Source organism: Cupressus sempervirens, chromosome 3, assembly GCF_028749045.1.
Source record: "Cupressus sempervirens isolate cs-2001-9-10 chromosome 3, ASM2874904v1, whole genome shotgun sequence".
Taxonomy (NCBI): Eukaryota; Viridiplantae; Streptophyta; class Pinopsida; order Cupressales; family Cupressaceae; genus Cupressus; species Cupressus sempervirens.
This window is the reverse complement of record NC_143120.1, coordinates 833,942,175-834,086,353: the sequence shown is the minus strand read 5'-3', so window position 1 is coordinate 834,086,353 and position 144,179 is coordinate 833,942,175. Positions and strand designations below refer to the sequence as shown.

Below are 144,179 nucleotides of genomic sequence, written 5' to 3'. Positions count from 1 at the left end.
TCTTAACAATCAATTTTAATCCTATGGCATTTACAATATCTGTTAAAGGTCACATGTCCTTAATCTATGTCATGTGTTCTTGGCATGTTATCAATCTTAATAATTCAATCAATTTGACCATGGATTTGATTTATCCACCATCATCCTAGTGGATCTGCATAATTTTCGCACTTCATTGACAGATAATCTCACATTTATTTCATCAAGTTGGCCAATCATTTACTAACTTATCCTATAGGGTTAGATAACCCATAATCTATTCCTATTTCATTATAATAATTTTCATCTTGCATTACTAATTACTCTTGCTAACCAAATTTCTCAATTAATTGATATTTATTAATTAGTTGATTCATCCTTTCACAAACTATGGGAATTCTCAATTTCCTAAGTCCTATTTTCCACTCCTAATGTCCATATTACTAATTTCCATTTGTGTGGAATTATGAATTTTTAATTCAAATATTCCACTTAGCCTTAACCATTGGACATGAGGCATCATAGATATTCTCCCTACACTTAGCTAAAATATGTCATATTTGATATATTTTATTTCTTATGCATGTCTATTATAAGCCTCCATCGTCATAGATTCTTGGCTACAAGTGGCTTTAAGGTGTCATATGCACTTCATATATTATCCTCTACTTTTAGCCATGTTGACTTTCATGCATCATAGAATCCTAAATTTGGCACCTTGTATCATATTTGTCATAGATATTCTAAGGAATATCATGCCAAGTTGCACATTCGAAGTGACAAGTGTCCATCCTCTCGTTCAATTCTTTCCTCTTGGACTTTGGCTATAAATTTAGCCATCTTGTTCCCATTTTTGATCTCTTAGAACTCATTAGGATTGAAATAATTCTTCTAGTATTCTCAATAGAATCCATCCCATCATAGTCATTTGCTTTCAATTGTATAAGCACTATAGGAAATTGGAGCCACATCAAAATGGAGAAGAAAGGGCATGGGAGCTACAATTACATAGAGGGTTTTGCTTATGTTTGCTTCCTTGTTTTAATTGGTTTTCATAGTAGTTTAGAAGGGTTTAGTGTATTTTGATTGATTTTTGTGGTTTCTCATAGTATGCTAGGTTCTAACCTATTTTCTAGTCCTACAATTTGTGAACCCAATGTGAAGATCATGCTTACTAACTTGGGTTTCTTTGTTTTGTGCTTGTAGGTGCAAGGAAGGAGCTCATTTGAAGGAGTATAATATTTTTCTTCTCTTTCTTATCATACCTAGTCTAATTAGGAGGCCCAGTATTATGTTTTTGGCTTTTATTTATGCATTTTTCTAGCTCGTTGCCTCAAGTGTACACTCTGCTTTGTCATGGTGTACTTGGGGACCATAGGAAGTTGTTTTAGGGACTTAAGAATCATCATAACCTCTGTCTATTGTCCCCACCTAACCAACTATGCTCCAAAACCACCAATTTCACCCTTCTAGGCCCCAAGTGCACCAAGGGTGCACTCTATACTGTCATAGTGCAATTGGTAGTATAGGTTTCAATTTTGCATATTTTGGGTATCATTTTGACCTCATTTCACCCTAGTCTACACCTAGTCTCTCAATTGTGCCATGGAACTACCAAGTGTGCTCTAACTAGCCTCAACTGCACCATGAGTGTAGTTCACACTATTTGAGTGCACTTGGGGACCTCTTGAGTATTTATGGCTTTCTAGGGCACAATCTGCACTATCAAGGAACAATTGATTCATAGAAAGGTCACATTTTAGTCATAATCTACATTTAGGGTTTCACCTTCATTCTAGGACTTAGAATAGATGTTTTTGTGTTACTAATAATCTATTTATAGCATGTAGTGTTCATTGGGAGAAGACATATCTATTGAAAACTACTAATTCTTTGTTGCAGGACATTGACAAAGACCTATGTGCTTATTCAAATATTGTGTGTGGCTTTCTTAGACTAGATACACTTTATTTGGTGCTTTAAAATGATTTTTTTTTTTTTCAGTGTTTAGGCATTGTTTAGAACCCTAGGAGTTGTATGGACGTATCCTCTCCCCTCATCATTCATGGATCTTGAGTGCAAGAGAAATTTGTGCAATTTCTTTAGAGAGGCCTCCCTTGGAACCAAGATTCACCACTTAGTGAGTCCCAAGGGTCGACCTCAAAGCAGTAACTAGCCAAATCTAGGTCTATACTCACATCACTATAACAAACTCAATACAGTTAATTTCATTCAGTGGTATTGATGCATGATAGCTCTCCTCCAGTACCCATGTGGTGTGTCAAACCTTGGTTCTTAGGTTTGGGAGACCTTTTGTGGAAGTTTATCATTCACTTGTTGAACAGAGTGCCCAAACTAAACACCTTATCTTAGTGGCCAAAATCCTTTCTATCCACTAGATCAAGGGATCACGCATGCTCATGAAGACATCCCACATTCTTATTGTCCTTAGTAGAGGCAACAGTCCCTTGGGAAGTGATGACCCTTAGGAAGTGGATCTTGGTAGCCTTGAGAAGTGAGTACGCTATAAGAGGGAGCCTCTGGTGCCAAGATCCTAGGTTTTTTGCTCTAGATAAGCATAGTTGAACTTTGGTTCAAGTGGGAGTTCAGTGGATATAGTCTTAAAGACTAGGTTATGATGTGTCTTTTAAGTTTAACAACAACTATTCTTGTTTATTGTGTCTTTTGTGTGTGAATAAAACTAATCAAGATAATACCAAATCTACAAACTCACACCAAAACACATGTGAACCTTGGATACTATCAAACATTATTAAAACATTACAACTATTTTCAACACATTGCAAACTTTTGTCAAACACTTGAGACTTTGAAAACATGGAGACTTGTAACCTTAGGAGTCCTTGGCATGATTTAGGCTTCATCATTGCATAACACACCATTGCATTTGTCATTATTTTAGCCTCATAATTGTATCTTATAGGCTTCATTTTTCATCATTTAGTCATCATTTTGTATTCCTTAGCAGTCATATTGCATCCCTTAGCCTTCATTTTGCATCTCCTAGTCTCTACATTTTAGCCCTCAATCTTCATCTTGCATCTGCCAACATGCATTCTTGCATGCCCTAACTCATTTTTCACATCTTAGTCCTCATTCTTCATGCCCTAACCTTCATTTTTCATCCTCATTCTGATCATAACATTATCCCCTATCAAATATCTCTTTGGGACAACAATCTACTAGTCACCAAGTCCAAAATCACTCTCATTTCAAACCACTTTACCAACTGTACTTTGAAACTACCAATTTCTCTCTAACTGGCCACAATAGCACCATGACTATAGTTGGCTCTATCTAAGCACACTTTTTTGCTAGAACAACCAATTTGGACTTCCAAATATTATTTTGGGACTCTAGGATTGTTAATAGGTGCTTGGATAGGTCCCCCATATTGATCATATTCTAAACTTCATTCTACACATCCTAACCATAGTTTTCACATCATAGGCTCTATTCCTCAAGTCGTAACCCTCTTTTTTCATCTCCAGCCTAATCATAACATCATCCCCAACCAACTAGCTCTCTAGTATAACAATTTGATAATCACCAAGTCCAGGATCAACAAACTTTTAACCTAGCTTCCCAATTGCACTATGAAACTAACAATTGTGCTCAAATTGGACCAAATTGTACCATAGGCATAGTTGGTACTATTAGAGTGCACTTGGTTCTATCATATCACACTTGGTTTCTAGAATAGCTAATTTGGACCTCTAGACTGCATTTTGGGACCCTAGAATCACTTCCAAATGCCTATATAGGTCCTCATTCCGAACATAACCCAAAACATCATTTTGAACCATAAATGTCATTTTGCATCCTAGGATCCTTGCATCCTACATATCCAATCTGCATAACCCTCATTTTCATCCACCCTAAACCTCATTTTGAACCCAAAACCCCTTTTGAACTTACTCAAAAATCAGAACAAAGTATGAGTGATGGATAATGGATCTTGACCATAGTCCTTTTGTAATCTTTTTTGTCATTTTCTTGGGTCAAAATCTATCTATGTCTTGATGTATTTGACCTTGTCATTTTTATCAACTTGATCTTTTCAATTTTTATCTCTTTTGGTCAAGATTCAAAGTCCATCTTCACAAGGTTAAACTCTTAGATTAATACTTTCTAAAGATTTCTCCTAAGTTCAAAACCTTTCATACACCCTTGTCATAACATTATCGTATCTTTAGTGTCCCTAAATGTCATTTTGATTAACCCTAGGTGCATAATCACTTTACCTTGGATAGTCCAAAACCCTAGCATCTCTTCCAATATCAAAATCCCATCAACTTGTCCAATGATCAAATTGTCCAAATCACTTGTCAAACCCAACACTTTTCTTGATCTCACATCCCTATCTTACATATCCTAAGAGTCATTATCAACCTTAACATACCACACTTTACATAACCCACATTGTATAAATCAACCCTTGACATCAGTTCCAAGTCTAAAGTCCAACACAATCTACATTTTGCATACCTTAGGATCATCTTCATATCACTTAGTCAAAATCTAAAATGTCACTTGCATTTGCATTTTTGCATCATTTTCTTAGGTCATTTACATCTTTCATATCATAACTCTAGGTCATTTTGCAATTTCTTAGGTTGCATAACACACCTTAACCCTTAAAAATACAAAACAAAAAAAATTCATTTATTGCATACCCACTTCCAAATTATCAAGTTTTGCCCTATTTTACCAACTGCACACCTTAGGTGCACAATTGGTAGTTTTAGTGCATAGTTGGTAGTTTTAGAGCACATTTGGTAACTAGAAAATTCATCTTAAGTTCTAGAACCCTAAACTACATTCTCATAGCTTGCACTACATCCCTAAAGCCTATAAAACACCTAAAACATTCAGATCATCCATACTTTGCATATTTGTCACCCAAACACTTTTTTTACCAATTGCACCCTTTTGGATACCAAGTGCACACTCCTAGGGTTCACTTGGTACTGTTAGAGCACAATTGGTAGTTTAGGTGTACACTTGGGAGGTAGATAATTTGTTCAACATTTCTCCATTGCATCTTAATCTTTAGGTATTATTCCAACACTTACAAGGACACAAGTAGTTCATGAACAAGAACAATTGTATCAACCCTTATTTTTCAAAGTATAAACATAACCTAAAGTGCATCCAAGACTTTGAAAAGAAGACCAAGAAACCTCAAGAAAACATTTGACATGGACCAGACTGAAACTTCACAACCCTTGCTCATGGACCCACTAAACATGTATCCACCAAACAACAACTCAAGACAACCAACCAACAACACATCTACAATAAAGTTTCCTCTTAACACTTCCCCTACACATAGAATGGTTCAATGGAGCCCTAATTTTCAACCCATATTTGTACCTGTACCACCCAAATGTGGAAGTGTACCTACAACACTAGAGGATGAAGAAACCCACTTGTTCAAATTTAGAAAACCTAGCACAAGTACCTTCAAGCCTTTGAACATACAACAAGGTACTTTACACTTAAGTGACAATTCTAACATAGACTATGGCATCACTAACAAAGAAATGGCTAGGGCTTGTCAAGACAAGACTTTTTGAAATAACTTTAAACTCCTGGTAGCCCAAGAAATCGTCAAATTTAATCCAAATTTGGAAGGACCTAAGTCTAAATATCAAGAGAACCCAATATTTGAAAACATGCAACATATGATTAATTTAGACTTGGACAAGGGGAAAAAACCTTTCAAATTTTCAAACACAAAGATAACACCTATGAGATCTCATGAAGGATCAACCATTGAGATTCTCCAAAGTACTTTTGAACATATTAGTATCAACCTCTTGTTTGGCAAACCTACATCAATCAATGGAAAAAAGACTCTTCCAAAGTACCCCAAAAGGATTTTAAGAAATAACCTCAATCAAACAATGCAACAACAAGAAATTCTTAAGGGGACTTGCACTGTAGGGATGCCAAATGTACCTCCTTTGGAGGAAAATAAAAAAAGTGCACCCTTGCTTCTAACTCTACCAACTATTATGACATCAAATGCTATGGAGATCCCTATGTGTATGCATCTAATTGAAATATCTACACTTATTACAAAAACCCTATTGAAGCACAGCAAAAGAGTCTTATTGATATTTCACCAATTCCCCAAAGGAATGTGACCCATTTCCAAATCAATATGATGTCTCAAGGTGAAACATCAAACACCCAAAGGTGTCAAAATGAAGACCCTAACATATTGTTCCCCCCTAACAGACATAACCAACTTCCAAGACAACAACAACATCAAGTGGGGCAAGGACCCAACATTGCTAATGCACAACCAAGTCAAAATCAACTTAACATGCATACAAAATATGCACATCCACAAAAACAACAACAACCTCAAGTAGTGCAAGGATCTGACATTCCTAACACACAATTGTGTCTAAATCTACTTGATTTACATGCAATGTACCAACAAAAATAAGCCATATTTTCTAAACAACAAGAGTAACTAAAAGAACAATTGGAATATCAAAGGTGCCTAGAGAAAAAAATTGTCTATCAACAAAAATTGTTGCAATAAAAACATGTGCCATAATGAACTCAACAGATACCTTGGTAACAATAGTTGCATACATGGCCTCACATTCAACCAACAAAGGTATCTCAACAACAACCCATGGTACAAAAATTGCAAGCAATACCATAATAAGTACCACAACAAGGGCATTTCTATCTCAACACATCACCCAAGTCTTCAGATATAGAAATGTCAGAACCATGTAGACATAGTTCTCACCATAGCAAATGATCTACTCATAGACATAAAAGACTTAACAATCAACACCCTAATGAGGATTTACTACAACAGTTCAAATAATTAGCCAAACAAGTTGAGGCATTGGGAGTGTAGAAGAAACAAGTCCTATATTCATAAATGGATTTACATCCTAATCCTTTTGACAAAAGGTTTTATATGCCTCCATTTCCAAAACATTTTGAGGCACCAAGATTTGAAAAATATCGAGGAAAAGGAAACCCAATTGATCACATCAAACAATTTTGTGCCTCTTGTACCAAACTCAATGATGATCCCACATATCTTATGAGACTATTCCCTCATTCTCTCAATGGGCTTGCACTTGAATGGTACTCCAAACTACTTGGTAATGTCAAATCTTGGTCAGAATTAGCAGAAAAAATCATATCCTACTTTTGCTTTAACATAACAAATGAGGTGACACTATCTGATCTATGCTCGACAAATAAAAAGATGGGAGAACCATTCATAACATTCCTATTACATTGGAGAAACCTTGTTAATCAATGCTCACTAAATATCCCCAAAGAACAATAAGTTAATCTATGCATTGAAAGTCTAGTCCCTAATTTAATGTATGAACTCAAGATTAAAAGTTTGAGCACCATTGCTAAGTTAGTGAAAAAGGGATCTAGCATTGAAGATATCCTCATCCATAAAGGAATCCTCAAGACAAATAAGGAAAAAACCAATACAAACTTGTCTAATGACAAATTGGAGTTTTTATCCAAGAACAAGAATGTAACCAATGATGGTATTGTGGATGCACAAACAATTAACGCGACACAACCTCAAATGACTCTTAAAAGTAGAAACCCTAGAAACACACAAACTCATAACCAAGCACCCTCAACAACATAAAATTGAGGCCTTGACACAAGACAAACCATGAAGACACCATAGAAATAAAGATAGAACATTTACACCCCTAGAGATTCCACTCAAGACTGTACTTCAACAATTACTAAGAAATAACTTCTTGTAGTTGCCTCCAGTCAAAGATGAACCATCAACTAAACCCCCTTGGCATGATGACAAAAAATTCTGTGATTACCATTGTAGACACCTAAATTTGATTACACTATTTTAGTAATCCTATTTAGTTATCTAAAAAGGGCATTATTAATTAAATTTCTATTTAATTAATCCTTTGCCATCCCCTAGTTGATTAATTTAATTAATCATCTATAGTCCTAATTGATAAATCAAATAATCTATTATTTATCAATTAAATCCTATTCTTCTATCTAATTCCAAAAATCCCCATTTATTAAATAAATCTATTTGATAAATAAAATCCTCAAATTCAAAAACCCCTAACCTATCTCTAATCCTCCATTTAGCCTAATCCACCCCATCCACCCATACTAACCAAGCTTAGCCACTAACTCACCCACCCTCATTAATGCCATCCACTTGCACATCTCTAACATCCCTAATCTAATCCTAAACCCAAGCCTAATCCACCTCCTAATGTTGTCACATTCCTTAAACAAGTTTAAGACTTTCCTAATCCAAACCAAAGTCTCCCCTCAAAAAAACCCAACCACTAAGTCATGAGTGCTCTTACAAAACATAAAGACTCTTACAAGCCCACTCATGACTCTTACACCCATCTTCCACACTCATTCCTCTTACATCCCTCTTACATACTCAACCCCACTCATCATGACTTTAACCAACCCTTTACCCTACCCTCTCACACTCATCCTCCTTATGACAAGTGTCACCTTCCCATTGGTGCTAAACAAGCACAATCCATGTGCTCCCCTTTGAGTGCATCTTAGCCCTCCTTAAGCCTTCATCCATCCTTGCATCTAAGCCCTCCATCCCTCTACCCCTTAGCTTATAAATTGAATCCCCTCCCAAGCCATTTCATCAACAATCTTTGAGCTAAAATTACCATGCTATTTTGAGAACCAAAGCCATCAATATTACCCTTATAATGCCAAATTGAGAGCTCACAAAGCTACCAATTTGCCATTACCCATCTCCATTGAAGCAGCTTTTGAGCATCTTGAGCATACATCCACAACAAAAGGACACATCTACAGAATCAAGAAAGCATGGAGTGCTTTTTCTTGTGAGGTTTGCACTTCTTGTTTTCTTCCTTTGTCTAAGCATATATGTGAATTTAGTTTTTGGTTTGTGAATGTTTACTTTATTTGTTAATGTTCTTTGCACACTGATTCTGGTTCTACATTTTGGCACGCCCGGTGGGACAACACTATGGGTCATTTAATCATCTATTTTCATCTATATATCATTTTTCTAACCATCTAATGTTTGTTGTTGTTTGAGTGTGTTGTGAGGGTGTTTTGCTTGTTTTTGCAGGTTAAAGAACGCACTTAGGAAGAAGAAATACCATCTTTAAAAAAAAAAATCGCATTTTTCAACTTTTTTGGCGCAGTTTTGGCGTCTGCAACCTATTCTGTCTGCGAAAATTGACATCTGCGAAAATCCGCGTCTGCGCAAATCGACATTTGCAAAAATCCGCGTCTGCATAAATCGACATCTGCGAAAATCCACGTCTGCGAAAATCGACATTTGCGAAAATCCGCATCTGCGAAAATTGACATCTGCGAAAATCCGCGTCTGCGAAAATCGTCGTCTGCGAAAATTCGCATCTGCGCAAAATCGGCGTCTCTGCTTGTCACCTGTGTTCTGTGCTGCAAATCTGTTTTGTCCTCTTCGTATTTTGACAGACTGTCTTCTCTGCTTGCTTATGTTCCATTTCTGCTTTATTATTTCTGCTTTGACTTTTAGTGGTTCCGTAGGATTTAGACCATTTTAAGCATTTTTACGCGTAAAAAAAACAACAAAAAAAGTTTTAAAAAAATTTCCCATAGTTAAGTTCTCATTTTTGAAGATTTTGGCTAACTAACTAAATTGCTTTTTTTTTGTCTCATTGCAGGTTGGAGCACATATGGAACCACTAACCATGTTTCTTGCAGGTTTTCATGTTGCTAAAAAATGAACTTGAATGGTTAAACACATTTTTCATTGAATGAATGTTGCTCAAAAACACACTCTTGAATGTCATGGATTAAAATCAACTTTCTTTGGAATGCATGCTTAAAACAAAAAAATCCAATCTTGAATGCCAAGGATCAATTAACCATTACAAATCTCTTTTTCACATGCAATCTAGGTAAAGTTTGATTTTTGGACATTTAAGAAACTTTGTTAAGTTAAAATACAAATTTACAAAAATCAATTTGAGTAGTTCCTTGGACTCACCTCTTTTCTAATCACCCATCAAATATTAACCATTGGTTGCAATCTCAACGCCATTTATGGGGATGGGTCTACTTGAAAAAGGTGTTAAATGTTCCACAATCTAACTCACTCACTTGGTCTTTGAACGTTTGCTTTAACTTTATCAAAATTCTTAAATGGCCAAAACTCTAGATTAAATCGATCACACTTCAAGTTTGGGCACTAAAATTGAACAACAACTGACGTGGAGAGCCTCTGGGCGCGCGCTTGAAATCGAATCTCACACACTTTTGTTTTGGACTTAAAACAAACTCACACTCAATCTTGAATGCCTTAAAGAAAATTAATCGATACTTGACGTGGAGGGCCTCCGGGCGCGCGAGTTTGCTTTTGTTGACCCTAACTCTTCTTATTGTTTGCATTTTTCGATCGATTTACTTTTGTTGGCGCTTCAAGTTGGAATTGAACATTGTCTCTTAAACATGAGTGCTTGCAAAGTCTAGATTAGCACACATAAGAGTCAGTTGGTAAAAGAACAAGCGTGTTTTTTAGCCCAAGGTCATCCGAGTCTTCTCTCCCCTTGTCGTCTTTCGAGGCCATCTTGGGTGCATAAGATTAGTATCCAAAACCTTGTTTCTTTTTAGGAGGCCTGCTTGGGGATTTCATCACCCCTTGGACGACCTCAACTCCAGTGCTCCGGTGGAGTATAAGAATCGGGAGGTGAATCGAAAGACACTTCTCTTGGGATCAAGATTTTGTCATTCGCGCTAAGCCTCAAGGAACTTTATACCCTTGAGAAGTGAAAGAGGAGAAGTGGGTTACCGCTCCTCTCGGCTGTGTGACATCCTTTTGGTCTCATCTACGGATTTGGGCCTCACGTACCTTGCGTATATCGAGGACTCCCTAGCTAAACCAATTGTCAGCCTTGCAGAAAACCATCTAGGATGTTAATGTGTTTGGAGTGACTGATCGAAACATTTGTAGAACATACACACTCCTTGGCGCAAGTATCACATTCTGAGAACCACAAACTTCTATCTGGGTGTTCCTATCTATTGCTTGTTTTTATTTTACTTGTTGAATGAATGTTTGCCAAACTTGGTCAATCCTAGCTTAGGGCACACTTAGCTTAGTCACTGCCTATTTTGGAAGTTGAACAAGTTGAAGCAAAACAACTGAGTTTTTTTCCAAAGCCAAGCAAATTCAGGAATTTATGTCGGAACAACCCAAACCCAAACAGAAGTTTCACAAGGTCAAACTCAAGCCATCTCTAGCATACCAAGAACTTTCAGCCAAGAGAAAAGAAATAACACCAAGCCCACGAATTTACAAACTCCACAAAGCAGAGGACAAAGCTATCGACGAAGCACTTCAAGAGGCCTAGTTAGAGCGCACCATCAAATTTAGCCAACATCCAGGAGTTAATCCTGCTTATGCCTTACCAACTAGGCATGATTTCTATGATTAGACACCCTTGTTTCTCCACATCTTCTTGGATAAGCTTCACTCTAGAGTCATCTTTGTAGAAAAGCCAGCCATCTTAGCTTATCCCCTTAAGCATTATTAGCTCATCCATCTCATTTAGAATCATACCATCTAGCTAGTAATCGAAAATCTGCACATCTAAGCTTTCAAAATTGTTGTCACCTTGCTAAAAGTTTGCCATTCCTAAAATCTTCCAAATCCACCAATCTCACCAAGGTTATCCCTTTGACAGAGCTTTGTCTAAGGTAATCTAGCTTTGTCACTTGTTATCCCTCATCACCTTGAGCTAAGGTTGGGATTCGCAAGTGGTCAATCTCGTGTTCTTCCTAAAGGATCATCAGTCTATCCTTAAGTTGACACAATCACCACCAAGCTTGCACATAGGAAAGCAGACCTTTTGTGCTTTGACAACATATCTTTGAAGTTAGAATCCCCAACCTGATCCTCCTTAGGTTTTGTCATATAGCTTTGCCTCAACCTAGGAAATCATTTGCATAGAAAAGCCTTCCCCCTTTTGCATCCATCAGCATTATTGCATCTCATCCCTAGGAGCATTTTTCATGCCACCCATCACTCGCTTAGCCAAGAAGAAAGAAACAATGGAGCCCTATCATTTGGATCGAACAGCCTCACCCCCCTTGAGCACTCAGCCATCCTTCAGCCCAGAGCAAGCTATGCCATCACCTACTAACATTGAAGCTTTCATGAACCAACCAGGAAATGCAGTATTGGTAAACGCCATTATAGACAAAAACAAAGAGACAATCATGGCTAATTTTCGAAGGGACAATGTAGGAACCTTTGACTTTGGAAGACCCCCTCCATTATCAGATCCATCTCACCCATTGTTTGGGCAGCTACCACCACCCATAGGCTCTTATGATCCAAATTATCCTCAATATATTCCAAAAGAAGAGCCTCCAGCCAATCCATATGACCCAACAGACCCAAACATACCATCATCCACCCAAGTTGAAATCTCCATGCCGCAAGCCAACCCAGCCACCACCACTCCATCCTTGGTTCATACCTCTCCACTCCAAACCCCCTTTAACCAAAACATCTCACCATTCACCCCCTTCACTATTGCTACTGCTCCCACACCTAGCCTTCCAAATCCACCCATCTCCCAAATTAGTGCTAGCATCTTTGGCCAACCTCAGCAATATACAACAGGGATGCCACCCATGGGGCCAAGTAATCAACCTTTCATCACCCCCAGCTTGTTCACCACAGCCCAAAGCACAATCCCATCATTTCCATTAGGTCTCGGGAGCTCAATACCACCAGCCACAAATCCACAAGCTACTGCCAATCTTCTACCAAGCTCCCAAGTGACCCCAGCTCCCACCACCACTCTACCAAGCTTCCAAATCCAGCCACAAAGCTATCAAACCCCATCAGTTCCATTCCCAAGCTTTCAATTCCCACCACCTCCACCACCAACTAATCCATTACCTCCAATTACCAACTACTTTTCAATGCCACTTCTAGGAGGTAATCCACCACCCCAGCCAACCACCAATTATTTGCAGATGCCATCCCAAATGGGGGCACAACCCACATATATTGGTCAAACCCCACAAGCCCTCCGATCCTTTCCCCAAGCCTCACAACCATCTTATACCTTACCTCTACAAAGCAATCCATTTACCCCACAGCCAGCTTATGTTCCTCAATCCCAACCTCAAATCCCATATCAACAGCAAGCATCGCAGCACATGCAGCAATATGTGCCACCTCCCCCTCAACAACCCATCATCCACCATGCAGCTGCCCAAACAATGTACAATCCCTATCAGAAAATCCCTCATAACCATCCATATTCAATGGCCCCATCCAGCACATACCTACCTCAAGACACTCCTACATTGGGGGCACCCCAACGATCACCTATCAATTCAGAGTGGGAGCAAATGAAGACAGCTCTGAAAGCCATCCAAGAAGGGAATGATCCAAAGACATTCAAGTTTGAGAATGTGTGTCCTTACCCATTTGACAAAGCCATTACCATGACACCATTTCCCAAACACTTTGAGGTACCTAAATTTGACAAATTCAAAGGAAAAGGAGACCCTGTCACACATATCAAAGAATTTTACATGCATTGCCAGGACGTGGCATACAATGATGTCTTCCTCTTGCGCCTTTTTCCCAAAAGCTTGGCTGGACCAGCTCTTGAATGGTTTTATAGAATCCCCTATGGCACAATTAAAAACTTTGCTGAATTATCTGAGGCATTTGTAGCCCAATATGCCCATCTTGTTGAAACAGAGCTATCAATAGTTGATCTTGTCCACACCAAGCAAAAAGGTGGAGAAAGCCTTGCCGAATACCTGCAAAGATGGCAAACCCTTACCACCCGCATATCCTGCACCTTGCCAGAACGCCATGTGGTGAAAATGTTTATCGATAATGCACATCCCAGCTTGGCTCACCACATGACCATGAACTGTTTGCAGACCTATAAGGATATCAAAGAGAAAGGAATGATCCTTGAGCAAGGACTCATCAAAGATGGTGTGGTAAAGATTTACAAAGAGGCCAACCAAAATCAATCACATTCCAATGACAAGTCTAGGTATTGGAACAAAAACAAGCATGTTGCAACAGATGGGGTTACTGACACCAGACATGTGAATATCGTTGGTCCTTCTCAAAACCAGTCTAACCCACCATATCAAACAAACAACCAACAAGCTACCAATTACCAACAACAAAATAACCAAAGCTATCAAGACCACAATACAAGACCCAACTTTAAGGGTCTAACAATCAAGCTAATGCCATCAATGTAGCTGCAGGGCAAAAGCCCAGATTCCAACCTGCACCTAGAAACTATACACCCCTTGGTGAGCCATTGGATGTTATTTTTGAGAAATTGGCTAAGGAAAACCTCATCAAATTTCCTCCTACCCAGTAAATTGATCCAAGCCAATCCAAAGCTGCATGGTACAAGGACAATGAGTATTGCAAGTTCCATAGGGTAAACGGTCACACCACCCTCAGATGCATGAAACTGAAAGACTATGTGCAAGACCTCATTGATCAGAAGGAAATCACTGTTGGTGCCCAAACCTCTCCCGATGCAGGCTTACAGATTTATCAAAATTCTTTTCCTCCACACAACAACCAAAATCCTGGAAAAGCACCTATCCAAAACAACACCAACAACCGCCAGCCAAACCAACAGCATGGGAAGAACAATGACCACACTTCATCCTATATAGACTATGGTAGCCTTATAGGTTGTATATCTGAGAAAGAGCCTTCTGTCAATGTTATCAATATCCGAGGACCAGACAATGAGTGTGCAGTCACCACTTGAAGAGCGCGATTTAACATCGCAGGCCCACCAGTTTCATCAACACCATCAGCTCCATCAAAAAGCCGGTACAATATCTTGGAACACCTTGGGAACATGCCAGCCCAAATATCCATTTTAGACCTTCTCTGCACTAGTCCTGTGTACAAAGACATCCTTGACAGTGCTCTCATAGAATCCCGTGTCCCTTCTGATATCAATGCTACTGATTTTCGTAATCTTGTTGGACACCTTTCATCCTCATGTGCCCTATCATTCAAACCCACCGACATACCCGCGGTTGAGCTAGATCACACCCTTCTGCTTCACATAGCCATGATGGTATCCAATTTTGTCATGAAAAGAGTAATGATAGATAATGGATCAGCCTTAAACATTTGCACCCTAAAATTCATAAAACAAGCTGGGTATACTGAGGCAGATATGATCAATGAGGTTATCACCATCAAAGCTTATGACAACTTGGAAAGGACCACAGAAGGGACTATTTTGCTACCAATCAAGGTTGGGCCAGTCATTCAAGAGATAGTTTTCCATGTTGTTGATCTAAACCTACCATTTAACATCCTCCTCGGTCGCCCATGGATTCATGCTATGAAGGCCGTTCCATCCACCTACCATCAGTGCATCAAATTTTCGCATCAAGGCACTGAGGTAACTATCCATGCCGATCCAGAACCCTTTGCTTACTGTAATGCGGTTGAAGCTTCATATACAAACCATTGCTCTGGAATAGACATCGGCACAGCCATCGCCAGCTCATCCCACACTTGTAATGATGCAGAAACCATCCTTGCCTCCACCCTATCTACTGTAAAGATCAACAACAAAGGATGTGGAGAATATAGTCTATCAGATGCATTTGCTATCGGAGCAATCCCACTTGATCCACATACCCATGGACGGCCAACATATCACAAAGCTAAGGAGATTCCACCTCCTCGATACAAACAGTTTGGCCCAACCACCTTTGTGTCCTCAAAAACCCCTCTTCATGAGGAGCTCACTCCAAATATCAACGATTGGCTACATAAGGATGCATCTCCAAGAAATCAAGCACGCCTTGATCACTTCAGCTAGAAGTATCCCCAACAACATAAGCTCGTCACTGAAAAATGGAACTATCAAGGAGGTGGACTAGGACCAGAAGAAAGGGGCATGCAATGTCCCATCGAAGCACATGATTGGGAAATAAAGTCAGGTCTTGGCTTTGGCATACCCATAACTGGGGGCACTAACGAGAATGGTCACACTTTTTCGAACATCCACCGCGACCTTGTCGAAATCGAAGACATTCCTGAGGAAGTTGAAAAGAGAGCCTACGATGATATCCCAGACCAAATCTTCCTAGGAGACTCTATTCTCCGAGAACTATCCATCCATCTCATTGACCTACCACTTGCTCATCCACAACTCATAGATTGGGACAAACCAAGTGTCATACATATTGATGAGTTCGCATTAGAGGAAGCACTTCTAAGATTCATGGGAGTTGAAACTCCTCATAAGAAGACAAAGCCAGATTCTACCTACATCTACAAGCTAGATCCCAAGGGGTATTTTGGAGAAAATCCCCAACCTAGTTTCGATACACCCAAAACTGGAACTAAGGTAAAACCGGGACTAGCTAAGGCAGCAAAGAGAACCCCTCAGCAAGAAAATCCAGAGCCACAAGCAGAACATGAGGATTTAGTATTGCCTCCTCAAGATAATCGACCAAAGGTGTCTTCTATTCTAATAGAGGATACTAGAGAAGTCAACATTGGTTCTTCAGAGATCCCTAGAATTGTTCACATTGCTGCATCCCTATCACAAGACCAAGCTGACCTCCTCTTTGAGGTTTTACGAGAGAACATTGGCCGATTTGCATGGTCATATCAGGACATGCCAGGACTTGATCCAAAGCTTGTAGTTCATCATCTTACAGTCGATCCAAAGATCAAGCCTGTCAGACAAAAGCTTAGAAAAATGCACCCCAAGGTGGCATTACTAGTCAAAGCTGAACTAGAAAGAATGTTAGCTGCTAAGGTTATCCAACCTATCAACTACTCAGAATGGATCTCCAACATGGTCCCTGTCACTAAGCCTTCCGGTGACATCAGAATCTGCACTGATTTTAGAGATCTTAACAAAGCTTGTCCAAAGGATGATTTTCCCTTGCCCAACATAGACATGATTGTAGATCTCATAGCTAGACATGAAATTCTGTCCCTTATGGATGGATTTTTCGGGTATAATCAGATCAAGATTGCAGAAGAGGACCAGCATAAGACAGCATTCACTACCCCTTGGGGAACCTTTTGCTACACCATGATGCCTTTTGGCCTAAAGAATGCTGGGGCTACCTATCAAAGAGCTATGATAGCCATTTTCCATGATCTTATCCATAGCATTTTGGAATATTATGTGGACGATATCCTAGTCAAATCTCACACCTTCATGGATCATCTTGCTGACCTGGAAAAAGTCTTTGATAGGTTGGCCCAATATCATCTCATGCTAAATCCCAAGAAGTGTGTCTTTGGGGTCACATCTGGCAAGCTTCTAGGCTTCATAGTTTCTAAACGAGGTATAGAGATTGACCCCAAAAAGGTCAAGGCTATCTTAGACATGCCTCCTCCCTAGACACTGCGACAGCTTCGCTCTCTTCAGGGAAAACTTCAATCTGTCCAGCGCTTCATCTCCCAACTTGCAGATAAGTGTACACCATTTTCACACTTGCTAAAGAAGAATGAGAACTTCAAGTGGGATCTTTTATGTCAGCGCAGCTTCGATCAGCTCAAGCAGTATCTCACCAATCCCCCTATCTTGGTTCCACCAGTTCCTGGTCGTCCCTTGATCTTGTATATATCAGCAACACCTACTACTCTAGGGGTACTTCTAGCACAACATGATGATTATAGTAGAGAGAGAGCCATCTACTATATCAGTAGAACCCTAGTTGGTTATGAACTCAATTACACTCCTATGGAAAAAGCTTGTTTGGCAGTTGTTTTCTCAACTCAAAAGCTTCGCCACTACATGCTAAGTCATACCATCCAACTAGTCTCTAAGATTGATCCTCTCAAGTATATGCTCTCTAGAACAACACTCACAGGCCGGCTAGCGAAATGGGTTATGCTACTAAGTGAGTTTGACATCCAGTATGTGGATAGAAAGGCAATCAAAGGGCAAGCTATAGCAGATCACCTAGCTGATGCACCTCTAGTAGATGCATATCCTTTGCTCACAGAATTCCCAGACGAGCATATATGCCTAATTGAAGAACAACCCCCGTGGAAGCTTTATTTTGATGGCTCATACACCTCTCATGGATCAGGGGTAGGAATATTATTAGTTACACCTCAAGGAGATTACATTCCAAAAGCCTTCAAGCTACAATTCCCTAGCACCAACAATATAGCAGAATATGAAGCTCTTGTAGTAGGATTAAAGATAGCTGCAGAATGGAATATCACTGAGTTACAAGTCTTTGGTGATTCCCAGCTCATCATCAAACAAGTCTTGAATGAATATCAAACCAAAGATGAAAAGCTATTACCCTACAAAGAGCTAGTTGATCAGCTGACCCAGCATTTTACAAAGCTTCAATTTACACAAGTGCCTCGAATGCAAAACAAGGCAGCAGATGCCATGGCCACTATCGGCTCGCTCTTGGAAATTCCCCAAGATGCTACGCAGTATGAATTTTTAGTTGAGCAGCTCCTCACACCCGCTTATGCGAATGAGGATTCAAACCGTGTTTGTATCTTGGTTGGTCCCCAATCCCCTTGGTACCATGAAATTCACGCTTACCTTAACGATGGTATCATATCCCCTCACCTCACACGTACTCAACGCCAGAACCTCATCCGAAAATCATCCCGCTATGTTATCATAGCCAATACCCTATATCGTCGGGGTTATCACGATACTCTCTCTTGATGTTTAGATGAAAATGAGGCTGCGATGGCATTAAAAGAAGTACATTCCAGACTTTGCGGTGCCCACACGAGTGGTATTGTCCTAGCACGACAAATCCTTAGAGCAGGCTACTATTGGCCTACCATTGAAGAAGACTCTTGTGACTTTGTCAGAAAGTGTCTCCCATGTCAGCAGCATGCAAATCTTGTACACGCGCCAGCACAAGATCTACAGCCTATTGCACCACCTTGGCCTTTCGCTTGTTGGGGCCTTGATCTAGTTGGAACTATCACCCCTCTCTCATCTGATGGACATAAATGGATAATAACAGCTATAGACTATTTCACTAAGTGGGTGGAAGCAGTCCCCCTAATCTCAGCTACAGGAGTTCAAGTCTCCAAGTTCATCTTGTACCACATTGTTTGCTGCTTCGGCATCCCGTCCACCATCTTCACTGACCACGGAGGTAACTTTGAAAATCTCAACATGGAAGAATTATGCACTTCCCTCCGCATCCATCACCGCTTTTCTAGCCCATATTTCCCACAAGGTAATGGCCAGGCAGAGGCAACTAATAAAACCCTCCTCAAAATCCTAAAGAAAGTTGTCAATGATTCCGGCCGTGATTGGCACCTTCAAATAAATCCGGCTCTATGGGCCTATCAAACTTCCTTTCGTACATCCACAGGCACAACTCCATACTCCCTAGTCTATGGTGCCAAAGCAGTATTACCTATAGAAGTTGAACTTCCCTCACTATGCATATCTTTGCGAGGGCAAATCTCAGATGAAGAATACAGAGTAGCTCGACTCACCCAGCTAGATCTCTTAGACGAGAAGAGACAAAAAGCCTATGACCATCTCACGGTCTACCAAACTCGTCTCAAAAGGAATTTCAACAAGAAGGTGCTCCCACGACACTTTCAGCCAGGTGACATGGTCCTCAAAGAAAATATGAAAGTCCAAGCAGATCGAGAAAAGAAAGGCAAGTTTGAACCTACATGGCTTGGTCCCTATGTGGTTACTGCCTCCTTTGGCTCCGGAGCCTATCAATTATCTACACCAGAAGGAGAACTCTTGAATGATCCGACTAACATCATTCATCTCAAGAAGTTCTATGCTTGAAGATCCTTGGTATACCCAGCTTTTGAAAAATACAAAAAAATAGTAAAGAGAAATAAGCGTCCAATGGTGAAAACTTGGCAATTCAAGCGCCTTGGATAGGTACCTTGGTGAAAACCTGGTAATTCAGGCGCCTTGTGTGCTAAAGACTAATCCATTATCTATCACTATCCTATCCCTCATCCATCCACCCACCATCCCATAAAACACCTGCTTGTTCCCTTGGTGTTCCAATCAAATATCCAAAATCTGATGGAGCTTGTCAATACCTCCTATATAGTTTGTAAATCTTGTACCAAAGCTTGTATTATACCTTGTAAATCTTGTACCATACCTTGTATATATTCAAATCTTGTCCAAAGCTTGTACCATATTCCAGCTTGTAAATAATCTTGTATACTAGCCTGTATCCTATCACATGCACACACAGAATCCCATTTTCCTTAAGCTTTTCACAAACCATCTACCTATCCACCTATCAACTATTATAGACATCCCATCCTTCACAAACATTTCCATCTCACAAAAAAACCAAAACATGAACAAACTTGTACATTTGTAACATATCTTGGTCTGTCAGCTTGTACATCCTCTTTAGCTTAGTATCATTGTATCTATCCGGCTTTCGTGTTAGTTCATCCTTGGTCAACATCTTGCACACATCGCACACCTTGGTTAGATATTCCAATGCATCCTTTAGCTAGATCTCCTGTCACCAAAGTGTTATCCTTCTTAGTTCAGCTTGCCAAACGCATCACTCATCCTGATCCATCAGCTTAGGTGCTCTCCGATAGGTCCTTGCAGGATATAGCTTTCCTCATGTCTAATCTTGGTCTGTTAGTACCTCGTCCTACCCATCTCGTTGGAAAACAGTTCTCTTTTGGATTTTCACTTTCTTTTGATTTGGGATCTTCCCTTTTGGGTCTTGAAATATCTTTTCCAAGCAATCTCCTTGTTCCCTCCTCAAGGTTGCCATGATCTTCCATATCATGGTATGCTGCGAATGGGGCAATTAGAGCGTAAGGTCTTGATCAGGTCTTTTGCTTGTTTTCTTTTTCTGCTTGTGGGTTACCTAGTGTCGTTTCCACACTGCTTCCTCTGAGATTCATGTGTGATACTGGGGCAATCCTTGTGTGTTTGTTTTGAGTCAGTTCGTCAGTCCTTTGGACGGTTGGTGAAAAGGCCTTGATGTTCTTGGTAACCTTGGCAATTAACCAACAGTCCTATAGCAAATCTAGTGCTCAACTACATGGTGGTACTTCTCTTTGAAGTATCCCCTCGCTCAAAAAGCTTCAATGGATTCCCTTCATCTCCATTATCCCCCATCCATATCCAACACCTATCCCAGCTTATGCATCAGTATCTCTTTGAATCACTCCTCATGCTTAGCTTTAGGGATCCACAATCCTAGTCTTAGGGATCCACCAATCAAATCAATCCACCAAGCCTCATCTTTCGAAATCCACAATCCTAGTCCTAGGGATCTCCGAAACCCATCTTCCGCCAATCTGACTCTTTGAAATCCTGTTGCATCAGCTTTATCATTCTATCATCCATCTCCCTATCATGGATTCCTTTTATAGCACTCCGCTCCTCCATCTCCCCCCCCCAATCCTGGAAAGTCTTAAGCTTGCTTTACTTTTGTGCCTCTGATTTCCCTTTATCATTCTCCCGTAGTGAGAGTTTGAGCTAATTCAGCCCCTTTGCCAACCTGCGTCTCAGCTTGTCTCAATTTCTTGTACTTTTCAAGAAGTCGTCGACCCTCATTTCTCTCCCCGCCGCCTTCTTGAGGGGGCATCATCTAAGTCTAGTCTCTCCTCTTCTTATCCGAGACTGGGGCAACCTTGTTGCTAAAACATCTTCCTCGTGTCGTCTTCATTCAAACTTCTTTGAAATAGTGTTGTCTCGACACTATGTCAAAAAGGGGCAAAATGTAGACACCTAAATTTGATTACACTATTTTAGTAATCCTATTTAGTTATCTAAAAAGGCCATTATTAATTAAATTTCTATTTAATTAATCCTTTGTCATCCCCTAGTTGATTAATTTAATTAATCATCTATAGTCCTAATTGATAAATCAAATAATCTATTATTTATCAATTAAATCCTATTCTTCTATCTAATTCCAAAAATCCCCATTTATTAAATAAATCTATTTGATAAATGAAATCCTCAAATTCAAAAACCCCTAGCCTATCTCTAATCCTCCATTTAGCCTAATCCACCCCATCCACCCATACTAACCAAGCTTAGCCACTAACTCACCCACCCTCATTAATGCAATCCACTTGCACATCTCTAACATCCCTAATCTAATCCTAAACCCAAGCCTAATCCACCTCCTAATGTTGTCACATTCCTTAAACAAGTTTAAGACTTTCCTAATCCAAACCAAAGTCTCCCCTCAAAAAAACCCAACCACTAAGTCATGAGTGCTCTTACAAAACATAAAGACTCTTACAAGCCCACTCATGACTCTTACACCCATCTTCCACACTCTTCCCTCTTCCACACTCATTCCTCTTACATCCCTCTTACATACTCAACCCCACTCATCATGACTTTAACCAACCCTTTACCCTACCCTCTCACACTCATCCTCCTTGTGACAAGTGTCACCTTCCCATTGGTGCTAAACAAGCACAATCCATGTGCTCCCCTTTGAGTGCATCTTAGCCCTCCTTAAGCCTTCATCCATCCTTGCATCTAAGCCCTCCATCCCTCTACCCCTTAGCCTATAAATTGAATCCCCTCCCAAGCCATTTCATCAACAATCTTTGAGCTAAAGTTACCATGCTATTTTGAGAACCAAAGCCATCAATATTACCCTTATAATGCCAAATTGAGAGCTCACAAAGCTACCAATTTGCCATTACCCATCTCCATTGAAGCAGCTTTTGAGCATCTTGAGCATACATCCACAACAAAAGGACACATCTACAGAATCAAGAAAGCATGGAGTGCTTTTTCTTGTGAGGTTTGCACTTCTTGTTTTCTTCCTTTGTCTAAGCATATATGTGAATTTAGTTTTTGGTTTGTGAATGTTTACTTTATTTGTTAATGTTCTTTGCACACTGATTCTGGTTCTACAACCATCACACTAAAGAACACAAGACCACTTCATGTTTCCAACTTAAACATGAAACCCAAGACCTTATTTATGATGGTGTGATTACAGTCGATCCATCACTACTAGCATCCAATTTTGATCATACTATTTTCAAAGATCCTTTGGGTAATCATGACAAAGGGAAAGCCTCTAGTTCAAACTCAAGCTTGTGGGCTTATGCAAATTACACATGTACTGGAAATGACTACACTATCAATTGTTTCAATGAGTCTAACTCCTACATATCCACATTCACCTTAAAATTTGAAGACCCTTATTATGTTGTCACCACACACTGCACTTAGATTACCTTATTAGGAGCCCTAGCTAGACCTACAACCTCTGTTAGACCCATGACTCTTGGTAGACCTATTGATCCTACTTCTTCAAATATAGCCTTATAGACCAACTTGGAAAAACCCCAATGAAAATATCCATCCTAGATTTGTTGCATGCATCACCTAGCATCAAAGATCCTTGACCAAGCCCTAAAAGAGTTAGTAGTACTAGATAACATTGATATTTCCCAGTTTGAGGCCCTGGTTGGGAACCTATCTGCATCACAAAATATCACCTTTTCACCTCAAGATGTTCCTAAAGATAGACCTAACCACAATGACCCCCTTAATCTCAAAGTCTTTATCCATGGAGGAGCAAGACTGAACATCTGTACCCTTAAATTTGTCAAGGCTCTAGGTTACTTTGAAGAATATATGGATCCCTCCTGCAGGATCACAATTAAGGTCTATGATGATGGTGAACACTTCTCCAAAGGAATTTTCATATTACCTATAAGAGTTGGTCCAACTATTGAGAATACATTATTCCAGGTCCTAGATATCAAAATGAATCACAACATGATATTAGGATGTCCTTGGATTCATGCCATGAAAGAAGTGCCTTCTACATATCATTAGTGTCTGAAGTTTTCCTACAACAATGTGGAGGTTACCATACCTAGTGATCCATATCCTTTCTAGTATTTTGATAATCCAAGTGATGCTACTACATACCAAGTCCTAGCAAATAGTGAAGCACAAGCCACAGATTCCTCTAAATATGTGGATCTTGATATACTCCTTAGCAAGACCATGGAAAATCTTGAGATTGAAGATAAAGGTTGTGGAAAATACTTTATGTCTCAAATATTCCACATTAGGGAGTCACCACTTTCTCCCTAGTCTTGTGGTAAATCACAACCATTGCAAGTACAACAGCCTAAGATCAGTACACAAAATACCACTTCTATCAATTTCATTAGTGGAGGTGTCCTACATGAAAAACATGTCTATGAGAATACATCTATCTATATCAAGGAAAAAAAATAAAAACAAAAACCCACTTTGATATCTCCTAGCAAGTATGGACCTGGGTTTACTATCATAACAAAAAGGGCTATGATGGATATAGTAGTCTTGGATCTCAGAAACAAGGAATAATTGAACCTATCACTAAAAAAGGATGACCTCCTAGTATGGTCTTAAATTTAGGCCATTGCAAATAGGTCCTCCTAGTACTAAGGTACCCTCATGTGAGACTATGAATGTTTTGACTAATGAAGAGGCATTTGAGGATACCCAACTTGAAAGCGATAATATTGATTGTCCTTATGCACTTGACCATATATTTCTTAACCCTAATAGCCTACCCATGGAGGATAAATATCTTACCATAACTACACATATCGTTTAAACCAATTATACACCTTAGATCAACACATTATGGGATCCAAATCCTCCAACTTCTGAGCATGACCCCAATAATACCACTTAATATAATACCCAGATGTATACCTATGACTAGAGCCCCTTCAACACTGATGATAAAATCCCCTCAAGTTATCTTGAACTATTGAAATGGGACCAGCGTGGACCACTGATCATCAATCAATTTGACAAAGATGATGCTTTTATAAATGTCTTGGAACTCTATGAAGGCATTACAATTGATGGTCATAAAGAAAATCCCTCCTAAATTGAACACATTGGCATATTTTGGGGAGTCAACTCCATCTTCTAGTTACAAAAATAGAAACAAAGGAAAAAATAACAAGCATAGGTCTCTTGGTGAAAACCAAAAGGAGCTATTAGACAATGAAAAATAAAAAGATAAGCATCTCCCAAGGATACAAAATGAACAAGTTGATGCGATGAATATAAGTGTTCTAGTTTTCAATATGTCACAAAATCTTTTTGAGATCTCTCGATCTTCCTTCATGTGGGAAGTCATTGGTCTCAATCCTCCTAGTTCTTCCTTGTATCCAGCTACTTATGCCTAAATCCTACTACCTAATCTACCCAACACCCGAAGTCAAACCTCTATCCAACAAACCTTTCAATATGTCATCATTAGTGACATCTAAAACAAAGAATCTATTGACCCAATTATCCCTAGATGCCTTGATTCACAAGGGGAAGACATTGTCTTGCATACAGTACATGATAGTATGTCTTGAGGCTATTCTAATGGCTTGAGTTTATCTACAAGCTTGGAACAAATCCGACATAGTTATAGTTACTCATGAATCTAGAGGTTATTAGCTATCATCATCGACAATAGATTCATGTTTAGCATTTGTCAGCAACATTTATGATTCCATCTAAAAATCCTAAAAAAATAGCAAAAAAAATCAAAGTCTTGAAAAAAGAAACAAAAAAATAGAAAAAAGTCATGAAAAAATGGATGCCTTGATGAAAACTGGAAAACAAGCATCTTGGCACACAAAAATTGAGTAAAGAGAAAAAAAATTTCCAAAAGTGAAAACTTGGCAAACAGGCACTTTGGACAAGTACCATGGGGAAAATCTAGAAACTACACATCATGTGTAATTAGTTGTTTCTCCTCCATATATTGGAATTCCATATGGGTTTTTCCCCCTTTTGTCATTCCCTTCACATCCTTCATATTGCAAGACATCCCTAGTCCTTGATCATGGCCCACAAATTGGTTAATATCCATTGTTATCTTACCTAAGCATCACCAATATGTACATACTCTATTTTTGGCTTTTCTACATATTTTATGTCTTATCTAGGAGCATATTACCTTTATAGTGTGTGAATTTGAATTTGACCTAGGGGCATGTCTTTAAGCACACGTTATTCATTGGACTTATCACATATTGAATCGGAGCTAACACTTGTGAATCCTTTATGATCCTGAAAAAATCCTAAAAATTCAAATATGATCCTATAAAAATCCTAAAAATTCAGATATGATCCTAAAAAAGGCCTTAAAAATATATAATATCCTGAAAAAATCCATAAAAATCATAAAATGTCTTGAACAAATCCATAAAAATCATAAAACTTCTAAACAAATCCACAAATAAATCATAAAACATCCTAAACAAATTCAAAAATCACATTGTTGGTGTAAATAAGTATTTACTATTTACACTTACTTAAGTTTACTTAGGTTAATGCATTATTTTATTATATTGCATTATTTTATTATTTATTTAGGTGAGACACTTAGGAGTTTGTGTACTCTCATGAGTTGTCATGTTGACAAGATAGAAGTATGCAACCCTAATTTAGCACATGGTGTCTACAACACTAAAGTTTGCTTCATTCATTGAGTTGTCATGTAGACAACCCAGTTATTCGCACTCCCTTTTTAGCAAATGTTGTCTACAACATTGATTTGTGTGTTACACCATTGTAGGCTTATCCTCTCATCATCACACTTACTTCTGTGCTTAATGGAGGATAACCCATATCTGGTGGACATGTGTCTGGTTGTATGACTTATCATGTTGCTAACTTCTATGCATTATAGAAGCTCTCCAGAGGCCTTTATATACAAGCACTCCTAGTGTACTTTCATATGGCATAATGAATATATCATCATTCTTATCATACTCTCTCTTTGGTCTATTGTTGTGCTTGTGTTTGAGTTCCTTGGTCTTGGGTGAATTCTTCCCTAATAAAAATTCTTACATGGTATCGGAGCTCAGGGAGATTCTCTTCACATAGTTGTTCAAGACCGTTCATGCTTCAGCACCTCGACCCAAATCTGGAGTATCTGTAGAAATTGGGAGCATGTAGATCTAGATTTGACCTCACCATTGTTTCTAAAATATCAATTCAGTGAAGATCAGCTATAAATTTGCCTATGCTGGGCTAAAGTTGATTGTGAGGGAAAAAAATTTACAAACCGACACCCGAAGGTACCGATTTGCAAACCAAGTATGATCTAATCGATCTGTTAAATCTATGTTTAGATTTGATTTTTAATTTAATTCTCTGAATTATTATTTTGAATTTCTATTTTCAGAGTTTTACCAGCCAATTGGCCATTCAGAGAATTTTTTTTTGTAGAACCGAGCAGTCACACCCTAGCCCTGCAATTCGGGAGAATATTCCAATTCAGCAGGCATCTTCATTACAGATCTGGGTGCTCTGCATAATCTAGCGGCAAAATTTGAATGTGGCTAAGGCCACACGCTATCACTTTCTAGCTAAGGTCAACTCTAATTTTGGCAAGTAAAAACTTGCCACAATTGATCTAGCGACTCTTTTTCCAACAAACAGTCCACGACATTTTGTTTGGCTTGGGCAGTGTTTTCTTTTTATATACCCCAAAGGGCCTCCACCCCACGAATGTGGGACATTTGAATATAAACTAGCAACACAAATTTTAACTCTCGACCATTGCATAAATTTTTTCAGCCCCACATTTCTCTTTTCTAGGTACTATACATTCTTTGGCCCACTATTCAACTGCTCCGGCAATTGTTTACCGTTTTTCGGTTAGATACACCTCTGACAACGACGTATTTTCTTGGCATCAGCATTCACATCTGCTTAAATCTCAGCAATGAAAATTGTTTTAGGAACCATCCACATGGCACTTCCTATCACCACCTCATGCTAACTGTAAATATAGTCATCTGCCCATCCTCACGCTAGCTATCCAGCAAGTTTGACATCACATCATCGAATCTGAATGAGCAGTCACTTGTACAGTCAGCTATCCAACTCCCCTGCCACATCACAAGGTGACTGTATTGACATGCAAGCAGATTAGACATACATGTTAACACCCACACAGTACATGCAAGCCTGCCACATCAACAAATTTTGTATAGTCTGTACGATGTGATGTCATCGTGACATCATACTAATGTCATCACAAGCTTGAAGCTCACTGATGTCATCATTTTGTGACCCTAAATTTGACTACCATCTAACCGTCATTCCAGGGCAAATTTGAACTACTACAATGGTTGTATGACCGTCAAATTCAACCCCATCTTTTGCTGATGCAACCCCTCTCCAGATTGATTTTTCATTTTGTAGTCCGACTTTGGGAGGCCATATCACAGTCATCCAAACTCCAAATCGGGTGTAATTTTTTTTGAAATTGGGTAGAATTTCCTAAAAAATTTAGTGGTGTAGCTCTTTTCTAGTTTTGGTGCATGGATTTGTCAAAAATTGCATCTTTTGGTGACTGTACTTATTTAATCCTGCATTTTGTAACCTCAAACACTCTTTACAGGCTTATCTGGACATGAAAACAGGTTCCATTTTTTTTGAAAGTGTATTATTTTTTGTCTACTTTCTAGATCTGCAATTAGATTATAGGGTTGTGTACAAAAAAGTGTCACTTTCAAAAATAGGCCTTTCTTTACTTTGTATTGCTTCAAAATTGTAGCAAATTGTAAAGTTTCAGATCTATAATCTATTAAGAGGTTGTAACAAGCAAAATCAGAAGTCCACGAAGGCCAAAATTGGCAAGTGGGCATTGTAATCACACTACTTATAAAGTGCCAAAAGCATCTATTTTGGGGGGGTTTTCTTGATTTAGTGAAAAGTGGGGGTGTTCTTGGTGTTGTATTTCTTCTTTTCTGCAATTTTCTTTCATTTTCTACATAATGGGAAATTTTAAGTTTCCAAAATTAACTCCACATAACTATGCTACATGGTCCATCAAAATGTGGTATCATTTAATGCACAATGGAGTTTCTCAATATGTACATGGTACCCTTCCTAAACCAGCAGGTGATAATGTATCAACAAGTGATATTTCAGCTTGGGTGACAATGGATAGGAAAGCCCTATGTGATATATGTTTGGGGGTTGATGACAAGATCATGTATCAAATTAAGAAGTCTTCTACATCCAAGGAAGCTTGGGATACCCTCGAAAACCTATATGGTAAAGTGTCTGAAGAGGATGTTTTCAAAATTGAAGATGAGCTCATTTTCGTAGATCCTAAGTCATTTGATTCTATATAGGATTTCACCATTAATGAATGAACTAAGGACAAAGCTTACTGATTGCAGGAATCCTATCAAAGATGATAGATTGATCTATCTCATACATAATAAGTTGCCATCAGAGTACTTCACATTTGTTTCTTCTTATAACACCTCAAAGACTACATTAGGGTCTGCCTATAAGAAAGTCTCTTTTGATGAATATGTTGATCTGTTGGATACAGAAGAAAAGAAGTTTATATCAATGAGGATTCTCAATTCACCTAAGTCTAAAACATTGGTGGCCAATAATGAGGGTTCTCAAAATTCAGCAGGACAATCTTCAAATAAAGGAAAGGGTAAGAATAAGAAGTGGAAGAAGAACAAATCTAAGGATGCAGAAAAGACAACACCACAATCCAATCAACAAGGAAAGTCTTCCTTGAATTCCAACAAGAAGGGGGACAACAATAAGGAGAAGAAAAAGTATGCATATTATAAGAAATTAGGTCATGAAGAACATGAGTGTTATTGTAAGAAAATTGATGAGTTGACCTCTATCATGAAGAAACATAATGTTCCATTGCCTGATGCTTATAAGGATAAAGGGTCTTCTTCAAATTCAAAGGGCAAAGGGCAAGCACTCATGGAAAATACAAATTCTTCAATGGAATGGATAATTGACTCAGGTGCCTCTTATCACATGGGTTCTTCAAAGGACGATTTTTCTTAAATGAAGTAGTCAAAGGTACCGCACATCTTTGTGGGAGATGATACCAAAATGGAAGTTAAAGGGAAAGGAAACATGGAGATAGAAAATGGAGAGTTTCAAGATTTTCTCTATGTTCCAAAACTAAGTTCAAATCTCCTATCAATCTACCAAATCACTCACCTTGGAGATGGTCATAGAGTTGAGTTCTTTCCTGACTCAATATAGGTGCACAGTCTAAAAGATGATTCCTTGGTTGTAGTGGGGAAAGTGAATCTTGACAAATGGTTGTACTCTTTTTCCCATTTTGTGCCCAAGTCTCCTTCAAAGGCCTTGTTAACACAATCTAATTCAACAATCAAATTATGGCATGAGCGGTATGGACATCTTTCCTTCCACTATCTTCAACAACTTTACACAAATAGAATGGTCAAAGGTCTACCCCAAATCAACTTTTCCACAAGTGAATGTTCAATAGGTTTAGTGGATATGCATCTAGAGGAGAAGTTATAGAAATGGAAGTCTTCAAGAGTACCATTTGTTCTACAGATGGTTCACATGGTATTAGCAGGACCTTTTGCAGTCACATCAGTTAGCCAGGGTCACTACATACATGCCTTCATTGACAACTTTTCAAGATACACTTGGGTCTACTTTCTTCATCATAAGAATGAAGTGTTGAACAAGTTTCTAGCCTTTAAGACTCATGTTGAATAAAAATTGAGGAAAGCCATCAAGGTTCTAAGGATGGACAATGAAAGTAGATATGTGAACAAAAGACTTATAGACTTTTGTAGACTTGAGGGAATTGATCTTTAGAATCTACCAACACTCAATCTGCATAAGATAGATGTTGCAGCATTGAGGATCCACACTCTTAAGTCCATGGCAAGTTGCATGATACAAGCCAAGTCTCTAGATCCATCACTTGAAGTCAAAGCAATCTCTAGTGCCACTCACATTCTTAACAAGCCTCCTCATCTAACCTTAGATGGCAAAACTCCTTTTGAGGCATGGTGCAATAGAAAACCTATTATGACACACTTCAGAGTCTTCAGTTGTCCTACATGGGTAAAGATATCTTCCAAGGGATGTAAAGCACAGTCACCTTGGCCTTGTACTTTCATTGATTATGAAGATGGTGCGAAGGCATACAGACTATTAGATCCAGAGACACATCAAATTTTTGTGGAGAAGGACATACACTTTGAGGAAAGTTCACCAAGCTTTTCCTCTAATCCTCTTTGCACATCATACCATGTGGAAACTAATAGTGACACTAGCGATAGTGCTTCAACAGCTTCAGACGCATGGGGTTCTATCGACAATTGTAGTGAGAGGTCACAACATCAGTCCAGTCCACATGCATATATCACCATAGCTATAGGTCTAGCACAGCAGGGTACATCCATTCTTCTAGGTCCAACATCAATGATAGATTTGGGGGACAGTACTGATGATCTACCTCTTCTTCTTGATGTATCAGCACCTTCTTCAGTTGTCAACAGGGCTGCATCTAACTCTCTTGTTCATTCTCTACATGATCGATCATTACAAGTTGAAGTGATTATGGATACTTATGATTAGCAATTGTAGAGGGCTTCTTCATTAGCTAAGGAGACAAACAGTTCTTTGAGATAGGTTCTTCAACCATTTGACTAGGTTTCAGAGACATCACTTATCCATGTGATTTCTTTCCACACATAGTGGAAGCATCTCATTTGTACCTTTGGCATTGTTTCTTCCTAAGGGGAGGAACACCATTCTGCAGTCTTGGATTGTCATATTCATCAGAGTAGTCATTGGTAGGCATTCTTCTTTGGGGGGTGGGGAGCCTATCCTGTCTCTCTTCCTCTTCTCATTTTTCTCTTATGTATATACTGGATGTATGTTGTAATGGGGGGGGTCTTGATTACTCCATCCATCCATACATCATGTGTTTTTCATCTCTCTTTTTGGGGGAGGGTTTTTCCCATGAGGTTTTCCCTCTTTCTCTGCTTTATGAGAGATTTCATTTCACTATGTACATGGGTACCTAACATGGCCTATTAGCTAGGACCCATCATGCACTTCATCCTAATTTTTGTAAGCTTAAGAGCATTCCCCTAAGTTGCACTTAAGGGGGGGTGTTGGTGTAAATCAGTATTTACTATTTACACTTACTTAAGTTTACCTAGGTTAATGCATTATTTTATTATATTACATTGTTTTATTATTTATTTAGGTGAGACATTTAGGAGTTTGTGTACTTTAATGAGTTGTCATGTTGACAACACAAAAGTACGCAACTCTAATTCAACACATGGTGTCTACAATACTGAAGTTTGCATCATTCACTAAGTTGTCATGTAGACAACATGGTTATTTGCACTCCCTTTTTAGCACATGTTGTCTACAACATTGATTTGTGTGTTACACTATTGTAGGCTTATCCTCTCATCATCACACTTACTTCTATGCTTAATGGAGGATAACCCATATCTGGTGGACATGGGCTTGGTTGTATGACTTATCATGTTGCTAACTCCTATGCATTCTAGAAGCTCTTTAGAGGCCTTTATATACAAGCACTCCTAGTGTACTTTCATATGGCATATTGAATGAATATATCATCATTCTGATCATACTCTCTCTTTGGTCTACTGTTGTGTTTGTGTTTGAGTTCCTTGGTCTTGGGTGAATTCTACCCTAAGGCAAATTCTTACACACATAATAGCCAAGAAAAGTTCCTAAAAACCATAAAATGTCCTGAAGAAATTAGCAACACAAAAAACATCAAATATCCTCAAAAACCCTAAAAATCACACAAGTCCCACTAAAGATTGGCAAAAAACCCTATAAATAGTCACTATGGATAAAATCACCACTTTTTCTTAAAATATTTGTGCTTTTGCAGCCTAAAACTCAAACCACTGCACTTCAATGACAATCACACTATCTGAGCAACATGAACTAACAATCAATCCAACTTGTCACAATCAACTGAACCAATAATCAAACCTATCACATCGCAAATATGACACAAACCAAAAATACACTAAAAAGGAAGTCATAATGGACGATAATAGTTGTTGGCTCACATTGTTTAGTGAGTGATTATTTTTTCTTTCTTTTTCTTCAATCACATTCTTATGCCACTTGATGATATAAATTGATCTATAAGAGTGGTTGGGATGGTTCATGGTCATCTTTCATTTTCTGCATGTTAAATGTACCTTTGAGAGACAGGGGCATGTATATATACCTTAGGAAGGACAAGGTCATTTTCTATCTAGATAATGCTTGTTTACGCACAAGGTTTGCATTTTCCCTCTAGCCCTCTATGGCCATGATGCATTGCATTCCATTTTCCATATAAAAACTAAAGCACCTTTGACATATAGTGCACTTTATGAAAGAAAAAAACCCTCACCTCATACTAACTAAGCTTCATCTCATCTCCTCTATCTTCTAACATCCATCTCACTCACTACCACCCTAGTCATGTACTCAAATACACCAAAAGCATCTCATCTTGCATTCCTGCATAACTATACAGTATCGATTAACCTTCTATGGCTTTCTACCAACTCTGGTCTAAGTTTGACCTAGGTTTGACCAATTTTGAAAACATTTTATCATGTTTGACTAGGTTGACCTATGTTTTGACTACTTTCTATGGTTTTGAACATGCACACCAAATTTTGGGTCATTCTGAGTTCATTTGCATTGTTTTGATCCTCAATCTAACTACTTGTCAACTTTCTACCATGTTTGACCTAGGGTTGACCATATTTGGAAAATTTTGACCATGTTTTACTTATTTAATCTATTTTTTGACCTCTTTCTATGGTATTTGGCATGCACACAAAGTTTTGAGCCATTCTGAGTCTAGTCAAACTAATTTAGGCCCTCGCCCCATCTTCCCAACTACATATAGGGTGTATGTCATCATCGTAGAGCAGATTTGATCATTCCAAGTATGCCCTATGAATACTTGGGTGCATTATGGGTTCACTTGGGGTAGCTGGATGCCTGCAACTTCTCTCGGGGCCTCGATTGACCCTTGTTTTGGCATTTGGACTCTATAACTTTTGCATTTGAGCTCTAATTTTTGATATGTCAGTTGCTACATATTCATCTCTTCATTTTCAAAAATTGACCTATCATTTTCATTATTTGGTCAATTTATTGAGGGGGCACACATACATATCACCCCTACTAGGGCATTCTTTTATGACTTTTTCATCACTGTTCTTTGACACAACACTCTAAATCACACTGTATCAAAGAGGGGCAAAGTGTAGACGCTAAAAATTGGTTAGCATCTACTATTTAATCACTTTTTCATAATAACTTCTCCCATTTTCTCATTTGACTAATTCCAATATTTTGGCCAACTTGATTGTCATTCAAGCATATTGCGACAATATTCTTCATCACTCATATCCCCTTTCACATCAATTGTAGATCATTTTAGAATTGGTTCATATTTTATCCAAAATTTACGAAATCAACTCCAACCCATTTCAATATCATTGAAAACCTACCCAATCAACCTAAAACCATTTTAACACTATAAAAATCCTTTCTAATCACCCAAATAAACCCTAATCAACCTAAAACATGTCAAATATCTCAAATTGATCATCATTTGTCAAACCCTAGGCATTGTCGTGTCCCTCAGTACCTTGCCAACCTATCAAATCTTATCGATCCTATCAAATCTAACCTTAGAACTATCATGTCCCTCAGCACTAGGTCAAATCTATCATTTTCATCATCTAATCTTTGACATTGTTGAGTCCCTCAGTTTCAAATCATGGCATTATCTAATCAGTTTAATAACATTGACAATGTTCGTCGATGTTATTGTGATCAATGTTATCAATCAATTTCAATCACGTGGCATTTATAATGTCTATTAAATGTCACATGTCCTTAATCCATGTCATGTGTCCTTGGCATGTTATCAATCTTAATCATTCAATCAATTTGATCATGGCTTTGATCTATCTGCCATTGTCCTATTCGATCTGCATAATCGTCACATTTCATCAACATTCAATCTCACATTTATTTCATCAAGTTGGCCAATCATTTACTAATTTATCCCACAGGGTTAAATAACCCATAATCTATTCCCATGCCATTCTAATCATTTTCATCCTACATTACTAATTACTCTTGCTAACCAACTTTCTCAATTAATTGATATTTATTAATTAATTGATTCATCCTTTCGCAAACTATGGGAATTCTCAATTTCCTAAGTCCTATTTTCCACTCCAAATTTCCATATTACTAATTTCCATTTGTGTGGAGTTATGAATTTTCAATTCAAGTAATCCACCTAGCCTTACCACATGGACATGATGCATCATAGATACTCTCCCTAAACTTGGCTAAAATATGTCATATTTGATATATTTTATTCCTTACACATGTCTATAACAAGCCTCCATCGTCATAGATTCTTGGCTATAAGTGGCTTTGAGGTGTCATATGCACATCATAGATTCTCCTCCACTTTTAGCCATGTCGACTTTCATGCATCATATAATCCTTCATTTGGCACCTTGTGTCATATTTTTCATAGATGTTCTAAGGAATATCATGCCAAGTTGCACATTTGAAATGACAAGTGTCCATCCTCTCATTCAATTCTTTCCTCTTGCACTTTGGCTATAAATTGATTATTCTTGCACCCATTTTTTATCTCTTAGAACTCATTAGCCTTGAAATCATGCTTCTAGTATTCTAAATAGAATCCATCCCATAATAGTCATTTTCGTTCAATTGTATAGGCATGATAGGCAATTGGAGGTACATCAAAATGGAGAAGAAAGAAGGACATGGGAACTACAATTAAAGAGGGGGTTTTGCTTATGCTTTCTTCCTTCTTTTAATTGGTTTTCATGGTAGATTAGAATGCTTTAGTGTATTTTGATTGAGTTTTTTGGTTTCTCATAGTATGCTAGGTTCTAACACGTTTTGTAGTCCTACACCAACAAACTTTACTCTCTCAGATACTTCGTGCTTCTTCCATAGTGGATGAATTGTAACTCTAGACTCCACAAGACCCTCTACTTATTCTAAACCAACCATAGGTTAACCTATCAAGTGACATTAAATAAACACTCACAATAAATACATATTCAATCCATAAGTGAGCTTGCAATAAACATTAAATAAGAATTATTATTCATCATGTGTATCACATTTAATGTGTGATACAACCACACAAAGTAACTCTATATTTAGGACAAGCCCCAAATTTACAATGTATAACTAACTTAAAGGACTACATAAGAGTACATGCACTTAGATATAGTTCCACGTACCATCCAAAAATCCAAATCCAAGAGCGCACATGCCAACTCCCTCAAATTTAAGCTCATGAATACAATCTCCAAAGTTTGTCCAAGAAATAGGAACACACGACCAATAGCCACCAAAAAGGCCCTAACTCCAAGATGATTATTTCAATCATCATGTGCAAATAGGATAAGTTCCACCAATATGGCTCAAACACATTCAAAATAGTACAAACCATAAGATCCACAAAATCCAAGCCCAATTCTCTTGCATCAAACACCCCAGGTAGACAGAAAAGAAGGCCTCGTACTTTGATGCCCAAAGAAATTTTTGCAACCAACTTCATCTTCACCAAAGGCCTCTAATCCATCAAGAACAAGAGAAAACATCTAAAAATCAACCATCTAGGCTTCATCCACTCAAATATCAAAATCATATGAATCTCAGCAATCCAATCAATATGCTCACTCCTAAGAACAATCTAAACATAATGCTTCACCAACAATCTTTTCAATTGATCACAACCAACAATAATAACATACTCAAAGATGAAATCCATGTCAGAAATGTCATATAACTCCAAAAAAATACCAAAATTTAAATCCAAATGAGAAGTATGTAGATCATCAACCACGCCAACAAGTGAATATAGGTCAGCAACGATATACAAATCCATATCAACCATATTAGTTGTAATTTGTTCATCCTCAATCATCTCAGTAGTAACACATGAATTTAGATCTATATTAGAAACACAAAAAGATGCTATGTAGTTTCCATGTCAACCACAAGTAGCTGATCATGAAAACAAATATCATGTCTAGCATCAACAAGGTTAGGAACCTCTTTAGCAACAACCACAAGTTGTTCTATAGGTTTTGCATCAAACTCGTCAAATTGATCAACAAAACCAACTTCTACCTCAACCTTGCCATGTTCTCTTCTCTCTTGAACAAGCCTTCTAACCATCTAGACAACTTTGATTGACTCTATTCATAATGCATCAAAAATATCTTAATGATACCTACAATATGATGGAGATTAAAGAGTCCTAGAACCTAATAATTTGGGTCCCACTCAAAATGATAAAATAGATTTTTAAAAAAAAATAGTCTTTGTTACCGAGACATGTAACAAATGAATTGTCCTAAAAAACCAAAAGAGAAGACATGACAAGTCAAATAAGGACATGAAAGAGTTAACATAAACATCATTAAACAATAAAATCTCATTACATGATTATCGTTATCTCAACCATATCACAAGAAGTTAAGAGCAATGAAACAAAAATATTTCTAGAGAAAGGGACCAAGAATCGATTAGCATAAAATAAGAACATGTTCTTTTGAATTTCCTTCAAGAATAACTTACATTTAATCTTCATTTAAACAAGGTAAAATTTAAATAACACCTTTACATTTACTCACAAACACACTATTATACTCTCTATGATATTATTGCTTGTACATGCTACCAAATATTTGAGTTAAACGTGATATAGTCATAATACACAACTGGGAAGTAGTCACCATGAAAAAATGAAGAATCCCAAATGGGGTGAATTATTAGCTCCAATATCAAATCTAAAATGTGCATATTCTAACAATTAATCATGGTGATGATTATCACAAGATAAAGATAGAAAAAAATTGGTGACTATACCATGAAGGAAAATACCAAAACAATTCTAGCCTAAACAACATGTGGAAAGATCCCATAGGAAAATAGAATGAGGCATCAATGCAATCACATTACATGTGATGATTGAGAGAAGTCACACAAGAGGGATGACACGATGCTAAGGAATACATCATTCTAGCAGTATTAGAGAATATGCACACACACACACATTAGACAATTAATGTAGGAGCATCCTTGGGGTGTTGGAATCTTGCATCACCAAAAGAATATTTATTATTTTATGTTTTACAATTATTTGTCTAACAGTTTGATTTGGAAAACACTTGTTTTTTATTCCTAGATTTTACAAGATTCACTTCATCTTGTGGACATCTCATGTATCATCAACCTAAGTGTGCATAATCTTATGTGATAGCTGGCATAAGTTATGCTTCATCTTCTTGGTTGTTGATTTCCTAAGTTGTTCTTCATATGATGCCTAGTATTTAATTCAGTGAGGTTCTATGTTTAAGAGTTAGTTTATGTGTTGTTAGATCTAGGTAGTTGGTTAATATGTGGATCTATACTTGAGGTTGCATAATGTTATCTCATGTATTATGTATTTACCAATTAAATCATTTAGGGTCAGTTCAAAAATGTAATGTTTGTTCCCTATTATTTGATATTTTGAAGTCTAAGTTGACCTATGTGTCCCGATGTTATATATAAAATTTTCTTGAGTCTTAGAAGGTATATTGGTATCTTTCAAGTAGTGATAAAGGAGATAATTGGAGGAATCTTGGGACAACAAACTTTGGTCTATAAATTTGGAATACATTGGTCGTAACCAGGAAGGCTTTATAGCCTAGCATAAAGTATATTTTATCACGTGATTTGTCTCATGAATAAGGGGAATGTATGGGGAGAATGTAATTTAATTGAAGATATGTTGATAATAAAGTGGTTTTCTTGCAATTATATCTTGCGTGCTTCTATTGTATTGTATTTGATGGGGGCTCAATCATCTCCTTTGGGGACATACTTATTAGAATATATAGTCCACTAATATAACTAGGAGGGCTTATTTAGTTATCTGATTAATATCACTTATAATAACTTTAAACAATCTTAACCATATGAGTAATCTAAACTAAAACCACAACAAGATACTCATATATAATAGCACCAGTTATGTTAACTAGGGAAACCCTTGATCAAAGGGAAAACCTCGGTGGGGATGGTACTCACAAGATGATATACTAATATAAATATTCCTTGTTAGAGGATAGACCTTGTTAGGAGTCTATTATAACATTCAGTACATACGAGTCCCTGTTAGGAGACTTTGAATCCTTGTTATGAGATTCCAACCCCGTTAGGAGTTGTGCCAACCTTGTTAGGAGTTGTGGAAGACAACTGGACCCACTACCTAAACAGCTTTGAGGGCAAGACCAATGAACCCACTGTCTAAATAATCTTTGTAGTATTCCTTAAAGAATAATAGAACTGAATTGTACTTCCATCCTTTGTCTTTGTCCTATCAGCCAGACTTTAGCTCCTTCTGATCTTGTAACCAAATCACGAACTGCGCATCCAATAATCCCTTGGATTGCTTACACGCATTCAACCAACACTCTACTTCTTTTCACACTTTGCAAATACAATGCATAATAGATACTTGATACACTTAAAATCAAGGAAAACATCTATCCTTTATACCATACCTTCATAATAATTCATTGATTTGGTCTTAAGGCTTTCCCAATTAATTAAAATAAGATATATAATTAATTATAATTACAATAGCATTGTCAACTCACTTTCTATACAAAACTTTAAATGTGTGAATCTGGGTATTGCACACTCATTGACATCATCACATGATTGTCCTCTATCACTGGTTGACTAGGCATCACCTCTTTATATATTGGCTAAAAGATATAATGCAAACATCAGAAATTTCCAAACAGATGCTCTATTTCTATGTTTCTCATAATAAATCAAACACAACTACCATACATCTTTGATTCTAACTTCGTCCTCTTAACCACATCATTAAGACACTCTTAGGAACATGTCCTTAACTACACATCACTTAACCCTTACTCAGTTACTGCACAGCATAAGATGTCTGATTATTATTCTTCCAGTCTCTAAAAGAAACACTATTATGTTGATGCCAATGAAAAACATAGTCATGAATGCAACATGTCAATACTCTCCAATGCTTAGGATACTCCCCCAATGTAGTATCGTCAAAAGTCATGCTACCAATCTCCCTCTTTGTCATTAATGGAAATATAGATGAAAAACTATCTAAGTTCCAAGAATACCAAGTAAACTTCTATTACTGCATGCTTTTCTTATCTTCTCAAATCCTCTTAATCAATCAAATCTGAAATCCTCTAGAACACTGCTTTGTTCATCTTCTTCTTCTTTAGATGTCAATTGTTTACTTCACACTAAATAATTCACAATACAACATGTGCATATTCTTGTATCTTTACATGAATCTCTCCCCCATTTTTTAGGAGTACTTCACGTGCACACTCTCCTATATGCCTTGGGATATGTTTTTCATGCCTATCTCTCCCCCTTTAACATCAATGTCAAAGGTGTCAATCACAATACCAATCGTTAATCAATTGCTCAATAATAAACTAGCTCAAGTGTCCAAAGACACTGTTTAATACCATATACCATATGCCAAATACCAAATACCAAGAGCCCTTCATGACTTTGTACATACCAGATACTCCCCCATTTAGGAAGCATCAGCATTCAGTCCAATCAAATAGTAGTGCTATGTACCATTGGACTGATGCACTCTATACATCACCTACTGAAAAGTAGGTAGGGGCATAACCCCAAGCATACCTCTTAAGTACTCAAATTTATCTTTAGGCAAAGGCTTCATAAAGATATCTACAATCTAATCTTTGGTACTTACATACTCCAATTTGATCTCCTTTTCTATTGCTTTCTCTCTCAACACATGATATTTAATAGATACATGCTTTGTTTTAGAATGCAATACAAGATTCTTAGACAGACTCACTATACTTGTGTTATCACAGTAAATGATAACAGGTTCTTCAATCTCAATTTTGATATCCTTCAACATTTGCTTCATCCACATAACTTGATTACAATTGTTTGTTGCTGCAACATACTCTGCCTCAATTGTACTTTGTGAAATACAATATTGCTTCTTGCTTAACCAAGAAACCAATCTTCCTCCAAGAAAGAATGCTCCACCACTGGTGCTCTTTTTGTCATCCACGTTGCCTACCCAATCAACATTAATATATGCATAAAGTGTAAAATCATTTGATTTGTCATACCGAATTCCATAATCAGATGTCCCTTTCATATATTTGTATATTCTCTTTACTATTGCAAAATGATATTCTTTAGGATCAACTTGAAATCTAGCTACAATCTCAATTGCATTTGCTATATTTGGTCTGGTGTGAGTTAGATACTGTAAACCTATAATCATTGATCTATACTTCTCCTATTCTTCTATAGGTGTCTCATATTTGCTAGATAACTTATGACCAATTATCATGGGTGTACCAATAGTTTTACAACTTTCCAAACCAAATCTTTTCAACAAGTCTTTCATGTACTTAGTTTGTGAGATTAATATACCATCATTATTCTGCACAATCTACAATCTTAGGAAAAACTTCATTTCTCCTCTCATGCTCATTTCAAATTCATTCTTCATATCTTTAGCAAATTTGTCACTAGCTTCATCATTGCCTCCAAAAATGATGCCATCAAAAAATATTACAATGATCGATAAACCATCTTCAATTTCTTTTAGATACAAGCTATTGTTTATCGTACCTTTAGCAAATCCAAGCTTTGCCAAGTAACTGTCCAACCTCACATACTAGGTTCTTGGTGCTTGGTTCAAACCATAAAGAGCTTTCTTTAATTTGCATACCATGTCTTTGTCTTCTGATAAAGGAAAACCTTTAGGATGCTCAATATAGACTTCTTCTTCTAAATCTCCATTCAAAAATGCAGACTTAACATCCATCTGATAAATCTTGAATTTCTTGTTTGTTGCAAGGAACATCCTTATTGCTTCCATTCTTGCTACAAGTGCATATGTTTTCTCATAATCAATGCCTTCTTGTTGCGAATGACCTTTACAAACAAGTCTAGCCTTGTTTCTCACAACTTCTCCTTGCTCATTCATCTTATTTTTGAAAACCCATTTTGTTCCTATCACATTCTTGTCCTTTGGTCTAGGAACTAATTCCCATGTTTCATTCTTTACTATCTAATCCAATTCTTCCTTCATTGCTTAGATCCAATGATTATCCTTGACTTCTTCATTTGTGTACTTTGGTTCAACTTGAGATATCAAACACATCTCCTCATTTACTATGTTCCTTGTCATTACTCCTTTGTCCTTCCAATTAATTGCTCAGGAGGGTGATTCCTTATTAGATTTTTGTTAGGGGTAGGAGATGACATCTCAACTCGTATCTCTTCTCTAGGTTTATATCTCTACTCTTCTCCTTCTTCAACAATTTGTACATCATTCTACAATTCATTGTTAGTCTTAAGGAAAACTTCTGCATTTTCAAACAATTCCAGAGTTATCCACTTCTTCATCTGAATTATAATTTATCATCTTTTCTTTAGTTCCAAAATTCTCATTAATCCTTACATTTGTGCACTCAATTATTGTCTTAGTTCTATATTTAATGCATCTATAAGCCTTACTTTTCAAAGAGTAGCCAACAAACATACCTTCATTGCTTCTTAAATTGAACTTACCAATGCCATTGTCTCTCTTAATATAACATTTTCTCCCAAATATTCTGAAATATTTGACTTATGGTGAATGTCCAAACCATAGTTCATAAGGTGTATTATCCATATCTTTTCTAATCTATACTATGCTTAGAGTATACATTGCTTCTCTCTAGAATGTTTTAGAAACATCATTCTCAAATAACTATCACTAATAGTCGAATCACTAATTCCATGTGCCACTGTCAGGGATATAAATTTTTGCACACTAAAATACATGATCAAGTGCAATTGCATATAATATCATAGCTGAAGCAACATGTATTAAAATACCTATTTAATCCATTTACATCACTCACGTTCATAGAAAGCATAAAGATACAAGAATGAAGTAAATAAACATAGCATAAAATTCATCTCACAAAATAACCAACAAATATGTCCAAATAAACCATATAACCAGATATCATCATAGATCTACTATCATCTCAAAATAGCATCAACATGCAAATATGATAAACTAAATAACATAGCAATAACACATCTATGGTACTGAGTCAAAGTATAACATCTGACCCTTGGGTCATCATAAGGTACAAAATGAGAGTATCAAGTATCTCTCAAATCAAAATAGATAAGGTACAAACTGCAAACACAAGTGGCACTACATCCTCCCCTACTAGCATAGGCTTGCTCCTGGAAGCCAGCAAAAAGGTAGGGGTACAATCCCCTCAGTTGTGAAGCATCCTCCCAAGTCACAGAGGTCTCATCGCTCAGGTCCCATTGGACCCTTACCTGCTCTATGTCCTAACCTCGCAAGGTCAGCCTCTGATGCTGTAGGATATGAATGGGCTCCAAAGTAAGTTTCCCGTCCACTACCTACAAAGCATCCCAATCAAGAACATGGGTCACATCCAGAATATACTGTCAAAAAACAAATGAAAAACATCATGGATGCGTGATAGGTTAGGTGGCAATGCTAGTCGATAAGCAATATGACCAATCCTCTTGAGGATCTCAAAAGGTTTGAAAAAACATGGCACCAACTTAGAGCCTTTCCCATAATGGATGGGTCTCTTCCTCAGATGCACTCTCAAAAACACCCTCTCACCAACATAAAAGTGACGATCCAACCTATGGACATCTGCATACTTCTTCTACCTGTCCTGAGCAGTAACCAAATGCTCCCTAATGCAAACAACCTATTGCTCCATATCTTGAAGCATCTCTAGACTCAAAAGAACTTGGTCCTCTAAACGATCCCAACTCAAAGGGGTACGACATGGTCTACTGTACAAGGCCTAAAAAGGTGGCATGCCAAGAGAACTATGATACCCATTGCTGTATGCAAACTCAACAAGGTAAAAATAGTCCTCCCACTTCACCTGCCTATCCTTAACATACATGTGAAGCATATCCTCCAGAACCTAATTCACTCTCTCAGTCTGACCATCGGTCTCTAGGTGATAGGCCAAACTAAAATTGAGTTGCGCACCCAAAGCATGCTGGAGAGACATCCACAGTGCAGAAGTAAACACTGGATCTCTATCCAAAATAATTTGATGAGGAATCCCATGCAAACGAACAATATCTGCCAAGAAAACATGCACTACAAAAGAAGTTGTGTAGGATGCTCTCATGGGTGAAAAATGTGCTACCTTGGACAACTTATCCACCGTCACCATGATACAATCATGTCTCTGCAATGACATAAGAAACCCTGTGATAAAATCAATAGATATTGTATCCCCCTTCCACTCTGGAATGGTATGTGGCTGCAAAAGACCTGTCAGATGTTGATGCTCTGCCTTCACTCTCTGGCACTCAAGGCATCTAGCAAAAAAATCAGCACCATCGTGTTTCATCCCTGCCCAAAAGTACAGTTGTTTGAGAGTAGCATGCATCTTATTAACATCGGGATGTGCAAAATACGGTGCACAATGAGCTTCAGACAAAACTAAGGTACAAAGATTACCCAACATGGGTACATAGATATGCCCCATGCGATGTAGTATTCCATTGAACTCAAGCATATAACATGAAAACCTCCCCTCAAGGGTACGTCAAGACTCGATCTCCACCCTCACCTCCTGATACCAAGTGTCACTAGGCAATGCCTCCAAGATATGGCCTCGCAAATCCACTCCCAGTGACAACATTGATACCTCATGTTGCCTTCTGCTCAAAGCATCCGCGATGACATTCTCTTTCCCTTTAATGTAATGAACATCAAAGTCATGCTCACATAAGAACTCCATCCAATGATGATGTTGTGCATTCAGGTTTGGCTGAGTAAAGATATACTACAAGCTCCTATGATCACTATGCAACTCAAACCTGTGTCCCAAAAGAAAATGCCTCTAATGGACAAGGGCATGCACTATGGTCGCGAGTTCCAAATCATGAGTGGGGTAGTTGAGCTCATGGTCTTTAAGTTTCCTAGACTCATATGCAATCACTCAACCATCCTGCATCAACACCACACCCACGCCTTCTAACAAAGCATCTATGCAAACCATGAAATCACCTATAGGATTAGGCACTGCAAGGACTAGTGCACTAGTCAAACACTCCTTAAGAGCGCTAAATGCTACCTCACACTGGTCTGACCAAACAAACTTCTTCCCTTCCCTCTAAAGAGAAGTGATGGGATGAGCTACTCATGAGAAATCCTTCACAAAGCGAAAATAGTAACCTACCAATCCCATGAAACTACAAACTTCTGAGATATTAGTGGATATCAGCCAATCCATGATAGCACAAATCTTCTTCGGATCCACTATAATTCCATCACCAGTGATGATATGTCCCAAATACTTCACCTCAGACTGGAAGAACCCACATTTACTCATGTTTCCATACAACTGATGGTCTCTCAAGCACTACAATACCTAACATAAATGGACTTCATGCTCCTCCATAGTCTTTGAATAGATCAATATGTCATCCAGGAATACAATGACACACTGATCAAGGTAAGTGCAAAATACACCATTCATCAAACTCATAAATATTGATGGCACATTGGTTAACCCAAAGGGTACAACCATGAATTCATAATGCCCATACCGTGTAAGAAAAGTTGTTCGATGAATATTAGCCTCTTGGCTACAAAGCTAATGGTATCTTGACTTAAGATTAGTCTTTAAGAACACTTGTGCTCCCTTCATCTGATCAAACAAGTCATCTATCCTCGGCAAGGGATAACGATCCTTCTTCGTCACCTTATTCAACTGTCGGTAATCAATGCACAAATGCAATGAACCATCCTTCTTCTTCACAAAGATGACTAGTGCACCCCATGGGGATACACTAGGATGAATATGGCCCTTGCCCAACAATTCCTCCAATTGCAATTTGAGCTCACTCAACTCCTAAGTAGTCATGCAGTAAGGAGCTCGTGAAATCAGCTCCGCTCCTAGTATAAGATTAATCTTAAAATCAATGTCATGTTATGGTGGCATACCTGGAATCTCATCTAGAAACACATCTGCATACTCACGAAGGAGTGGGTGATTATCAAGAGTCACCGTACAGCTCTCGGCTTCCTCAAGATCAAACAACTGGTAACCCTTTTGTACACTCCGCTTCATCTGATTAGCTGAGATCATATGAAGTGAGACTAGTCTCTAAACTCCCAATAGTTCCACTTTCCCACCTATGTCATCAACACACTGGACCACCTTTCGATGGCAATCGATATTTGCCTGATCGGTTGCTAACTAATCCATGCCCAGTACAATGTCATACGATCTCAGAGGTAGAATGTGTAAATCCACTGTGGTGGTGAAGGTTACCAATTTCAAACTACAACCTCTAACCAACGAGTCAACAACCACCCTAGAACCTGTGGCTAACTCAATTTGCCACTTATCAACCTAACGCAGTGCCACTAGCCCACATTGCTAAATGAGAGATGGTGAAATAAAACAATCTAAAGCACTAGAGTCAAACAAAACTTAAGCTAAAATACCAAGCAATGTACATGTAGCCTCACCTACTGTACCTTGATGCTCAGCTTGATGGTTGTCAACCATCACAAAGACTTGGTGATTCCTACCAGCATCTCCTACAGTAAGCTTAGACCTCACTGCACCCTTACTAGGTCCTGTAGATGGTTTGATCGAACAATCAAAAGATTTATGGCCAAGTTGACCACAAGAATAACAATTCCCAAAAAAGTTGGATCCTGTCCCGCGACCACCCTGGGTAGCACTAGGGTATGGTGCACTACCTTTGCTAGAATTCTACCGAACACTCTAAGGAGGATGATCCTACTGAGATTTATGTCCCTGGTTCTTGTTATCACCTTTCTTTCTAGAAGTACCAAAAGACTGTTCACCCTTTCTCCAAAATCCTCGCTGATAGCCACGGTGTTTTCCACACTGAGAAGGTTCTGATTGAGCTTGACCCTTTCCCGATGATTGGGTAAACTATGCATCCTACGTTGGATTCTTAGCACTTTCGTTCTGAGAACTAGATTTGCTACTGAAACCTCTAGCTAGATTTTCCTCTGCAATTTATTCCTTCTCTACAACAAGAACCAGAGTTCTAGGTTGATACATATGAACTTCTCCAATGAGGGAATCCTTAAGGCCTTAGATAAAATGATGAGCTAAGAGTAAATCATCATTATTGTAGAATGAATATTGCCTAAGTTCAAAGAATTAGATTTTGTACTGATCCATAGTCATGTTCCCTTGCCGGATTGAGTAGAACTCATCAGCACGAGCCTCTCTAAACTGAGGAGATAAGAATCTCTCTTGGAACCTCTCCTCAAAGATCTCCTAGGTGAGATCTTTAACACTAACCTGAATCTTCTGATCTCAATATTCCACCAAATGGATGTGTGGTCCCTCAAATGCAGAATTGCACAACGGGCCGTCATGTTGGTTGAGTATGGATACATGGTAAAGTAGTGCTCCATGTCCAACAACCAAGTCTCAGCCTTGAGGCCACTTCCCTTGCCATCATACAGTGGTGGTCTGGAACTCTGAAGGGATTTCATGATATCCAACTTCATGGGATCCTCACTGTCGCAGTCTGTACCACCCTTATGGTGAATTTTGCCCTCAATGATCATGCTCATGTTCCTCCTCTCTATGCTCTAAATGATGGGAATCTACATGGTGAAACCCTTCTTCCCAATCATGATCCTATTGGCACTCCTCAACATGAGGGCCCAACCGAGCAAGAATCTCCTAGAGTATTGGCAACAATACCCCCACACCATCCTGATTAGCGTTATTACCTTGTTCTCCCTCTCCATCCTGACGTTCCTCTTCATGGTGTTCATTTCCACAGTTACCACTGCAGGTACTACCATAGCCACCAAGTCTATGTGTAAGTGGCATCTCTATGGAAGCAACAAGATAATGTCAGAACAATTGGATCACAAGCATAAGAGTCAAAACATGAACCCAAGAGATATCAAAATAATAAACCATAATATAGCAATACACAACAATAAACAAACCATAGTGGAAGCATAACACAGAGATCCCAATGTTGCAACATGGGCTTTGATTCCAAATGTAATGCCCCGCCTGGAGATCCTTGGAACAAGGATGAAATATAAGCCAAAATAATTTTTTTCTTTTTACACAAGTGTAAATGCACATGTCAGCAACGTACACGGATCACAAGATCACAATGGAAGATTGAACCACCATCTCGACAACCAACAAATCTCCAAATGCCACTACTGACCAAAAAGAGCGAAAATGAGAGATGCACAACTGAAGTCGAATTGAACACATTCTAAATTCAAAATGCGACACCATAGGGTTGAAGAACACCAAAGAGAGTCTCTGAATCAACCCCAAAAAGCTTGAATCAAATTGAAAAGTGTCTGCTACCTGCTAGCATAGGTTTTTTTACAAAACCCAGGCAATACTTTAATACAGCATTGAAAAGTATCGCGTGACATTCCTAAAGAAGGAGGGCGACACTTTCAAGGACTAGGTGATACTTTTCTCAAAGGTGTGTGATACTTTAAGGGTATCTTATGACATTTCTTACAAGGAGGTGTGGTACTCGAAAGTATCGTGTGATATTTCTCCAAGAGGCATGCAATAGAATCAGGGCATGCACGATATAATTTCTATAGGTGTGCAATACATTTTTGTGTCACACCATGCTAATAAATTGTTCCACAAGGAACACAAGAAAAATACTTAAGGACAAACAACAAACTAAAATTGAGTTTAGAACCTCCACATCGAGGAGTATTGGATCCACATTTTGAGGCAAGAACACTCAAACTAAATAAGGAAATATGGAAAGAATAACATTTAACCATGTAACAGATAAGAGTAAAAGTACAAAAGGAACATCGCAGTGAACTAAAGAAACATCACAATAATTGAAATAACATCGCAATGTGCAAAACAACCAAACTAAGTACGCGGTCCCAACCGTAATGGCATCATAAGGCCATCGTGGGCCCTAGCCATCCCCCACGCCTAACATCCCAAGCCACCGTTCAAATCGTCGTTACTATCGTAATAGGGACGTCACTACTAAAACATACTAAAATCAAAAGCATAAAGAAATATAACATGCTAGTAGTAAAGTAGAAGATAATCCTATGAAGTAGATAACATCACCTACCATTAGACTCCATTTTCTAATTGTTATAATAATATTTTGTCTATATAAACGTTGTTTGAAAAATATCCCTATCACAAACCAATAAGACTTATTGTAGATTTTAACATGAATAATCTCCAAATTATTAACATTATCATCTTCATTAAACAACTCTAAAATTGTTTAATATATATTAAATAGTATTTAATATACATTATAAAAAATCCACTATATAAACTATATTAAAATCTCTTTTTTTTAAATTTTCTCTCATTTAAAAATCCATTTACTTAGATTGACTAATAATTAATTACACTTATTCTAATATTAACTAATCTTAATTAAATTTGATTTAATTAGATTAGATAATAAACCATATAAAACTAATGCATATTAATAAGATTCTAATAAAGGAAGATTGCAATAATATCTTTATTTCATTCCATGCTTTGATATATTATTTTTGTGAAGTTTAAGCATAAAGAACTATTGGTTATGGGAAATGGAGAAATATCTGTCCTTGAATAAAATAGTCACAGTACGAGGGTCGTATCTCCCTAATGAACCGTTGGATCGGGCTAAAATTGAAATATGTTGAAGAGGGCCAAGTTGCGCCAATTCTGACCGGAGCGATCAAATAAATTCGATCACGATAAAACGTTATGAATGATTGAGTTCAGGTCTATCCAAGGGGCAGTGACAGAACAATTTGTGATGAATTAATAATTTCTTCTTAAAATAATTGTTCTCTAAATTTACCCATTCATCCATCTAATAGGTTTGTTCGTACACATCTGAAAATATAATTTGATAGAAAGATTACATCTAACCATTCAAATTTTCAACTTAGAATTTCTATTTTAATTTCAAATCTTGTCTATCTAATTTCAAAATATAAATTCAAACCCAAACCCGATTAAGATCTAATTTCTTTCTCATTTGGAATTAGGGTTTTTCTATTGTTTTCTTCTCAACCAAATAAAATATCTAGATTCCAATTTCAAATTACAGATTCAATCATAGAGAAGTTTTAGACACATATAACAATCACGAAGAAGACAGGAATAGAAAGAGTGCAAAGGGAATATGTGAATATCACGAGTGCACTTGGACACTGATGCTAATTTGCCATGCCTCAGAACTCCATAGAAAGTCCTTTCCTTCTTCTCATATGCAATTCCTCCAAGATCCAAGCCAAACGAAATTCTCACGTGACTAGAAGTGATAGAAGAAGCATAGAAGCAACTAGAAAATATATGAGCATATAAATCTTCTCCAATACATGTAAGCTTTGAAGCTTCCATTCTAGCTTTTAGCTTGTACCTTCCATTTAAGCTTGTCCAAACACACTAGGAGAGCCTCTATTTAAAGGCCTCTAAGATGCATCTAGAGTGTCTCTAGAAACAACTAGAAGATAAGCATGACAACCAAGCATGGGTCTTCTTCAACTTTCTAGATAAGTCTTAAGGTTGTAGACACCATGTGCTCAAATAAAAATGCTAACTTCTAAGTGTAGACAATTAGTGCATTCTTAGAGTGCAAACTCCTATGTTGTCTACATGACAACTCCCGAGAACTTGCCAACTCCTATGTGAGCAAATATTAAAATAATGCACATTAATTAATATAATATTTACTTTACTCTTTCCAATTTTATTTATTTATTTATTAAATCTCATGCACTAACTTTAATATCTCCACTTTTCAATCTTAATATATTTATATTTTAAGCACATGAAATCTAGAATCTTTTAATAATTTAAAATATATTTTCCACTTTTAAATTTCATTTTCCAAAACTTAATTGCTAAAATATTTGTTAGCTTTAATAATATTATTATTTAGTCATTTATTTGAAAATGAGCTCCAAATATATTATTATTAAAATAAATATTGTCACATTCCAAATTTAAACTTTTAACTTTTATCTTCAAATTTAATTATTATATTTAATTAATTTTTTAATTAATTAAATAAAATAAATATTAAAATATCATATTAATTTTCTATTAAATTAAACCATTAATTAAATATTTTAATTAGGCTTAATTAATAGAAAATACATCAAAGACTCACAAAGGTAAAAATATAAAAAACTCATCATAGCTAAAATACATACAAAATCAAACCAAAGGTTTAAATCACGAATTACGTCATCTGACGCATGCGGAGGGTACTCAACTCAGATACTTGTCCTAATTTTTCAATTAGAACAAATGGCTTAAAGGGTTGAGATTTGGACTTGAGAATTTATCTCCCCTCTCTTATCATTGAGATAGTGTGATAGGGTACGCTCATCTTGGCAATTCAGGGAAGTCGATATCCGATACCTGTAACCTGCATAAAATCCATGCATGTACAAATACAATATATACTAAACTAAACAGGCAATGACAAGAAGTGGTGCATTGTGTAGATCCCGACTAGCAGGTGACTATGACTCCCTTCCTTAACCACATCAAACACGCCATACAAAAGCAAACACGCAAAGAAAACACGCACACCATACACATGCAAGTATGGGGTAAGTATCCATAAGAAAACACATAATAATAAATCATCTTACTAATCATCATTAATAACTGCAAACACTGAAGATAATCATTATGCATACATGAAATGTAAGATACCAAGTAATCTCATCACATATCAACTGAATCCATAGCACAATATCTGATAGTCTCAAAACAATGCTACTAACTAACAACATAAAACTAGCTCTAAAAGAGTTCAACAATGTTAGCAAAATGCGAACCAGAGGCAGGCACTACATCCACCCCCCCTAGGATTAGGCTTACTCCTGGAAGCTTACAAGAATGAGAAACTAAGATACTCACTATGTGGGTCCCATTGATCCATTTTCCTCCCTACAGGGGGATATGATTCCACTGGAAATATTACAACACCCTTAGAGCAATATGATTCTGGTTTAATGGTAAACCGAAAATCATATCGATCCAACATTCACTCTTTTAACAACTACTGAAATAGATTCCTTAATACATTCTAAACAAGAGCAACTTAATGCTTGCAAAGATAATCAGGGCATACTATCTTAAATCATAAATAAAAGATACATGTTTTGCAACTAGAATAAGTTTTCAATTTTCAGTTTTGCCCTTGTTTAGGTTTAAGTAAAAGTTTCAGTTTTGAAAACTAAGTGCTGAAGCATGAAAAATATGCAAGTAAAAATTTTAAGTTATGTTCCTATTCACCTAGTTTCAAGTTTTCAGTTTGAAAGAGATACACATGATAGTTCAAAGTTTCGTTTTGTTCAACTAGTTAATAACTAGTAGCATTCCAATATGCCCAGAGCTTTCAATGTTGAAACTCGGGCTTTGATACCAAACGTAATGCCCTGCCAAAGGATCCAAAGAATTTTACTAAGTTTGCCAAACAATTTTTTTTTTTCAACCATGAAATATAAACCATTTATAACATTTGCGAAATCAATAGAAACAATTCGAATAAAAGTACACATAACATAACATAACAGATTACATTCTTTAAAGATCTATTAACGTTGTATCACATCTAAATTAACTATTCATCTAACATCCCATCCTTATGAAATAACAATGATACATCCAATGTTCATAAATTACATTTTAGATTGCTCAATCATCCACTGTACATGTTACAAGGTATGAAAAGCTTAAAAGAATATACATCCGTGAAAATAAACTACATCATCATCCAATATTAATCCATGATGCAATAATATAAATGAAACCACATATCATACATGATACATCATCACAAAAGATATAAACATTCATCATAAAAGATAATCATATATCACAAACATAAATAACTAAGTGCACGGTTCCACCTAATCGTAAATAGCATCATTAGACCATCATGGATCCTAGCCATCCCTTTGTGCGTAACATTCCAAAGCACCGAAGAGATCATCAATATTATCATAGTAGGAATGTCACTCCTAAAACATCCTACTAACATACAAAGTAAAGCATAAGATAACATCATCTAATATATGCAAATTATCAATATAAGAAACATACCAGTAAATACATTTATCATAAGGTATATCATCAATCATAATGCTCCAAGATCACAATGAAGATAAATACCAACTAAGAAAGCATTAGCCATGGTGTCTCAGACGGATCTCAAATGATAAGAGTGGAAAATACACTACCACCCGACCGCGTGGAACTTAAGTGGTCCACTCCCATCATGCTGAGGAGATAATCTCAAGTCCCAAACAGGATATCCAAATCACAAAGCATAAATCTCTATAAGTCCAGAAATCCTAAAAGTATACTAACTCAAAGGTTCCAATCACAAAATCGACATCTACTTCCCAGAGGCACACAATGACATGTAGGAAACCTACTCTCCAAGCGAAAAAGTGTCATCACAATTATCACGTACAAGTTACCCTGGCAGTTAGCTAAACTCCACAGGTCCATAGTGATCTCATGTGGCCACTAGTATCCTCTCATACTGACGAGGCATACTATCAAATGCACGGTCCAACCATGCATTCTCACTACTCCCATCCTAGCATGTACAAGCACTCAAGGCATGGGCGAGAACATCAAAACAATTATCTTTTTAGGTTCATTTAATCCCCATTTAATGTGTAAATGTTATCACTTATTAACCAAACTTACAATGAGTTACCCTGGCAGCCACTTAGGGCCCCGACCCCCATTGCAAGCCACTTCCCGACACTACAAGTAGATTATCTACCCTAAGCTCATGGAATCATAAATCTCAAAATCACAAAAGATAATCCATAATAAAATCATCAAATATGAATAAAAGCATCAAATATCCATAATAAGAATCATCAAATCTCCAAGATAAGAATCATCAAATCTCCATGAGCATCTGAAAAGCATCCATAGAAAATCATGACCACAACAGTTCTCTATTGGCAACTGAAGGCATCACTGATAATCATAAGTATCCATTGGTTCTCAACAACCAAAATATATCTCAAAATAAATCATCACATCCATTGGTTCTCAACAAGCAACCAAGAATATCTCAAAATTATATTGATCGAAGACTCCAAAATGGTTGAGTCAAACATGTCACAACATGACATCATCAAGAAATAAATCAACACTTTAGTCCCATCATGGCGACTAGAAAGTAATCCAAGGATAATTGATCGATGACTCGAAAATGATTAGCTCAAGTGTCTCATACACATACATCTCAGCTTCACACATGAAGACTGATGAACAATAACAATCAGTAAATACAAACATTTCATAGAGCATACGATCACATTACCATGGTTGGGTTTATAAAGATCGAGACCAAATAAGATCAACATACCATCACATCTCATAACCCCCGAGCCTCTAGTAACAACCTAAGACTGGTGAACACTAATCAACCTAAGAACTCAAAACAAGAAGCATATAGAAAACACGATACAAACACTTGTTTTGGTTTACTAAATTTACATAGTTGAATATTGTGTAGAGGTTTCCAGTTTTCTGTTTTCAAGTATACTTCAAGTGTCTAAGTTTAATCTTTTGACCTACAAGTCAGCCCATTTGTTCCCCAATAGCATTATCATTCCATTATTAAGATTTACATTCTAGGAATAACTTAAAGATAAATATTCACTAAACTGATCATCATTGATCCTTAATTAAATTGTTTTCTTTATTTAACTATGATCCATATTCTAATTGATTAACTCTTCTCTAATGTTACATCAACTTTTCAACATAATCAGATGATCATTATTCGTTTATAAGAGAACCAATTACCAATCTTCGAATAAGAAGAATATAACTTTATTTATCTCAATCAATTAACACAGGTACACAATCCATGACCTTTTTAACATTCTAATAGTTCTCAATTAAATATTACTAAAGTTTGAGCATTTTAATTTATTCGTTATCATCGTTGATAACCATATAATATCTAAAGTCATTATTCAAGTCATGAGAGTACGACTTGTCAACTTTGATATACATACTTCACAACTTTGCTAGAAGAATCGATATTAGCATATCAATTAAAACTTTATTACATAATTTAATTATTAATTAAATCTAATTAACTCTAATTAATTTAATTAATAATTACATATCCATGGCAACGTTCCAATTAATACTAGTTGACTAATAACCAACTATAATTTTGTAAGTTGAAAGTCAACTATAATTCAAATCTCTAATACTCATATTAATAGTTCAATAACGGCTTGTTATTGTTTAATAGCAAGTTATAGGAAATCTAGAATGACCACATTCATCAATATTTCCTTGACAAATTCATATTATCATTAATCATTTCAAATAAGGCTGTATCGCACAACTTAATTATTAATATCATAGTTATAATATCAACTCAATGAATATCAATTGACTAAAAATCAATTATAATCCAAATCTAAAAATTAATATCTTTTACCAAACTTTAATCATCAAATAATATGCTCTAGATTAACTCTAATCGAATTTATTGATAATTATTTAAACCATTGTTTATTAATAGTTTGTTAGACCCAACAAACATTAATAAATAATAAACTCATCAAACTATTATTTTCATAAATCTCATTAGTTAATATTTGACTAACTCTTAACACCATTAAGGTATTCAAACATATTAACTAATAACATAATAATTCAATCTTAATCCAATATCATTTAGAGTTTCTAAATTTAAATCAACATAATATAAATTATCATCTTACAATTATTTAATCAATATTAAAATCAACCATTGGACTCCATTTTCTAATTGTTCTAATAATATTTTTTCTATATAAACGTTGTTTGAAAAATATCCCTATCACAAACCAATAAAACTCATTGTAGATTTTAACATGAATAATCTCCAAATTCTTAACATTATCATCTTCATTAAACAACTCTGAAATTGTTTAATATATATTAAATAGTATTCAATATACATTATAAAAAGTCCACTATATAAACTATATTAAAATCTCTTTTATTTTAATTTCCTCTCATTTAAAAATTCATTTACCTAGATTGACTAATAATTAATTACACTTCTTCTACTATTAACTAATCTTAATTAAATTTGATTTAATTAGATTAGATAATAAACCATATAAAACTAATGCATATTAATAAGATTCTAATAAGGGAAGATTGCAATAATATCTTTAATTCATTCCATGCTTTGATATATTATTTTTGTGAAGTTTAAGCATAAAGAACTCTTGGTTATAGGAAATGGAGAAATATCTGTCATTGAATAAAACAGTCCCAGTACGAGGGCCGTATCTCCCTAATGAACTGTTGGATCGGGCTGAAATTGAAATATGTTGGAGAGGGCCAAGTTGTGCCAATTCTGACCGGAGCGATCAAATAAATTCGATCACGATAAAAAGTTATCAATGACTGAGTTCGGGTCTATCCAAGGGGCAGTGACAGGACAATTTGTGATGATTTAAGAATTTCCTCTTAAAATAATTGTTCTCTAAATTTACCCATTCATCCATCTAATAGGTTTGTCCATACACATCTGAAAATATAATTTGATAGAAAGATTACATCTAACCATTCAAATTTTCAACTTAGAATTTCTATTTTAATTTCAAATCTTGTCTATCTAATTTCAAAATATAAATTCGAACCCAAACCCGATTAAGATCTAATTTCTTTCTCATTTGGAACTAGGGTTTTTCTATTATTTTCTTCTTAACCAAATAAAATATCTAGATTCCAATTTCAAATTGCAGATTCAATCATAGAGAAGTTTCAGACACATATAACAGTCACGAAGAAGACAGGAAAAGAAAGAGTGCAAAGGGAATATGTGAATATCACGAGTGCACCTGAACACTAATGCTAATTTTCCATGCCTCAGAAGTCCATAGAAAGTCCCTTCCTTCTTCTCATACGCAATTCCTCTAAGATCCAAGCCAAACGAAATTCTCACGTGACTAGAAGTGCTAGAAGAAGCATAGAAGCAAGTAGAAAATATATGACCATATGAATCTTCTCCAATACATGTAAGCTTTGAAGCTTCCATTCTAGCTTTTAGCTTGTAGCTTCCATTTAAGCTTGTCCAAACACACTAGGAGAGCCTCTATTTAAAGGCCTCTAAGATGCATCTAGAGTGTCTCTAGAAACAATTAGAAGATAAGCATGACAACCAAGCATGGGTCTTCTCCAACTTTCTAGATAAGTCTTAAGGTTGTAGACACCATGTGTTCAAATAAAAATGCTAACTTATAAGTGTAGACAATTAGTGCAAACTCCTATGTTGTCTACATGACAACTCCCGAGAACTTGCCAACTCCTATGTGAACAAATATTAAAATAATGCACATTAATTAATATAACATTTACTTTACTCTTTTCAATTTTATTTATTTATTTATTAAATCTATGTACTAACTTTAATATCTCCACTTTTCAATCTTAATATATTTATATTTTAAGCACATGAAATCTAGAATCTTTTAATAATTTAAAATATATTTTTCACTTTTAAATTTCATTTTCCAAAACTTAATTGCTAAAATATTTGTTAGCTTTAATAATATTATTATTTAGTCATTTATTTGAAAATGAGCTCCAAATATATTATTATTAAAATAAATATTGTCACATTCCAAATTTAAACTTTTAACTTTTATCTTCAAATTTAATTATTTTATTTAATTAATTTTTCAATTAATTAAATAAAATAAATATTAAAATATCATATTAATTTTTTATTAAATTAAACCATTAATTAAATATTTTAATTAGGCTTAATTAATAGAAAATACATCAAAGACTCACAAACGTAAAAATATGAAAAACCCATCATAGCCAAAATACATACAAAATCAAACCAAGGGTTTAAATCACGAATTACGTCATCTGACACATCCGGAGGGTACTCAACTCAGATACTTGTCCTAATTTTCCAATTAGAACAAATGGCTTAAAGGGTTGGGATTTGGACTTGAGAATTTATCTCCCCTCTCTTATCATTGAGATAGTGTGATAGGGTACGCTCATCCTGGCAATTCAGGGAAGTCGATATCCGGTACCTGCAACCTGCATAAAATTCATGCATGTACAAATACAATTTATACAAAACTAAACAAGCAATGGCAGGAAGTGGTGCATCGTGTAGATCCTGACTAGCAGGTGACTACGACTCCCTTCCTTAACCACATCAGACACACCATACAAAAGCAAACATGCAAAGAAAACACACACACCATACACATGCAAGTATGGGGTAAGTATCCATAAGAAAACACATATGATAATAAATCATCTTACTAATCATCATTAATAACTGCAAATACTGAAGATAATCATTATGCATACATGAAATGTAAGATACCAAGTAATCTCATCACATATCAACTGAATCCATAGCACAATATCTGATAGTCTTAAAACAATGCTACTAATCAACAACATAAAACTAGCTCTAAAAGAGTTCAGCAATGTTAGCAAAATGCGAACCAGAGGCAGGCACTACAATTCGATGGGGAGGTTATATAGTCTAACACATATATGGGTTTCATAAGGATATAAACTAGTGAGATCAAAGTTGGGACACAATGAATGCATAAAGGTCAAATGGTTATCAATCATCCAAAGCCCTTTATGGAGTATTTCTTCTATTCAAAGCTAGAGTACTAAAATTAACTCAAAAAAAAAAGTTTTAAAATGATAAAAGAAAAACACATCCAAAAATAATAATAAAAATAATAATCCAAAAAAAAGAGCCCCTTTTTTGGATCATCCAAAGGCCTTGTTTATCCTATTCAAACCACCACTTTTTCTTTCATGTCAAAAATCACATTAAAATCTCCTCCTAGTATAACATCATGTTTTTTCATTAACCTTGTCTAAGATAGTATTCCATAGCTTCTTCTTGTCTTCTGCTCTAATGAGACCATATATATTAAATTTTGGGAAAATTATATCGGTTGATCTATACCCAACTTCACACCATAACCAATTGTGTGACATTTTTGGACAATAAATCCAAAATTTATATGGATTCCACAATAAACCAATGCTGCCCAAGGTCCCATCGGATTCTCAGAAAACTCCATCTCATTTATCAAAATTTTGGAGGAACATGATTGCCTCATCCTTGTCTTACTTATTTTCTTATAGTAGGAATATATTACTTGGAAAGTTGTCTAATGAGTGCTTAACTAAACACCTTTTGTTAGGGACTATCAAACCTCTAACATTCCATGGGGTAATCTCCATTGTGCCCCAAGGGAGGAGTTTCCTCCTTGATCATCCTCTTAAATTTAAGAAGACTAACAATTTCCTTTGTATTAGCTTTGTCCTCCTTTTGTTTGTTTGTTTGTCTTCCTTCCTTTTCCTTTTTTCTCACACAATAGAATGTTACCTAGCTAACTAATTCATTAAGGGTTGATGATGCCTAATTCATCCTCTACGTGGCCTTTCCTCTTGCTCTCTATCATCCGATTCTTCCATATCTTTGTTAGGTCATCTTCACTACCATAAATAGGATTGATTTCAGTGGTGTCAGGTTTGGAGTATACTTCCTCATTACCAGGATACTGATTTTTGGTGCCTCCTTATTTTCATTCGAGGTAACCAATTTTTTTGGTTGGCTTTAAATTGTGTTATTTATGGTGCCTAGTTTTATAATCCACCTCTATGTGGTTTTGGCTTGAATTCTACGATTAGTTTCCTTATAATCCCTTCTTCTACAATGCAAACAAAAATTCTCATCTTCTTCAACCTCTATACCCTATATCAAGTCCCTTCCTTTTGCTATTAGGCAAATTTTTTTGGGTATTAGTCAAATGATGACCATACAAATGCATGCAAATATATGAGTCCTTTTCAAGGATACCAATGTCAAATTCAACTAGGTTTCCTCATGCACACTCTATTTTGTACATACAATTGTTTGACCATTATTCGACATGGAGTTTATATATATATATATATATATATATATGGGTTTAATAAGGGTATAAACTAGTGGGATCAAATTTGGGACATAATGCCTGCATATAGACAGAATGATTATTGATCATCCAAAGCCGTTTATGGAGAATTTCTTCTTATAGTATATTTATTCATGAAATTTGCTATAAGTTTTCTTAGGAAGGAATTTAATGATGCATTTGTTCCCCCAATTGTCTAACATCTAGGTTCTTATCTTAACCTTGCACATTTTTTGGCTTGACAACTCTTAAAATCACAACCATTTATTCACAAAATTCTGTTTCAATCTCAATTTCCTCCAATACATCAATTGTTTATAGACCACATTCCTCCTCTCATCATTGTCTGGTGCTTCTATGCTTGGTATCATTGACTTGCACCTCTGGTATTTCAGCATTGCTTTCCTTCCGATCCACATTTACTTCTTTCATATTTTTTAGTATCAGATCACTTCACTATTTTCATCAAAATCCTAGTGTCCCCAATCAATAAATATAATGAGCAAAATTCAACATCGTTTGACACATCAATTGAACACTCAAAATTAGCTATACCCACTACTAATATCTTTCCCCTACTCTATGTAAAAATTCTTCGGAGTCCATATTCAATCCTTACCACTTACTGATATAAATTAACCTAAATTACCAACTTAAAAACAATTATTTTCCCTAATAAGAAATCGGCAGGCCAATATTTTAAAAAAAAGCTGAAGAGTCAAATTTAAACGCAAGCACCCTCCTTCCTAGTCTTTAAAAGCTCACGAGTCAACTTTAAACGAAGGCACCATCCTTCGTAGTCCCGTCTCCACCTTTGTAGGAAAAATACAACTCTTTTTCTTCTTCAATCTCATCGAATACAAAAACATTGAGACTAAGCCTTCTTTTAACATCTACACCTCGCTTTCCTCTCTCTCCCATGTGACGACTTGCAGTGAGGAAAATAGGATGCAGCCTTCACCTAGAAATGATATGATATGAATATATATATATATATATATCATAAATACAAAATATATATTTGTAAAAGAAAACATAATTATACTTTTCGCTCCCATATTAAATAATTATAATAATAATAATAAAAAATAGACACATCAAACCAAAAGAAAAATTCAAAAGACACTCTACTTCAGAACAACGCAAACCGGCTGGAGGACGCGCAGGGCCCGATAGCGTAGCAGGCGGGGAGGGTTTGTTCACAATCTGGCGGGGCCCACACGCGTCCTGATGAAAAAGTAACGGTATTCTCTCTTTGACAAGCTTTTTAATTTTCAAAATTAGAGTTAAACTACTCAGATCTACCCCCAACGGTATTATTCTGGTTTTAGGGAACTCGTATTGCACGCGGAGCGGTTTTACGACGAGCGGGATTTTCTGAGAGTTATCTTTGCTTTGTCTGAGCGGTTTTTAAACACAGAGACTGTTTTGTGACAGTAATGATGGATGTGTCTGACGAAGAAGAATTATTATGATCATATGCTTTTGGTACAAGGTAGGCTTATGGTGGACATGTCTTCAGTTTTTTTCTTCCTTTTTTTGGATTGTTTTTTTTTGTTTTCATTTTAAAGGATTTGATTTTTTTGCGTGTAAATTTTAGTACAGAAGCGTTAGTAGTTCCAAATTTGTTACGGTACTTTCGACGCTGTAGTAATTTTTCCCGCTTTTTGGCTTGGCAGAGTTCAAACGTGTGCTGAAAACCTAAGGTGAAGATTGCTCAAAACCGGTGGAAGGTTTAAACTGGTTGTTATATTCGCATCGGGCTTTTAGATGAGGAAGATTGGCAGCAATCGGTCGGCATAAATCGAATAATTTGCCAATTTTCTTTTGAAGGTACGTAAATTGTTGTATGTTGATTGCTTGAGGTGGATTGGGGCTTTCATCTTGATTTAAGCTATGTAATGGTTAAAAAAGGAGGATATAAGATTGAGAAAGCTTGTGCGACTCGTTTCAGGTTCGAATCTGGGGCTCGGGCACTTTACAGAAGTTTGGATTAATCAAATGAAGGAACCGTCGAGCATTTGACATAATTTCTCTTGAAGGTAAGAGATGCTTCCTCCTAGTTTTGGCGGATATGAATAAGTCTTTTTTCGTTATTTAATAAAACATACAATTGAATACATGACAGAGAATCTCTGATGACGCACTCAACCTAAGTTTTAGGTTTGTTTCGGGAGTCCAGTAAGTCAGCATAGTAGTGAATCAACTAGGCATGGTCGACAGGGTTCAGATTTGGTGTCTCGAGTATATTCATTTAAAATGTTTAAAAATCAGTTAGATTAATAGGGAAAAATATACCAGACAGTTTGTTCAACGTATAAGATTGACCTGGTTTAAGTTTGGTTAATTGAATGATTGAAGTTAATTCTTTCTGTTCAAACATAGTGAACAAATTTAATAGGGCAATAACTAATATATTATCTGGTTTGCATTGGTTTTTTACTTAGCCGTTGGGGCTGGAGCACTGAAGTTTGGGAAGATAAGTTGAAAAACACTGAAAATAGTTATTAGGTTTTCTGTTGGAAATGAGTATTGTACAGAGGCTTCCAGTCCATAGGGGGCAATCTTCTGATAGCAGTCAGAATGAGGTCTACAACATACTTCCTGTGCACAATATGCTGGCAGATCATCCTGCACTGCGATTTCCAGAGGTCAGAGCAGCAGCCACAGCACTAAAAACTGTGGGTGACCTCCGCATCCCTCCATATTTTGAATGGCATTCAGAGATGGATCTTCTTGATTGGCTTGGCGCCTTCTTCGGATTTCAAAAGGATAATGTCCGAAATCAGAGAGAACATCTTATCCTGCTGCTGGCTAACAGCCAAATGCGGCTGCAGCCACCTCCAGATATTATAGACCAGCTTGAGTCCAGTGTGGTTCGAAAATTGCGAAGGAAAATCCTCAAAAACTACAATAATTGGTGTGCATTCCTGGCACGGAAGTCTAATGTTTGGATCTCAGATCGAAGGAGCGATGAACGCAGAGAGTTGCTTTATATTTCTCTTTATCTTCTTATTTGGGGTGAGGCCGCTAATCTGAAGTTTATGCCAGAATGTTTGTGCTACATTTTTCATCACATGGCAATGGAGCTTAATAGGATACTAGAGGATTATGTGGATGAGAGCACAGGACAGCCAGCTTTACCTGTTTATATGGGAGAGAATGCATTTTTGCTAAAGGTTGTTACCCCACTATATCTAACTGTAAAACTTGAGGCAGAAGCAAGTCATGGTGGTAAGGAACCTCATTCAGCCTGGAGAAATTATGATGATATCAATGAATATTTTTGGACTAGTAGGTGCTTTGAACATCTGGGATGGCCACTTAAATTGAATAGTAATTTTTTTCTTCTGCCTAATACTGAACAAAATAAAGAGGTTGGACGACAGAGGTTCAGAGGAATGCTGCAAAAGCAGAAGGTAGGAAAGACAGGTTTTGTAGAGCAACGCTCCTTTTGGAATATATTCCGCAGTTTTGATCGTCTTTGGATTATGTACATACTTTTCCTTCAAGCTGCAATTCTTGTGGCCTGGCAGCATAACGGACTTCCATGGGTAGAGTTAAAAGATAAGGATACGCAAGTTAAGATGCTTAGTGTCTTCATAACCTGGGCAGGCCTTCGGCTTTTACAATCTGTACTTGATGCTGGAATGCAGTACAGTTTAGTTTCAAGAGAGACTCCATTACAAGGAATACGAATGTTACTGAAGATCATTGTGGCAACAGTGTGGACCATTCTGTTTGCTGTGCTCTATAGTCGAATGTGGAAGCAGAAAAATCATGATCTTGATTGGTCAAATAAGGCAAACAGTATGTTGTATAACTTTGTGGAGGCTGCTTTTGTATTCATTGCTCCTGAAGTCTTGGCCCTACTTCTTTTTATTATCCCTTGGGTCAGAAATTTTATGGAGAAAAGCAACTGGAGAGTTTTTCATGCTTTGACATGGTGGTTTCAGTCAAGAACATTTGTTGGACGTGGACTTCGGGAGGGGATTTTTGATAACATTTCTTATTCTTTGTTTTGGGTTGTGTTGCTGGCTGTCAAGTTCTCCTTCAGCTTCTATTTTCAGATCAGACCTATGGTGAAGCCTACAAAGGCTATACTGAAGATTGGTTTAATCCCATACAAGTGGCATGAATTTTTCAAGAAGACTAACCGATTTGCTGTTGGGGTAGTGTGGGCACCAGTTATCTTGATCTACTTTATGGACACACAGATATGGTACTCAATAATGTCATCTATTGTTGGAGCCTTGGTGGGATTGTTTTCCCATCTTGGTGAGATTCGGAATATTCAACAGCTTAGGCTGCGGTTCCAGTTCTTTGCCAGTGCTATTCAATTTAATTTAATGCCAGAAGAACCTTTATTCAGAACCCAGGGGAATCTAAGAGTTAAATTAAGGGATGCCATCAGGCGGTTGCAACTTAGATATGGTTTTGGTGCCCAGTATAAGAAACTTGAGTCTACTCAGGTTGAAGCAGGAAGATTTGCTCTTATTTGGAACGAAATCGTGAGGACATTTCGAGAAGAGGATATTGTCAGTGACATGGAGGTGGAATTGTTAGAGGTTCCACCAAATGCTTGGAATGTTCGTGTCATACGATGGCCATGCTTATTGCTTTGTAATGAATTGTTGCTTGCTCTAAGTCAAGCTAGGGAGTTAGTAGGCACTGACAAGATATTATGGAGAAAGATAAGCAAGAATGAGTACCGTCGCTGTGCAGTGATAGAAGCATATGACAGTGTGAAGCATTTACTTCAACGAATAATTAAGGAAGATAGTGAAGAATACTCCATTGTTGTTAATTTGTTTGACGAATTTGACCAATCAGTTAACATGGGGAAGTTTACCGAGCGATACAGAATGAGTGAGCTGCCTGAAATACATAACAAATTGATATCATTGGTCAACGTCCTGAAAAAGCCCCCAGTGAAGGACCAGCAGAAGGTAGTTAATGCTCTACAAAATCTCTATGATATTGTCATTCGAGATTTTCCTAAAGAAAAGCGAAGTATTGAGCGACTGAGGCAAGATGGACTTCTTTCTCAAAGGAGAGATGGTAAGTTGCTATTTGAGGATGCTGTGCAATTACCTGATAAAGAAGATATATCCTTCTATCGCCAATTGCGTCGCTTGAGCATCATTCTGACATCAAGAGACTCAATGCACAATATCCCAAAAAATCTGGAAGCAAGGCGTCGAATTGCATTTTTTAGTAACTCTTTGTTTATGAACATGCCCCATGCACCACAGGTGGAGAAAATGCTGGCTTTCAGTGTCTTGACTCCCTACTATGACGAGGATGTTTTGTATAATAAAGAACAGCTGCGTACAGCAAACGAAGATGGCGTTTCAATTCTGTTCTATCTCCAGAAGATATATCCAGATGAGTGGGACAATTTCTTGGAGCGGATGCACCAGAATGACATAAAGGATGATGAACTGTGGTCAACTCATGTGAGGGAACTTCGCCTGTGGGCATCATACAGAGGACAGACACTGACTCGAACTGTTAGAGGAATGATGTACTATTCCAAGGCTCTCCAAATGTTGGCTTTTCTTGATTCAGCATCAGAGATGGATATTCGTAATGGCTTCAAGGAGCTTGTTGCCACTGCTTCAGGAACAGAAGATGCCAGCGAATTTAGATCACAGAGTTTTCCATCTGGGCGAAGCATTGGCAGTTCAAATAGTGGAGTGGGAATGTTGTTCAAAGATCATGAACGTGCAACAGCACTCATGAAATTTACTTACGTTGTTGCTTGCCAGATTTATGGTGCTCAAAAGGCAAAGAAGGATCCACGAGCTGAGGATATATTGTATTTAATGAAGAATAATGAGGCTCTCCGGGTTGCTTATGTTGATGAGGTCTCCACAGGAAGGGACGGTGTGGAATACTTTTCTGTGCTTGTTAAGTATGACCCACATTTAGAGAGAGAGGTGGAGGTTTACAGGGTGAGGCTACCAGGGCCACTAAAACTTGGTGAAGGAAAGCCTGAAAATCAAAATCATGCCCTGATTTTTACAAGGGGGGATGCTGTGCAGACAATTGATATGAATCAAGATAATTATTTTGAAGAGGCTCTGAAAATGCGCAATCTGTTGCAGGAATTCACAAGATATTACGGTATCAGAAAGCCTACAATTTTAGGAGTCCGTGAGCATGTATTCACAGGCTCTGTTTCTTCTCTTGCATGGTTTATGTCTGCTCAAGAAACGAGTTTTGTAACCCTTGGACAACGTGTACTAGCAAACCCTTTAAAGATCCGGATGCACTATGGTCATCCTGATGTTTTTGATCGCTTATGGTTCTTAAGTAGGGGAGGCATCAGTAAAGCTTCAAGGGTAATAAACATCAGCGAGGACATATTTGCTGGCTTTAATTGTACGTTGCGTGGGGGAAATATCACACATCATGAATACATCCAAGTTGGCAAAGGGCGAGATGTTGGTTTAAATCAGATATCCATGTTTGAAGCCAAGGTTGCCAGTGGAAATGGGGAGCAGGTTTTAAGTCGGGATTTGTATCGTCTTGGTCACCGTCTAGATTTTTTCCGCATGCTCTCTTTCTACTACTCTACCATTGGATTCTATTTTGGCACCATGCTGGTCGTCCTGACTGTGTATGCATTCCTTTGGGGTCGGGTTTACTTGGCTCTCAGTGGAATTGAAGCAGCAATAAAAACAGAAGCAGATAATGAAGACAACAAGGCACTTGCAGCAATCCTCAATCAGCAGTTTATCATTCAGCTTGGTTTCTTCACAGCTCTTCCAATGATTGTAGAAAATTCTTTAGAGCATGGCTTCCTTAAAGCTATATGGGATTTTCTAACCATGCAGTTGCAGTTAGCATCTGTTTTTTATACTTTTTCAATGGGTACTCGTACTCACTTCTTTGGCCGAACAATATTCCATGGGGGTGCAAAGTATCGTGCTACTGGGCGTGGCTTTGTCGTACAGCATAAACGGTTTGCTGAGAATTATAGACTTTATGCGCGCAGTCATTTTGTGAAGGCTATTGAACTTGGCTTGCTACTGATAGTTTATGCCTCATACGGTGTTCTCAGCACAAACACATTTGTTTATATTCTTTTAACCATCTCAAGTTGGTTTCTTGTTCTCTCATGGATCATGGCACCTTTTTTATTCAACCCATCAGGTTTTGATTGGTTGAAAGCAGTCTATGACTTTGATGATTTTATGAATTGGATATGGTACAAGGGGGGGATCTTAACTAAGTCAGATCAAAGTTGGGAAGTCTGGTGGAATGAGGAAAATGACCATTTACGAACAACAGGACTATGGGGAATGGTTGTAGAGATCATCCTAGATATTCGTTTTTTCTTTTTCCAGTACGGCATTGTTTATCAGTTGGGTATTGCTGGGGGAAGCAAAAGTATTCTTGTGTATCTTCTTTCGTGGATTTATGTGGTTGTGGCCATTGTGATTTATGTGGTTATTTCATATGCTTGTGATAAGTATGCAGCAAAACAACATATCTACTACCGTGCAATACAAGCCTTGGTTGTTAGTTTGACGATTTTAGTAGTGGTCATTTTGCTGCAGTTAACCAATTTCAAATTCACTGATTTGTTCACCAGTATCCTTGCATTCATACCAACTGGCTGGGGTTTAATCTTAATTGCTCAAGTGTTCAAGCCTTTCGTGCAATCTTCTATAGTTTGGGATACAGTTGTTGCAGTGGCGCGGTTATATGAAGTTACATTTGGTATCATTGTTATGATTCCAATGGCTGTACTTTCTTGGTTGCCTGGCTTTCAGTCAATGCAGACTCGTATATTGTTCAATGAAGCATTCAGCAGGGGACTTCAGATATCCCGTATCCTTGCTGGCAAGAGGTCTAATCCAGGATACTAGCACAGGTAAGGCCAGACCTTTAGCAACTGTAGACATTTGTGCGAATAGACTTATGAATACAATCCATCAATTTTTCTTACTTAGAAGGATTGCCAATATCAGTTCTTTTATGTTTTCTCATGGCCAGTTAGATGGCTTTTAATATTCAGAATATAGAAAGTCAATGCTCTTTTAATGTCTGCACTCGTAAATTTATATGGTTTTTCACATTTAAGGCGTAACTAAATTCAGTGATGCATGGGTGGGAACGTTTCCCCAGGGGTTATTTAGGTGCCTAGCACCCATCATGTTTTGGGAACATGGGGATGCATCAGAAGTGCCCCCAATTGCTCCTGCTATTCTGGCTGCATATGGGAAAACCCATTCAGATGGCTAGAAAGATCTGGGGATGTCAGTGACGTTCCACAGCTGTCCCTGAATGACAGGAGCATTGAAACAGGTCCTGGGATGGCAGGAGCATTGAAAAAAAAACATTCTCTTCATTCTAAGTAATTTATCCAAGCAGGAAAAAAGGCTTCTGCTACTGCCGCCAAAAAGTTGCTTGTTACGCTTAGCTTTCGCAATTTGAGTATGTTATCCAAACAATAGAATGGGCTATCTGTACCCTGATGACCTCCAGAATTCGCTGCTGTCCAAAAACAACTCAATCACATACACAAGACACATCATATAAGCATCATTTTAATGTTTTTTAAAATAATTTTTTAATATATGTTACATATACCATTATCTCTGAGAGTGTTAATATTTTAGCAGTACCTTATTATTTTGATACAATTATGGATCTAGTTAATAGATGTGGATGGAATATCACTTTTGTGTAAGCAACAAAGCAATATATAGCGCACATAATTTTGTTACTTTCCTCTTATGTGTGAATTGTTCTTGTTGTTATGGACCATTTTATGTTTATAGTTTCTTTCCTCATGATATTTCCCAGATTTAAAGAGTGCCTGCATTGAAACGGTCTTTTTCACATTTTTCATCTTACAAAAATTAGCCCAGGAGTGGAAAGTCTAAGGCTTTGCATGTTTCTTCTAACACAGACACGACAAATAGTCTTTGTTGTTGCAAATGCGAGTATAATGTTTATCTAGCAACTAAATCTCCACAACCTGTTTTCTATGCTCCCCATGGATGCACTCCCCAACAAATTTGACCTCTATTCCTGTAGGGGACATTTCGGGGACTTGGATGAATAGGAAATGTCATCAATCCCATCTCTGAATTTGTACTAAAACAGGAAATGTTCTGGTTACTTGTAGTGTTCTAAGAAAATACTTAGGTACATTAGGGGACAGCCAACCTCACCATCCCAAAGACAGCTAGCCATCCCCTAATGGCCCAGACATGTTTACTGTTTTGAGTTTATACTCCATACAGCTGGGATGAACCACCAACCTTCAGCACTAAATGTAGATGCTAAATAGATATCTTATTTTCCGTTCGACAGGTTTGAGGACTGTTTTAAGAGGGAGAACACACATCAGCAAATAATTTTAAAATGCTGATTTTATAGTCCCTACCTTATTTATGCTGTCACGTCTGTCTGGTAGTTTTACGATATGGAATCATTTTAATCAGATTTAATACCAGGACTGTCATAGTTGTATGAAGGCCTTTTCTTTACATATTGCTAGTGTAAGAGAGAGTTAAGCCCTCAAATACACTTTTCATGTTATTTATATCTCAGTCCATACAGGATTTTGCATGCTTACAGTACATATAGGTAGTAAAAAATCTCATTTCCTGTGTTGAGGGTCAATCGTAGGTTCAACTCAGTTATCCTAATTTCTATAGCAGGTAATAAATGAGCAATTTCAACATCAAAAGGAAATGCTTACCTTGTAGTTTTTATATAATATTACAGATTTTAAGGCCAGTTTAAGAGGAAAAAATAAAAAAACATGTTTCAAAATGTTCATGTCATCATTCTGTACCTGCTGTCATTTCTATCTTAACAGATTACCTGTTAAGAGGGGAAAATGTACATCAAAAGATAATTTTACGATGCTCATGTCATCAGTCTAAATACCTGCTATTGCAGGACTGTACTACAGCTTGACAAAGAAAAAGCTTACTTTGATCAAGTTTGATGTTAGGACTGTTGTAGCTATATGGGGGCTTTTCCTGAAAAAGTGTTCCTGTAAGATAGAATTAAGCACTAAATGGTATTTATCATCTTGCTGATATTGTTGGTCTATACAGTTGATATATACATCCATTTATGGAACAAACTTCTTCAAGGGAATCATCTTTTCATGCCGAAGGTTGATGGTCCACCCTAGGTATATGGAGGCAAATCAGTGTTAATGGATGTTGATTAGGCACAGCTGCCTATTTTGTATGTTTTTGTCATTTTGTAGTCAAAACTTAGAGTGTTTAGGCCTTTCGTTGTACCTTTTATTTAATATGTATGCACATTGATAATGATAACTATAAAATTATGTCAATTCAAGTCTAATGTTACGTATTAAATTTTGTATAATATTTATGATGAATTCCTTATTGATGTTCTTATTTATGATGAATTCCTTATTGATATGTACATCCATTTATGGAACAATTTGTTCAAGGGAATCATCTTTTCACGCCAAAGGTTGATGGTCCACCCTAGGTATACGGAGGCAAATCACAGTGTTAATGGATGTTGATTAGGCACAGCTGTTTATTTTGTATGTTTTTGTCATTTTGTAGTTGAAACTTACAGTCTTTAGGCCTTTTGGTTGAACCTTTTATTTAATATGCACGTTCATTGATAATGATAACTATAAAAATTTGTCAATTCAAGTCTAATGTTATGTATTAAATTTTGTATAATATTTATGATGAATTCCTTATTGATGTTCTTATATGATTATTTGGAAAATTCTTCCTAATATTTAATAGCCCCCTAAATAAATGGCCTTCTAAAATGGTGATCTTGGAAACTTGTTTTCCTTGTTGGAATCATTTTCCGTTGCACCAAAAATTCGAACTGTCAATGCCCTATACAAATGCTAGATTTAACTTCATGCACCTCCAAGGAGGTGCTGACCACTAAGTCAACAATCTTCCCCTCAGCACCAATTGGGCCTTAAGCAACCACTGAAGGGAGACTTGAACCCATGACCCAAGGCTGTGATACCAATTGTTGGAATCATTTGCCGTTGCACAAAAAGCTCGAACTGTCAATACCCGATACAAATGCCAGGTTTAACGTGACCCATTGGAGGCGGTTAAGCCATGTCACAAATCCAAAATGATTTTCTAACCGCCAAGTCAACATTCCTTTCCCATACTGTCCCTGTCTTTGAATGCTTGGGAGCGTAGTTTGTTTTAGTTTACCCCTATCTGTAGGCTTGCTCAGTTTTGAACTCAATATGATCAGATGCAGAGGCATAACAAGAGATCCAATATTTGAAAATTTTCCATAATTTTCAATAGCCCTCACCAAAAAATGGTCTCCAAAAAAACCGATTTTGGAAGCATCTTCCTGTTCCATGCTTTACCTGCTTTCAAGACTGGGGGGACCATAGCTTGTTTTAGAATACCACCCATCTATAGGAAGCCTTGCTCAGTTTTAAATCCAATATTTATTATATACAGAGGCATGACAACTGATCTAGTTACTATATGATCAGATTTTGTGCATATTCTGTAGCTTTAATTTCTCAACCTTATATAGTATGTCACACTGACAATGGAAACTAGAATAAAAGTAATTAAATTTTGTTAGTTTGTATATTGATTCTGAAATGAATTTCTAATTCGGCCCTAAGTTTGTGGTTAGTTTTTGTTGTGTTTGGGTATGTCAATTCTTTTCCTCCAGGTTTGGTATGGCTAGATAGGGCTGTATATTATGTACTATAAAACCAAAACCATTTACTGATTTTTGCTTATACCACAAAACTCAAATAGTAAAATTTATTACTTATTATCAAGTTATGTATATATACTGCAAGATAAAAACTCAATAGCCATCTGACAACTAAAACCAATCCCACCCACTTCTCATCTGTATGCTGCTTGCTTGAGATCTGCAGATCTTGCAACTTATAATGAAACATTTGTAAGCAGTGGTATCTTTATCTTTACCTGTTTTGTTTATAAACATTTATGACACTTTTAAATCAATTTGATATCTTTAATAACAATATTTCTGCATTTTGATGGTACCCTGATTATATAAATGGTTGTGGTTGAACTCAACAACAATGTTGAAATACCTTATCTATATGCCCTGCATTGTTAACTGCTTTTGTACAGATATTCGATATCTTTCTGTCCTCCATCCAGTGTTTGGAAATGAAGCAACTTAGAAACTGATTTCTGAAGAGTGAGATCATTTTATTTTGTAGCCAATGGAGCAAAAAAGCAATATTTTGAGAGTTCTATTGTTATATGTGCTTATTCTTCTGATATATATTATAAACAGTTCAAAAAATATCAGTGCAGCCAAATAACCCTTGAAAATCATTTTTCTTTTGGGTTCAAATCTGTACAAACCATGTGCAAATGGGGGCTTGGATCTGGACAGAGACCTATTTGGCAGGGTATGTACACCATTTTTGGTAATCCTAGTAACCAAGATCTTGTACAATATATGGACACCAATTTGGCAATCCTAGTAACTAATTTCTTGTACGATATGTTTCTATAATAAGTATGGTGAATGTCTTACGATATGAATAATTGAAATGTCCTATATTTTAGAAAATTTCCTTTTTTTAAAAATTTGCGTCCCTTGCTGTTGCCTCATTAAAAATTCCATCACTTGCTGTTCCTGAGACACATCCTTGCATTTTCTGCCTTTACTGTCCTGGAATCACTGTGAACTTATATGCTGGGAATTTCTGGTTCTTAAGAGTGCATAGTAATAGAATTTGACATCCTAGTTTCTCAGAGGTTTTGATGTATTCACATTAATCCATCTCAAAGAACAATTTTTTTATTGATTGTTTCTCTTCATTGGATATAAGATGAGGTGCATTAAATAAAGCAATGTAATTCTTAACATAGAGATTACTCAGACTAGAGGAACTGCACTTCTAATGATGCCAGAAAACTTAATTAAACATTATATGGACACTAAAAGAGTGAGAAATCTTCTGGTTATTGTGTACTTTCTTATATTTGTTAGAATAACTTAAGCAAATATATGCAGGTTTTGAGGGTCTGCACCAGGTGCACAATGCTCATGTATTGTACTAAGTACAGTTCCTGTAAAGCACTTTTTATGAGTACTCAATATTGAAATTATGTAACTGCATACCATTCCCATAAAAAATAACTATTGGCTGACTAAGTATGTAACATAGGTACAAAAGTTGGAAGAGGTGTACTTACGTACTAAATGGATTGGAAATTGGCATATCTTGAATCCTGGGAAACAGATGCCATTTGCTAGCCTAAATGTAAGATTTGAGTTAATACAAATAAAACGTCAGTGAGAAGGCTTGATGTTTTGAGCACCATCAAAATATTGGTGTTATGAGGTTGGTGCCTTCGTCCCCTCTAGGTGGAGGTACTGTTCAATATAGACTGATGAATTTGCGACAAGTGCTTAACCACCACCTGTAGATTCTTCTCTTTGACTCTTGTGACATTCATTGACAGCTTGAGCTTTTGGTGTAACGAAAACGGTGGTTCATCTTGTGATGTGGAGCCTAATTAGACTCAGAGGTTTTTTTTGGCATGGTTTTCTCGTCATATTATTTCTACAGGTGTAAGACCCCTCCTCTTATGCATTAAATAAAACCATAGTTGTTCAAATCCAAAGGGTATTTTGGTAACAATGGTCTTACATATACCTTCATGGGAATTTTCATTGAGGAATTAGAACACCATAATGCGATAACCTAATGTTAGGTGTTAAGATAAATTAATGTGCATAAAATTCATAGGGCTACATGTGGTAAAATGTTATAGTGATATACTATGGTGAGTATGGATTATCTATATGGGAATGATAACTAAAAACAAATGTAAGTTCGGGTTACTTTCATAGATGCGTGAGAGAGTAGATGATTTAATTGTGATAGAAATTGAACTAGAGTTTAACTAAAATAAATAGGTGAGCTAGATATGTTGGTTGAAGTTGTTCTCATCTACCCCAGATGCTATGAACAATTACCAAATCAGTGATGACATAACTAGTTCAAATTTTGCTTAGTTGACTTAAGTAAATTTAGGGTTATGCCTCATCTCAGGATAATAATGGGATGATTTAGTAATATTATCATAAATAATTAATTTGAAAAAGGGAGTATGACAAGAAGAATGTGCACTAGATGGAAGGATTCTAAAATGGCAAGGAATTCGACATTATGTGAGATTCTAGTGTAAATTATTTATGTTGTATTTGTTATTGGAGGGTAGTGATATTTTTCTCATTTGGATGACGTGATGATCTCATGTGTTGTTGTTTAGGAAATTTTATAGGCATTGATATTTTGAATCCTCTAGACTATGTGATGATTCCATGTGATATTATTTAAGACATGCTTACCCAACTACCTTACGTTCTATAGGCCATGATGATACTAATTTGATACATTAATTGTGATACTTTGGTTATCAGACATGGTTCCATGTGATGTTAATTACTTATGTTTTAGCATACTTGTCTATTTGGGGTTATAGTTCATATATCATTATCATTAATGTGAATAATTTAATCATCTATTTTTTATTTGCATCCTACATTGGTGTATGTAAGTTGATTTTACATTTGGAATAGATAAGAATGATCATGGTGTATTATGTTTAGGAATGTGGATTTAAGTGTGTCAATGAAAGTGGATATTTAGATTTGATATTTTAATGTTTTGAATTTTTTATACGAAAATGATTAGAAAAGGGAAAGTTAATTGGAAATGATGAAATATGCAAGCCTAATGTTGAATTTGAAAGTGATTTATTGCACTTATTTAAATATTGCTTATATTGTTTTCTTGGACTACTGATTCTCGAGTGTAGTGTGCAGGATTTTAACCATGGGGTTTAATGAGGAACTAAGGCTTAAGCCCATGTGAACATGACATAGCCAAGGTTGAATCAATGGAAAGGATTCAAACCTCGTTGTAATGTGTTTTGTTTCGTAAACATGAATTGTATGGGTGTGTAATAGTTTAATGCATATATAATTAGAGACATGTCACTACAAATGTGATGTGTTATTTTTTATGTGTCACTTGACACTTGTGTTGTCTATGTATTGATGACTTGTCATTTAGGGTTTTGGGAAAAAGTCACCTAACCTAAACCTAACCCAATGCAATACCCAAGTTAACCCCTTATGATAGAGTGTTAAGAGAAATCTCCATCAAGGGAAATTCGAATTTCAACTTCCTATTAACTTTTGAGGATCAAGAAGTGGGGCTAGAGGGTTATTTTGGTGAAAAATAAGTGCTCTCATGATAGTACTATGAGTTGAGGGTCTAAATTTGACCTTTAGTAGGTCTAGATGACCTTGGGAACCCTTCAAATATGTCACTTTTTTAGAATTTCGAAATTTAAGAATTCACATGTTCCTTCCACTTGGTCAAGATTACAATTTTTAGAAAGGGGCAAGGATGTAAGAAAAGGGAGGCTTCTTGTTTGGGTCATTTTTAACTGAGTGAGAAGTTGGAGGTTTTTTTTAGAGGGCTTGCGGGAAATTAGTGGGTTGTCTACCCACTCTCTAACTTTAGAGACTCTTATGGTTTGGAAGCTTGGGAGGGAGCTCTTCAACAACCATTCAACATCATTTTGCAAAAGAATTTAAGGTTGGTCTCTTCTTGCCCATGTAGTAGTTTTCTTCAAAACTTTCATAATGGTATTACATTCATGAGTATGAAGGAGTGTGAGTTCATGTTGTAAGCAGTTTTCATGGTATTATATTGTGATGTAGTATTCATGTAAATGTTTGAATGGTGTTCCATGCTGTGGGAAGATTGTGGTATTGTGGGGTTGAGATGAAATGTGTTGTTGCATTTGGTTTTCTCTTTGTTCTCCATTTTGTTATGTATGTTGTTTATGGGTGTAAGAACTTCACTCACCCTTTGGGAAGGGAAGAAAAGTCCAGGGTGAATGGTTAGTTGGGCTTGAAAATGTATTGAGAACCTTGGAGTATGGGCTCCATTGTATGCCTTAATCATTCATATCTTGCTGGGGGTGATAAGGGAAGTATGGTGTATGAAGGAAGTTTATGGAGTATGGGCTCCAAGGAAGTTATAGCTAATGGTAGTGTATTTGGAGGATGATTGTGAAAGCCTCGAAAGGATATGGAATCTTTGATTTGTGAAAGCTCCGAAAGGGCATGAAATTTGTTTATTGCAGATATTGTTTGATATGGCAAGTCTCCATTTGAAAAACACACCTTCACCTTATGTTCGTGGTTCCATTGGTGAACCACTGTGAAATATCCTTGGGATGGAATTGTACAAGTGTTGTAATGTGATGTATATGCATTGTGAGATTGGAATGAAACCTTGTTTGAGCCTTGTTCCCCGAGCTCGGGGGTGGTCTCTTTGGAGGCCTATGGTTGGGAGGAGAGTACCCATGGTTCTTGTTGTTTTGCTGTGATGCATTTGCAGATTTTGAGCTCATGGGAGCAATGTAAACAAGCTTGGAATGGTCATCTTGTAGATGTTGCTTGAAGGAGAAAACTTGTCTTTGTGCATTGTACATGTATTGGAGAATCTCTCTCCATCTTATTCATGTTGTTTCGATGAATGATTGCATAGTAGAAAGGAAGGTCATATGTAGTTGTATCATTGTTTCATTAATATGCATTTGTATGTAATGAAATTGAAAGGTTGGAAATATCAGTGTAGGAAAAATGAAAGGGTTGCAAGAAAGTTGGTCATGGGGACATTTAATGCACTCAATGTTTCTTTGGAAAGATTAAAAGTAGGTTGATTTATGTTTATTGGCCTTATGAAATATTGTGGGAAAACTTGTATTCATTCAAATTATTCTTGTAAGTGATTGTCAAAATGTAATTAGTAATTTTATTCATAGTATCATTGTAGTCTTGTAAGAATGTACTAGGTTAAGTTCATGGATGATCTTGCCCATGAGTTTTACAAGATTTAGATTGATTGTTTTGCAAGAGTTTAGTATGTCATGGTTTCCTTAAGCTTTAAGTTTCAATATTTCAATAGTCTTCAATAGAATATTCACATTGATACATTAAATAGAATGTTAGTATTGACATTTAACCCGATCCTATAACTAAATCTCATGTCAAAAATACATTAAGTATTGAAAATAGTCTAGAGGAATTCAAGGTATAAACATACAAGGCAAGTGATAATTGGAAGTATTCATTTCAGCCCTCTGGATTTTGCACGGGGATGAAGAAAAAAAAGGATTCCTCTTTGCCTATACAAATTAATAAAATATTCTTCAAAATCTTCTAAATAAGAGATGGGTTCACCATCCTCTTTGGAGAGATAGTTTTGGAGAAAAGAAATGTATATATATGCAGTAGAGTCTAGTTTGGAATCCCACTACATGTCGAATTCCACCCTTTCACTCTTTTTCTTTTTGCGACCTTACTTGGTCCCCACCGTAGGTACATGTGTACATTCCAAGGCATAACTCGCGGGTTGCCTTGGGAAGCCAATTGGGGTTGTTTCCTTGTCATGTCGATGGACCCCATCCTTGGGATTATAAACAAATGTAGGTTTGTACGTATGTATAAAGCCTTTATCAAGGCATGCCTTGAAATTCCAACCCAAGCGCTTGAGGAGGTAGGCGAGTGTGAGGATTATGGTCAACATGTGACTCAACCGTTCGACAACCAAGGCAAATACTTGCCCACGTTATTGCAGCCTCCACTGCCGCCCATTTAAGTGCCTGGACAACACGTTGGGATGGGTGTTGGGAAATTATTGAGGGAGAATGGGTAGTCGTGAGAAGTAGGAAGGCGCGTAGACTAAGGAGGAGAAAGTGGGTGCATGTAGAAGGGAAAGAAATTAGTGAGGGGATGTAGGTGTAGGTTTACTAAGGTGTAGTGTTAGAAAATTGTGTAGGATATTTAAAAAGATTTTTTTGTAGATATGGATAAAGGTTAGAGCTTGGGAGTTTGTTAGGAAATAGTTAGAAATAAAATTGGGGATGTAGTGGTAATTAGTAACCTTTTAGGATATGTAGAGTGGACTTAGGAATTTGAAAATAAATAATAAAAATAAAGTAGATTGTAAGAGGAAGGTTGGCGGGGATTGGACGTAAGTTAAGAAATATGAATGTATTGGGAAGGTATTTTAATAAGTGGTAAGATTCAAGTGTAATTAGTAGTCTTGTATTATGGTGATGGGGTATGTAATTATGAATGGTGATAATCATGTATTTAATATTCTCATTAAAGTTAACTCTTTATTATTGATTGGTGCACTTTAAAAATAAAATAAAATGCTTGAGTTAAATAGTAAATGACACATTCCATACGTTAGTTGTCACTTAAACTATACAACTGTTACATATCCCGATCTTCTAATCAAATTGACAATGTATAGTTCCTTATGAGAACTCCTAAGTTATCTTTCAAAAATAAAATAAAATTTGGAGTTATGTATTTTCCCTATAATTTTGGGCATGACAACAGGGGTTTGGGGGCAGCACCCTTAAGACAGGGTCAACCCTTGCGGGGTCTTGGGTAAGTGCCCCAGGGGCGCTCCCTGTCGGAGTACAGGATGGAGTCTGTGAAGGTTTTTGGGGGTAGCGCCCCGAAGCCAAAAATGCCCTTATATTGTAAAAGACGTCGGCTGCTATATTTCTTGTTGGATGACTTATTCTAGCCCTAATTTTGTAAGTGGCGAAAGCTCGTATAAAAAGGCTTAGGGTTAGGGATTTCATAATGTAATGGTGATATGGTAGCTTCTTGTGGTGGTATTGAGCTGTAAGGGATTGTGGATTGTAATTACTGGATAATAATAATATTCGACTTGCTGTTGGTGGACGTAGCCCAGGGATTGGGTGGACCACGTTAAATCTTGGTGTCTTGTGTTCTCTTTTATGCGATCAACTATTTTCTGGTATTGGTTATATTTGCATGTAATTGTTATTTTTGTTTGAGGTTAATCCTAACAAGTGGTATCAGAGCCAGACGATCATCATTTTATTTTATTTAGCCACACTGTCATTTTTTATTTTGGTGATCCTCTGCAAGAAGGTCTCACGGTTGAGTGGGAGCGATGGCAGATGAGGGTAAGCTGAGGGTTGACAAGTTTAATTGGTAGAACTTTCAGTTATGGAAAATGCAAATGGAGGACTATCTCAATTAGAAGGATTTATGGAAGCCGTAGGAAGGAAAAACTAAGAACTAGGGAATTATGACAAATGAGGACTGGGAAATTTTAGATAGAAAGGCACTTGGAAGCATTCGATTATGCTTGGCACCATCAATGACATTTAACATTGCAAAAGCGAAGACGATAGAAGAGTTGAAACCCTAGCGAAACTGTATAAAAAGCTCTCTACTTCAAACGAGGTATTTCTCATGAAATGTTTATCTAATAAAAAGATGATAGAAGGAGGATCTGTTGCGGATCATTTAAATGAGTTTAGTACTGTTACTAGTTAGTTATCTTCTATTGGTATTAATTTTGATGAAGAAATTAGGGCTCTCTTGATTTTGCATTTTTTGCCTGAAAGCTGCAATGACTTGGTAATGGCTGTAAGTAATTTTGTTTTTGGATCTAATACCCTAAATTATGATGATGTGATTGGTGTTATTTTGAGTGAGGAATCTCACAGGAAAAGCTCAGGTGGATCTACATCAGGAAGTGCTTTGAACGCACAAAGTAGAGGAAAGTCAAAGGGGAAAAAGTCTCAATCTAGAGGACTGAGAGATGCTGGTATTGTGGTAAACCACAACATAAGAAGAAAGATTGCTGGACTTGAAAGAACAATGAAGGAGATAAATCAGAAGGGAACAAGGAAGCAAATGTGATAAATGAAGGAGATAAATCAGAAGAGGATACTTCGATTCTTTCTTTAAGAAGTATTGATGATTCATGGGTTTTAGATTTTGGTGCTTCATTTCATGCTACACCTCATAGAGGTTATTTTATTGATTATGTCCAAGGGGATTTTGAGCTTGTTTATTTGGGGGATAATGAACTTTGTCAGATTGTTGGAAAGGGAAAAGTTAAGATTAAGTTGTAAAATGGGAATCATTGGCTACTACATGAGGTAAGACATGTTCCAAGGCTGAGTAGGAATTTAATTTCAGTAGGGCAACTCGGTGATGAGGGTTGTGTAGTTACTTTTAATGATAAAAATTGGAAGGTTTCAAAAGGTTCCCTTGTAGTAGCAAAAGGTGTGAAAGTAGGCACCTTATATCTTTGTACAAGTCATACTGTTCCTTGTACTTTAATTGTTTTAGAGAAAAATGAATGTTCAAGAACAGTTGTTGCAATTGAGGAGGGAGAACAAATGATTCTTGTGGATTCTGATATAGCACTGTGGTACAACAAATTTGGGCACATGAGTGAGAAAGGTAAGTTTTACCGTGTCTAAAATGTGTTAATATGGATTTCTATGAAAGTTGTGTGTATGGAAAACAAAAGAGGGTGAGTTTTGTGAAAATTGGGAAGGAAAACAAAAGTGAGAAATTAGAGCTTGTGCATACATACAGATGTATGGGGACCAGCTTAGGTATCTTCCCTTGGTGGCTCTCATTATTATGTTATATTTATTGATGATGCAATCAGAAAAGTATGGGTTTATTTCGTTAGACATAAATCTGATGTATTTCAAACTTTTAAGAAATGGAAATGCTTGGTTGAAAATGAGACTGGTAAGAAACTAAAATGTCTTAGATTTGATAATGGTGGAGAGTATTGTAGTCATGAATTTGAAGATTATTGCTCCACTAATGGTATTCGTAAACAAAAAACTGTTCCAAGGACTCCACAGGAAAGTGGAGTGGCTGGAATGCATGAACAGGTTTATAATAGAGCATGCAAGAAGCATGAGGTTGCATGCTGGGTTGCCCTTAAACATGTGGGTGAAGATTGTCAATACTGCTGTATATTTGATTAATAGAGGTACCTATACTCCTTTGGGCTGTGGTATTCTAGAGGAAGCATGGACTGGTAAGAAGATGAATTATTATTCTCTGAGAACCTTCGGTTGTGAAGCTTTTGCTCATATAGATTCTGAAAATAGAACCAAGCTGGACGCTAAGTCAAAGAAATGTGTATTTGTTGGATATGACATTAATGAATTTGGTTATAGGCTTTGGGATTTTACAAATCATAAAATTTTGAGAAGCAGGGATGTCATATTCAATGAGAAAGTGTTGTACAAAGGTCTATTGCAGCAACATGAGAAGAAATAAGATAATTATGTAGTGCTGGATGATACTCCAAAAGATGATGTTCTAGCAATTCCTCATGATGTGCAACAACCGGAACAACAAATACCATACACCCTAGTGAATGTTAGAGGGTCAACAAGGCTAAGTAGACATCCAAAAAGATTTTCTCCTTATATTCTATTTTACTTATTGGTGCTGGCAAACCTGAATGTTATGATGAAGCTGTGCAGGTGGATACAAAGATTCAGTGAGAATCTGCAATGAAAGAAGAAATGGACTCTTTGCTGAAAAATAAGAGATGGGATTTATGCAAGTTGCTTGCAGGTAAAAGGGCTTTATAGAATAAATGGGTTTACAGGTTGAAAGAAGAGGATGGCGGTAAGAAAAGATTCAAAGCCAGGTCAGTTGTAAAAGGATTTGCACAGAAAAAATACATTGATTTTGATGAGATATTTTCTCCTATTGTCAAAATGACTTGCATTCGCACTATTTTAAGTATTGTGGCTATTGAAGATTTGCATTTGGAGTAGCTTGATGTTAAAGCAACCTTCCTTAATGGTGATTTGGATGAAGAGATATGTATGGCATAGCCATAGGGATTTGAAGTCAACGGTAAGGAGAACTTAGTGTGTAGATTGAAGAAAAGTTTATATGGCTTGAAGCAAGCACGTCGGCAATGGTCTCTGAAATTTGACAGTTTTATGCATGAGCATGGATATAATAGGTGTCACTTAGATTATTGTGTTTATTTTAAGAGGTTGGATGATGACAGCTACATTATTTTATGTTTATATGTTGATGATATGCTTGTAGCTGGGTTTAACATGGATCACATTAAAGGGTTAAAAGAACAGTGAACACATTCATTTGCTATGAAGGATTTGAGGGTAGCAAAACAAATTCTTGGTATGAAGATTTGCAAAGATAGGAAGAGCAAAAAATTGACATTACCTCAGGCTGATTATATCGTGAAAGTGTTGCAACATTTCTCTATGAAGAATGCTAAAGCTGTGAGCACACCTTTACCTGGTCATTTGAAGTTGACTAAGGAGATGTGTCCCAAGACATAAAAAGAGGAGGATAAGGTGTCTAAGGTACCTTATGTTTCAGCTGTAGGAAGCTTGATGTATGCTATGGTATGTACTAGGCCAGATATTGCACATGCAATGAGAGTTGTTAGCAGGTATATGAGTCATCCAAGAATTGAGCATTGGAATGCAGTCAAATGGATTCTCAGATATCTGAGAGGAACAACCGGTAAGTGTTTACATTTTTGGGGCTCTACTACTGATTTACAGGGCTATGTTGACTTAGATTTGACAGGAGATATTGATACTAGGCGGAGTACTACAGGTTATGTATTTATTGTTGGTGGGGTAGCAGTGAGCTGGGTTTCTCGATCATAGAAGGTTAATTTTTTATCCACTATAGAGGCAGAGTATGTTGCTGCTATAGAGGCAGCCAAGGAGATGATGTGGCTTCAGTTCTTCTTGGAAGAATTGGGACACCCTCAGAAGGATACTTATTTGTTTACAGATAGTCAGAGTGCCATTCATCTTGCAAAAAATTCAGCTCTGCATTCAAAGACAAAACGTATTCAGTTACGGTACCATTTCATTTGGTTAGTTTTGGATGATGGACAGTTAAAGCTGGACAAGATACATATAGATGACTATCCAACGGATATGTTTACAAAGGTTGTGACAAGGGAGAAGCTGAATTCCTTTTCAGCTTTGGTTGGTCTTCTCGACTGAACAGAATAAAAGAACTGTAGAGTCCAGGGTGGTTTGATATATTCTAGTGGGAGCTACAGTTTTAGTAGTGCTATGATTAGTCTCTAAGTGGGAGGTTATTGTTGTGGAGTTTGATCAATCTCCAAGTGGGAGATCATTGTGATGTGGAGCCTAATCAGACTCCGAGGTTTATTCGGCGTGGTTTTCTCCCCATATTATTTCTATGGGGGTTTAGGGGCAGTGCCCCCAAGACGGAGTCAAGGGGTAGTGCCCCAGGTGTGTTCCCTATCACAGTATAGGGTGGGGTCGAAGTGCAACGCTCTTGCGGGGGTTTTATTGGACGAGTTATTCTAGCCCTAATTTTGTAAGTGGCGAAAACTTGTATAAAAAGGCTTAGGGTTAGGGATTTCATAATGTAATGGTGATATTGTAGCTTCTTGCGGTAGTATTGAACTATAAGGCATTGCGGATTGTAATCACGAGATAAAAATAATATTGGACTTGCTGTTGGTGGACGTAGCCTAGGGATTGGGTGAACCACATTAAATCTTGTTGTCTTGTGTTTTCTTTTATGTGATTTACTATTTTCTGGTATTGGTTATATTTGATGTAACTGTTATTTCTGTCTGAGGTTAATCCTAACAGTTCCAACAAGTGGTATCAGAGCGTTGGGTTACGGGTTCAAATCCCTCGGGTCATGTTGGGGGGATTGTTGGGAGGTTGGTGCCTCCGTCTGTTCTAGGTGTAGGTAGTGTTCAGCATAAACCGATGGATTTGTGACATGTGCTTAACTACCTCTCGTAGATCCTTATCTCTAACTGTTGTGATGTTCATTGACAGCTCGAGCTTTTGGTGTAACAACAACAGTGATTCCAACAATCGGAACATGCACTTGCTTTTCTTGTCAAATTTATCTTGTAAAATAGAAAACCTAACTATTTATTATCAAATCATATATAGCCAAATGACATCAAGTTTTATGATGTTTCTTTGCACTAAAGATTCAAAATGTATTATAGAATGCAAAGTTTCATGTATTATGAACCATGGCATCAAATAAGTAGCAAAAAGAGGATTACTCTTGTGGTTACGAGTGACAGCACTCTAGTCTTGGTGGCCCTGCTCTTCAACCATAGCTGAAGTTGTAGGGCTTAGTGTTTGATGCCAAATCTCCAAGGGAAGATTTGGAAATCTCACCCATAAAGAAGCTGTAGATCTTTAATCAGCAATGCCAATAATGGCTTTTATTTTCCTAGTGTGATTTATTTTTATTTAGTTGTAGGTTTTTTCTACACTTTTTATCTAAGATATTTCATTCCTACCTCCTATGGATTCGGATTTGTTTGGAGTTGTATGTGGGTGGGAGATAAGCTTGGATGTGCTTGGAACGTGCATCCACACCTTGTGGTGCATTCAGATATATAGTCAAGTGCATATGCCGTGTGGATGCTCTTCTTGGGCACATTTAGATGCCAACACCCAAAAAGCTTGAAAAAAATAGACTCAAAACAAAATCATTATAATTTTCTAAAAATATTTTATATGTTTCCACAAAATCCAAAAATGGCACTTCATGAGGCCATTCATTAAATGTCATTTGATTTCCACAATCCGTTAGCAATACATCAGAATTTTTCTAGAATTTGATTGTGTCTGAATTTTTTAGTATCATTTCATTGTTAAAATAGATCATTTCGTTTGTTGTTTGCTTTCTTCTCATTTGGTCTCCATTTTTTCATTTCAAAGGGTAGGGGATCGTTTTCAAGGGAATCGTTTGTGGGGTGCCAAATAGCCTCCACACATCCAAGGTAAGCATTTGACCCTATTCTTGAGTATTTTTAATAATTTTTTAAGATTTTGATGAGTTTTTAAAGTTTGGGATGTAATTTTTCAAGTTTTATTTTTCATTTTTTTTGAAAAGAAATAAAGAAACAAGTCTAGCTCTTTGTTATTTTGTACTTGCATGCTTGTATTTCTAAGTTTTATCTAATTAAAATTTATTTAATTTATTATAATGGCAATAAATCAGATTGCAAGAATGACTACAAGTGAAAGTTCATTGGGTGGGGGAGGAAACAATAAAATTCAAAAATCATATAGGATCTCCTTTATGGAGACATACCACAAAAGCTTCATAGGTTTTAAGAGTTGGAGCATATATTTAGAGGTGTAATTATTGTAGTTAATCAAAAAATAGCGCATATTTCTTGAGTGAAACTTTACTTTGTGGTCTTGCTGCTAAAGGGATGGCAATGTGTCAAGGCCCAGATGAATAGGGGTTGTCTCTTGCACAAATAGCAAGATTTGTAAAAGAACAAGAAGAGGCTAATAAATTGGTTACTTAGATCAAAACAAAGTGCTTATATTGGTAGATGAATATAAGTACAAATTACCAACTGTAAAATAGGTTAATTGGACAAGGCATTTTAAATGGAGGCAAGTGATATTGTTTAACCAAAAAACTGCACATCGCTCCCATGTCAATGGTCTTCCTTTCAGCTTAGTGAGATCACCATATTGACAAGAAGTGGAGCCAACAGTCATTAGTGCACTAGCTGGTTTCACAAGTCTTGGTTTTGAAAAGGTGGATACCTCCATTTTGCAAAGGGAGAAGAATGCTGTAGAGATCTCGCTTCAGCCTATTAGAGATTCTTGGATTGATTTAAGTATTTTTATTGTTTTTGATGGATGGAAAGATATTGATTTTTTTTATTGTTTAATGTAATTGCAGTGTCCTCCAAAGGTGCAATATTTTTGAGGGCAGCTGATTATTAATAGGAAGTCAAGAATGTAAAAATCTTTTTCAGAATTCTCAATGAGTCCATAAAGCTGGTGGGTAATGAGAATGTGGTCTTGGTAACCACAGACAATGAAAAACATTGTGGGGATGGTAGGTGCTTTGGCTGAGGCAAGATATGTGCACAATTTTTAGCCATGCATCGTACACTCCCTCAATTCAATGGTGCATTAAATTGGCACTCAAATAGAGTTGGTGAAACAAATATACGAGAGGGCAAGGATTTATATAACTGATTAAGGATACTTTCCATACTAACCTGATGAAAGGGCCACACCACCCTACCAACTCATAACCAAGAATGCAACAATATGGAGACAAAGAGAGACAAATGCTTCCCAAGCAATTTTATTGTACTTGAAAATCCAATAGTAATTACAATAACATTTCTGCAAGATTTCTCAAGATCCAATCCAAACCCAAGCTAGTCCAGATCCACACTCTGGTAGAAACCTCCAAGATCTCAACTTGTGCTCGCAAGCCACCAAGCAACCTCCTTGTTTCTAAACCGCAGCCACTAGCTCTTCTGACAAACTCGCAACTCCACCACAACCCTGCTGTAAACTGCCTCACATTCGGCGCTTTGTCCACAGACTCAGGAAAACTCGCTTCTTGCTTCCTCCTTCTCTCCAAGCTTCTACTAAGAAGAGATTACACCTTGAAGCTTTCACTCCTTCAAGCCTTCACACCTTCCAACTTTCACACCTTGAAGCTTGACCTTTCAAAGCTTTCACACCTTGAAGCCTTCACACCTTCCAGTTTGATTAGAAATGCTCATATGCCTTGCTTAAATAGGCACTTACCACCCAATGCATGATTTCTCCACAACCTTCTAGAATTCCACCTACACAATATCCACAACCTTCTAGGATTCCACCTACACAGTATCCACAAACTTCTAGAATTCCACCTACACACCTCCATAAATGGAATGACAACCATTTTAATTTTATTTTTCTATTACGCCACTTATGCACCTCGAAAATAGAAATTCCTTTTTTTCTTTTCTCCTTTTTCCCATATTTTATTTTTTCATTAATTTTCTTTCTATTTTCGTCACTTTCTCTCTCCACAATTTTTAATTTTTAATTTTTTAAATTTTACTTTCAACATGCCCTCTTTATTTTTGATGCAAGATGCTTCTGCATCATAATCCAAACAAACGCAATAGAGTGAAACAACTAGAAAATTGTAAGAACAAAACAATTGCAAGAACATAAGTACTTTCTTTCTATTATCTTTGATGAAATGACATTACAATGTTTAGAAAAATAACACGTTACATTCACATTGGCATTTTCATTACAATAATTTGCAAGATAGAGCCATAAAGTACCCTTTTGGAACTAAGCCTGAAACTCACCTTTATTTTTATTTTTTAAAATAAAACTATATACTTATAATTTAATTTTTAAAAGAACACAAGTACTTTCTTTCTATTATCTTCAATGAAATGATATTACAATGTTTAGAAAAATAACACACTACATTCACATTGGCATTTTCATTACAATAATCTGCAAGATAGAGCCATAAAGTACGCTTTTGGAACTGAGCTTGAAAGTCACCTTTATTTTTATTTTTTAAAATAAAACTATATTTTCATAATTTAATTTTTAAACTATGTCCATTTGTTAATAAATTTTGTTTATTTACTTAATGCCTTGAAATTTTATATTTTGTGACATTTAGATTAGATTTATAATTATAATACATTGAAATTTTAAATATATTATACTAGATCTCTAAAGTTTATTGTAGCACGTATATATATATATATATATATATATATACATCATATGCATGTACAACATGTAATTGATGATATTGGCGCATGTCTTTTGGTACCTTGGGGCCTAGGGGGAGGAGACCTCATGACCTCATGCTTTACCTTAGGAAGCTCTAGCCTATCGAGCTAGGCCCCCAACCCTATATTCAGATTTAATATAATATTATTTATTTTTATAGATTTTTTATTTTGTGTTTAAAAAATCAATTTTTGAAAGGCAAATTTAATCATTTTTTTGATATTTTTCCCCTTGCTGAAAATGAGTTCAAACTTCAAGCTTGAACCTTGTGACAACTCAGATATATGAACTTGGTAATCAATTTCGTAAGCACACAGAACTTGGTAGTGCATAAAGAAGCAATTGTAGGTCATATGAGTTATATGACACTATTAAAATAGCCTTCAATAGAAACGAAACAATGGATCACTTGCAGATAGGTTGGAATGATAAATTTGATGTCTAGAAATTATGGAAAGCTAAAAATTTATTGCAGGTCAAAATAACTATAAAATACATCAAATACCTTCCGAAAACATTAAGGAACACCTCCCAAATTACCCGAGGAATATTTTTATCTTATAAGTTATATTTTATATAAATATTGTAGGGATGTTTGAGAGTGGCTTTGGATTCGTAGGAGTTATAGTATAGATTCTAGATATTGGGAATCAACACATGTCTATTAGTGTTATCTCCTACAACTTTTGTTGACTTTCCAAAATAAAATTGATAATAGAACATGGATTTTCCTTTTTTAAAAATTTAATTCATCACAAATCTCTTGACTGTAGTTGCACATGCTTGATTAACCTGGCCCAAATCCCTTTCATATCCCAAATTGACTTGACTCTCTTGGGAGCCAAAGTTGCCCAAACACATCTATAAAACTCATAGACTTGAAAATTTTCACTAAACTAAGACTATCCAGGAAAACTACCCTACTACCAAGCAAAAAGAAGGGGTCCCTATTTGCAATGAGGTCATGGTGTGAAAACCTCAAATAGTTCCACTATCCATCCCTAATTTAAGGGCATGTAGTGGATGTGCTTGATCATTGGAAGCTCATGTGAGTGTGTTGGCGTGATAAAAACCAATTAAATTCAATTGGTTTTGTTCGTTCTTGAGATTGGCATGAGCATAGGAGCTATTATTTATCGTATTAACTCTCTAGACCTCTTTATGGAGATATTTAATAGTTGCATGCAAATTTAACTAATAATTTGTCCCTTGACCCCATCTTGTGGGTGTTACCCCTGAATTCTCGTCAAAAAATTTGGGGGGAAATTGCACCAATAAAAGTGGAGAAAGATTACCTTCCAAGTCTAAGTGAGCTCCATATAACAACAAAAATCTCATTTTTAATGGGGTTTTCCAAAGTAATTTTGTGTTGTTATGACATCTTTCTTTCGTATTCAATGTTAATTCCACAACGTTCAATCATGTTGATATGATAACAGATTGGTCTGATCTGATCTTGCAATATATATATTGATCTGAAGTCATTATATTATCCTCTTAAGGATATCGATGCCTATCTTTGAGTGCTAATTTAGATCTAACTGATCACCTTTGTTAGTTTAGGATTAAACTTGTTATTGTGTGGATGCCCCTTGATCTCTATATTTAATAAGGGTATGATTGAAGTCTAAGGACACACTAGAAACAATAAAGTCTGCTCTTTAGTCAATACTGCCCGAATACAAATTGCAGAACTAAAAGATATTTCCAGATTTATATTTCTAAATTCATTCAAGATAGAATATTGAAGTTTATCTACAAGAAGTATAAGAAGGTATAATCTAAGTTTGATTCAGTTAAGAATTTGCAAAAACTTTACATGGTATTAGAGCTTTGGTAGTTGAATCTAGGCTCTGCAAATTAAATAATCAGACTTGATATATATCTGGCATCATTCTCCTGTCTTCAATGGCATACACAATCAGACCCGAGGACAGGTTTGATGGGAAAGAACACTTTGATGCTTGGAAATTCAGCATCATGACGATTCTTGAAGAAAATGATGTAAAACAATTTGTTGATTCAACATCCAAACAACCTCCTGTCAAGCCTCATAAATCTATCTAGAGTAAAGAAAATAGGAAAGCCATTCAGATCATATTAGATGGAGTGAAAAATGATATAGTACTTATGCTAACAAAACATCAAACAACATTTGCTATGATGAATGCACCTAAATGCATATGAGGTTAACAATGTAACTAGAGTTCTAGCACTAAAAAGACAACTAAATCACATACAAATAAAGAAAGGAGAATCGATGAATTCTTACTTCCTAAGGGTTGCTAGCCTAAGAGATGAACTTGCAAGTATAGGAACCATCATCAACGACACTGAACTAATATTAATGGCTATAGATGGATTACTAGATTTATGGGAAACATTTGCATAAGGAGTAAGTGCCAGAGATAAGCTTCCTGACTTCAATAGACTTAAGGGAGATTGTCTTCAGGAATAATCCAAAAAACTAAAGAAAGGAGGAAAATTGAAAACAAAAGATGAAGAACTTCATGTTGTTAATACAAATTCCTATAAAGGCAAGAAGAAGCATTTCAAGAAAGAAAGGGGTAATTAGAGGAATGATAAACCTAAGAAAGATCTATCCAAAATAAAATACTTTAGATGTGAAAAATCTGGACACTACAGATCTAATTGCCCTGAGAATTATAAAAAACAAGTGAATTGTATAAACATCACTAGGGAAGAAGATAACTATGATCCTGAGAATCACGTATTGTATTCGACACTATCAAATGAATTCTCAAGTAAAGCATGGGTGATTGATAGTGGATCTTCTTGACTCTATGTTAGAAAAGGTTAATGGTGAAGTCACCATTGGTGATAATTTTGCACATTCCATCAAAAGAATTGGAAATTGCACCTTGAAACTAAAGTCGGGTAGTTCTCTTCTTCTCAAAGGAGTACTCTATGTACTAGGAATAAAATGAAATCTAATCTCGGTTACAACACTTGAAGATGATGGACATAATGTTGCATTCATGGATAGTAAAGTCATAACCTGGGCTAAAAACTCCTCAATTAAGAAAGCAAAATTTAAATTTCAAAACTTTATCAACCATGGAGAAGATGGTTATTGGTTTACCTAAACTGAATAAAGATTAGTCAAGCATATGCAAAGGATGCGCTCTGGGTAAGAACACCAAAAGTCCATTTCATGATAGCACTAGAAAAACTAAAAATGTTTTGGCATTAATCCACTCAGATTTATGTAGACCTATGTCTGTCCTTCTCTTGGAGGATTCTTGTACTATATTCTGTTCATAGATGACTTCTCTAGGAAAACTTGGATTTACTTCTTAAAATGCAAAAAAATAGAAGAAATCCTAAAGAGATTTAAAAAATTTAAAACCTTAACTGAAAACTTATCAGGACATAAAATTAAAACTCAGATTTGTTTAAAGGTTTTGTAAAGAAACACGAATTAAAAGGGTGTATACTGTTCTTTATAACCCGCCGCAAAACGGGGTAGTAGAAAGGAAGAATAGAACAATTATAGAAGCTGCTAGAGCTATGATATTTGATCAAAATTTAGAATATTATCTTTGGGCATAAGCCTCTTGTACTGATATATTCAAAACGGAAGCCCTCACTCCTACCTTAGAGATAAATCTCCTGAAGAAGTCTTTACTAAGGTTAAACCCAATATAAGTCATCTTAGGATTTTTGGGTGCCTTGTATATATCCATGTTTCAAAAGAAAAGAGAACTAAGTTAGAACCCTGCGGGAGGAAATTTATTTTTGTAGGGTATAGTGAAACATCTAAAGCATAAAGGATTTTCATACTTGGACAAAAAAATATTGAACTTACTAGGGATGTAATTTTTGAAGAAGATTTAGCATTCAAAAGAGCCCTAAGTTTTGAATAACCCTCTCCTTTACCTAGTTCTGAAAGAAATATTGAAACTGAGTCTTAGAGGGAGAACATTGAAGAAATTGAAGATGAAATTCAAAATCTTAATCTTGAAGAAACTCAAAATTCTAAGAAAAGACCACTTTGGACCATTAAGACAGTAGAGGAATGTTAGAAATGGAAAAAGAAATATGGAAATAAGGAAAAAACAGGAAAGAATCTAAGTGAGTTAATGCATGAAAAGATATTACCATAAAATAGGAGAGAGAAAGCTTCAAGATCCAACACCATGAGACAAGATATTTGGAAAGAGGAAAGCAAAGAAATCCCCTTGTGACATTATGAATGAGGCATGAAAAGCCTAAGAAGGAAGAGAGAGGGAGAGAGAGAGAAAGAGAGCAATTTCTCATACAATAATTGAGAAGAGGAAGAAACCCCATTAGAAATGAGAGAGGAGGGTCATCTCTTAAATAGAGATGAGAGAGAGGAGTTAGAATGTAACTCCCATGTCTATGAATGCCACCATTCATAAGTGTGTGAGGCCAAGTGTGAGATTCCTCTTAAGGAGGAATAATCTAAATTACAAATTACAATAAATATTTGTCCTCACATATTCCACTAGATGACAAAATAAGATGTAGTGGAAAAAGGACAAAAAAGAAATATATTAGGATACCTTGGCTTATATCCTAATATATTATAACAATAAATAAAGGAGGTCTAACCTTGGTTTATAAACACACCAAGGAAAGATTACAACTTCTAACACCCCCCTTTAATCTTTACTTAGGGTAATTATATCAAGGGGTATTAAACCCATAATTTACAAAAATCTGCAACTTAATCTTCAATATGAAGTAATTTGATTGTCTTCAAGCCATATGGTACATTTGCATATCCAAAAGAAGTACATGAGTCCTTTGAATGTGATCAAGTGGAAGCATAGACACATCTTCATATGTGAAAAAAAAATGAGAAGGTTCCTTGATGGATCACCTGAAAAAAAACAGAGAACAAAAAACAAGACAACTATCGACAAGTAGAATATTAGTAAAAAAATGAAGTTATAATAATTTAATCAAGGAGGAACTAAGAGAGATGAGGATAAATGAACGTGTTCACCAACATGCAGTGGAGTTAACATGATATCTAAAATAAGTCATAAGCTCAAAATGATCATAATAGATGCAATAAATCTCTCATGAAAGGAACATACTAATGCACAAATGACCACAAACAAGGCCAACTAATGAAACTTGCATCAACATTGCATCAGTCACGTGGATATAGACAGTCCACTAATGAGTCATCCCACTACAAGTGAATGGGTCGCGACTCCATCACCTACATGACCCACGATCTAGGCAATAAAGTATGCAGAACATTATCACATTGTATATTTATCAAAGAAATATAAGAGAGACAATAATAAATAAGTAGAACATGTGCCTCAAGCACCAAATAATTCAAGTTACAATTTTTCCAAGAATTATAGCTGAAGTGGACCAAAGGAAGGGTTTATGAGGAGTAACAAACATATTGCCTTCAAATAAGAAATCCATCATGGACAAGCAACATCATTGCCATGAGGGAAAAGGATCAACATGGGTCAAAACAACTTTCTCAATTAAAGCCTCCAATATAGGAGTGCTCCAAGATATGGTAGCCTCGTCACCTATACACTCAAAAATGAGCAAAGTGTAAGAAGTCATACCATGACTAAATCAAAACTAGGAGCATACACCAAGGAGATAAAGAGATTGAAATGGGAAATCCCCATAAAATATCATCCTCGCATTGAGGAACAAAGTGGAACAAATGGAGGGAAACTCCATTGAAGTAAGTGCACACCAATTATAGGTTGGAGGGATACTCCACGGGCCAGATAAGGCAACTATGAGTCAGTTTAAAACTGTCGGGTCCACCATAGTTAACCTTGATAAATTGGCTCCCGATGCAACTTACAAAAAAAATATCATATAAATCAATGGTATAAAACCATAAAGTGCCAACATGGGCATGGAACGATGCTATAGAAGCATAAAACTGCAACCATGTGCAGATAGATCAATTAACTCAAATCATTAAATAATGAAGGCAATAGTGTAAGATACTCATAAACTTGAATGATTGAGATAAAAAGAAGTATTTGGAAGAGCAATAAGCATAAGTTATTAGTTAAAATCTCCATGCAAGGTGAACACAAGTGAGAAGATATTAAGGATGGGCCCACCATCAAAGACAAGAATCCTCCTAGATTATGGCAAAAAAGGAAATATAAATGAGGATATTTAAAAATCTTAACTTTTTATGTTAAAAAAAATAATAAAACTTTGATTAGTTTTAATATTTAATTCTAAGAAAACTACTCAAAAAAAAAATTATCCTTAAACTTCTCCCTTTTTTTTTAAAACTTAAAACCACGTAATTTTAGATTCTTTTCAATAGAAGAGATTTAATTAGTTTAAACTTATATTGAAAAGAATCACAACAAAGGAGTAAGAGAGATTTGAAGTAAAATATTGAACTTGTGTTTGAGCTGTCTGACAATGAATGAAAATATGCCAAAATTAGGTTGACAAAAGGCAATGATAAAAGCAAATGATGCCTCCGTCAAGAGCTCAAAAAAAAGAAAAAGAATCTTGCATGAAAAGACAAGAAAACGTTACCTCCAGTTGTGGCACAATAGACGACAGATTTTCCAACCGAGTGACTCCTGGAATCACAGAAAGCTTGGCCAAAATCAAGGCTCCTCTGATAGCAACGGCCATGTTGGGCTGGGCGTGGGTTCATGGCACCATGATTTTCACCGGTCGAGCATATCTAGGCGTGGCTAGACACATGCCGGAAGAAGAACCACCTCTTGACTTCTGCGACTGCCATGGCCTTTCCCAATCAAGGGGCATTGGGCCAAGCTCCAAACCATGCACCAATAACAGCTCCATATGCAGGAAAGTAGAGTGCATAATCAATGCCTTCCAAAAGTTTCATATGGGCAAAAAATGCGCTACCAATCTCGCCATGATATACCAAAAACAGTAGCTGTTGGTACAATAGTAAACAAAGACATTAACAACGACCACTGCAGAGTCCTTCCAGCATACGCAAGTCCTAGAGGTGCACCAAAAACAACTGCTCCAAATGCATTCACTGCGAGTATGCTTAAAAGACCTTGGCCAATAGCCCACCATACCGAACAAACTTGTGGGTTAGCTCGGAATCGGCTGTAAGCGAGAATCACAGCAGGACCTTCTATTGCCCATAAGAAGCCAATGGCTTTGACATGTTGGTTAGTGATATTCAATCGAAGTGTGTTCTAAGTAATGAATAAAGCCCACAATCCAAACCAGAACACCGATGATGGAAACGAGGAAGGCCAGGAGGGCAAAGGGAAGACCGAGTAGAAAACCCAAGGGCCTGCATTCGCAGTCACACTCGCACATCTTGCCAAAACCCACTTCAATTCACTTCACTAGCAACAAAAAGTTTAAAGTAAGATCTGACAAAACTGATTGATATGCCCGCTTGGTAATTAATTTTCTGGCTGTTCGTCTTCCCTCTAGTTAAGATGAGGAAATGAACGATCGAAATCGACGATTAACAAATAAAACAGATCAAAAACAAATCTGTTTATGGATTCTATCGTGGGGAGAAGGGATGTGCTCCAATTGCTAAAGAAGAAGAGACATCTCTTAATGCATACGATAGGGGCGCAGAGAGTCGAACCAGGGACTTGGAAGAGCTTGCCCTAGTAACTAATGCAACAGCCATCTGTCCAGAAACTTAAAATTTAACCCTAACCGCAAAGCAGAGCTACACTTGAAAAAATGACCCGGCCTAACCCTCATGTGGGGTTGCTGAGCAGATATCCCGCATGGCTCATTTCTAGCAGTGGAAAACATTGAATACGCAGCCGTTCCTTTAACCAGCACACTGAAAAACTCTAAATCGCCTCCAAAATCCAGAAATGTGAAACGATTCAACGCAAATGATTACATGCAGACAAGGACAGCCATATATATCTACTTAACAAGCTAAAGATCTCAAAACCCAAACCAAGAATGAAAAAAAACAACAATCAATAATGTGCTGCAGCGAAACGTATAGAAAAAACTCCAACAATCAATAATATGCTGCAGAGAACATTTGATAAATCCAACGCTTTCAAAAAAAATTGTTAAGAAGACTTGAACTGATAAGAAATTAACTTGAGAATGTGCTAAAGTTAGCACAATGTAGAGAGCTGAAACAAAAGAGTCATATTCCTCTTGCATGGCTTTTTGCCAATGAGGTTGAGAGTTAGCTTGATCAAAAGACTTAGGAATTAAAAACTGGCGGATTCAGCAATCTAGAAACAAGATTAAGAAAATGAGCAATAAGGGTGAAGATTGGAAAGTTCTAAAAAAAAGACTAAAGAGAACTGAAAGTTAAGATAGAAAAAAAATAGAGATGCTATAAAAAATTAAAAAAAACTCATGGATTGAAATAATTTTTTTAATTTTAAGAAGAGACATATGATAGTTAATCGGGTTTGGCGGTAAACCATCTAAACTCAAAAAAATTCAATTTCTTCCAACTTAAGAAGAAAAAAGAAATAAATGAAATCTCTCTCAAAAGTCTCCCTCGAATCGTACCTTCATGCAAACACTCAAAACAAATATTAAACTGCTCTGATACCATGTTAGAAATGGAAAAAGAAATATGGAAATAAGCAAAAACCAGGAAAGAATCTAAGTGAGTTAATGCATGAAAAGATACTACCATAAAATAGGAGAGAGAAAGCTTCAAGATCCAACACCATGAGACAAGATATTTGGAAAGAGGAAAGCAAAGAAAACCCCTTGTGACATTATGAATGAGGCATGAAAAGCCTAAGAAGGAAGAGAGAGGGAGAGAGAGAAAGAGAGCAATCGCTCATACAATAATTGAGAAGAGGAAGAAACCCCATTAGAAATGAGAGAGGAGGGTCATCTCTTAAATAGAGATGAGAGAGAGGAGTTAGAATGTAACTCCCATGTCTATGAACGCCACCATTCATAAGTGTGTGAGGCCAAGTGTGAGATTCCTCTTAAGGAGGAATAATCTAAATTACAAATTACAATAAATATTTGTCCTTACATATTCCACTAGATGACAAAATAAGATGTAGTGGAAAAAGGACAAAAAAGAAATATATTAGGATACCTTGGCTTATATCCTAATATATTATAACAATAAATAAAGGAGGTCTAACCTTGGTTTATAAACACACCAAGGAAAGATTACAACTTCTAACAAGGAAGCACAAGACTTAGTTGCACCATCTAGAACAATCATAGAAAGCAAAAGACCCAAAAGATTCTCTAGTTATACAACAAACATGAATGCTTTGTCTAAATCAGAACCAACCAATATTTCAGATGCTATTAACCATATAGCTTGGAAAGATGTTATGACAGAAGAATACCAATCTATTATGAAGAATGATGTTTAGGAAATTGTTCCAAGACCCGAAGAAAAATCTTTTGTTTCTTCCTAGTGGGTATGTAAAATCAAAGATGGTTCCAATGGTAGTATTGAAAAGTATAAAGCTAGATTTGTAACCAGGGGATTCTCTTAGAAAGAAGGGATTGATTATGAAGAAACTTTTGCTCCTGTTGCCAGATACACCTTTGTAAGAGCAGTTCTAGCTATCGCAGCATCAAAGGGATGGAAAGTACATCAGGTGGATGTAAAAACAACATTCTTGAATGGAAAGATTATAGAAGAGGTATATTTGGAGGAACTTGAAGGATTTGAAACTCATAATCGTAACAGTTTTGTTTGCAGGCTCAAGAACGCTCTTTATAGGCTTAAACAGGCTCCAAGGGTTTGGTATGAAAGAATTGATAAGTATCTCACCAGCTTAGGATTCTCCAAAAATGAAGCCGATCCAAATCTATATTATAAAAGGGATAAAGATGATATGGTAATTTTGATACTGTATGATGATGATTTACTAATAACAGGTGATGATCATCTCATAGATCAATGCAAGAAAGATCTAATTAGAGAATTTGAGATGAAAGACTTGGGACTCCATTACATTACTTCCTAGAATTGGAAGTACGATAGAATTCTAACAACATTATACTTAATTTAGGGAAGTATACATTAGACATCTTGAAGACATTTGGAATGTGGAATTGCAAGTCTACGTCTTCTCCAATGGAGACTAATCTACATAAACTTAAAGGAGCAACCGTAGAATCACCTTCCATAGATTGTACTCTCTACAAATAGATGATTGGGTTCCTCATGTACTTGGTAAATACAAGACCTGATATATGCTATGCTGTTAATGCCTTAAGTCAGTTTATGTGTGAGTCAAAGGAAATTCACCTAGTTGCAGTCAAACACATTATGAGATACTTACAAGGCACTTTTGACCTTGGGCTCAAATAGGAGAAAGTTGACTTGGATCTACATGGACTCATTGACTTAAATTGGGGTGGAAGTGTTAAAGACAGAACAAGTACTTCAAGATGCTGTTTCAGTTTAGGATCAACAATGATATCTTGGATATGCAGAAAATACTCTTCAATTTCACAAGTTCCACATAAACCGAATACATTGCAACAACGATGGCCTCTCGGGAAGCAGTTTGGCTTAGAAAGTTACTTGTGGGATTATTTGGTCAAGCATCGAATCCTATGATTATTCATTGTGATAATCAGAGTTCCATCAAGCTTTCAGTGAATCTAGTTTTCCATGATAGGTCTAAGCATATCGAAATCCCTTACCATTATGCGAGAGATATGGTAGACAAGAATACTGTAAAATTATAATACATTTGCACTATAGATCAGACAACAGATATTCTCACCAAACCTCTCTATAAAGTGAAGATAGATCACTTCAAGAAAAGACTTGGTATGGTTGAATTGTAAATTATTTGTATTCTGTAAATTATTAATAGAATAATTTTATTGTTTGGCTATTGACTGTTATGGACTCCACCATTTGTATTCATTATTTTAGAGGTGACGATCTCTGAGATAATGAACACTTTTATGAACGGCATTATGAGAGATGACGATCTCTTAGATAATGTGCTAAACAATATAGTTTTACTGTAAGATCTAGATGAGTTCAAGATCACATTGTGATGTAGACATTACTATGTCTATAAGTTACAATTTGGATAAAGAAAGAATTTTATTACTCTCCAGAGTTTATCTTGTGTTGTGGTAGATCTTAACTCAGGTTCATGTTGTGATATAGGAATACCAGTACCTATGAATCACAACTTGGAGAAATGAAGAATTTAATTATTCTCCGGATTTATCCTGTATATTGTATTCTTTGCAATACTGTTATCACTAGTAGTAGCGATTTGTCATATCACAGGTTTAGTAATATGACATTGTATTGTGTGGTCAATGATACGACATGCTAAGAAGATTCATATAGATATAGAGTATTAATTCTTGCTTGTTCATTTTTATTGATGTTGCTAGATATGATATCTCTTAGTATGATTATCAAGTGAAGAGGGAGTGTTAATTTCGTAACTTTCAATCATGCTATCTGATAACAGATATGTCTGATTTGATCTTGCAATATATATTGATCTGAAGGCATTGTCTTATCCTCTTAAGGATCTCGGTGCCTATCTTTGAGTACTAGTTTAGATCTAACTAATCACCTTTGTTAGTTTAGGATTAAACTTGTTATTGCATGGAAAGTCACCGACTTTAAGGGATGAGTCAAAGTAGACTTTGGAAGGGACATGTCCTTTGTAAGGACATGCCCCTTGATCTCTATATTTAATAAGGGTATGATTGAAGTCTAAGGACAAACAAGAAACAATAAAGTCTGCTCCTTAGTCACTACTACCTGAATACAACTTGCAGAAGTAAAAGACATTTCGAGATTTATATTTCTACATTAGACAGAACATTGAAGTTTATCTACAACAAGTATAAGAAGGTATAATCTAAGTTTGATTCAGTTAAGAATTTGCAGAAATTTTACATCCAACAGTATGTTGGCATAGTTGAAGATTCACTTTTTACACTACTTAAGCTTGTTCAAGAAATGCATTGCGTAGTAGTTTGCATATGAAACATTGAGGAGGTTGCACCTATATTTCTACATGTTGTAGGGAAATTCCACTTAGGTGGTGATAGTTGTTATCACATTGATCCACATTTAGTGCACATATCACATTATCATCCTCCACATGTTTCACATACTTCATTTTATAATTGAAGATGATCCACCTTTGGTGTGTATGTGATTCCACTTTTTGTCGGTGACAACTTATCTCCTCCTTATCATTATCTCTTATTCTCTTGCCTATATAAGCAGATGTATTATGTACATTTTTAACTGTCCATTATCAATAATATTATTCTTGCATCTAAAAGCAATTATTTTGCCATTCTCTTGTGAAAGTTATCTTGGTCTTTCATGTGATCTTGGGGGTGTTGTAAAGTCATCTAAAATTGTAACATGGTATGAGAGCTCTCAAGGTTTGAAGGCTCTTCAAGAAGAGTGATTTTGGCTTTATTTGATTTTGGGTTCAAAAGAAGGCAATTTGGACATCACCATTGTGTCTAGGAGGTTCTTTCGATGATAAAGGACTATCAAATTGCCTATATTAGGAAAAAGTCAATCTATGGCAATTAATTTTGCATAGGCAAACCATATGATCCATTTGCACAATTTGTTACAACTATTATTATTTTTAGTTTGTGTTTCTTAGTATTAGTTGCAGATTTTTTTCTCCATTATTTTTTTGGCACAATTCTTTGCATTTTGCGCATTGTATGTGTTTCATGTCATATTTATGTAGGACAATACTGTCTGCATAAGCCATTGTTATGTCTGCACAACCTGTAGTTGTGCATTTTAATAGCTTGTGGCCAACATGCATAGCAACAAGAATCACACATTATTGTAGCCCATACATTATGTGTTTTGTATATAAAGGGTGCTGATTTCTATTGCCCATTGCATGTTTGACGACATCCCTACGGCTGTGCATGACACTTCCACCCACTTGCTGAAGTGGCATCTAGATTAGTCATTGTCCCACTCAAATGCGACCATCCCCTCTTTCCCATTGCTATTGCCATTGGTGTAGCTCGAGTGACAACCTTTATTGTTGTCACTCTTCACTAGTCTCAACCTAGCCCATGCAGAAATACCAAAGCCATTCCACTATCGCCACACGGTGGTCAGATCTTAGCTCCGCCACAATGTAGCAAAACACACAAACACATGTTAAAAGTGCTACATAATCCCTACACACTCTATTTGCCACATCAACTACATGTCACCATATATTAGATACACAGTTAGTAGAATTGACAAAACTTCCACCCACTTGCCCAAGTGGCATCTACATTTAGCCACTATCCACTCAAAGGCGATCACCCCCTCATTGCTATTGCTATTGCCACTAGGTAGGGTGCATAGATTTTCTCTTGTCGACTAATGTAGTTAAAGTGAAAGCCTTCATTTTTTTCGCCTTTCGTTGGTCGTAGCTCGATCCATGTGAAAAAAGAGCCAATCCACCAAGACTATGTGATAGTCAGATATGCCACAATGCAACAAATCACGCACAAACACATGACAAAGGTGCCACATCAACCCTACACATTTTGCTTGCCATGTCAGATTGCATGTCGCCACCTGTACCTGCTACATCATATACACACTTAATAGAGTCAACCAATTCTTTTTGCCATGTCGTGTTCTATTATGTTGAATTTGGCTAGCATTTGCATGTCAAACAAAGGTTGTTGGCTTTTTGTTGTGATGACCATGTGGCCATAAAATTTATCGAGGAGTTTGTTGATGTTAGTGCAGTGCTTGAATTTTCAGTCATCACCATCTGAGTTTTTGATTTGGCAGTTCATCTTCAGAGGCTCATGACTTGCTCCATTTAAGTCCTTTTTTGGAGCATTTTTTTTTTGATTTGGGGCTATTTTTTGGTTTTGGTAGCTAGACTGACCAGAAAGTGAAGTTTATCATGACTATCCCTGCCTAATCTTGCATTTTGCAACTTCGACGACTTTGTTTGGGCTCATACAATAACATTTTTAGGTGTTATTTTTTTGAAAGTAAATGAGTTTTTGTCTACTTTTCAGATCAATCAGTTTATAGCCATTGTGAGTGGACATATCACTTTAAGAATTTCGTCCTTTTTTGAGCCTATGTTGACAATTGTTATACTTGGATCTCAACTTTATGTTTTCATTGGTGATTTGAAGAGGTAGTCTGTTGATTATACTATTTGGTTGTACCATGGATTTGTCAAAAGTTGCACTCTTCATTCCATATAATTATCATGTATGAAAAAAAGTGTGGAGACTTTATTGTTAGAAGTGGGAATGCATAGAATCACTTTTGGTTAGTATCCAAAACTAGCTACAAGTGTTGCAAAAAGGAGAAAACGTTTGAACGAAGGGATAAAGATCTTTGTTTTCTTTGATTGCTTATCTTTCATGATTTGCTATATCATATTGCATCTTGTAAACATCCTCGTGATGTTTGGACTACCATGGAAAGACTCTTTGGTAAGCTAGATAGAATGAGGAAATTTAGACTGGAAAATGAGCTCAAAAATCTAAATTCTAGTGATTTTGACAATATTCAAGACTTTTTCTCTAAATTCAATATTGTTAGTTTGGAGCTTTCAAATTGTGGGATTATTGAAGCGGATTAGTGGGATAACTAAAGCGGATAAACAATTAATTTTATATTCTTTCTAAGTTAGATCTTGGATATTCAATTTTTGTTTTTACAATCTATAACACTATGGATGTGCTTGGTAGTGTATACAAAATGCCTTCTTGATGAATTTGTAACTCAACATACAAAGGAACAAGCAATCTTGGCTCATATGGGTCAATCAAGGCCTTCCAAGCCTCATGCATTTCTTTCAAATGACTCCACTCTAGAGGTTTCCAATGGAAAATGAAAGAAGAAACATAACCCTTCTTGAGAAAGGACACAATTCCCGTTTACAAAATACTCGAGTCCAAGTCCTTTTCAAGAGAGGAGTCATCTAGAAGGAAGGTGGTGAAATGTGCATATTATAAAAGGCAAGGACATGTTGAGCATAAATATTTCAATGAGAAGATTGATGAGTTCACTAATTCTTCAAAAGGACAATATTAAGTTTTCCTCATCATTGTGTCCTCATCCATCTACACATTTCGCAGCTTTGCCAACTACATCATCAATCAAGGATAAAGTTAAAGGTTTAACAATCATGGATTGTACACATCATGAATATGGTAAATGACTTCTTGATTTAGGTTTTTCACATCATATGAGATCTTCTATGATATTTTCTCTTCTATAGTGCAATGTTCCCCCTTTTGGAATACAACTTATGATTGGATTAGCCGATTACCTCTTAGGCTAATGGTTATGGAAAGGGTCTTTAGAGGAAGTTACTTGGGGCGTTTGATGACTTTACTCCACTGAAGTGCTTCACTAGGTTATCGATTTTGTCGTGTCAGTGGTTTTTGGGCTCAGTTTGATGGACTTATTATTCATGTTAAGTCAGTGGTGTTTAGAGAGGGACCCTTACTATTTTTAGTAAGTTAGTGTGATGCATAGACGATACAACATTTAACTCCCAGTTTCAGGCAAAACTGAGAAATAACAATTATTATTTGTGGAGTTTAATAAGTGATTACTTTTTTAATAAAGTCCAATTATAATATATGTATTAAAATCATTATGTGCAATGGGAGCAATGACTCTCAATTAAATGCCACTGAAAGATCATTACTAATTGCACAGAGTGAGCACCCAGGTTGAGATAATGTCAAGTTTTTATTAAAAACCCGAAACTGGATTTAAATGCAATTACAGAGATTAGGGTCATAAAATGGTCTAGAAAAACAAATAAGTTAATTATTGTTGATCATTTGACTTGTGGTTTTTCTAGTTCTTGCTTGGAGAGGGAAGCAACTAGGGTTTCAGCCATTTTGTTTTTTGGGAACAATAACTCTAAACGATTCTAGGTAACCAAGATTGTGGAAAATCAATGGAGGGTTTGCTTTGTGAGAGCTTCATCCAAAAGTTCTACTTGTGCAAAATTGGTGAAAATTTATATACAATACATAAGGATTTGAAGGCTGAGTTTGAAATTCAATTTTAGAATTAACGTGGCTGCCAGTTGTTTACACACAACAGTCCGTCTGAGGATGTACCAGTAATAAACCTTAGCTCAGTGTGAAGCATTTCAGCTAGGCATTGCATTCCTTGGCTGAATCACCTCCTCTATTGGCTTTGTGTTTTTTGTATTTTATTTATCTGCACAAGTGATTCGGTGCATATTTTGAAGTGGAGAAAACAATATTCAGAGCAGATTGAATTCATTATCACAATTCTATATCTGCACTGTTATTTTCAGAATCTTATACAATTAGTATGCAAACAATTCCGGGTATATATGTGATTTGATCAACTGTTATAAACATTCAATAGTCAATATAATATATTATAGCCCTTCTGTACTTTCAATTTGTTTCCAGATCATTACATTTTATGCAAAGTAATTATCTTGCTTGACATAACTCAATTTTTTCAAAGAGTTGCTTATTTATTTCAAAAAACCAGTCACATATTATTTGCATAGCAAACTTAGTGACTTGGCAGAGCTTGACCTTGCATGGGTTGTTTTTCTAAAGGGCCTAGCTCTTATGCTGAAGAATTCTGATATGTTTTTTCCTTGAAATTGATTGTTTTACAATTATTTTTGGTATTTTCTGAGAATTTGAAATGATAGCAATGTATGGAAAAATAAAGCAATTACAAACTTTGCACAGTAAACTCTATTCACTTTATGAAATATTTACAATGCCAAATATCAAATTGGTGCAACACACTTAATTCAGAAATTTTTAAGGAACCCCATAATTCCAAGATATGGCATTGATGTCTTGAGAATGATCTGCAACCACCTGAATCACAGACCAGTAGTTGATGTGGTTGCTGGTATGTATCACGTGGCCAGAAAAAACCAAACTGAAGTCTTCCAATATGGATGCAGCCTGTATAGGTAAATTATAGCTTAGCAAGAATTCCCACACTGCCAAATTGGGACAATTGAAACCCAACGTTGATGTCACAAACTCAATCAAATTTGTCCCTTAAAGATATTATGAAGGAATTGGTAAATACTTATTATTAACAGTGATCGAAAGGTCATTATATACAAAAGAATAAAACAATGTTTCGTTAGGAAACCAATCGTAAAGAATAGAAAACATTCTATTCTAGCTGAGAAAGCTAAAAAAGCTACAGCTAACTAAAGCTAACTAGATATTTACAATAGATTGCCATTAAATAATAATAGACGATTATCTATTATCATAATACCCTCACTTAATGCTTAATCTATCTAGAACACCAAGCTATCCTTTGAATTTGACAAACTTATTAGGACCAAGAGGCTTGGTGAGAATGTCTACAGTCTGATTTGTGGTAGGAACATATTGCAAGTCTATCATCCTGTCTTCAACCAGCTGGCGTATGTATTGATAGTGAACATCCACATGCTTGGTTCGTTCATGGAAGATTGGATTTCGAGCTAACTTGATATTGCCTTCGTTATCAACAAATAGAGTAGTCGGTCCTGCTGGTGACATCTGCATATCCCCAAGCATCCGACGAAGCCAAACAACTTCACATCCTGCCTTGACAGTCCCTTTGCAGTCAACCTCTGTAGAGGAGCAAGAAACTACCTGTCGCTTCTTGCTGGTCCATGTGACTGCACCGGATCCCAAATTGAACACATCTAGAAGTTGACTTTTTATCATCAATAGAGCCTGCCTGATCTGAATTTGTGAATCCACTGAGTTTAGGATTAGAACGTCGAGAGTACAGAAGTCCATAATTTGAAGTTCCTTTTACATAACGAAGCACATGCTTTGTTGCCATCCAATGATCAGCCTTCGGAGCTGGCATAAAGTATGAAATATAGCTGACTACGAAGCTGATATAAGGCGTAGTAGCAAAGAGGTAGATGAGGCTACCTACTAGTTGCCTGTGTGTAGTATCATCAACGGAAGGAGTATCAAACTTTGTGGATAACTTGAGACCTTTCTCCATAGGTGTAGATGCAGGCTTGCAATCCTGCATACGAAATTTGTCTAACAGGGCCTTGGCATATTTAGACTGAGAGATGAATATACCAGAAGGCTGTTGCCAAACCTCAACACATAGGCAATAATGTATGAGCCCAAGGTCAGTCATATCAAAAGATTGGCATAAATTTTGTTTAAAGGTGCCGAATTGCCAGTGATGATCAAATTATCCACATAAATAACCAAAAGATGATGTTACCGTTAGTAGTCTTGATGTACATATTTGAGTCTAAAGAACTCCTCTTGAAGCCTTGATCACTGAGGTACTTATCAATTTTTATGTACCATGCCCGAGCGACTTGCTTCAAGTCATAGATAGCTTTTTACCAATCTCAGAACCTAATCATCTTTACTAGCAACCTTGAAACCAGGAGGCTGCGTCATGTAGACCTCTTCATGGAGATCACCATTTAGGAAAGCACTCTTGACGTCCATATGATGGACCTTCCAGCCAAATTGTGTTGCTATGGATAGGAGTAATCTGATGGTGCTCATTTTTGTAGTAGGAGTAAAGGTCTTCTCATAATCAATGCCCTGACGTTGAGAAAAGCCCTTCGCAACTAAACGAGCTTTGTACTTATTCATAGTACCATCCAATTTGTATTTGATTTTGTGAACCCATTTGCAACCAATGGGTTTCTTCCTTGGTGGAAGATCATAAAGGACCCAGGTGGTGATCTTCAGCAGGCTCTGGTGTTCAGATGTCAGGGTCTGTTCCCACTTTGGAATTCCTTTAGCCTCAAAATACTTTTGAGGTTCAAACACATTGTGAATGTTGGCCATGAGAGCAAAGTTAACAGACTCTGTAGGTTTGCTCTTTTTCTTTGCAATTCTCTCATCAATGATCTCATCATCACGATGACCAACAAGTGTCTTAGCCCACCACTTAGTCCGGAGACGAGAAAGACCAACATTAGTATAAGGAGATGCTTGGTGATCAGGTTCCTTATTAGAAGAATTTGGATTGAACTCAGGTGAAGCATCTACAAATCGAGGTGATCTTGCAAGAGAAGCTGGAGGTGTCTGTACAAGGACCACTAGTATAACTAGAGTTGTAAGCGCTACTGGAGCCCTCCCGTGAAGTGAACCTAATGGAAGCCAAACTCCCATATCATGAGCCTTCATAGGTTGGTCTGCTGGATCAGGATCAAGAGAAATAGGCACGAAAGGTCCTCACTGCTCATCAAAGACTCCATTACAACTGTAGATGAGACGAGATGTCTCAACATTGATCAAGTGGTAGGCTTTGTGAAGACTGTTGTATTCGGCAAGTATGAGTTTTCGACTCTTGGCATCTAACTTGGTGCGTGACGCATCAGGGATCCAAACAAAAGCAAGGGAGCCAAAAATCTTCAGCTGATTTATTTTGGGATTGTGAATTTGACCAGGCCTCTTCTAGTAGAGTTTTACCTTTGACTGCCACTTTGGGTGACCAGTTCAATGGATAAATTGTAGTGTTAACTGCTTTTGCCCAAAACTTCTTCGGAGCATGCCTGTGCTCAAGCATGGATGGAGCTATCTTGGTGATTGTCCGAATACGACGTTTAACTACACCGTTCTTTTGTGGCATGTGGGGTATGGTTAACTGGTGTTTTATGCCTTGTCTATCCAAAAAGCTAGAGAAAACATTAGAACAAAATTCCCCCCATTGTATGATCTAAGAGTACTAATAGATTTTTCAGACTCTTTTTCAACTAAAGGTTTAAACTTGTGAAATACAGGAAATGCATCTGATTTCCTTTTAAGGTAGGCTTTGCGAAGATTGCTGTATCCAACAAGCATGAGTTTTTGACTCTTGGCATCCAACTTGGTGCGTAACGCATCAGGGATCCAAACAAAAGCAAGGGAGCCAAAAGCCTTCTGGTGACTGATTCAAGGCTTGCGACCTAATCAGGCCTCTTGTAAAATTTTACCTTTGACTACCACTGTGGGTGACCGGTTCAACAAATAAACTGCAGTGTCAACTGCTTATGCCCAAAACTTCTTCGGAGCATGTCTGTTCGAGTATGGATCGAGCCATCTTTGTGATTGTTCGGATACGATGTTCAACTACATTGTTTTGATGTGGTGTGTGGGGTGTGGTTAACTGGCTTTTGATGTCATGTGTATCCAAGAAGCTAGAGAAAACACTAGAACAAAATTCTCCCCCATCGTCTGATCTAAGAGTAATAATAGATTTCCTAGACTCTTTTTCAACTAAAGGTATAAACTTTCAAAATACAGGAAACGCATTTGATTTCTTTTTAAGGATATACACCCACATTTTTCTATTGAAATCATCAACAAACAACAGAAAATACCTGGACCCAAGAACAAAAGGAGTGGCCATAGGGCTGCAAATATCAACATGAACAAGCTGAAGTACCTGAGAAGTGCGCTATGAATCGCCACTGGTGAAAGGTGTGCGATGTTGCTTCCTAGCTTGGCATGGATCACAAACTCCAACCCGTTGAGTTTGAATCTCTAGCAATCCAATGACAAGGTCAGCCCGAGCAAGCTGTGAGAGATAATGCACATTTAAGTTCCCATATCACTGATTCCAAAGTGTGCTATTAGAAGATTGCCGAGTAGCCATAGCTAAGTCCCGAGAATCACTAGAATCAGTAAGTTTGAAAAGACCATGATCCTCAAGAGCCATTGCAACAATAGACTGAGTCGCCTGATTAGTAATGGTGCATTGATGTGAACTGAAGGTGACATCCAAGTGTGGAGAATGTCGCAGCAGCTGACTGACTGAGAGTAGATTTAGTTCTATCCCTGTAACGTAGTACACATTGAGGAAAATGAGATTCCTCCCAGCAAACTGAATCTGAATGTTGTCTTTGCTGACAACTTTGTACTCTTCTTTGCCACTAAAAATAACATAGTCCGAATAACACTGGTAATCAATAAACTAGTCTCTGCGGTGAGTGAAATGATGAGAGACACTTGAATCAATGTACTAGGCAGATGACTTCACATGATCTATAGGTCTTTTAGCCATGAAGGCATAAAAGGTAGACTTCGTCTGCTTAGTGTGCTCTGCACTGTTTGCTTTGGGCTGCGAACTTGATTTTTTAGATTGTGCAGCTAAGCGTTTCCGACATTCAACCTTCATGTGTCCAAACCTGTGGCAGTAGTTGCATTGAATGTTCTTTTAGGAACCATTTGATGCTGGAGCATAAGACTTCTACTAAGATGGTTGTTGAAACTTGCCTTTATTCTTCTGAAAGGATTTAGCAGTAAAGACTTGCTCTATGGAGGTGGAGTTGCTACCGAATTGTTGTTTCCATCGATCTTGCTAAAGCAGAAGTGTGCAGAGATCAGTTAACTTCAAATCAACACCAGAAGATGTGATGTTGAGAGTCTCGATAAAATGCTCATAGGACTTTGGTAAACTCCAAAGAGTGATAACTGCAATATCCTCTTCCTCCATCTTGTGACCGATGGTAAGCAATTGATCAGAAATTTCCTAAATCCTATTCAGGTGTGTTTGGAGCGAGGTTCGCTCATCCATGACAATAGAAAATAGAGTGCTCTTCAGAAAGAAAGCCCTACTTTTGTCAGAAGTCTCATGAAGACCTTTGAGATGTGTCTAGATCTCGGTAGCTATCTTGCTGGATGGAATCTGAGAAAGCTGATCATCAGCCACAGATAATTTGAGAAGCATCAACGCCTCTCGATTATTCAGATCCCATCTATCTTGATTAGGACTAGGACTAGTCGGACGCTTCGTAACACCCAGAACAAGTTGATTGGTGTTTCAATATTCAAAAATTGCAATGATCTGCTGCTTCCAAGTGGCATAATTCTGACCATTGAATTTGGAGTTGTGCTCGAGCAGAATGTTTATTAGAGATGTCATGGCACGTTTCAATGAAAAACGTGAAAATGTATGAAGGCACATTCTTTGAGGTAAAAAAGTCTCTGAAAAGTTGGAGTGACCTAGAAAAAAGCTCGAAAAACCTAGAAGGTGTATGTTGTTGTTTTTTGGATCCGTTGGCTCAAGAGTCAAGGCACAAAAATCGAGCCACCCAGAAAAATTTACCCACTAAGAATCTGAGATCAAAATAAATTTTCAAGCTCAAAAACTAGGGTTTCGAGCAAAAAACCAGGTTTGCGGCCATGAATGTCAAAAATAATAGAAAAAGGGCAGAATGTTGTAAAAGATGCTCGAAAGTGGACGATGCTAGTGCTGAAAGAGGCATTTAGGTTTTAGCAGTCAAGAAACGACCTCGAATGTTGCAAGAAGTTGTATTTTTTAAGGAAGAAATCGTGATTCGTATCAGACGTTGTAGGCCCATTTTTTGTTGCTTTGCAAACAACACTATAGGGTATAGTTTATCAGACGTTGCAGGCCCATTTTTTGTTTCTCTGCAAACAACAATATAGGGTATAGTTTATCAGACGTTGCAAGGGTTGAAAATACCACTGATCTGTCATGTTGGGGTTGTGAGGCACAAGAAAAAACGTAATCTGAAGCTTGCGATTTTTAGAGGCAAAACCGCGATTTTTGCTACTTGTGGAGTCTCATATGAAAATTCTAAGACAAAACCCTTGTTCGAAAAACAAAGGATTTTGATATGAATATTAATTTCGAAAATGGGTTTGATAATTTCGAAGAGGAAATTATGATTTCGATTTTTTTTAAAGAAATAGGCTTTGATACCATATTACGATGGAATTGGTAAGTACTTGCTTGTTATTAATAGAGACCGAAAGGTCACTATAGACAAAAGAATAAAAAGATGTTTCCTTAGGAAATGATCGTAAAGAATAGAAACATTCTATTCTAGCTGAGAAAGCTAAAAATGCTACATCTAACTAAAGCTCACTAGATGGTTACAATAGATTACCATTAACTAATAATAGACAATTATCTATTATCGTAATAAAAGATTGGAGCCTCGGACAATCCAAATACTCAATCGACAACAGCAAATGCGTTCAATCTTTAACATGAGTTGATCCCATAAACACCAGTACAGATTTAGCTTTATAACTATCAAGAAAAACACAATTCACTGGCATAAGGATAGCCAATTCAAAGTGCAACCTCCATTGAAAAGAATTAACAATTCTTCCAGCAACCAAACCCTAGAACACCTTCAAACTCACAAAATCATAAGCAATAGAATGAATAATTCATCCAAATGGGCTGCATATATAGAAAAATCATTTGGTTTATTCACGTGTTGAATGATTAGCTTTCTGAAACACTTCACTTAAATAATGCATTTTCTTTTTGGCTGCACCTTTTGAATTTGAAATAAGATAAAATAATAACTCTTTTTATCTAAAACTCTAATTAATTCCTAGGCTTAGGCTTCCATGAATTAATTGAATAAGTGACCCCTTCCAATGACGACTCAACCCTCAAGTGCAGTTATAAAGTTAAATTGTAACTTTATAATAAGCCATTTAATGATTTAATAATAATTTGGCGACTAAAATATTAGTAACTCACAAACTACTTTTTCTTTTAATATACTGTATGAAATAGGAGTCACACTTATTATTTCCCCATGTGACCTAATGCACTTTCAAAAAATAGAAAGGGTCCCTTTCAGTCATCACCAAACTTACCCTAAATAGTAAGCTCATGAAACTAAGCCCAAATGAAGTCCAATTTGATCCAAACAGAGATCCAACTGGAACATGCTGAATTGTGGAGAAGACAAGACCCCCCCATAATTGAGCCTCTACCTGAGAAGCCCCCCTATCCACAATAATTAGCCTAAGAGGATCAATTATAGGCTAACCCCATTGCAAAACATAATGAACTAAAATGTGGACATTACTATCCACCCTCCAAGAAATTGCTTGTCACCTAGCAATCTCAAAAACAAAGTAAGATACATTATTGTCCACCCTCTCTGAAGATCTATGTAATGTCCCGTCAATCATCAAATAGTTTGCCAAGTAGATACTTAGACCAATGTTGTGCTAATCTTATCACACTCTTAGCGTGCTGACCATGGTGAAGCCATCCAATTGGACCCAACCAACTTGCAATGTTAACCCCCTCACCATCTGGATCCTAGTATAAACCAAACTTACATCCATCCATCGTAAGGAGGTAATGACATCTGAAAGCATTTGTTACATCAATTATCCCTCTAAACTCTACTAATCCTCCATGAGTGTGACATCCAACTGTGCTACAAAAATAAAAACTCCCAAAAGTGTTGGTATCATAACCAAGAGTATCCCTTTTGTGCTAAACTACCATGGATATATTGACACTGTGAGTAATCTCCTGCCACCATGCAACTACTAACTCCATCAATTGAAGTTAAGGGTGGTAGTATCCCCGAGCCCATCCATATCAACACATAACCAAATTGTCAACATGTTGTAAAAAGAGAAATGATGACTACTCTTAACATGTAGTTATAGTTAAAAGCTCTGATCACTGTCAGTGGTTCATCACTAACAACTTGAGTATCCAAAGATGGCTCCAATCTCTGATTCTTAACATTTTTATTTGTTTGGTTCTTTGGTAACCCTCTTTGCAAACCTACCACGAAAGTTCTGTAAGGAAGCATTGTAGTCAAAGTCTCTATAATTGCTCTCACTAAACGCCAAATACCACGAGAACCTCGGATGAGAGTAGCCTTGGTGACTTTAAAGGGTCCCTCCTTAAACTCGAGACTCTCAAGAAGGTACTCAATAAATGTGTCTGTGTAGTATAAATTATTTGTGGTAGAATCAACTTGTTCCCTTGCAAACTACAACTGATTCCTTCAACATTGCAACACAACCGATTGTCTATCACCATCAAATGTGTGAGATAAAGAAATGAATCAATCAATACGAGAGCCGAACTCCAAACTAGATAATAATCGACATGTGTCTAGTGAAGAAGAGGGAGTGGTGTCATGAGGTGTCACACAACTCATAGTCGAATCCACCTCTTCAATACAATAGCTAATAAAAATCTGCCCGCCTCACCTGTCAATGGACTAGCCTCAGGAGAACATGGTGCAGCAAGTGGTTCTCCAATACACTCATCCACTATACCAATTGCAACTGTCTCTACTGCACTGATATCTGAGATAGATGTAGCCAAATCCCCAACAGATCCATCACCACAATCTGTGGATGTATCGTCATTGGCAACTATCGTTATAGAAGTTTGTACTGAAACTGCAATTGGTGAACACTGTACTTTGCTGAACTCTACAGTAACCTCACCAAATTGAAACAGTGAATCCTGAAGAGCCAACTGGGTGCTCTCTAATATCTCTAAAGTCGTCACAAGCTCACGAGTGAGCTCAAATACCTTCTCTTCATTTCGTAGCAAGGCATCATGACAAGTGCAACCCCACTTGAGAAGGTAATCTTTGTCAGCCAATAGCTGCAAATAACTGTTTTTCATTACCTTGATGGCCTCCCAAAGGGTATGAAACTTTGCAAGGAAAATATTGCTATCGCAATGCTCCTTTGTCACAGGAGTTCACCATCCATAGCTGGCTAACATCTGATGGGCAACATTATAATGCTCTATAGGTGTAGCAATCTGAATATAATTAACCTAAATTGCCTGGTCACAAGGTGTCTTTGAACTCCCTAATTGTCATGCAAGCTCTCTGGCCCACAAATTGCACTATGATATAGGAAGTTGTATTTGCATCACTCACCTCATGACGCATAACATCATGTGTGCTATCATTCTCGTACACATCAACAACCAAGGTATTGTTGTTGGGCACTTCAACAAGTGCCTCATCTGAATAAGTAAAAGTTGTTTCTATATCAATCTCCTCCTCACATGCTTCCACTACCCATGTAACTGCAATTCTCTGTGAGTTATGATGCTGGGACCTATCATCAATCAATGACATTTCTGAATCATTTGCTAAAGTCTTATATGACAAATCAAACTCATGGCAACATGAGTCATTCTGATAGATAACATCAGTAGTACCTAAGTTAGGTGTACCAACATCCTCTACTTGTACACTCTCTGATATCTAATGCTGCTGTAAACATGACTCACTACTTTTATATAAATCAGAAGTAGAAGAACTCACATTTTCCATGCAATCCTCAAAGCTAACTCTCATGATGCGAGTCAAAAATCATAGCGATACCAACAAAATCTTCCACACTTGCCTTGTCATCCATGCCCTCCAAAGGGTCAAACATAAGACTGCTATCATAAAAATGAGACCCTGTATCATTAATAACTTCAATGTTATAGGTTGATGTAGGTCTGTCATCAACGGTGGCTATCATGTCATCAACATTCCCATGATTGTGACCTCTTGTCTCATGAAAATGCTGAGACTCAATGCAGTTGTCCAATGAAATGTTGATCACTGTCAGTGGCTCATCACTGACAACTTGAGTATCCAAAGATGGGTCCAATCTCTGATTCTTAACATCTGATCCGGTTGGGTCTGTGCTAACCCTCTCTGCAAATGAACCATGAAAGCCCTGTGAGGAAGCATTGTAGTCAAAGTCTCTATAATTGCTCCCACTAAACGCCAAATACTGCGAGAACCTTGAATGAGAGTAGCCTTGGTGACTTTAAAGGGGCCCTCCTTAAACTCGAGACTCTCAAGAAGGTACTCAATAAATGTGTCTGTGTAGCATAAATTATTTGTGGTAGAATCAACTTGTTCCCTTGCAAACTACAACTGATTCCTTCAACTTTGCAACACAACCAATTGTCTATCACCATCAATTGCATGAGATAAAGAAATGAATTTTCTTCTAGGAGACAGAAATAAATCAATATGAGAGCTGACCTCCAAACTAGATAATAATCAACATGTGTCTAGTGAAGAAGAGGGAGTGGTGTCATGAGGTGTCACACAACTCATAGTCGAATCCACCTCTTCAATACAATGGCTAATAAAAATCTGCCTGCCTCACCTGTCAATGGACTAGCCTCAAGAGAACATGGTGCAACAAGTGGCTCTCCAATGCACTCATCTACTATACCAATCATGACTCTCTCTATTGCACTGATATCTGAGATAGATCCCCAACAGATCCATCACCACAATCCATGGATGTATCGTCATTGGCAACTGTCATTATAGAAGTTTGTACTGAAACTGCAATTGGTGAACACTGTACTCTGCTAATCTGTATAGTAACCTCACCAAATTGATACGGTGACTCCTGAAGAGCCAACTGGGTGCTCTCTCACGAGTGAGCTCAACTACCTTCTCTTCGTTTCACAACAAGATATCATAACAAGTGCAATCTCACTTGAGAATGTAATCTTTGTTGGCCAGTAGCTGCAAATAACTGTTTTTCATTACCTTGATGGCCTCCCAAAGGGTATGAAACTTTGCAAGGAAAATATTGCTATCACAATGCTCATTTGTCACAGGAGTACACCATCCATAGCTGGCTAACATCTGATGGGCAACGTCATAATGCTCTATATAGCAATCTATATATAATTAACCTAAATTGCCTGGCCTTAAGGTGCCTCTGATCTCCCTAATTGTCATGCAAGCTGTCTGGCCCACAAATCTCACTATGATAGGAAGTTGTATTTGCATGACTCACCTCATGACACATAACATCATGTGTGCTATCATTCTCGCACATATCAACAACCAAGGTATTTTTGTTGGGCACTTTCATAAGTGCCTCATCTGAATAAGTAAAAGCTGTTTCTATATCAATCTCCTCCTGACATGGTTCCACTCCCCATGTAACTGCAAGTCTCTGTGAGTTATGATGCTGGGACCTATCATCAACCAATGACATTTCTGAATCATTTGCTAAAGTGTTATATGACAAATCAAACTCATGGCAACATGAGTTATTCTGATAGATAACATCAGTAGTACCTAAGTTAGGCACACCAACATCCTCTACTTGTACACTTTCTGATATCTCATGCTGCTGTAAACATGACTCACTACTTTCATATAAATCGGAAGCAGAAGAACTCACTTTTCCATGCAATCCTCAAAGCTAACTCTCATGATGCGAGTCAAAAATCATAGCGATACCAACATCTTCCACACTTGCCTTGTCATCAATGCCCTCAGAAGGGTCAAACATATGACTGCTATCATAAAAATGAAACCCTGTATCATTAATAACTTCAATGTTATAGGTTAATGTAGGTCTGTCATCAACGGTGGCTATCATGTCATCAACATTCCCATGATCGTGACCTCTTGTCTCATGAAACTGTTGAGACTCAATGCAGTTGTCCAATGAAATGTTGATCATTGTCAGTGGTTCATCACTAACAACTTGAATATCCAAAGGTGGTCCCAATCTCTGATTCTTAACATTTGATCCGGTTGGGTCTCTGGTAACCCACTCTGCAAACCAACCACGAAAGTCCTGTGAGGCAGCATTGTAGTCAAAGCCTCTGTAATTGCTCCCACTAAATGCCAAATACTGCGAGAACCTCGGATGAGAGTAGCCTTGCTGACTTTAAAGGGTCCCTTCTTAAACTCGAGACTCTCAAGAAGGTACTCAATAAATGTGTCTGTGTAGTATAAATTATTTGTGGTAGAATCATCTTGTTCCCTTGCAAACTACAACTGATTCCTTCAACTTTGCAAAACAACCAATTGTCTATCACCATCAATTGCATGAGATAAAGAAATAAATTTTCTTCTAGGAGACGGAAATAAATCAATACGAGAGTCGACCTCCAAACTAGATAATAATCAACATGTGTATAGTGAAGAAGAGGGAGTGGTGTCACACAACTCATAGTTGAATCCACCTCTTTAAACAATGGCTAATAAAATTCTGCCCACCTCACCTGTCAATGGACTAGCCTCAAGAGAACATGGTGCAGCAAGTGGCTCTCCAATGCACTCATCCACTATACCGATCATGCCTGTCTCTATTGCACTGATATCTGAGATAGATGTAGCCACATTCCCAACAGATCCATCACCACAATCCGTGGATGTATCGTCATTGGCAACTGTCATTATAGAAGTTTGTGTTGAAACTGCAATTGGTGAACACTGTACTCTGCTGAACTCTATGGTAATCTCACCAAATTGAAACTGTGACTCCTGAAGAGCCAACTAGGTGCTCTCCAATATCTATGAAGTCACCTCAAGCTGACGAGTGAGCTCAACTACCTTCTCTTCATTTCGCAGCAAGGCATCATAACAAGTGCAACCCCACTCAAGAAGGTAATCTTTGTTGGCCAATAGCTGCAAATAACTGTTTTTCATTACCTTGATGGCCTCCCAAAGTGTATGAAACTTTGCAAGGAAAATATTGCTATCACAATGCTCATTTGTCACAAGAGTACACCATCCATAACTGGCTAACATCTGATGGGCAACGTCATAATGCTCTATAGGTGTAGCAATCTGAATATAATTAACCTTAATTGCCTGGCCACAAGGCGTCTCTGAACTCCCTAATTGTCATGCGAGTTCTCTGGCCCACAAATTGCACTATGATAGGAAGTTGTATTTGCATCACTCACCTCATGACACATAACATCATGTGTGCTATAATTCTTGCACACATCAACAACTGAGGTATTGTTGTTGGGCACTTGAACGAGTGCCTCATCTGAATAAGCAAAAGCTGTTTCTATATCAATCTTCTCCTCACATGCTTCCACTCCCCATGTAACTGCAAGTCTTTGTTAGTTATGATGCTGGGACCTATCATCAACCAATGACATTTCTGAATCATTTTCTCATATGACAAATCAAACTCATGGCAACATGAGTCATTCTGATAGATAACATCAGTAGTACCTAAGTTAGGTGTACCAACATCCTCTACTTGTACACTCTCTGATATCTCATGCTGCTGTAAACATGACTCACTGCTTTCATATAAATCAGAAGTAGAAGAACTCACGTTTTCCATGCAATCCTCAAAGCTAACTCTCATGATGCGAGTCAAAAATCATAGCGATACCAACAACATCTTCCACACTTGCCTTGTCATCAATGCCCTCAAAAGGGTCAAACATAAGACTGCTATCATAAAAATGAGACCCTGTATCATTAATAACTTCAATGTTATAGTTTCATGTAGGTCTGGTGGCTATCATGTCATCAACATTCCTATGATCGTGACCTCTTGTCTCATGAAAATGTTGAGACTTAATGCAGTTGTCCTCTAACCAATCTAGCATAACCTCATGACTCTGGGAAGAACCACCCTCATCCTGTGTATGAGACGAACTAGTGGCTATCCCACTAAGTAAAGGGTCAACCCCCATAGCTGCACTCTCTTCTATTATTTTTTCATGATTGAAATCATTACAGCCTTATTTTCCTTTTTTCATTAACCAGGAATCCAAAATCTTTGGGTGATGTAGTATCCTTAATATGTTTTTATGATAATTCTGACAAGAATTACTATAGGCCTGCATAGCATGCTGAAGCTCGGGCATAAGACCCTGTATAGATTTCGTTGACCTTTCCTTATCCGTGCTTGTCTTATCAATGATGAATACAACACCTCTAATGCAAATGCCTTCCCCGCAAGATAGTAGGAAACCGCTCTCATAGCACTATAAAGAGCCTAGCTCTTATGCTGAGGAATTCTGATATGCTTTTTTGAAAGTCTATTGTTTTGCAATTGTTTTAGAGATATATATGATTTTTCTGTATTTTCTCAGAATTTGAAATGATAACAATTAATGGAAAATTAAAGCAATTATAAATTTTGCACACTAAATACTATTCATCGTATGAAGTATTTAAAATGCCAAATATCAAATTGGTGCAACACACACAATTCAGAAATGTTAAGGAACCTGATAATGCCAAGACGGTGTTTGTGTCTTCAGAATGATCTGCAGCAACCACAAAAACATACCAGTAATTGACGTGGATGCTCATATGTGTCATTTGGCCAGAAACAACCAAATTTGAGCCTTCCAATACGGATGCAGCCTGTATAGGTAAATCACAGCTCAGCAATAATTCCCACACTGCCAAACTGGGACAACTGAAACCCAACGTAGCCACAAACTCAATCAAATTCATTGCTTAAAGATCGGAACCTCTAGACATCCAAATACTCGACCAACAGCAGCAAATTCATTCAATCTTTAGCATGAATTGATCCTATAAACCACAGCACAGATTGCAGCTATTCAATTATCAAGAAAAACACAATTCATTGGCATAAAGGATAGCCAATTTAAAGTGCAACCTCCATTGAAAATGTTGATGTTTTGGAAGCTTTAGTAGGATAAACCTGTGAGCTCAAAGAGAAATTAATATAATTAAAATGATATATATATATATATACAACTTTAATTAAGTTTGCCATTATATAAATTATATAAATGAATAGACATGTCTTTTCTCTTGGTATTTTCCTCATACAAATACAAGAGGACGCTCGCATTTGAAAAGTACATACCAAACATTATTGCAGCGCAAATACATTTGCAGCGATCCTCAGAAGGCCAACATGGTATCATAGCCTACTGCAAATGTATAAAAGCCAGATAGGGATAATGAGATTATTCATAGAGGGATCCTATAATAAAAATCGGAAGTAGCAGATCTATTTTTTATGACTAACTTCTCATATGTTCTCTGTTACCATCATCGCTAGACTGGAAAGCTTAAAAGACAAGCTCCACAAAAAGTGAATGATAGATGGAAAAATGTTGATCCCTCCAAAAGACCATTTGGGTGCTGCAGCATTGTGGTCTGTATGCAAGAAGACATGTAACAGTTGGAGATATAAGAAGGGAAACATACGTTCTCCATTTGTATCAGAAAGTGCATTGCCACCAGTTCTTTGGTTATAGCAATCAAACACCCAGCTGATAGTGATCAGAAGAATCACAGCAAAGACCAAATTGAGAATAGTGGGGGACTGATACGATGTGGAGAATATTGACAAAAAGGGGGAATAGTCTGCAAGGAAATAGAGTCACCAGTAAGAAGAATCTGAAGTATCCTAGCTGCTCAATTATATACTCACAGAAATATTATTGAGAGGGAGATACTAATTCGAATAACAAGATTATATTGAAAACACTCCTTTATGTCATCAAAGACCATACCATGCATTACATATGTATCATTTGGCTTCTCTATTCATGGGAAAGTGATTTATGTCTGGGGAACATGTGAGACATACAGTCCAGAAGGAAATACAAATTATATGCATATAAGGAGTAAAGAATATGAAAGGTATTTGCAAATTTCTTGGGAAGACTTTCACGGAAATGAATGTAATCGATTGAGTTGATATTACTTGTAATGAACTGGATTCTGATCGGATCCGTTAGGTTAGTAGAGACAATAAAATGGTTTATAGATGAACTTTAAATGATTTATTATAATGCACAAATCTCATAATTGGATAAGCTTGATATCAACGAATTCATTAGGGAAGACCGTGTGTGTATCCAAACTCACCTATCGTAGAGTTCTTGAAGCTAAGAATCTATATTGTTAAACCATGCTCTATTGGTCATAGGGAGTTCCCATGTCATGAAATCTTATGGAGGGGTTGGCCTAAATTAAGAAGGTTGATTGGCAAGAAACAAGACGACTATACAATGTGTAGTACAACAAGTACACAACAATTATCATGCTCTAAGAGATGCAAACACTTTGCTAGCAATTGTACTAAAGAGAAATAAGAAAATGATATATTTGAAGTCATCGATGAGCGGAGGAACCTTTCAACATGATCCCATTCTGTTCTAGCGCAACATCTCCACTTACAACCAACAATCCACATGAACGACATCAATTTACCTTACTCCTTTTATAGTAGGACATCAACGCCAAAATTGAAGGAGACCAATTACGTCAAAAGGTAGAAAGTCCATCAATGTGGCAAGAGAGGAAAATATTGCCAGACAAGATTGACGACAGTGCACAAGTTTTGATATACAGATCCTTATTGTTCAATAGCAGAAATGAACCCGAGGCAAAAAATTAAGTATATTCCTTGACTCATAATTACAGGCTCGTCACCTCTACTAAGGGGTTGGCATGGATGGCGTGGAAACTAAATCAAATAGTTATGGATGGGCCCATGCTTAGCATATCTTATAGAAACCAAGAGAAGCTTTAGAGACCTTAATTTGCTAAAGGTGTATTCGATCCTTGTTAACATGTAAGGTGATATGTAATTAAAAGATGATAAAGGTACAAATACTAACTTTTATGGATGTAGTACGATGATGAGTCATACGAAGATTAATGTGGAATGCTTTTGGTCAAACAAATAGATTATATATATATATATAAATTTAAAATTGTATTTTCATTTGAGTCATATATATTCAAAATGACATTTAATAATTTGATATAATGATTGTGAGATCTAATATGGGAGTATGAAAGATAAGTTCTTACTTCTATTATTGAAAATATAAAATAAATATTACAATCATTTATGTTATTGTTAGTAGTAGGCAAGAGTTAAATTTCTAATAGCCTATTTAACATTTTTATTTGTATTTCTATACATCCCACGAAGAGCTATTTGCCTTGATCTTTTCCTTCGACTATGTTCTTACAGGAAGAGGGAGTTTGACACATCCATCTAAATGAGCACATAGAGTATATGTTTCAGTTGATCTTTGAAGATCTTGATCGTTAGATTCAGAGGGAGTATGACACTTCATCAAAGGCAATTTTGCTTTTGGAGCTCGGATGATTGATTTTTAGAGGGAGTTCAAAAGTCCTTGTGTATGGCTATATGACCTTAATGGGCCTATCCCCTGTGTACATCGTGATTACGTGACGACCTCCAAATGATTGTCACTTGTGTTTGCAGAAGTTGTTGAAAGGTGACAATCTTACAATAACTTAATTTTCTATTATGATTAATATCTTACGATATCTATGTGGATCATGATAGATTATACTTTGCATGGTCAATCTTTATATGGTAAGCATTATAAGTATGCGTGTGCACATACCTTATAAACAATTTTTTGAGTACATGGTGAATGTAATGCAATTTGATGTTTTGGAGGCCATTACACAGTACTTGGTGAATATCATGCAACTTGATGTTTAGGAGACCATACCGTACTTGGTGAATATTTTGCATCTCAACATTCTAAAGGCCATTACTCGAAGTATTTTGAGACCAATACTCAAATGTGATATCAAAATGGTGAATATCCTATGCTAATATTCTGGAGACCATTGCCTTATTGAGTACATGGTGAATATCAAGTGTTGATATTCTGGAGACCATTACTTAAAGTTTTGGTGAATATCATATGTTGATCTTTTGAAGGCCAATACTCTTAATATCATATGTGATATCAAAATGGGGAATATCTTTTGTAATGTCCCCACTCCTTAGGACAAGTTTTACCTGTATAAATTATTAACAACACAAACTATTAAATTTATTTCTAATGATTGATATCTAGAAATACCATTATTACTTCACATCCTTAAAGATTCCTTACATCTAGGCTTCCTAATCCTCTGGGAGGATCCTGTGTGTCTTAAGGTGTTGTCCTCAATTCTTTGGCTGTCCTTATTGAAACTACCTTTCAAGTCTGGCTTCATAATCCTTTGCGAAGACCCTCTGTGCTCCATAGGACAATCCTCGATTAGTTAGCCATCTCATTGTTAAGATCTACTAGGTCTTTCTATCAAACCCACTATAATTCTCATATCTAAGTTAACCACTATTCCTTACAATTCTTGGTCTTAATAATCTAATCTAAATATATTTATTCCTATGATCTAATTTCTTACTATAATATAACAATTACTAATTATTAAAATATCCTAACTATACTCTAAGAGTTTTTACATTTAATTTCTATAATCTAAATTGATAATAATAATACTATTACCAAAATTGATAATAATAATATTATTACTATGCATTAGTAATAGTACTATTATAAAATATCCACATATATAATTAATAAACATTTCTTCCTATCCTAACCTTGTACATACTTACCTTAATTGACGGCGATAGAATTGTCGCGCTTTGACGTGGTAATTACCTTTTAATTGATTCCTCGTGCACTATGCTTGGTACGTCTCTCAAGTCAAGGTTTGATGTTGTGCTTAATCATTTAAATGGAAACCGTTTGTTCACCGTCCTTGCTACTTGACAATTTTGTGAGCTCTGTGTATGATGTGATTCGTACCTCCCTGATCTCTTTGCCAACTGTATCTTCCCGATGATGTGGGTGGGTTTATGTATGCTCTTTGGATTTGTGCATAGGTGGCTAGGAATATCTTTCGATCCTCCCCCATTTCTTCTTTGTTCAATATATATATATATATATATATATATATATATATATATATAGCTTGCGTGGACACCACCCTTGGAGTTGTCGATTGGTAGGTGTAGTTTCGTTTATTAATAACATTAGTTAGTTTTTGATACGTTGGGTAACATAGATATGTTTGGCAATAATAGTATTTAGTGTTTGAACATAAATATTAAATATTAATGTTCAACAATACTAGCTTCATATATTTTGTTAATTATTTGTTTATTTATATGTTATACTATAATCTAGACAAATTTATTAATAAAATAAGGATTAAGATATGAAGAGCAATATTAAACGATATACATATTTGAAATACATTGTGCATTCATCCATCAATTTGGGGCTCACAACATCTTCTGATCAAAGATATCTTTAAAATTTGCCATACCTAATATTACCAATGGTGTAATACGTGTCATGTGTTTATCCTCCCTAGCTAAGAAGGACATGTCCCATGAAGGGACATGTCCCTTATCTTGGTTTATTTCTCATACAAATACAAGAGGGTGCTCCCATCTGGAAAGTACATACCAAACATTATGGCAATGCAAATACATTTCCAGCGATCCTCAGAAAACCATCAGAAACTAATTTACAATTCTTCCAGCAACCTAACACTTGAATACCTTCAAACACACAAAATCATAAGCAATAGAATGAATAATTCATCCAATTGGGCTGCATATACGGAAAAACAGTTGCTTCGTCCACATACCAATGACTAGCTTCTCCATGACACTTTCACTTAACTAATGCATTTGCTTTTTGGTTGCACCTTTTGAATTTGAAATAATATAATATAATTACTCATTTACTCCAATACTTTAATTTATTCCTTGGTATAGGCTTCCATGAATTAATTGAATAAATGGTTCCTTCCAATGATGACTCAACCCTCAAGTGAAATAATAAAGTTAAATTATAACTTTAGAATAAACCTTTTAATGATTTAATAATAATCTGGCCACTAAAATAATAATAACTCCCTAAATAGTAAATACTTATCCTTTTAATATACTGTCCGAAATAAGAGTCACACCTTTTATTGCCCATGTGATCAAATGCACTTTCCAGAAATAGAAAGGGTCCCTCTCAATCATTACCAAACTTATCTTAAATAGTAAGTGCATGAAACTAAGCCAAAACAAAGTCCAATTTGAGCCAAGCGAAGACCAAATTGGAACATACTGATTTGCGGAGAAGACAAGACCCTCTCATAACCAAGCCTTACCCTCAAAAGCCCCTTTATCCACAATAATTAGCCTACGAGGGTCAATTATAAGCTAATCTCCATTGTAGAACAAGAACGAACTAAAATGGGCTCACGACATCTTCTGATCAAAGATATCTTTAAAATTTGCCATACCTAATACGGAAAGAACAAGAACGAACTAAAATGGGGACATTAAATTGTTACACATTGAGCCTTGTGATTCTCTTCATATATTGACTAGTAATAACACAGACATGAAGGTTTATGGGAAGGGTTCTATTGACATGGGAAAACCAAGACATTTAATTGTTGTACTAGCCTTGACCACTAATCTCCTTGCTCTTTATCAAATTGATCATGGGGTGCAAGGTAGAATTGTTGAGTTCACTACTGATTATGTCTACACTAGGGACACAGAGACTAGAGATGTCATGGCTATGGAAGTTGTTGCTCATGCATCACAATTTAATTCCTTTCATATTTTGTTGATGATGATGTCTTGATGTTCCCACTCTTCTACCAAGGGTGAATTATGTGTGCGAGGATAATTTTGGACACTAGAATCACTGTGTTTGTTAGACTTTTGGTTAACTTCCTACTCCTTCACCTCCTGTTTCTTTGGACTTGAGCTCTACTCTTCAATAGGGATGATCATAGTGCTTCGGATCTTGCATTGCGGGATGATTACTTGGATGACATTTTAAGAAATGTTTGTTGAGTCTTACATTTCAAATTTAGGAGACATACTTGGGGTTTCTCTTCTCTTTGATGACAATTTCATCACAGTTGGAGTTGAAGAATTTTCTTTTTTGGAGATTGGCACTCTTGATTTTTTGCTTCACTTGGTTTGTCACATTTCATTGTTCAACTTGATCATGATGATATGATGGATTTTTTGAGCTTGGAGATGCCTATTCACTCTTCAAAGATGCATACTTGGAGACTTCCTTCCTCCTTCAATTTGGACATGGATTGGCTTCATCATCATTTAATGTACTTATTTTTCCTAAGCGGAGACATTGCTCATAGGCATTGGATTATCTTTTGTTTCCTGGTACACTTCGGATAATTGTATGTATGCATGTATGATGTATGTAGTCCTTGGGGGGTTTGGCGTCCTCTATCCATGTGTTTGTTTCTTCTCTTTTTGAAGGGGAGTTTTGTCCCATGAGGTTTTCTCCCCTTCTTTGCTTTATGAGAGATTTCATTTATTGCATTGGATTTGCATATTGTACATGGGTATCTAACATGACCTAGTAGCTGAGGCCCATCTTGCATTATGAGTTTAAGTGGGTGCCCTTGATTTGCACTTAAGGGGAGTGTTGATGTAATTAAATATTTACTAATTACACTTTAAACATATTTAGGATAATGCATTGCATATATTTTTGCATACGAGACACCTAGGAGTTTGCTCCTATATTTGGACACAATGTATGACGATTTTTATGTTAGGTGGTGATAGTTGTTATCACATTCTACTTCATGTGTGAGATCAACCTTTTGTCATTCATCACATTATAATCCTCCAAATGTGGCATATACTTCATTGTATAATGAAGGACGATTCACCTTTTGTGGGCATGTATTCCACCTTGTGTAGGTGATAACTTATCTTCTCCTTATTATTTTCTTATTGCCTTGCTTGTATAAGCAGACCATTTATGTACATTATCAATAATATAATTCTTGCGTCTTAATGCAATAGCATTGTCATTCTCTTGTGGAAGTTATCTTGGTCTTTCATTTGATTCTAGGGGTGTTGTAGAGTCACCTAAAAACTCTAATAGAGGGAATTTTCTTTGTTATTAGAAGTAATTCATTCCTTTAATCACTATATTTTTTCAAATAAGTAGCATATACTATTAAATTTGGGGCACAAATTTAAAAAATGCAACTTGTTAAGGGAAAAAATGCTAAAAGCCCTTAAGGAAGCTAAAAGGGGCAGGATTGTCCTTGCTCTACACATTTTATTTATTTGTAAAACTTCAGCTGAATGTGATTTGTTTAACTTTTAAACTTATTTTAAAAGTGTTCACTTCACCATTTGTAGAACTTGGGAAATGTTCTTGTAGTCCCCAAAATGGCATCTCCACTTCTCTGCATGCTTCTCTTCTAGAAACTCAGAAACACTATTTTGGGTAGGCTCATGAAAATCTATTTTTTTCACTATTTTTCTGTGTGTCATTGGTGATGAGATAGATCAAACGTGTTCATGCTATGGTTTAACCTGGATCGATGTACTAAGCTACCCTAGTTGGTCAATAGACAAAATGCTACCAGAGCTTGTTGGTTTCAACTTCCAGTTTCAATTAATAAATATTAAAAACTGATGACAATCTCAGTCATAAAACTCATGAACCTGATTTGCTAATTGAAAGTTGGCAGAGATTTAAAACAAAATAACAACACAGTTTCTCCAACAGTCTTTTTGCTACTTCTTATGACCTTATAATTATTACACACGGAGAACAGTATTATTAACAGGATGCCAATATTTAACAGTACTTGATACAAATGCTCTGACCTTTTCTCCTGTTAATTTACTTCACAGCTGTAGCTTCAAACACACGAGTACACCTTGAAACTACTATAGTCTAAAACCTGGAGCATTATTTCTTAATACCACATGATTCTTCTGAGATATACATTCTAATTTCCAGGTTAAATTTCTTGCCCTTCCATGATCATAACATCTGGAGAAAATGCAGGTACATTGTCGGGTCATCCATTAATGTTCTCCACACATATTCTGTTTGCCGTTCACATTCAATTCCTTTATGCATAGCTTTGTTGCTGTTGACTCCAAGGTTTCACAAGTCTGCATTCCTCACCAATCTCGAAGAACATCCTATATTGCTGCATTTTACTACCTCCACTAGAACTGTGCAAATACCACCATGACTGCCTGTTTGTTCTTTTCCATGAAAAAAAGATCACTTCACCTATGCTGCTGAGACACTTTTTGCCAGACGGGGACATTAACTCGGTGGTTTGCTTCGGTTTTAAGCACAAGATTAATGCTCTACAGAAATACCTTGGTGACTAATATAGTCACTCAAAACCAAATCCGGGATGTGCAGATTGCTTGCTCACCTTCTTAAGATTGCTTCGGTTGCGAGTAACTCCTCAGTTTTAAAAATTAGCTTCACGAATGAAAGCTATCTGGAGTGTTAAGACGTTCTTTTATCTACTTCTTTCTTAACTTGGGTATCTATCACAACACCAAATATAGAAGAATCTTCCTGTGCTCTGTACCTGTACGACAGTCAGTTACTAGTGTTGCAGAGAAATGCTGAACTTCTGTAGGTTGTTCCTCCCACCTGTTCTTCCTTTGCTTACTGGGTTTTAACAATCCTTCTTTAGCTAGACACATGTTACTGACTATTCTGAGCCATTGTTGAACTTCTTTAGCTAGACACCCATTTGAATGCTGAAGATAGGTCCCGCTCTGACGAGACTTGGTATTCACAGTAATTGGGCCAATACCTTCATTTCTGACTCAGTTTCTAAATTCTTGTTTTATTCTCTGCAATCTTCCTCTCACTGTCCTGGCTTAATTCTTCAATCATGGAACCCCTGTCTTCTTTCCTTCTCTGTGTCCAGCATGGCTCCTCTCTCTCTCTCTCTCTCTATATATATATATATATATATATATATTATTGTTTCTTTATTAAACACTAAAAGGGAGGAAATTATGTGATAAATACATTGTGAATCCTAAAGACCAGGAGGGGATGTGACAATTAATTAATTTGCAACCTGAGCTGTGTAACGCATGATTTTCAAATTTCGAGTAGTGATCTAGGAGCATAACAAATTGGGATACCAAAATTAGATAACTACGATAAATTTATTCAGTTTTTCAGTAACTCTGACATTATCTGACCCCATTTCAACTACCAAGGAGTAGCAGGTTTTTAATAAAAAGTGTGGAACCTCTTAGATCCTTACCGAGAACCTTAATATAATATTCTAGTTATCAAATTTCTTGCAATGTATAGTTATGTAATAGCTGTAGTTGCAGAAGATAATAGAGTAGAAGACATTACATCTATTGTTCAGAGTTCGTCCATTTTGTGTTAGTTTTCAGTTCAAATGAGAATTTATTTTGTTCAACAAACTCTATGATACACTAGGTTGTTCAATTGTCTTCTAAATTACTATCTTAATGCAGATCAAATAAGAATTGTAAAGCTCAAGTAATGCCAATCATCATTCACAAGACAACAGATTTTTATGAATGACTTTCTCATTTGTGATATATACGAATTGCCCTTTTAAAATTATTTCTGCATAACTTGTCCAAAACCTTTGTTTATTGTAGCAAGCAATGGATGTTTCTTGTTGATGCATTTTCAGAAATATGTCTTGGGGAAGGGCATAGATTTAAGAGCTTGTAATTCTAGTAAAATAGAATGATTAATATCAATTTTTTCCATGGTCTCCAATCTGAGTGGAGTACATGGATTTTGATTGACTGAGAACTATGCTACATTGCTAAGCGATAAAATATTAATCTCATTATGATTTAATTTGAACCTGTGAAGTTGTGGAAGTGCTGATTTCTTTTTTCCATGTCATCTAAGACACCGTTTCCTTTGATTTCACAGGTTTGGATTGGTTCTCCTTTGCATATGGTGTGGTGGACCACTGAGAGTCAACTACTGAAGCTTTTGGCAGATTGATTGTATTATATGTGTAATAGTGATTCGTTATCATTCTTCAACAAAATGATAGGATGTTATTCGATTTTTGGAAGAAGCTCATCGGTACAGTTGCTGATATGTTGGAAAATTTTAAATTTTTGTCAGTACTCTTTTGCTTTCCTTTTTGGTTTTTATTGTATATTTGGTTGAGCTTTATTTAATAAGCAAAGCAGTTTTTTGAAATAAACTGTTACTGGAATTAAATAGGACTACCTAGAGTTCATTTTTTTTTTTCTCAGCATTGAAATTACGTATCTTCCCATCAAAAACAATAAAAAGAGACATCTAAACAGATCTTCCTTATGGTCCCATTGCCTAACAACTCTTTGAAGAGTAGATTTCCTCTATCATTATTATTACAAATATGTAGACATAAATTCCAACGAGTTTAAAATTAGAGGCTTCCACAAATATCATAACTACTGAGCATGCTACAGAGTTATAATTGGCTAGCAGACGTGACTGACAGCCGCCGACAAAATCCTCTAGAAAATACTGAGCAAGATACATAATCAAATTACATTTGCTTTCAAGTTTATAATTATAGCTTCTACATCACAAGTTGAGAATCCTCTTCTGCAGAGCAGTGCTTATTGAAGTCATTAAGGCTTACTCAATACTCTCCATGTTGATGTGATTCTGTGTCCTTTCTTCCTAGTTTTTTAGCAAACTCATTACAGCTGCAACGATTTGTTCATCCACTCCATTTCTGTTACAGACCAGAAGTTCCAAATTATCCAAGTGTTTTCCCAAACTTTAGAATCACCAAAATCTGCATTGCCGCTTTAATGGTTGCTATTGCTTTATTATTCTGAATTTTCAATATGTTTAGGGAGGAAGTTTCAAAGCCAAGTAGTGCATCTATAACTCACGTTAAACTGAAGTTCCATAGCCACCTTTAAAGGTTTTTGCATTGCCTAGTGCAAAATGTCTAGATGTTCAAAATTCGATAATTATGAAACTTCCATGGTCGTTGGCAGGGCCAGTGTCGTTTTTGACTGAAAAAACAGCCAAACAAGGGGGCCGGCCCTTACAAATAGATTGGTAACAACCAACGTATTACCACCACACAAAACTACCCCCTACTGCTGTCAATCCAAAAACAACACATAAAGTAACATAATAAAAGTCGTACCAGGCATGAAACTAATATTGCCTATAACAGTCCTAATTATACTAAAAAAGTTTATCAACAAAGGCAGAGATGCCTTAAACCAGACTAAGTTTCATAACCAACAAAACATAAAACAAAGGAAACCCAGAGGGACAGGCCCTAATTGAGCTGCTTGTCATCCTTCCCCTTAAGGAGAATTTTAGCCCAATCCTCAGCCATGAAATTGAACATCCTGGAGTCCTCATTAGTCAGGTCCCCTTCCTGATTCTCTTTCAGCAGGTGCAAAGTAGTGGCCGCAGCATGTATCACTTTGATAGTGAATTTAGCCTGGAGTCTTTCCTCTAGGGTGTGCACTCTCTCCCTCCGCTCACTGCCAACCCGCTTGCGAGTCTCCTCGGGGACTTCCTACTTGCTGCTCGGACTACCATCCACCGTGCCCATGTCGATTACCTACAAAATCGAGGGGTTGGAAGTAAACATTTCCTTAGGTGAGACCTTGACAGGGGAAGACACTTTCATGAGGGAGGGGGCTCTTTCCACCATGTTAGGGACCTGGTCTTGGGGGAGGTCCACACACCCAACGATAATTGAAGTCGTGACATGGGTCATCTCTTTGCTTCCCTTAGTAGCACCCCTTGAGCCAAACATTGAAGAATCCAAGACTTCCACCTCCTCTTCCTCCTTCCCCAAGCCAAAATTTGAAGTCTTCTGTTTAATTCTTTGTTTATGGTGGGCCACCTCCTCTGACTCCAAATCCTCCTGCGAAGCCGTGGTTCTCAGCTTCCTTTTACTATTGGTTTTTGCAATTCTTCCAGATCTCCTCCTTCCCCTTCTCGTCTCATCATCCAAGCCCTCCATCTCCTTCTCTTTCCCTTTCTTTATTTTCATAACTTTACAATGGGGGGGATTTTCCTTTCTTCAGGGGACTCACTTGGTGAAGGTTGGGGGATGGGGGCTCAAGGGCCCGTAATTCTAAGTGGGATATGGTGGGGACGAGGGTCATGGATAGTTGGGATGTCAACCTCCATGATCTTGGGGGTAACAGGGCCAGGTGAAATTGGTAGAGACAGAACATCGATCCCTGATGGATGATAGTACAATTGACTTCCTTCCTCATTTTCTCCTTAACATCAAAAATCCTATCAACTAATTCATTAAGCAAGCAAAAAGGGATAGAGATATAGTCACGATGATGAAAGTGATTCAAGAGAGGAAAATGATAATAGTAACAAACACAATACCTCCCTTCCAGAGTTAAATACTTCATCAGTACCAAACAAACTCCATTCTAGGGTTCAGGAAGTTTCTCATATAAAACCCCCCCATGATGCCTAATGGGTTCCTCACCCACTTGGAAAAAATGATTTAAGCTAGCTTCATCAGTAACCTTGGTCACCTTCTACCACTTTCTCCCTTTCATCATAAGGCTTGTTGCCAACGAGATAATCTTCTTAGATATCTGAAATGTAATACCATTCACAGTGACCTTTCTATCGTCCCAGGAGTTAACAAACTACTGAGAACAACTCTCATCAAAGCCATTAAGAGCCTCCATGAGTGGGACCAAAACCCCTTCCTTACGCATATACGAGACTAGAGGTTTATAGGGGCTATCCTCGATCGCCGAAGGCTCAATACAAAGAAGACCCTCCCCCAAATAAACAATCTTCACCAGAATTTTAGCTTCTTTCAGACCTCTTCCTTAGAGACGAAAATTCAAAAAATAGACATACTTATTCGAAAAAATGGGTTGCCTTCGTTGCTCATAAAGGCATTTACTGTCATGGCTGCCCATGTCACATCTTGGCTTAGCTATCACGTGCCAACAACCCTTACCCCAAATTCTTTCCTTTCCATCATTCCTAATGATCCAAACCATTTTTACAATTTGAATTTCTACTCATCACCAAGTACGAAGAAATGCACAAGAAAATCATAAAAAATATGCCCATATCGTACTTAGGTATACTTTTCGTTTTGAACCATGCAAACTTATTATTAAAAGTACCCATTAAATCCTTCCTTGCCATCTGTCCATGGTGGCCCAGTCCCATCAAACCACTCAGCGCTGAGTTGTCATTAAGATCCAAACAACCTTTCCAACAATGCATAATCATTAGATAGTTTCTTTGTTCATCATAATTCTTACCAAATTTGGTAACATTCTAAATTCTTTCCAGTAGCGTAAGCCATGCACCCTTAGCCCTGATGCCACCATCTCGTCTGCGACCCCATTACCTCCCCGAAAATGATGCTATAGTTCAAACCTTTTTAGGATGATTAATAAATGCCTTATCTCTTCTATCACTCCTTTGATCGCTTATCCCTCTTTCATATTACCTATAACAATTTCTATAATCATTTTCGAATCTCCTTTGATCTTCACATCCTCCCAACCCACATTTATTACCAATTTCAAACCCCATAGGAGCACCATGGCTTCAACAACATCATTCGAAACTTTCCCAAGGTTACCAACATAGGCCAAAAACATTTTGCCCTCATTATGTCTAACCATTCGTCAACCAGCCGAACCCTCCTTTGTCGCAGCACCGCCAAAATTAAGTTTAACCGAGTTCTTCTTAGGGGGTCTCCATCTCGTCAATTTCCTAGCAAGATATTTTGCATTGTCAATCTCCATGAAGCCTTCCTCAATCTTCCATTTCTTGACAATCCTTAGTTCAATCGTATTGGGTTGGAACACTGGTTTCTTTCATTTATAAATCTTCATATTTTCCACAATCAAGTTGAGAATAATTCTTGTCACAATTTCCTCACTTCTCTCTTCATTTCTAAAAGCCCTTTTGTTTATCTCCTTCCAGATGCCCCAATAGACATGGGTGGGAATCACCTTCTACAATTGGATATGGAGGGGCTGGAGGAACGAGCAATACCAATTGCTAGCAAATTGCTCAATTCCCTTATCAAACACCCAAATCAATTCCAATTTTTGTAACAACCTACCCTTATATTATTAACATAGCTACGCTCTAAGAAAAGATGGGGAATACTTTCTTCTTTGCCTTTGCAAAGGTAGCATCTATTGGGCAATTGGAATCCCTTTTTCCTTAAATTATCAATGGTAAGAATATTTGAACTACAACATCATTTTTGGGGAGGTAATGGGATGGCAGATGAGATGGTGGCATCAGGGCTAAGGGTGCATGGCTTACGTTATTGGAGAGAATTTAGAATGTTACCAAATTTGATAAGAATTATGATGAACAAAGAAACTATCTAATGATTATGCATTGATGGGCAATTGGAATCCCATGCATGGAGACCCACTAAAAAATATTGACCTTCAGTATTAGATGGCTAAGCCATATTCTCCGCCAACATTTAGGCTCCATATCTTTCTCAAACATCATCCTATAGGTAGAACTGACAGAAAGATCCCCAGACGTGGTCGCCTTCCAAATAAAGGAGTCAGTCTGAACCACCCCTTGGATTCTATACCCTTTGAGGTCTTCTAGTTCCTCCACTAGATTTCCACCATCTAAGTAACCCTGTTGTAATTGTAACCTTTTCCATCTCCTACCCGGTTCTATAAAATTCCCCACCTTATTTCCCTCTTGCAGCTGAAGGTAGTTTCTAAGACGACCATACTTTGTTCTGATTAGGGGTTTCTCAAGAAGCCAAGTGTCCTCCCAAAAATTAATCTAATTACCATCTCCTGCTAGCCATCTAACACCTTCCCTAAGTAAACTTCTGTTTTTTATTATATTAACCCAAATCTTGGATCCCATAGGAAGTTTCTTTGGATCTTCTCCAACTTTGCCACCATAATCTGAGCAATTTTGAACAATGAGAGAGAATAGATTGGGAGCCCTTGGAGGAAAGGAGTTAGGACTTGAAGCTTACCAACACTACTTAAGGTTTTACCTTTCCACTAAATTGATTTTTTCTGCATTTTCACCAGAATGTTATTCCAAAAGTGATTGCTAACTTCTTTGATAGTCAAAGGGAGCCCTAGATACATGTTTGGGAGAGCAATAGTATTACACCCTAGGATATTTAACACCCTCCTTTGTCTATCTTGCTTAGTGTTGAAAAAGAAAACTATACTTTTATCGAAGTAAATTTTCTGTCCCACATTAACAACATATATCTCTGATACATGTTTCCAAGCTTTAGCCTCCGCTACTAAAGGGACCTCGCTTAGGAATGTATCATCCACGAATTGTTGTATAACCTTTGTCAGAAGTGAGGTGGCAGGTTTAATGCCTTTGATCTCCCCTTCCTCCACCTTCCTCAGGAATGCTCTTCCCAAAACTTCTACCACCATGATGAACAGGTAAGGAGAGATATGGTCCCCTTGTCTTAGACCTCTCTCCCCGTTGAAGTTTCCCCAAGGTGACCCATTCACCAACATTAAGTAATTAACAGTCTCAACCATCGATCTAACTAATTTTATGACCTCTTGACTAAAACCAAAATTTGCCATGACCTCATACATAAAAGTCCAATTAATCCTGTCATAGGCTCTGGAAATATCTAACTTTAAAGCCATCCCTGGATTACCACTTTTCTCCATAGAGTGCAACACCTCGTGTTGTTATAGCAACATCAAGGATCTAGCGGTTCGAGACAAACCCGTTTTGAGTTTTTCCAATAAATTTATGTAGTAGCAGCTTTAGGCGGTTCACCATAGTCTTAGAGAAGATCTTATAAGTGGTATTGCATAGGCTAATAGGTCTGAAGTCCGAGAGAGCCCTTGGGTCCTTAATTTTTGGAACTAGAACAAGAAGCGTTTTATACAATCTCTTGAGTAACTTCCTAGTTCTGAAGAAATCACACACAACTCTTATCAGGTCAACCTTTATAAGCTCCCATAAGTGTTGAAAGAAGGCCGGGGGGAAGTCATCAGGATTCGGAGCCTTATAGGTTTTCATAGAGAAAACGACTTTTCTAACTTCCTCCTAAGAGACTTGCTGCTTAAGCACCTCATTTTCCTCTACCAAGATCACATTGGGCATGGAATCAATCAACCATTGCCTATCTTCCCTGTTGTAGGCCCTATGCTCCTTATAAGAATGTTTAAAACAATTGCTAGCCCAAGTTCCAATCTCCTTAGTTTTTGTTAGTTTGGTATTATTGTCATCCGTCACCTCATCAATCATGTTCCTCCTTTTATGGACAGAGGCCAATCTATGGAAAAACACTGTGTTCCTATCTCCTAACTTTAGCCTTAAAACTCTTGATCTTTGCTTCTAGAAGGTCTCTTCTTTGATCATTGTGTCCTTTCACACCCTCCTGCAGTTTTCCTCTTCTAGAATCATATCCTCTGAGGCAGAAACTCCTCTCCCAATGCCTTTTGGAGCTCCTCCAACTTTCCTTCCACCTCAGTCATAAAAATATACCCAAAGTGAGTCTTTTGCCATGGTCGAACATTTGTTCTCACAACGTTAAGTGAAATGCATGGCAATGGTATGGTCTCCTTTGTGCTATTGTTTTCATTAGATAAGCATTTGATGTAGTATAAAACTTTCAAATTGGAAAAAGCCAATCCCATTATTATGCCATTTGTTTTGTTTAATGTCCACCCTTCATTAGTGGGTTTTATGAGAAAATATGAGTTTTTATAATCAAATATTAAGACAAGGTAGCTAAAAACTTTGAAAAGGTAATTTAAAAAAATAAAATTTATAAAGATAAACATCTTGATATTTGTTGGACAGTTTCAGATTTCAGTTATATAATTACTAATATCCTTTAATTGTAAAGATTACCAATACTTATGCTTTTGAATTACTAAGATTCGAGTCAAATTTCATCATTTTCAAAATATTTTTAAATTTTTTATAACAATAAACTATCAATTTTTAATTTTTATAATAATATTTAAATTTGTATAAATAATCTATATAAAAGAAAATATTTTTTTCCTAGGTGATTATCTTGTGTCCTAAAATCTATTGTAAAAAATAAAAATTCATGCTATTGAATTGTTTTTGGAAATGCCAATATATTTTGGAGACTTGAGAATATTGCTTTTTCAAAATGAAGATGCAACTTCTGTTTCTAGTTTTTGAAATCAAATGATAGCAAGAAAATTGCTAGTAAAAAATAATAATGATAAATTTAGTATTCTTATATTTTACATAGTTGTGGTTAAGTTATTCATATTCATGTTATTATTGATTTTGACATTTTGCATAAATTTTGAATTAAATTAAAAGGGTGAATTTATTTATATAATCTATAATAACTTATTTTTAAAATAAGTAATTTTGTGAAAAGTGACAATTATTTCATAATATAATAATATTAAATTATGCAATAATAATAATAATAATTGTAAGTAAAATATTGGGATCATAATTTATGTCATATTTTATATGATTACAATTAATATAATTCTTCTTTAATTAAATTATCATTGAAGTCAATGATCCCATGGTCTACTGGTGAAGTTGAATGGTTTACAAAGTGCCCACCAAGAACCAAGTCTTGTTGAGTGCAAGGCTTCAACACCATAAGGGAAGAGGTCGAGATTGTGCTTCGGGTGATTTTGATGGTGTGGATGCCCCTCAGTCCTTGGCTTTAAGCCGAAGAGGTTTTAGGCATGAGTGGGCCTTACTGGGTTACTACATCATTTTAGTGGTGGTCTTTGCTAGTTGGTAACTTGTAGGCGTCGTGCCTCACTGGGTTGGCTTGCAGGTGTGAAACCTCCATCAAGAAAAATAAGCAATGAAATTAATATTATATACTAATTTATTTCTAACACTTGTACTAGTTAAACCATTAACAATTTAGAGATGAAGTATTATTGATTTTGACATTTTGTGTGAAATTTGAATTTATTACTTTTTAATTTAAATTAAAAGTGTGAATCTATATATGCTATCCTTAATAACATACTTTTATTATAATAATCATCTTTCTAAAAAGTGACATTTATATCATCACGTTTTTCCTTTGAGTAGTAAAAGGCAACCACTGAATTTTATTAAGTTTTAAAAATATTTATAATTTTTTAACTCGTTCAATGTGTGGGCACTAGGGGAAAAAGAACGAGGAAGAAAATCCATGGTGTACCTTGGGACCATGCCAATCTCCATTGTAAGAGATTAAAAGGCATATTTTTAGAAATACAAAGCCAAGCTTATGGCCAGAGGTGGCTTTCAACTTGATATACTTGCCTCAAAATGGAGGTCTTGGGTAGGCATTCCTACCCTTACAATATTTAAATACATTACTAACATTGCAATATAAGAAAACATCATAGAGTAATAGAGAGATGCTTTGTTGAACCATATTGATCGCCCCAATAGTGCACAATTACAATGGACCACACAATACATAGACAACTAGGCTGAACTACTGAAGGCAACATGAGTTAGGAGCAACCATCCATCCATCTAATTTAGAGAATAGATTACATACCAAATACATTATATAAAGATGAACGTGAGAGAAGCGAGAAAACTAGAGTAGTCATGAATAGATAAGAGCCAAATACATAAACTACCATAATAATTGAATTATGGAATTTAGGAATATTGTGTAAGGAATGAGTAAAGCATCTTTCAATCCAAATAGAAGAGATGAGTTACCATGTAATTAAGGTGATAGATAGGAGTAACTGAATAGCTAGGGGGAAGGGGAATGTATGGAAATAAGTAGGGAACACGAAAATCCACTTTCAACATAATGAGTAAACTTACCACATGGACAATATTAGAATACACCTTCACATTTATTCAAACCATAATCCATAACAACCCTGCAAATAGACCCAAAAAGGAAAACCAATAGGGCAGCCAAATTTTTTTGTTGAACAAAATGTAACCCTCGATCCTTATACACCTACTGTAGGAGAAGGAAGTAATTCATTGAAATATAAGGTGAGCATAGAAAAATTGCCCGAGGTTATCTATAAATAGTTGATAAGGAAGGCTGGGGAAATAAGAGGAAGTAAAAGGACTGCTAAAATGTTGTCCAATCCTTAAAAGAGAAAGTATTATCCTTATTTATAGAGGACTCAAAAAGGAGTCTCACATAAACACCAAAAAATATGACATTCACGAATTCATACTGGTCCACTATTAGATAATATGCAACACCCAACAATTAATGAATTAAAGCATAAACACATGAAATTCAGATCAAAGCCATGTAGAACAAAACCAAAGAAAGCATAAACAAAGTAACCATAGTATATATGTTTAAGTGGTCCAAAAGTATATTGAGCAAAATCAAAACAGTTTTTAATAGAGTACAATTATTGCCAAATCCACAAAATAAAGATTTTCAGTCTTAAGTCAAAAACTTAAAATGTTCGCCAAGGAAATTTATGGATGACTGGTTCCATTATTACTGGAATAAAAAACTTGGGTTGCATATTTCATTCTGTAGGCAAATACAAAAGGGTTTATATGTGATTTTCTTTGTGAATCATGATGCTCAAACAAAGGTTCTTAAAAAACAATATTGGAATGTGGGTTCAACATCTTTTAGGGCTATTGCTTGGTCGCTAGAGGCCGTCCATGAGGAGGTTTTCACACTTTCAGCTCCAAGATGGATACTAGTAAAAAACATTCCCCCTTTTTTGTGGCATTTTTTGCTACATTTGCTTGAGCCTATTGGTAAAATTATTCGAATGGATGAAACTGTGAGACTCATCCCGCATATGGACGCTAGAATTCTTATCTCTCTCTTGCTTGGTAAGGACCTTCCTACCGATATTTCAATTAACATCCTTAATGATGCTTATATATGTCCTATAGAGGTTTGTGGGGGGGGGGGGTTGAATGTTTGTTTTCTTTGCCGCAAAGAAGGCCACCTCCATAAGGATTGTCCGGTCATTAGGAAAAAACCTAATCCCTCTAATGATTCAACTAAAAATATGGTTAATCCTCTTGTCACTAGTAATCCTCCCCTTAAGAATGCTCTCTGTCGTTCAACCCCTACTTCTTCATCTCTGTCGCCTCCCTTGGAAACCCCTAACCTTGCTAATGTTTTGACTAAAGTTGTTCCTAACATTATTCGGCCTGAGAATGTTTCAACTAAAATTGTGCCTAACCCTCTCTCTGCTATTACTATTCGGCCTGAGAACATTTTGTGTGATACCACTCCTACATGTGGAGGTCTTCAGATGCCCCCCAATCTTGATTTAGCTATTTATCTTAACACAGATGATGGTTTTACTGTTGTTCGGGATAAGAAAAAAAGATGGGGAAATAGTATCTCTGTGCCTAAAAATTTTTGCCCCAACAACAGTAATAATCATCATGTTAAATTATTAATTGGTCCTACTTTGACTAGGGCAAATACTATTAGTCAAAATGCTGATATCAATTGTAAGCCCCAAACTAGTGAGTCCTCTCGAAAATTCCCCTAGAAAATCTTCCAAGAGATTGGGGAGGATTATGAATTTGAAATTATTCCGGCTGCTTCCGTTCCCCCGAAGTCGAATAATGGGCAGTGCATGGATGTGGATTCTCTAGCGGATATCGAAGATGATGTTAACACCTACTCTCTTGCTGCCAGGCGAAGAGGAAGACCACTTGGTTCAAAAAATAAGCCATCTGTGCCTAAACCAGGGGATTCCTCAAATAATTTTTTGGCCATAGATGATCAAGAGGGTACTGCGTGCTCCACCTCTAACATTTTGTCTCAATGAATTGCCTATCTTGGAATGTGAGGGGTTTAGAGTCCCCTGATAGAAAATTTGTTATCAAGCGATTGTTAAATTCTCTGCATTCTATAGACTTCTTTATGATGCAAGAGTTAATTATGTGGGATTCACTTTGGATTCCAATCTCAATTTTATTTGGAAAGATGCTATTAAGTTTTGCACTAACCATGAGAGAGGTAGAGGAGGAATTGCCCTACTTATTAGTAATAAATGGGAAAAACATATTACTAATAATGGATGTTCTGCTTGTCAGAGAGTAGTGTGGGTTACTTTGCAGTATGATGACAAGACCTTCGGGGTTTGTGCTATTTATGCTTCAAATGACCCTAAGGAAAGAATTGAACTATGGAAATGGCTTATAGACCTCCCAAATATGCCTTGGCTCTTCAGTGGAGATTTCAACATGATTGAGTCTCAAGACGACAAGTCGGGGGGGCATTCCCTTTCATTGGAAGGATAATGATTTTTTTTATTGGAATAGATTTTTAAATTCTAACTATCTTTTTGATCCTATTGTTGGTAACATGAAAACCAACCCTGGATTATGGCACACTTGGTGCAACTTTCAGCAGAGCAATGCTAGGATTTATTCCAGGCTTGACAGATTTTATGCCAATAAGTATTTTTTCTCCTTTCCTCTTGACATCTCTGGATTTATTGTTCGGGTTATTGCCACCACTTTGTCTGACCATCACCCTATTTTGACTAAGGTTAATTTTAACAGTAGTCCCCTTCAGCACAAGTCTAGAAGTAGTAAATTCATATTAAACACCAACCTCCTCATGGATGAGGATGTTCTTGCTGATATGCAGATTATCAGAGGTATCAATAATATTAACCTTCAGCACCTGTCCCATCTTGATAGATGGAAAACTAACCTTTCTTCATGGAGGATTTTTTCTTCAAACCATTGGTCAAAAAAAGGCTAAGGATTATAGGTTTGTTAAAAAACAATTATCTTTTGAATTGCAAATAGTGGAGAACAACATCCAAAGAGATTCCTCCAATATGGATCTTCTCTCCCGGGTTATGGTTGCTAAAGATGCTCGTAGGAAGTATCAGCAAGTTAGGATTCGTGGAGCCGGGATCAGATCTAGAGCCCACTGGCTCTAACATGGGGACAGGGGCTCAAAATTTTTCTTCAATCTTCTTAAACATAAACATATTAAAGAGTCCATTGATAGACTCTCGATTGATAATCAAGACATTTTAGACACTGAGGTTATTATTCAGGCTTTTGCTGATTATTACAAGACTCTTTTTACTTCAAAGGACTTTTTTGAGATTGAGTCTTTAAGAAATAAATGCAAAATGCTTATTCCTAAAAAGTTGGACTCAGATGATATTGCTGTGCTTGCTAAAGATATCTCTATTGAGGAGATTGAGGGAGCTATCAAGGCTCTCAATAATGATAAGGCCCGAGGTCTTGATGGTTTTCCTGTTGAGTTCTATAAATCCAATATCAGTTGGATATGTAAGGATCTCCATGACTTATACTCTGAAGCTTTGTCTATTGGCTCCTTGGGACAAGATGTTAATAGGGGGATCATTAAGCTCCTCCCCAAGGATGGAGATAAAACCCTCATTAGGAATTGGAGGCCGATTACCCTTCTTAATGTGTCATATAAGATTTTGGCTAAAATTATGGCTCTCAAGTTAGTCAATATTCTTCCTAAATTTGTTAACTCTACCCAAACTGGTTTCATCAAGGGTAGATATATTCTCGAGAATCTCATAACTAGTTGGGAAGCTATGGAGTGGTCTAAATGCTCACACCAAAAATTCAGCCATGCTTCTTTTGGATTTTGAGAAGGCTTATGATAGGGTTGAATGGGGGTTTATTCTTATGATGTTAGAGGCCTTCGGTTTCCCTCCCTCCTTTTGTAATACTGTGCAAGTGCTTCTTAGCGATGCTTCTACTCAGGTTGAAGTTAACGGTGTTTTCTCTGCTCCTTTTTCTCTAGGGAGATCCATTAGAAAAGGGTGCCCTCTGGCACCTTCTCTTTTTGTGATTGCTTCAGAGGCTCTTTTCTATATTCTCAGAGATAATTCTTTATCTCTTGATTTCAAAGGTATCTATTTGCCTAATGATGAAGAGCTCATCAATTGCTAATTTGCAGATGATACCGCATTGTTCTTTGAGCTTTCAGAAAGTAAGTTTAAGGCTTTGCAATATAAACTCAATTTTTTTTGTTTTATATCTGGGGCTAAGATATCTCAAGCCAAATCAGTTTGTTTGGGGTGGGATGTGCAACCCCTAGATTGGTTTGCTCAATATAATTTTCAATGGGGAGGCTCCAATAAGATCACTAGATATCTTGGTATCCCTTTCTCGGTGGAACTTGCCCTCAAAGACATGTGGTCATGGGTTAAAGAGAAGATTGATAAGAAGCTTAACAAATGGCATAATAGGGCGTTATCTTCGGCAGGCAGAATTCAGGTTTTCCAGATGATGTCCTGTTACACCATTTACTATTCCTCTGCCTAGTTTTTTAACAATTATCAGATTGCTGAAATTTAGAAGTCCATTAGACAATTTCTTTGGTTTGATGGCAAAGGTAATAATAAAATTCATTCTGTTAAGTGGTCTTGGTGCCACACTGACAAGGCCCTTGGGGGACTTGGGCTAAAGGATTTAAGAATTTAGGGTATTGCCCTGTTTACCAAATGGATTTTTCAATCCATGGAGGGTGACTGCCCTTGGAAAGTGTTGGTTAGAAACAACATTGAGAGGGGTGTGCCTAAGAAAGCCAAATCTTGGACTAATCTCCCATTTTGCGACCTCATTATTGGTAATTTTCTTGTCATGGCCCAAGGTTCCGCGGTTTTTAGATCTATTTGGAAGGCTTGGGACCATGTTAGGAAATTCATCACTAACAAGGATTTTCATTGTAATAATCAACTCTAGGTGAAAGATCCATTTGGTGGAACCTTCACCTAAATGGTAAACCTTTGGCCCTTACCCAAGGGTGTTCTGCCAGACTGTGGGCTAAGAAAGGTATTAAATAGTTCATAGATCTCTTTGAGCAGAATCAAATCACTCCTTGGGATGAGCTTAAAAATAATTATGATATCCTTGATTTCCATAAAAGAACTTACAACATGATTATGCAAGCTATTAATGGTGTTCCCACTATATGCCATGTAGATTCTCAAAGGCACCTTAAATGTAGCTAGCCTAGTGGAGTTGTCACGAATCTGCTTAAGGCCAAGAATACATACAAAATCCTTGATTGTAATACACATATTATTGATCATGTCAATGCTGTTTGATACTCTTCTTATGATGCTAATGTTTGGAAAAAATACTTTGATATCTTGTGGAAGAATTCTATTGAGCCTAAAATTAGATGCTTCAGATGGTTAGTCATGTTGGACAAGCTACCTATTAAGAGAGATTTATCTAATTCTGATATTTGTAATTTATGCAGGGTTCTTGAAACTGGTAGACATATTCTTTTAGATTGTACTTTTGCTAAAGAAATATGGAGAATGTTTGGCATTGTTTATCCTATTGATGTTAATATTCTTGATATTATCACTAGTCATATTAATGGTCTTCCTAAAGATAACAATTTATTTTGGAATATATTGTCGTCTAACATTCTCTGGCAGATCTGGAAGTGTAGGAACGAGGAAAGGTACCAAGGTAAATCGAGGGATCTTATTGAGTTCGAAAACTCACTTATTTTAAAATTTCTTTGCAGGTGCAGGCTACTATGCTGATCGAGCGGGACAAGATTAGAAGGTTCCTTTATGATGGGCATGTTGCTTTTTTCTACTATGAGTTGAAGCATGGATACCAATGGTGTAGAACCCTAGATGATCTGTAGGCTTTTGAGCATGCTTGCATTAGGCTAAACAGAGAAATCAGTAAGAAAGTGAATGCTACAAAAGAAGATTTATTTAGGCTGATGCAGATTCAAGAATGTAAAAGCATCGTTTGGATGGAGGGTCCTTTAGGTTGGACTGCTTGGGTGGTCAATTTTTATGACGTTCTTAGTTAGATAGTCCTTCTTCTCCTCTTTTTGTTATGTTGTACAACTGATACTATTCTTCCTTTGTGAGGCGTGGCCTCCTTGTTGATTTTCGTGGTGGTACTTTGGTTGCTTTGTATTTTTTTATTCTCTTATATCTAATAGAAAAAAAAAACATCTTCTAATTAATCATCCTTACAGGAGTCCACTTCATAATCACTGTCATCAACTTGGTCAGGTATAAGGAACCAATCTAAGCCTTGCTACTATGGAGGATTGTAGATGTGCAGAATGCTCAACAAAAACCATCAATTTATCTCAATTGAAGGGACCCTCACATTAAATTCCATAAAATTTCTGATGATAAGGATAGGTTGCACTTCAACAACCTTGTTGGTGACTCCAAAGTCATTGTGCTTAGGGATGTAAAGATTGACATCAATGTTATCAAGAATGGTCTTGAGCTCAATTACCATATGAGGTTTGAAGAGACTACAACATAAATCTAGGATGAACTTTATATCTCCTCCTACATGCAGGATAATTGCAAAAACATATCAATTATCTCTGCATTTGATTTTTGCCGATTGTTAAGAAAATAAAATTCATGGCCAACTATCTTCTTGGCCACATAGATGATTAAGTAGTGAGAGGTGTTCATCATTAATCTAAGCCTTCTTTCATAAATTTCCCCCCAAAATTGCAGGAACCTTTTACTAGGCTT

General features: G+C 36.7%; 1 protein-coding gene and 1 non-coding gene across 5 annotated transcripts; both read left to right on the top strand.

Annotated features, from left to right (window-relative positions):
* Positions 1-61,185: 61,185 nt before the first annotated feature.
* Positions 61,186-128,908, top strand: GSL05 (glucan synthase-like 5). Of its 4 annotated transcripts, XR_016362741.1 has the most exons (7): positions 61,200-61,325; positions 61,413-61,576; positions 61,761-61,914; positions 62,036-62,123; positions 62,529-67,966; positions 84,732-84,793; positions 128,626-128,908. XR_016362741.1 is itself a non-coding variant. In XM_089822089.1 (6 exons), exon 5 carries the CDS (start codon positions 62,607-62,609, stop codon positions 67,959-67,961), a length of 5,355 nt encoding a protein of 1,784 aa, XP_089678215.1. In that variant the 5' UTR covers positions 61,186-61,319; positions 61,413-61,576; positions 61,761-61,914; positions 62,036-62,123; positions 62,529-62,606; the 3' UTR covers positions 67,962-67,966; positions 128,626-128,908. The 4 variants fall into 4 exon arrangements, 3 of the variants coding, with proteins under 3 accessions (XP_089678215.1, XP_089678214.1, XP_089678216.1); XM_089822089.1 differs by lacking the exon at positions 84,732-84,793 and having other exon boundaries at positions 61,186-61,319; XM_089822088.1 differs by lacking the exon at positions 84,732-84,793.
* Positions 65,593-65,677, top strand: LOC149569368 (small nucleolar RNA J33). The gene has a single exon (XR_016363173.1). It is a non-coding gene; the product is annotated as a small nucleolar RNA J33 (small nucleolar RNA).
* Positions 128,909-144,179: the final 15,271 nt, after the last annotated feature.

Excerpts from the sequence above, each read along its gene's own strand:
- GSL05 (XM_089822089.1), top strand. The coding sequence starts at position 62,607 with ATGAGTATTGTACAGAGGCTTCCAGTCCATAGGGGGCAATCTTCTGAT.